General features: G+C 38.0%; 2 protein-coding genes across 4 annotated transcripts; one reads left to right on the top strand and one right to left on the bottom strand.

Moving 5' to 3' along the window:
- The first annotated feature begins 5,750 nt into the window (after positions 1 to 5,750).
- Positions 5,751 to 10,799, top strand: CLDN2 (claudin 2). The gene has a single exon (XM_079123912.1). It carries the CDS (start codon positions 5,923 to 5,925, stop codon positions 6,613 to 6,615), a length of 693 nt encoding a protein of 230 aa, XP_078980038.1. The 5' UTR covers positions 5,751 to 5,922; the 3' UTR covers positions 6,616 to 10,799.
- Positions 10,800 to 12,443: 1,644 nt separating this feature from the next.
- Positions 12,444 to 69,451, bottom strand: MORC4 (MORC family CW-type zinc finger 4). 3 transcript variants are annotated; one of them, XM_079123906.1, is made up of 18 exons: positions 69,054 to 69,451; positions 68,863 to 68,935; positions 61,944 to 62,076; positions 56,874 to 57,091; positions 55,991 to 56,138; positions 54,365 to 54,491; positions 53,926 to 54,054; positions 50,735 to 50,854; positions 49,290 to 49,390; positions 40,155 to 40,248; positions 37,143 to 37,267; positions 35,804 to 35,872; positions 35,302 to 35,353; positions 33,758 to 33,933; positions 20,457 to 21,165; positions 19,855 to 20,138; positions 13,575 to 19,547; positions 12,444 to 13,502 (listed from the first exon to the last, which is right to left on the bottom strand). In XM_079123906.1, exons 1-17 carry the CDS (start codon positions 69,153 to 69,155, stop codon positions 19,394 to 19,396), a joined length of 2,814 nt encoding a protein of 937 aa, XP_078980032.1. In that variant the 5' UTR covers positions 69,156 to 69,451; the 3' UTR covers positions 12,444 to 13,502; positions 13,575 to 19,393. The 3 variants fall into 3 exon arrangements, with proteins under 3 accessions (XP_078980032.1, XP_078980033.1, XP_078980034.1); XM_079123907.1 differs by lacking the exon at positions 12,444 to 13,502 and having other exon boundaries at positions 15,481 to 19,547; positions 19,893 to 20,138; XM_079123908.1 differs by lacking the exons at positions 12,444 to 13,502; positions 68,863 to 68,935 and having other exon boundaries at positions 15,481 to 19,547.
- Between the last annotated feature and the right edge of the window lie 39,904 nt (positions 69,452 to 109,355).

Here is a 109,355-nt window from a genome sequence, read left to right as displayed (position 1 = left end):
AGGTTTCAGGCAGAATTGACACAAAAAACTAGATCTTTTGACATTCGGGCCAGGACCCTTTATCTAAATCCTGTCTGCAATCACTTCCTACTGCTCATGAAACAAATAAAAACAGAATGCAGCTTGGATCACCACCCAAACATTTGTAATTTTGTCTACCTTGTCTTCCTGACCCTGACTGAAAAGTGAATTCGATGTGGCCACTGTGCAATAAGCTCTAATGACTTGTTCTTCCTCTTGCCCAGCTATGCCAAATGGACTCTTTGGAAATTCTAAGGCTCAGTGATGGCATTTTCTTGACTCTGCCCCCCAATACTTTCTTACTTACTTTGATTGAGTCATCTGGCTCTGATGAAAGTTTCTCCTCATGGGAAATATTGTTGATTTCCATGGGAAAACCAAGCATGGCTCTTTTGCTACCATCTCAGGAAGGCTGAAGCAAAAGCTGCTTCTCTGGGAGGCAGAAGGTCTTCCAGAAAAGCATCCAGGTTGTTCACTAACTTTGAAAGCACAGATGTTGATAGAAAGAACAAGGGAAAAGCATTTAACCCATCCTGGGTGGAAAGAGGAGGAAGACCCAGGTATACTTTCAAAGAGAGGATGTGTCCTGGAGTTTGACTAGCAATGAACCAAACAAATAGTGGAAGGTAGAACAGCAGGCTTAAGGTCTTGGAGACAAAAAATAAAGGTAAATTTAGAGAAATACAAGTGTTCAAACATGGTTGGATTGTGTGTGGTGTGTGTGTATGTGTGTGCGTGTGCGTGCGTGTGCACGAGTATGTGTGTAGAAGCATAAAATGTGATATTGAAGGTTAATGGTGAGAGATGAGGCTGGGAAGAAAAGCAGGGGTCAGATAATGAAGGGGTTTTCTGATTTCCTGTGATAAGGAGACTGAACTTCATCCTGAAAAGAATTAAAGGCTCTTGGATATTTTTTAAACTTGGTAAAGGGTGAGGTGACAGTCCTTATTTGATTTCCACTTTAGAAAGATCTTTGACTACTGGTTGAAGAATTGATTGCAGGGGCAGGTGAGTAGTGGAATTAGACCAATTTGAGGAACCTGTGTGATTTTCGAATGGACAAAAGATGATGATTGCAAGGTCTGAACTAAGGTTTGGGTAGTGGAGATGGAAAGAAGCGGATGGATTCATGATTTATTTTGAAAGTAGGTCTGATAGGACTTCATAATGATTATATATCAAGGAAAGGTGAAGAAACAAGGGTGACTGGCTCGGGTTATTCCAGGGCTGATGATTCCATTGAGATAGGAACTGAGATTGGAAATATTCTATGAGGAATGGTTTGAGGGTGTGGAGAGAAAAGGGCAAATAATTTCAGATTTGCAAAAGTTGAGTCTGATGTGCTCTTAACACATTCAGGTGGGGCCATCCCAAATGTTGTTGACTACACAAACATTGAATTCAAGAGAGAAATCTAAAGCTGGGGTTGTAGCTCAGTGGTAGAGCGCTTGCCTAGCATGTGTGAAGCACAGGGTTCAGTCCTCAGCACCACATAAAATTAATTAATTAATTAATTAATTAAATAAAAGTATTATGTCCATCTACAACCAAAAAAAAAAAAAAAGAAATAGTGTATCCATAGAAACTACAACAGAGAGAGAGAGAGAGAGAGAGAGAGAGAGAGAGAGAGAGAGAGAGAGCGCTCCATGGTGTTATGGTTTAGTAGTCATTGGCACAGAGAGAATGAATGAGATCACCCATGGAGAATGTGAAGAATAAACAGACTATAGGAAATCTGGGGGAATAGCTAGATTCAAATAGTGGGCAAAGGAAGCGAATTTTTCTGTGGTACTTGGGATTGAATCCAGGTCCCAACACATGCCGGTCAAATGCTCTACCACTGAGTACATCCCCAGCCACAAAGAAGAACTTATGAAGAAGACCTAGGAGAATCTTTGTTCTTCTCCTTCTCCTTCTCCATGCAGAGATCAAACTCAGGGGTGCTTTACCACAGAGCTATATCCCCAGCTTTTAAAATCTTTTTTTTGTTTCAAGACAAAATTGCCCAGGTTGGCCTTGAACTTGGGATACTCCTGTTTCAGCCTCTTCAGTAGCTGGGATATATGCATTTATGACCATGCCTGACTAAAAGAATCATTTTGAGAGGTGGGTAGAGCTGGGAATGGTGCCATAGAAAACAAGGGAGAAGGAATTTTATGAAGGAGAGGGACAAGGTGAGATGAGAAACAGGACCATTGGATGTTGGAACAAGAAAGTAATTGTTAATCTTGGTGAGAACATAGTCAGTGGATGGTTAATGGCAAAAATCAGACTGCAGATGACTGAGAAGTGACTGGGAGGGTGAAGAAGTAGGGACATCAGTATTAAATGGCTTGTTTAGGGATCTGGACTGCAAAGAGAATGATCATGATAAAAAATTATAGGTGCATGGGGAGAAGGCAGGGTAGGGAGCTTAACAAAGAGTGGTGAATATTTGAAGTAGTAACCAGGGAGAATTAAGATTGCCAAGCAGCACTGAAGACCTCACTGTGATGCACGTCATTACCAGGATAGGTGCAACTTCATGCAAGTTAACAATAACCATGCCAGAGGGCGGGGGACATAGTTCAGTGGTAGAGCACTGACTGGCAAGTCTGAGGTCCTGGGTTCAATCCCCAGTACATAAAACAAACAAACCAACAAACCACTAATGTCTTCAAGAAAATAAGTGCCAGGAAAGAAATTGCTCAGTGGTACAACTTGTGACAAAGTTCATCAAATAATTGGCTCCTGCTCTGTAATGCAATCAACATTGGCAACATCATAACTGACACTGATGAATTGTATTGACTATCAACCATGTGCCCAATGCTGCACAGGCACAACAGAAGTCTTTTCATCCTCAAATTGTTTATAATTTAAGTGAAAAGACAAGATATTCAACAAATGAATATGCACACATGCATATGCACATAGGTGTATGTATGTATGTGTATATGTATGTGTGTGTGAAACTTTTGTCCCTGTTTCCCCATCTCCCCCTCCTGTATTTACTCCTTTCTTCCTCTGATAGTCTTCATCTCAATCTTCTTTCCCAAGACTGGGGAGGACTTTGGTTACCATTATACTGAAATGTCATTGATTCATTTTGAAAATCTGTTTTATAGTCATATGGACCTCCTCAAACCTCTTTACCACTCTTTTTTGGAGGGATACTGGAGATTAAACTCAGGGGCACTGAACCACTGAGCCACATTCCCAGCCCTATTTTGTATTTTATTTAGAGACAGGGTCTCACTGAGTTGCTTAGGGCCTCACTTTTCCTTACTTTTGCTGAGGCTGACATTGAACCTGCAATCCTCCTATCTTAGCCTCCCAAGCTGCTGGGATTACAGGCATGCTCCACCACACCTGGCTTCTTTACCACTCCTATTCATTCATTAAGATGACATTTTTGGGCCTGGAGTTGTGGCTCAGTGGTAGAGTGCTTCCCTAGCATGTATGAGGCACTGGATTCAATTCTCAGCGCCGCATGTAACTAACTAAATAGAAGTCTATTGACTTCTATTAAATTAAAACAAATTTTAAAAGGAAGATATTTTTGAACATCTGCTCTAAATCAAGCACTGTGTAAGACATATGAGATAGAAATATATAAGATACAGTCCCTTCTCTCGAGTTGCTTGCAGACTAAAGAGAATAAGAGTTTAAATAGGAAATTGCAACACAGTATGAAGAGTACTATCCTTACCTCAGTTTCCTCAGTAGGTATTATTAGTACCTACCACAAAAAGGTTGTGATGATTAAATAAACTAACACATATAAAATGTTTATTAATCATCACATAAGAAACACTACAGTATTATTATTGTTGTTATGATGATGATGATGATAATTGAAGTAAAGAAATACAAGATAATATAAGAATATAGAGGAGGGGCACTTGACCCAGGCTAGAATAAGATACTTCCGAGCTGATTCCTAAAGGACGAGAAAGTACTAAACAGAAGAATGAAAATGCAGGACATTCCACATATAATAGCCTGTACTAAGATTTTTTTTAAGTTAAAGATCATTTGACATGTTTAAGGAGCTGAGAATAATTTAGTTTAGCAAAAGCATAGAGAGTATGTGGAGGGGAATGGCAAGAGGTGAAGTTTGGGAGGTCATGGAGTCCAAATGACTTTGGACTTCATCTTTTAACCAGTGGGGAGTCATTGGAATGTCTTATTTAGAGTGGTGACTGGATCATATTAATGTGTTGAAATATCACCTTGGCAAAAATGTGGGGAATGAATTGGAGGAGGCAAGATTGTAAGAAAGACCAGTTAGGAAGCTGTTGCTTCCAGATGGGATAGAATGATGAAATCCTGTACTAGGAAGTAGCAGTGAAAATGAAAATAAAGGTGGGGAGAGAGTCATGGATTTGAGGGATATTCAAGAGAGAGAACTGATGGGTCATAGTAACCATTAGATGCATAGGATAAGAAGAAGAAAGCTATCAAGGATCACCCCTAGGATTTTGTTCTGTGTAAGGAGATGGACAGAGGTATTGGTCAGTGACCACAGGGAATCCAGAGAAAAACTGTTTGAAGAAGCATGCAACAGGGGAGATAATGTGTTCTGTTTTGGACATGCCAAATTTGAGGTACCTATGAGATTCCCATATGGAAATTTTGAATAGAGGATTCCTCTGCCAGTTTTGAAGGTCAAGAGGGTCTGTATTGGAAATTCAGATTTTGGAGTTCCAGTGGATAGGTAATAGATTGTCATAGGGGTAGGTGCATTTGGACTTCTCAGAAATACACTTAAAAAAAGGGTAGGGAAAGAAAATTTGAAGGATAAAATGGAATAACCAGATTGCAGTGGGTTGGAAAATTACTGGGCTGAAGGGTCTTGTAGAGAATGGAGAGAAGAATATACCCTTCATCCTTAGTATCCTGAACCTTGCAAAATCCTGTGCAGCTCTGAGATCCCAAAGGATTTCTTCAGATGCCTACCTCTTATAAAGTCCTCTATTTTAATGCAGCTTCCCTTTCCTCTATCCTACAGCCCCTAACAGATAGTTTAGGGAACCTCAGGGATCCACCTAGGATCTGGAGTTCTCCCACATCATCTAACAGGCTGATGAGGGGGGCATCTATAAGGAGAACAGACAGGATATATCTGGTGTGTTATACATGCAGGGGCTTAAGGCTAACCTCGCAGAGAGGAATTTGGGCAAAGCTGGAGAGACATGAACTCTCAGATTGTAGCAGAAAGCTTTGTTGCCTGCCCCCAATCTTCCCTGGAGTAGATTTTTGTTGTGGGCAGGATGATCGAGGATACTACTCTCTAAGTCCTTGAAGATTCAAGCAACCTCTAATAAGCTGGAGTCCAAGGCTACATCCTAGGACCTCTTCCTCCTGATCCAGTCCCCTGGAATTTGGCCTCAGTCTGCAATTGTGAGGCCCTTTGGCACTGTTGCTTGGCAATGCATTAAACAGCAGTCCATGGAGACTAGTGGTGGAGTTAACGCAACCACCACAACCGCCACAGCCATCACTACCTTCTCGGAAACTGCCACCTGTCTGGCCCCTGCCTTTGTCCAACTGCCAACCTAAGGCATGTGCCTACGCAGGAGGTGATGACATTTTGGCTCCAGTTTCAAAGTTTTTTTTTTTCCTTTCTCATGTGTTATTTCTAAAGATAACAAAGGTCAAAAGGCATCCAGCATTTTCTGGTTTCTCATAAGCTTCTGGTCAATATTTAATCTGGTTTATGGATTTTTTTTTTTAGGTTTTCTAGATGCCTTCTTGAGCCTGCTCGTGGCCACCCACAGACACTTGTAAGGAGGAGAGAAGTCAGCCTGACAGAGATACCTTGAAATGAGGGATTAGAGGCCAGGATTCAAGGATCGAGTTCTGCAGCCAGAAGACAAGGGAATAGGCCCTGAAGACATTTCTGCTGAGAGGTCTGCCATGGCCTCTCTTAGCGTCCAACTTGTGGGCTACATCCTAGGCCTTCTGGGGCTGCTGGGCACATTGATTGCCATGTTACTTCCTAGCTGGCGAACGAGTTCTTACGTTGGTGCCAGCATTGTGACAGCAGTCGGCTTCTCCAAGGGTCTCTGGATGGAGTGTGCCACACACAGCACAGGCATCACCCAGTGTGATATCTACAGCACTCTTCTAGGCCTGCCTGCTGACATCCAGGCTGCCCAGGCCATGATGGTGACATCCAGTGCAATCTCTTCACTGGCATGCATTATCTCTGTGGTGGGCATGAGATGCACGGTCTTCTGCCAGGAATCCCGAGCCAAAGACAGAGTGGCAGTAGTGGGCGGAGTCTTCTTCATCCTTGGAGGCCTCCTGGGCTTCATCCCTGTTGCCTGGAATCTTCATGGGATCCTGCGAGACTTCTACTCACCACTGGTGCCTGACAGCATGAAATTTGAGATTGGAGAGGCTCTTTACTTGGGCATTATTTCCTCCCTGTTCTCCCTGATAGCTGGAATCATCCTCTGCTTTTCCTGCTCATCCCAGGGAAATAATGCCAATTACTATGATGGCTACCAGGCCCAGCCTCTTGCCACAAGGAGCTCTCCAAGGCCTAATCAACCACCCAAAGCCAAAAGTGAGTTCAACTCCTACAGCCTGACAGGGTATGTGTGAAGAACCTGGGGCTAGGGGGTGGCTGGGTCTGTGAAAACCAGTGGTCAGTGCCCCCAGGGTCATGGGAGAGGGACGTTGCCACTGGATCATGTCAGAAGGTGCTGCTGAGGATAGACTGACTTTGGCCATTGGATGGAGCAAAAGGCAGAGATGGGAGCTGGTATGCCAGCATGCAGGTTGAATTGTCAAGTATACTCGCCAAGCCAGCCTATATCCCTGACCATTCCCCTGATCCCAAGTCCTCAACCTCAACCTCCAAACCCCTCCCCTTACCTTTGACCAGGCCCCAGAGGCTCCTTCCTACATTTTGGTTTATGTGGGAATGCATCCCAAAACCCACTAATCACATCCCACTGACTGATCCTCTCTGTGATCAAAGACCTCCCTCTGGCTGTCTTTTAGCTCATTGCTGGGGGATACAGGGAAGAAGGAATGGCGGCTTATATGGGTATAGCTTTAACCTCCTTCTCAAACCTCCCTCCAAAGATACTGATTGGTCAGTAATGGGCCCTGGAGCCTCCAACCCACTCTTATGACTCCAGAGTGTCCAGACTAGTATGTGCATGAACTGAAAGAAGGCCATCTTACGGTGTCCAGGGTACAGAAAGCAACTGGGTGCAGGATGGGAGGAAAGGAAAGCAGCCTGGGACCAAAAATGACCAGAACCATTTTCCCAGGGCATTTCCAAGAATTTCCTCACACTTGTGGGTTAAGGATGAAGCCCGTAGCTAGAGGAAACTACCATGAAAAAAGATATGGTGGAAAGCTCAAGGCAGCAGCAGACTCTGACTCCACTGAGGAACTGCTTCAGAAGCTGCAGTTACAACTTTCACCAAAGATTCTGCCTCCCTCTGGGGCACCTGACCTGGCCTCCTGTCTAAACCACAAGGCTAAGGGCCATAGACAATGGTTTCCTTAGGAACAATAAACCAGTTTTTCAAGAACTGGCCCTCAGCCGGGAGATGACAACAGGGAAGCTGTGGGAGACTGAGCAAGATACTACTTCTTGACCCTGGTATCTGAGAAATTGGTTGGACATGTGTGGTAGCTCCACTGGGTATTTCTACTGTGCCAAAGAGAGACATCCTCCCAGAATGTCTTCAGACCAAATGGACAATCATCCCAAAGGGTTGAGACGAGCCCCCTGCATGGGGTCTGCCCACAGAGCACTATAGAGCCTCTGAAAGAACACAGCACCAGGTGGGCCCCTTGTCACCCTTCATATTCTCCTCACCATCCATCAGAAGATGTTCCTGAAGGCACCCAAGGGCTGCAGTGTGGAACATACATGCCCACGGTGTTGTGCTCATGATCTGAATGAGAACTGAGCTACTGCCTGGGATTGCAGTTGAGGCACAAATGTAGAAAATGGTTCCCAGGCAGAGAGTTCCACATCCAAGGTCTGAGAATGCTCCATTTCTCCAGGAGTTGGAGTTGGCAGGGGGTCATAAATTAGAGACATTTTTCCTCACCAGCTTGCTATGACCACCTTTGGAAGAAATCCAGTATACCTGCCCAAATCTCAATGCCAGCAAAAGGAGCCCATTCATGGTCTTTAACATACTTTCATGTTCCCACCTTCTTACTATGTTCAAGTTGTTCACCGACCTGGAAGCCCTCTTCCGATAGCCAAGTCCTCCTCATGCTTGGAGAACTTGCTCAGCACCACCTATTTCATTGAGCCTTCTCTGACCACTCCATCCCTCTCTTACCCCTCCTTCTTTCAACCCCCAATGTATAAATTGCTTCTTGATGCTTATCATTCACAATTTCTGGTTGATAGTTTCGTGTGTGTGTGTGTGTGTGTGTGTGTGTGTGTGTGTGATCTCAAAAGCACATTGTAAGCACTTGGAAGGCAGGAGTTATATCTTAGAACTCTTCGTATACTCCAGACTATCTGTAATAGTGCTGGGCACACAATAGGTGATCAATAAACACTGTTTGATTGAGTAACTGTTTTATTGATTAAAAGGGATCCAGACCGGGTACATGTGACTAAAAGGATTTGGGGTAAGGGGTGGAGAGGGTGGAAGCTGGCCTTTCTCTCTGAGGTTGGATAGAAAATTCCATATTTTTACTGGAAATAATTAAAAAACATAGCAATGCCCCTCACCAAGGATACTAATAATTTTGATCAGAACTGCTACCTTTTTGGAACAGTTATTTCATTTAAGTTATTTACTAAATGGTATGTGCTTATTCCTTTCATTCTCTTAACCACCCATTATGAGTAAGATGAAATAGATCTCACAATCTCCATTTTGCAGATGAGAAATATAAGGTTCACACAGAATAAAAATTTTCCCAGGCACAGCTGGTGTTAGTGCCCCAGTCTCCTGATTCCCAAAATAAGATGCTGCTGATCCAATAGTATTCAGAGTCAATAGAAAGAGTCCAACAAATGTCTCCAAGGAGCCTGAAGAAAATAAATTAAAGATAGCAAGGTAACAGTGAAGGTGTCAATGTTCTCTTAGTCTCCCATGAGAGAGATTTGGGAAAGCAGGAATTCATCAGGTATGGAACTTCCCCCTCCTGCCATGCTGGCCAGTTGGACAGGCTGGGCTCAACTAGCTGTCCCAACAAGGGAATGCTAGGTTGACGTTTCAATAAGACAAAACATCTCGATTCCGATTCCCCTAAATGTGGGAAGTATGGGAATCTGGAAGGCCAATCACTCAGCCTCTTTGGGAATTAGCCAAGCCTAATTCATAAGGGTCTTGCTAACTAGGACAACACTGATAATAATGGGGCCCTATGAGAATTAGCTTAACTAGACCCCGAAGCGTGGAGGCCTCAGCTCATAGGAGTCTGTTATGACACTACCCTTGCACTTCTTGGGTGGGCCTTCTTTTTGTTGCAGAGGCTAAAACCATAACATTCAAGCCTATTTAAAGGGAATGGCAGCAGGTGGGAACCAGGGGAGAGGGCAGGATCTTTGGAGAAAAGTTTAGGGAGTCATATCTCTGGTCTGGCACCAGGAATCCAAAGTACATGACTGGGGTTCACAAGAGGGTGAAAGAAGGGGTTGCCTTGTTGACTCTGCTGAGCTGTGTGGGCATCAGTCTGTCATGGGCTCTAATGACCCTCCACTGTCAACCAAAGCTCTTTCAGAGTTACCGATTTTACTGCAATCTCCAAATACCTCAGTGAAGCAGACCTCTCACAGGGGACAAACTGGAGGACCTGAGAGGTGAATAAAATCCCTCAAACTACAGAATGTCAGATTCTGGACATAAGCTTGGAAACTCCTCCTGTGGCAATGGGGGTCTGAGATTCAAATCTCAGAAGGTGTTTGAGGGTCTTTTGCTCTTCAAATTCTTTCAGATTCCCTGTACCTATGAGGGAAACAGGACGCAGAGCTTCCTTTTGTCTTAGTGTGGGGTTGGACCTGGGGGTTCCTCTGACCTTTCTTAATCTGAGAAATTTCAATAGCAGGAAATAGTAGTTCATCGTCAACTAGAAAACCCTGACAGGGCAGACCTGACAGAACCACTGATCCTTTTGTCTGGTTAAATAAGAAAAGCCTAAACAGTTTCCTAGAAATCTTTCTAAGTCTGGGTCCAAGTTGAACAGCTTTCAGCTCACACCATTGCCTTCCATCATAAAGTAATTTAGATAAATCATAGACCTAGGGGATAGTGAAGGTCATTGTGTTTATTCCCCCACCTCATGGCTCCGACCCTTGCCCAAGGAGAGATGTTTCTGCCTTCCATTCCTCTGATAATAGTGTGACTCATGTTTTCTCTCCCTTGGGGCCCTAGTTACCCACTGCTACATGATCATTAATGGAGTTGGGGAGACTGAAACTAGCTTCCTCCTGGAAAGGCAAGCTCCAACTTTCTGAGAGACCTTTGGCCAGCCAAATAGCCACTCAGTCAGCCCTTCAGCCAGCCAGTCAGCCAGCCTGCATGAATTGAATTATTCCTTTGTGTTAGGCAATGCGCTAAGGGGCTGTGAAGGTGAGGAGGGAAAACAACATAAATTCTGCCTTGTGTGCATGTACAAATATATAACAATGAATCTCACCATTATGTATAATTATAGTGAACCGATACATAATATGGGATAAAAACGTCTGCCTTAGAGGATTTGACAGCTGATCTAGGGAAGAAAAGTCATGCACATCTGACTAGTAAAAGGCAGAATGTAACATACCACTGTGATTTTTGTCATTGGTTTGTATGTGTGTATGTGTGTGTGTGTATTTTGTGGTGTTGGAGATTGAACCCAGGGCCTTGAGCATGCTATGCAAGTGCTCTACCACCGAGCTATATCGCCAGGCCTACAAGGTTGGATACAGATACTCTTATGAGAGTTAGGAACAAAGTGACTCAAAATAGAGGTGTCAGGGGCTGAGAAAAATATTTATGTAAGTTTCCTTAAATTCCAATCTATATGAAATGAGTGCCTGGCATTACTTGAGCTTTGGGGGAAGGGATGATTGGAAGAAACTGCTTCCTGCAGCTGAAGAACTATGGGAAATTGACAAATGGGGTGAATAGGAGTGCTAAGGAGCTAACAGGGATATGCCACACAACTAAGCTGTTAATTGCCTTTCTGGAGTCACAGGACCCCTAAAGAATTTTAAGAAAGGGAGTGACTCTAAGGCTCATCTTCACCTTCCTTATCTCCTTTCTTTGGGCAGTTCTGTGAAAATTGGTGGGGCAGCAGAAGCAGTGCCCAACCAAGTAGCCTGGGGCCTTTTGGCTCTGGACCTTCTCTGGGAGAAGGAGGAGAGGAGAGTAGAGGCCCAGTGCTTAAGGTAGGGTAATGTGACCTAACAGGGTCAACTGCTCCTTCCCACTCAGCCCTGGGCCTATGCACAGGGGATTCTTTCATGCCTGTAGCTGCCCACTCCAGGACAGAGAGGCCCCAGGCCGGGAAGTACATGTGCTCTTCCTCAGCTGGCTGAAGCCTGGCCTTCGCCCAGCCTGGTTTCCCTGCCTAAGCGGTTCCTTGCTTTGATGAGACATTCTGTTATCTCAACAGCAAAAGGAACCATAAACAGGAAGTTCAGTAGTTATCATTCTCTTCTGCTCTAAGTTGTAGCTTACTGTATGCTATGATGTGATCAGTGATAAAAGATTAACAAGCTGTTATCAGGTACAGTAATATAGAGACTGTAATCTGACCACCCACCTCTTACCCATAACCAACCACTTTCCTGGGAATTGTACTTAGGAATTCCTAGCTAACTCTCGCCTATGATTCCCTGCTGTAGACTTCATTGCTCAGAAGACAAGCAACAGTGTCTTAGGGCTTGACAAAACAGGAGGCCACCATTCATCAGGTCCCTTTTAGGAGTGAATTGCTGATTTCTTGTCATTCCTGAAGTCTTATTCCTCCAGAAAGGCACCCACTTCACAAGTCACCTCCTAGGAGGACTTTGAAGAATTTTCTGTTGGCAAACATGCATGACTGTGTGGAGATAACATTGAGAACACTCACATGCTTTTAAAACGATAGTAAGGAGTATGATGTGATGCGAAATTAGATGCCAAATGAGTACTGATAGTATGGCAGGCAATCCAGTATTTGAGTGGTAGCTCCTGTTGTCCAACAGCACTTTCAGAGTTTTTTTCCAGACTTGACAAAGTTTGTGGGGGTCGTTTAGGAGAAAGGTCAGTCACACCAAAAGTACAAAGAGAAGACGCTCATTGTAGCTTCCTCTAAGACTATTGATTTCTGGAATTACCCAGTGGGATGCAAGAGAATGGGTCGGCATGCCCCACATGGGATGATCCTGTGAAGACTTCCTTGGTTTAAAAGCACTCACTGCCTCAAATTAAAGCTCAAGTATATTTTCTAGGAAGAGAAAAGCATTCAGCCACATACCTGAATTTGTACTAGTTTATCATTTTAACCCTAAAAGGAATCAGAAGAGATGAGTTTAGTGAGTTTAAAAACTAGAACAATTCAGAGACAATAGACACTGAAATCTGGGGAACCAGGGGAACTTTCTAAGTTGCATATGCATCCTTCAACTGAATAATTCAACAGTTTCAAAGATGAGGAAGTAGAAATCAAGAAAAAAAGGCAGACAGGATGAGAAAGATGGTGACATCCTCCTGTTTGCAATTCCAGAGGCATATCGTGGTTAATTTTACTCCTCTGTGTGTAATAATAAACCAATATGTTCTCAAGTGTCACTTTCTCACTCCCCAAGAGACTTGCCCAACTCAGCACTGTCTGGGGAGGGGGGTTCAAAGGAGCCAGTGAGAAAACCCATGGGCAGAGGCCAACAAGTCCAAGACCTCCTGGAGTGTAAGAATAGGATCTTGATGACTGTTTTGATATCAGGAATGCTGCCAAGCAACGGTGCAGAGTGAAAACCCAGTCAAGAGGAAATGAATTTCCATGTTGTTTGGAGGGATATTCGTTACATAAGTGAACAATTTCCTGATCATGAGGGCAGTTAAACATTGTGTGGGATTGTGGAACACTCTTCCTTGGAAATTCCTGTTAGTGTGGGCTGGCTTTAGCATTTTCCTATCAAAAAAAATGAGACTCATTTTATATAGTGTAATTGGCAAAGAGCTTGGACTCTGGAACTAGACAAACCTAGATTTTATACTTCTCTACACTTCAGTTTCCTCATCTGTAAAATGGGGATAATACCTGCCTCTTGGTATGATAAAGGCATAGAGTAAGTTCTAACACATGGTTAACTGTTATAATCTAAGCATACCTGGGATCTAAAGGGGAGTGCCAGTCATACCAAAATGTGTTTATCTTGGATGTGGGGGCAGATGGTAAAGTGTATTTTCTACTATGGTTTTGAATCTACATTTAGTAAGTAAAGTCTTTCCCAGGTCAAAATGTCTCAAGATTCTTCTTCAAAGTCTAAATACCCTAGAGTCCTTGGATGGGCTTCTACTGTTAAGATTCTATTAACAGAAGCCAGGGGAAAAGCAGACTTGAGAAGGTGGAGAGAAAACAGACCATGATGGCTCTTTTACCTTTATCAAGATCTGTAAGAATCTGGGCTAGAACAGAATCATGATTCACCATATCCCAGAGCTAGAGAAAACTTTATTCCAAGGGAATTGCAGAGTGGGGTTAATTTTCTAAACTTAAGGACAACTGGGGTGATTTCAACAGTCACTTTCTTAATTGTTAGCTTCCCAAACCTCGCTAGGCAGATTCAGCATAGCCTAACTCTTGCCAGTATTGCCAAGTCCTTGGTTCATTCTGTTCCTTATCCTCCAAATTGGGTAATTCATTCTTTGTCAAATACTTGTGGGTGTTCTTGTATCTTGTGACCGTTTATACTTTTCCCAGTAACCGGTAAACTCTCTACCTTTCCAATTCTTCTGGGTTTCCAGGGAGACCAGACCTTTGGAGAACACGTTACTCAGTTCCTGCCTAAATTTACCTTGTCTGCCCCTGAGAACACAATGGGCAGCTGTATGGCAAGTGTTTGGCATATAGAAAGTATCCAAAATATTTTTCCTGTTTTATCTAAAAGTAGTTTGGGCATTTCTGGTGGTTCACATAAAAACTTTGGGTTTACGGATGGAGCCAAGCAACAAATTTCATCTGCAGATTTTATTTTCCATTAAAAAATGGGGCTGGGGTCAGGCACAGTGGTGCATGCCTGTAATCCCAGTGACTCAGGAGGCCAATGCAGGAGGATTGCATGTTAGAAGCCAGTCTCAGCAACTGAGTGAGGCCCTGAGTAACTTGGGGAGACCCTTTCTCAAAATAAAAAATAAAAGGTGCTGGGGATATAGCTCAGTGGCAGTGCACACTTGGGTTTAATCAACAGTGCCAAAAAGAAAAACCAAAAAAGCGGGGGGGGCCTGGGGGCAGTACCACATGTATTTAGGATGTATAAGGTCTGTTCAATCTCCAGCACCAAAATAAGAAAATGAATGCTATTTATGTCTTATTAATGACTAAAGTTTTCATATGCCCAAGACTATCTCAGTTCTTTTTTTGATTACTGTAAAGCATGTGCTCTTACTTTGGTTCAAATGTATAGTTTCCAAATATTCTGTCAGCCTACTATAAATCATGAGTTAGGGCTGTCCTCGTCATGAGGCATAAATCGTTTTTTGAGGCAATCACACTTGGCTTAGCCTGAGCTCACACCCAGCATTCCTGAGCAGACCTCTATGCTTAACTCCTAATGTAGCATTACTGAAAGTGCTTTTAATTCACAATATGGAATTCTGAAAGATGTTCTATCTTGTGATTGTCCTTGGGACTAAGAACCTGCCAATTATGCCCCTATCTCTAAATTTTCAGCCCAGATAATTTATAATTACTAACAGGCAGCAAATCCTCCTGCCTCCTTGTGCCACAAAGTCTCTGGTCTAGGCACCTTTCATCCAACAAATAAATACTGACCTCCTAATGTGTCCTTGGAACTTGTTTCCTTGAGACTTGTTCTGCCTGATCTTTGCTTATGTATACCTCTTCTTTCTTCACTTGAAATAAACTAAGACAATTCTTGAAAAAATTGAAGCCTCAGATTTTTTTTTATTTTGGTTCTTCCTCTCAAATCTCGTCTCTATAGCTTTCTCCAGGGTTTATTCTATAGTCCTTAGCATTTAAAATGGCACAATAACGAATGCCTTTCATATAATATTCAGAAAATTTGTGCTAAAGAACACCCATATTCCTTTCCTCCTTTGGCAGCCTTTCTAATCATTCACATCATAGATAGCTAAAGAGAAACAGTAGGCCACTCACTCCGATCACTGCTCCCCCAATAACCTGTCTAAGTCTTTCAGTTTACTGCCCAGGATTGTTATCTACTTCACTCATGCTGTATTTATCCAACCTTGTCTATAAATGGGGCACTGTTTACATCCCTGGGGGATAGGGAGATCTGAAAAAAACACAGTTCCAATCAAAAACTCATTTGTTAGCAATCGTTTATTGATTACTATATCCTAGGTACTATGATAAGAAGTAGGATACAGTGGTTGACAAAAACAGGCAAAACCCTTCCCATCATGCAACTTATCATTAAAGGAGTCATATGGGGATCATGTGTGTTGTGTTCACCACTGCATATCTTGCAGCACACAGTAAGTACCCAATAAATACTTGTTGGATGGAAGTATGTGACTGAATATGCAATTATAAATTGTGAGCAATGATATGAGTTGGGAAAAAACCAGGAAACATTTAGAGAAAATAGGAAGGCCTGTCTGAGGAAGTGACATACCAAGACCTAAAGGATGAGGAATAGCTAGCCCTGCCAAGAATGGAGATACAAGTATTCCAGAAGGAGCAGTAGGGGTAAGTATGTCTCAGGAGAGGGAACAGTATGGGTACAAGCCCTGAGATACATAAGAGCTTAACATGCTTTAGTGGGAAGACCACAGTGAGCCAGGGTAAAAGTGGTGCGGGATAAAAGGGTTCTCAAGACAAATAAAAGAAGCATGGTAGTCTTATAGGATGTTGCAAGGGGTGTGGATTTTATTCTAAGTGCAATGAGAAGTTATTTAATGGCTTTAAATAGGGGAGTCACAAGATTTAATTTGCATTTCTTAAAATCACATTTCTAATGAAAATACAATTGTGGGAAGAAAAATGGACATAACAACTCCTATTAGACTTGTTACAATCCATGGGAGATGGACTAAGGTAGCTATGATAAAATGAAGAGTCAAGATATACTTTGGAACAGAAATGACAGACTTGTTGACAGACTGGATGTAGGGGATGAGAGAAGAGGAAAACTAAGGGTGACTTCCAGCTTTCTAGTTTAAGCAACTGGGTGGGAGGAGTTGCCATTTTCTAAGACAAGGAAAATTGAGGGGGAAGGAAAAGTCCTGGGGTCTGTCACTGTTCATTTTTGACATGTTTTATTTGAAATGTCTGTGAGATATGTACGTATAAATGTCAAATAAGTGGTTGAATATTTGAATCTGAAGCTATCTAATATGGAAGACTAGACAAAGAAGTTTGTGGTAAGAGCCTAATAAATGATATAAAACTTAAATATTCAAAGGGAAATGTCATGGCTAACTTGGTTAATCAAAGCAATTTGTAGAAAAGAAGTTGGCATTTGAGAGCCAAAATAAAGATGATTAGGAAGAACACTCTAGGTAAGGGGAATGGAACAGCAAAGGTAGCGAAGGAGAAATCGTAAGGCATGTTCAGAAACTGAAAAAGAGTTCAGTTTGGATGGAATATAGCTTGTGTTTGGAATGTTGGAAAGTAAGTAAGAGTGGTTGAAGCCAGGTCACAAATGGTTTTGAGCACCATGCTAAGGAATTGGTATTGCGTTCAGTTGGCAACTGTCAGCACTAGCAAATCTTTGAACAAAGGCAAGGCATGATAAAACTGTTCAAAGCCATTTAGTGATATTGAATAGGGTTGACTGAGTGAGAATATGGGGCAAGGTAGGCCAGTTAAGAATCTATTTCAATGGCAAATGTGAGAGATATTTGAAAGGAAGATTATGATCATGTTAACCTAACCTTTTCAATGTCTTGCTTCTACACTAGATCATGGACTCTAGTAAGGTTGTAAGACACGTCCCAATTTCTCCACAGTGGTATTTAACACTAAAGGGACCTCATGCTGGTATGGTTTCATAATAAACAGGTAACACTTCATATTGTTCAAGGGAACCGACTCACACAGATAACTGTTGCCAGGAAAAAACATTGTGGGGTCGAGACCATGGGCTGTCAGGGAATGGGCCAGGGAGTCGATTGACAGCAAGTACTAGTAAAGATGAGTTGAATTTTTCCATCTTTTTCCTTTTAAAGCCCAATGCCTGTCTTCCTTCCTACTTTGCCCCTCACTTGTCCTACAAACATCCATAAAGGCAGAGCCTTCAATACTCTGAACTTTTCCTTCTACCAGATTCCCATTCATATTATTAATATTTGTACTAAGTCTTATGTTCTCCCAGCCCCCAAATAATAAACATATATCACTGAGAAAATGGTTGAATATGCTCCCTATCCCTCAGTAATATTTATACTTAGATAAAATGAGGCCTTGACTATCATGATCCAAATATCCAACATGAAAATTAATCATGTGGCAAGCTGAGGTGAGGTAAGGTGGTATGGTCGTGGGCAAGGATATCTTTAAGTACTCATTCTAATGGTGAAGTCTGGCTCTGGCCTTCTTTCCCATGTGGTCTCACTGGGCTATCTACGATGGGCTTCCTTTCAAAGGAAGTAAAATAAGTTTGTAAAAGTCTTCTGAAGTACCCCTGCAGAAGAAAAACAGAATGAGTAGCCAATGTACTTTCTCTAGCTAATCCTTTTACCACTGCTTGAGCCTACCTTGCTTTTACTATTTCTACACTTCCTATATTTTCACTGTTCATAATATTTTTTTGATGCTGGGGATCAAACCCAGGGCCTCATGCATGCTAGGCAAGCATTCTACCACTGAGTCACATTCCAACTCCTTGATGTTTTTATGTGTTCTTTGTTACTGTCCTTTGAGGAGCACCTGGAACTCTTTGGAGAGTATGCACCATATAAATGTAATACAGCAATGAATTAACAAAACATTTCATTTTACATGCATATAAGCTTTACTCTTTTTGATACTGAGGTCTACCCCTCACACTGGGGTGAAGGGTACGTAGGTATATTCTGAGAGACATCAGACAGATCTCCCTACTGTAAAATAATTCCCCCAATACCGGAAATTCCACAATTTGGTGATATGTATTTAAAATTGTTGAGCTTTGAAGATTCTTTTGTTTTTAAAGAATTCGTAATTAAAAAGCAAATAAGATGGATAAGCAGGTAGGTAGATGGGTCATGATTTAATCTTGGTTCCCTTTACATTAACCCACCACTCCTACCTAAAACATTTTTCCCATTCTGGATTTTGTGTGTCTTTGTTCATGCTGTTCTTTCAGAGGTAATGTTAAATTTAACCTAAGTAATAAATGGAATATTACATATATTCACAGTCTCTCATTTGATACCCAAATCCAAGCCTAATTGTTCCTTTAAAAAATAATTCATTTTTTTCAAATGTAAGAATAACAAGTTTATTATAGAAAATTTGAAAAAGGCAGGAAGATAGGAAGAAGAAAAAAATATCAACCACAATCCTACCACCTAAGGACAACAGGCATTAACAGTATGGCTGTGCTCATTCTTTAAACCTTAGTTTAGGTTCCATTTCTGGAGTGAGGCCTTCCTTGAGTTCCCTTCCCCTATTTCTATGTCATGTTTGTACCACTCACATGTACATACCATATAATTCAGTGTATAGTTAGGTAACTTGGTGTCTTGTGTTTCCAACTAGATTGTTAGAACCTTGGTAGGCTGAAACCATGAATACTTCAAAATTTATCAAGAAACACCAGGTATATTGGACCTAGTATTTGCTGACTAAGTTAACCAAAATGAATATGAACCATTTCAGAAAGGATATAAAATAGGCCAAGTACCTAGGTCATGAAAATTACAGCTTTCTGGTCACCTAGCTTGGTGACTCTTGTTTTTCTTTTCCTGGACTCTTGAAAGTCTATTTAACTGGTTTCTCTGTCTACACCATAACTGAATAAGCAGTAGAATGATTAAGATCCAGGATTTACTCAAAGATTTTCTACATAAGGCATAAAGGTGACAGAGAGAGGGAGAAAGAAGTTTTTGTGTGTGTTGGGAGGAAGAGAAAAGAGAAGAGAAGGGAGGGCAAGAGAAAAATAGAGAAGTATAGAAAAGAGTATATATAGAACACAGTCTGAAAAAAGAAGAATATATATATATGTGTGTATATATATATATATATATATATATATATATATATATATATATATATATATATGGTCTGGTGCTCAATCCAGTATGTGATTTGCCTCCAGCACTGTGTACAGGATCCCATCCACTTGTTCTGAGTCATACCCGATCTCACGAAGCTCCAAGTGAGGGAGGACAGAAGTAAGAAGATAGCTGACGTGGATACGCAGTCGCGTAAGCTTTGCCAAAGCCCTGTATGACAGAGTGAGGGGGCAGGAGAAGAGATGACATGAAGTCATTAGCCAACATAATAAAATGAAGTCCCTTCAAAATGGGCCTACATTTCTCAACAATTGTTTCCATTAGCTAAAAGAAAGAAGAAAGCACAATGCCACCAAGCACAGGGAAATTAGAGCTGAGGCTTTCTAAGATGTAATTATCCAGTCGTTGGTGGCCTATGAATTAAGGCTTCCTCCCTCATCTATGACCATTAACTGGGGTCCTAAGGGATATTTCCCATTAGCACTCACAAGCTGATAACTAAACCCTAGTAATTAACCTTTCTAGGTCATCTCCCTCTGGGGTCCGGTAGGAGACCTGAGCCTTCCGTAGCACTTCCAGGTGTGTTTCTGTCTCCTTCAGTTTCTCTTGTAATTCTTGCTTTTCCTCTTTGGTTCTTTCTAGCTCAGCTTTCAGAATCTGGAATTCAGCTTGGCGATAACCCATGTGTTTCTTGCTCCAGTATAACCCTTCTGTCTCCTGCGTACTATAGGTCACCAATTCATGTTGAACTTTCTTGAATTCAGAATGCCAGTGATTCCTCTCCTGTTCCAGCTCCTCCACCTGAAGTCCAAGAAACAGAAATTCAATGAACCCACATACTACTGAAAGCTTAAGAGAGTGCACAGAATTGTTCTTACTATATTTACCCTGTGATTCCATTATACATATTCCTCTTTCCTGTAATTATAGAAATTTCTTTTCAACCCTAAAATATAGGTGGGAAGCCCATATGGCTCACTCAATCTGAAACATACCACAGAATGGTACATTGACATATTTTGTTTACAGGCCTCAGAACATGAAACCATCAGAGCACCAACACCCCATACCCTTGGTTACAAAGAGCTCTAATTCCTAGTGGTAAGATGTTGTCCAAACCTTTTGCTGGAACAAATTTCTTTCAGCCAAAACACGTTCCAATTTTTCTGTGGTTCTTTTCAATTCTTCCAGTTCTCTCTGGTTCTTCATCTTTGGTGTATTACGACCTCCATTCTCCTCATAGCCTCTTCCTTTCTCCCCAATGGCTGCTGCAGGTGTTGCAGCAGAGGCCACAGAAGAATAAGGCACTGGGTTCCAGGATTCAACAGTTTTTCTTCTCTCAGCAAGCTCCTCTCTGTTAAAAGGGATTAGCTGAATGGGGGCTCCCGAATCTCTAACACCTTTTGCAACACCAACAACAGCTACGAAAGGTCCCTTGTTCACTTCTTCTTTGTTTATGCTTGTGCTACCTCTATTGGATTCTCCTCTATTGGATTCTTCTGCTACCAGTCTTGGCATCTGATCTTCTAAATCTTCAGGAAGCAGGGACCCTTGGCGTTGGTCTTGGGCCCCTGGATAAAGAACAGACACTTCCCTATTCTGTCCTGTATTCTTGCTTGCTTCTGGGTATTCTGGGAAAAGGCATGGTGGTGTACTTCTCTCAGAACTTGATTTATCATGACTGTTCTCCCCTTCTGGGTAGGCAAGAGCTGCCTCTACCTTCCTAAAAGAGCCAGGCATGGAATAATCTAGAGGAGATGTCGTCATCTCATTCTGGAGCCTTCTTCGTTTCTCCACAGGTTCCTCACCTAGAATCCATTTGTATTTACTGTAAGAAGAGGAAATTAAATTATAAGTGGTCATAACACATGTTAAGTATGTTCTTATGCTATGGAGCACTCCTCAAATTTCCCACATTAAAACTGCCTTTAGATGTCACTAACAGATTCTTTCATAAGAGAAACATATCACTAAACTATGGTTAAATCATTAAACTATGGCTTAGCAGTTATATTCCCTTTTTCTTTATGAAGTTACTCAGCCTCATGTATGTCATTAGAGTAACCAAAAAAATATAGCATAGTAACTTTACCTCCAAGCCTCAATCCCTTCATTCATGCAATCGGCTGAGTTAGTAACTTTTTAAAAGTATTTTTGAATTGTCAATAGACCTTTATTTTATTTGTTTATTTTTATGTGATGCTGAGGATCAAACCCAGTGCCTCACACATACTAGGCAAGTGCTCTACCTCTGAGCTGCAACCCCAGTCCCAGAAACTGTTATTTTTTTTTCTCAAGTCTCCACATCTTTATTTTTTCCTAACTGTTTTTATAATAGCGAACACTTGGGGCTTGAGTAAGCGGAGCCAGCCCTGCCCTAGGTGCTTTCACATTAGCCTGACTTCATCTTTGTAACAACCCAGCAAAGTAGGCACTATCATTATGTCCTTGCTGCAGATGGAGGCACAGAGGTGTTGAGTAACCTGCACAAGTCACACAGCTGGGATTCAAAGTCAGGACTCAGGTCCCAAGTACAAACTCCTCTCGTGGGCTGCCTTCAGGTGGGCTCCATCCTAACCGCCAAGTCATGCCCATCCCGCAGCACAAGCGTGTGATTTATTCAGCCGTTACCCAATGGCTAGAGCCCTGACAACTTTTTTTTTTAATTTATTTTTATTGTAAACAAATGGGATACATGTTGTTTCTGTTTGTACATGGAGTAACAGTATACCATTTGCATATTCATACATTTACATAGAGTAATGATGTTTGATTCATTCTGTTATTTTTTTCCTTTCCCCCACCCTTCCCACCTCTCTTTTCCCTCTATACAGTCCCTCCTTCCTCCATTCTTGCCCCCCTCCCACCCCCCATTACGTGTCATCATCTGCTTATCAGTGAGATTGTTCATCTTTTGGATTTTTGAGATTGGCTTATCTCACTTAACATATTCTCCAATTTCATCCATTTGCCTGCAAATGCCATAATTTTATTATTCTTTATAGCTGAGTAATATTCCATTGTATATATATATACCACAGTTTCTTTATCCATTCATCAATTGAAGGACATCTAGGTTGGTTCCATAGTCTGGCTATAGTGAATTGAGCAGCTATGAACATTGATGTGGCTGTATCTCTGTAGTATGCTGATTTTAAGTCCTTTGGGTATAGGCCGAGGAGTGGGATAGCTGGGTCAAATGGTAGGTCCATTCCAAGTTTTCTAAGGAATCTCCACACTGCTTTCCAGATTGGCTACACTAATTTGCAGTCCCACCAGCAATGTACGAGTGCACCTTTTTCCCCTCATCCTCTCCAACACCTATTGTTGCTTGTATTCTTGATAATCGCCATTCTAATTGGGGTGAGATGGAATCTTAGTGTAGTTTTGATTTGCATTTCTCTTATTACTAAAGATGGTGAACATTTTTTCATATGTTTCCAGAAACTGGTTTTAAGGGAGAGGTGAAATTGAAAGGTTTAAAAGGTGAGCATCTGGACAAAACAGGATTAGGCTGTGCTTGATAAAAATTCTAAAAATTAATTTGAAACTAACCTGACTGAGAAGTTTCCTAAATGCAAGTACAGGAAGACAAACAAAAATATACACACAAAATCCCCTAACAGAGGAACAGAATAAAAAGGTCATAAAAATCTACTTGTGTATGCAGAGAATAAAACAAGCTTGTTAATTTTGAAGTGCCACAAAACCTTCCATTATCAAAGAATTATGCACATTTTTATATTGCAACAGAACACCATAAAATTGTTTTGCTAGCCAACTGGATTGTGGCTATTGCCCATTATTCACTTGTAAAAGTTAATTAAAACACAAGGCACTAGTCAGAAACAAAGAAAGTGAATTATCCAATTCTAGTCATTTCCCCATTGTGACAAAAACCTCTTCTTGGTCAGGCACAAACAGGCACTCCCTCAGTTTTTCAGAGAAGTCCAGGATGATAGCCTCAAATTACCTTTCATTTTTGGCTGCTGCTATAAGCACTAACAGTTGAAGCAAAACAATTGACACCAGAGAAATCCATAGGCATCTTTATATCATGCAGCAGGATGGGAACCCCATTGTTGTCCTTATAATTACCTTCTCTCCAGTAACCAAAAAAATCAAAGTAAAAATCAACTTTCAAACTTCCTATGAGAAAGAATCAGGCATATTATTAGGCACATCATAGTACCTCAAGGTTGCCCACATATCTGCAATTTATGAGAACATCTGTAAGACATCCTAAACCTTAGCTTCTTATAATGCCCTGTATGTTCTTCAGAAATAAAAACTGGCCTGCCATCTCAATAGAACTGGTGTTGGCCTTAAAGGAAGAGCAAAAGGATTTAGGGGCATCCATATCTAAATATGCATCCATATTTAAATATATATAAGTGGCACCAGAGATGGTCCATTTAGCTCTAGTACTGAGGAAGACAGCAAAACGTTGGCAGGAATGAAGGAAATGCATACATAACAGTAGATAGCATTTTAACTAAGTTTTATGAAAGGCAATAAAAGTCATATTATTTGCCTTATCTTTATTTTTCCACCTTTAAGTGTTCCGTCCTTAACTATCATTTCTTCTGACCCTAAATTCCTTCTTCTTAGTAACCCCATGCAACCTCTGGGCAAAACTTCCCTATTCTCTCAAGTCCTGAGATCTATTGTATTTCCAAAAGCCTATCAACATGGTTCCCCTGGATGCCCCACAGGTATCTTAGTATATATAAAATTGACTTTTCATGTTTACCTTCAAACCTGCTCCTTCTCCTGTTTCCTACTTGTGTTACCACCACCAGACCGTAATTATTATAGAATTTTACAGTGATTTATACACTATCAAGCTCTCACTACCTCTCCTGGACTATTGGAATGGCTTCCTCTGGTCTCTGGTTTCCTCTTCTTTTACTTCCAGATCACCAACTGCCATGTTAATCTTGCTGAAGCATTGCTCTCATTATGTTACTCGTCTATTTAAAACCTTTATTTGTGGCTTTCCACAACACAAATGCTCAAATGTCTTAGCTTGGCATTCATGCCTCTGTCACAAATCATAGGAAACATTATTGAGCACTTACTTTATGCCAGACAGTGTGATAACTATTCAACATGTATAGTTTTATCTAATTCTCCCAATAACCTTGAGGTAAGTGGTACCACTATCTGAATGTTTTTTAAGCAGATGCATAGGAAAAGGTTAAATAACTTTCTGAAGTTACCTAGTAAGTAGCAGAGCTGGAACATAATTTGGTCTAACTTCATCTCCTATTACCCACTTCACAAACACCAGCCAAACTGAAAGTCCATGATTTCTTTTTTTAAACATATATTTTTAGTTGTTGTTGGATCTTTATTTTTTATTTATTTCTATGTGGTGCTGAGAATCAAACCCAGTGCCCCACACATGCTAGGCAAGCGCTCTACCACTGAGCCACAACTCCAGCCCCCATGATTTCTTATGTTGCTTCTTTTGATAAGAATGCCCTTGTCCTTCCTAATACTACATATTTAAAAGCAACTCAAATGCTACCTCTGACTTCCTAAAAAACTTTTTAGCACTCTCTTATAATATGTATTGATCACTGTACAATGTGTATGTATGCATCCTAGATAACCTTTCAAGAATAAAAGCAAAACATCCTTGACATAAGAGAAATTAATGAACAGTGCTAGACACAGATAAGGGAAAAAACCCTTTCATGTAAGTGGCCATCAAGAAAGAACTGTTATAAAAATGTAAGAAAAATAATTGGATTTTTACTTATTGCTTCTATACTTCTCTGGAAAGTCTGGCTCTTCCTCTAAGAACTAATTCTCATTCCAGACTTACTCATTTAGTAAAGATTAATTATGGGTTTTATGTCCTAGGAATTCTTCTCCAACTATGTGGTTTCTTCTCATTTTATTTCTTATTTTTGTCATAGTTCACCAAGGTCAATTTATATATACATTTTGATTTATTTACTCTTTTAAGTATTTTACATTTTCTGACAAAAATAAACATATATTATGTTTCAGCTCTTTAAAATGCTTTCTGAGAGGTTTCTATATTGGACCACTATCAGTTTAGTATTTCCTAACCAAGACAGAGATGCTAAATTCAAATGATGATATTTTATTTTTTTATTCCACATTTCCTACTATGCTTAAGGCACAATGTAGTCAAAAATAAGGACCAAAACGTGGCTCCTTTATAGTGCATATGCACTCCTCATACTCACGATGAAACATTTTAACATTTTTATCAAAATATAAAGGCCATAAATCCAACCATTTAAAGTGTACAATTCAATGGTTTTAGTATATTAGAGTTGTATAAACCATCACACAATCTAAGTTTAGAAAATTTATATCATACCAAGAGAAACCTCTTACGCATTAGCAGTCACTTTCCACACTTCCACCTACTTCTTGGCAATCTAATTTATGTCTCTATATATCTGGAATAGGCAAACCTATTCTAGGCACTTCATATAAATAATTATTTTGAGATTGGGTATTACTATATTGCCCAGGCTGGCCTTGAAATCGTGGGCTCAACTGATTCTACTATATCAACCTCCTGAGTAGTTGGGACTACAGATATGCATTGCCATGCCCAGCTTTTTGTGGTCTTTGGTTCACTTTTATTTTCTTTTAGTTTTTTTTTTTAACAATGCTGGGGTTCAAACCTAGGGCCTTGCCCATGTTAGGCAAGCACTCTCACTTAGCTACATCCCTAGCCTCTTTTATAGTTTTTGCATTTGTCTTCTTCCACTTAGTGATTTCAAGGTTCACACATGTTGCAGCAAGTATCCATATTTAATCGCTGCTATGTTGTGGGTAACATTTGAGTGGGTCTCCTAAAGGTTCATTTGCTGAAATTTAATCTCCATTGTGAGATATTAAGAGGGTGAAAACACAATTCAGCTATGGTGTTTAGAGGTAGAGTTTTGGGGAACTGATTAGGATTAGACAAGATAATTAGGGCCAAGCCCCCAGGATTAAATATAAGTGGCTATAAAAGAGAGAGAGATCAGAGGATACAGATATAGACAGACCTGGGCACTCACTGTCTCTTGTCATGTGAGGGCCTACACCACCTCAGGACACTGTCAGCAAGATGGCCTTTACTAGACCTGGTGTCATGCTGTTTGAACTTATAGCCTCCAGAACTGAGTTAAGTAAACCTATTTTCTTTATAAAGTTCCCAGCCCCAGGTATTTCATTATGATAACAAAAAACTGACTACTATAATACCATTTATGGCTGAGTGATATTCTATTGTTTGGATATTAATCTATTCATCAGTTGATAGATATTTAGGTGGTTTCTTTTTTTTTTTTTTTTTGGTACTGAAGACTGAACCCAGGGGTGTTTTTACCAGTGAGCTACATCCCCAGTTCTTTTTATTGATATGGTAGCAACTATGTCTGCTATTTAGCTTTTTGTTTTCTATGTGTCATGACTTCTTTGTTTTTTGACCCTCCTTTATTGGTCCGCTTTTACAGTTTGTGGATGTTTTCCAGTATCACATTTACAAATCTAACAATAGTATATTATTATTATTTTAGACAGTGTTGTATTTTTTGGAGAAAACCCAAAGAAGAAAGCAGAGCAAGTACATATTTATAGATTTTGTTGTATTAGCCTTCTTTTTTTAGGTTCTAGGGATTGAACCCAGGAATTTTCTACCACTGAGCTATATCCCCCACCATTTCAGTTTCATTTCATTTTTATTTTGAGACATGGTTTTACTAAGTTGCTGAGGCTGGGCTTGAACTTACAATTCTCCTGCCTCAGTTTCCCATGTTGCTCAAATTACAGGCATGTGCCACCACACCTGGAGGTACCATTTTTTTGTTCTCTTGATTTTTGACTGTGGATCTGAATCAATATCTGATATTATTCTTATTCTAGTATACCTTTGTTCCCATCCAACTCCTTCATATAGTTATTGTCAAATATATCTGTATATATTATAAGCCCAATGATAAAATGATACATCAAATTATATTAAAATATGTATTGTTTTATGTAGTTATTCTTTAAACTGGTTAAGAATAGAAAGAGGAAGAAATATACCATTATAATTTCCTTTATAATTAGTTACATAGTTACCTTTACCAGTATTCTTTGCTTTTTCATATGAATTCAGATTACAGTCTGGCATCACTGTGCTTTCACTTTGGAGAACTTCCTTTAGTATTTCTTATAAGAAAAGTCTTCTAGCAACAAATTCCTTTCAGTTTTTGTTTACCTGGGAATACAGTTAATTCATCTTCATTTCCTAATGCAAATTCTACTGGAATAAAAATTCTTGGTCGACAGTCTTTTTTTTTTAAGTACTTGAATACACCATCTTTCTTAGTCTGTTTTTTGTTGTTGTTATAACAGAATACCTGATATTGGATAACTTATAAAGGGAAGGTTTGTTTTTGTTCACAGTTCTGGAAGTTACCAAGCGGTAGCCACAACTGGCTTGCCTCTGGTGAGGATCTCATGGCAGAAAGTGGAAGAACAAGCAGGCAAGGGCAAAGAGATTACATGGGTGAGAGAGAAAGCAAGAAAAAGTTGAGGAAACTGAACTTTTATAACTATCCTCTTTGAAAGCAACTAAACCATTCTCCAAAAGAATGATATTAATCCCTTCATGAGTGCACTGCCTCCATGACCTCAACCATCTCTTAAAGGCTCCCAAACTCTCAAAACTGTTACAGTGGCAATTAAATACCAACATGAGTTTAGACTGAAATGAACCATATCCAAACTATAGCAGCAACTCATGGCTTTCTCTCTATTGCTTCTGATGAGAAGTCAGCTCTTATTGAGGTTCTCTTGTATACGATGAATCAGTTCATCTTTCTACTTAAGAGATTTTGTTTCTGCCTTGGACTTTCAGTATTTTCACTACGATGTGTCTACCTGTTAATCTCTTTGCATTTATCCTAATTCAAATTCATTGACCTTATATGTGTAGATTAATGCTATTCATAAAATTTGGGGAGTTTTCAGTTACTTTTGGAGTATTCTCCTATCTCTTTCCTTCTCTCTTCTCTTTGTACTGTTATGTACCTTTGATGCACATTTTTGTGAGGCTCTCTTCATTTTTTCCCTCTGTGTTCTTTAGGTTGCATAGTTTATATAATTGATCTCTTTAAATGTACTGATTCTGTCTTCTTCCTACTCTAATGTACTTTGGAGAATTCTTCATTTCAGTTACTGTACTTTCCATGTCCAGAATTTCTATTTGGTTCTTTAAAAATAATTTCTGTCCCTTTACTGATATTACATATTTGATGAGACACTGCCATTATACCTTAATTTTTTGGACATAGTCTCCCTTAGTTCTTTGAAGGTATTTTTAATGGCTGCTTTGAAGTGTTTGTCTGCTAAATTCAACACCCGAGTCTCTCTCTTTCTCTCTCTCTTTTTTTTTTTTTTTTTTTTTTTTTTTTTTTTTTTTTTTTTTGCGGTGCTGGGGATTGAACCCAGGGCCTTGTGCTTACGAGGCAAGCACGCTACCAACTAAGCTATATCCCCAGCCCACCATCTGAGTCTCTTCAAGAGCAGTTTTTATTGCCTGCTTTTATTCCTATGTTCAGGTCACATTTTCCTGTTTCTTCGCATGTTTCATAAATTTTGTTGATAACTGGATATTTTAGATAATATGTCACAGCAACTGTGGACTGTGATTCCCCCCTCCCACAGGGATTGCCATTGTTGCTGTTTGCTTGGTTTTTAATTGGGTGCCTTGGTAGAACTGACTCCAAGAATTCTATTTTCCCTTCAGTGTAAAACCTCTGATATCATTGCTCATATGCTTTTCTTGATTTTATTCTTTTACCTGGAAACTTAGGGTTCATTCCTGGTTCTGCAGAGGCCACTTGTTGATCAAATGCTGTACTTTTGTCCCCTTAGCCTATTAGGTTTTTACCCTTTGCTATTGAATATGTGTGTGGCCTGGAAGCTGCTATCAAAGTTCAATGAGTTTATGTTTCTGCACCACATTCACTCAGATACTAGTTGTTTAGATTTCCCTTGTTCAATCACTCCTGAGAGAATATAGCCTTGAGCATATATATTCTTTCAGATTACCAGGGATGTGTGTGATTTTATTTTATTTAAAAGAATTTTTTTAGATGTCAATAGATCTTTACTTTATTCATTTATTTTATATGTGGTGCTGAGAATTGAACCCAGTGCCTCACACATGCTAGGCAAGCACTCTACCACTGAGTCACAACCCCAGCCCTGTGATTTTATTTTTAAGCGTGGCTTCCTAGAAGTTGCCTCTGGGTCAGAGTATTATTTTAATCATTGGTTGGTCCCAGGTAGTACTTAAGCCCCTATGCCAGTGAGGTTGTTTGATCTGTACACAGCTTGGGGACTGGTTTCATGTCTACCTTATGTCCTGTTCTGATTGCTATCTTAGTGGGTGCCAACTTGTGCTTATGCACAGCCTTCCTGACATACAGGTTTTGACTATGATACCAGGAGACCTCTTCTTGACTATCTTTCCCTGATTCTCTATTACCAAACTTCTGATTATTTGACCACATTTTGGTTTCAATTTGTATCATGGACTTATGAGTGCCCTCTTAATTGTTCTGAACCATGTTTTTTTTTTAAGTTTTTGACAATGCCCTTAAGCACTGTCATAAAATCACACAGCCAATTTCTTCAGGTAGAGTTGTGGAGTTCATCCTGAAGGCCTGCCTCTCTCTAAGCAGAACCCCTGCAACCCTATGTAAGAGCTGGAGGCAGGCAGTGGCTTTTCAAGAGTGAAATTCCTTCTTTATGAAAGGGGGTGGGATGATTTTTTGCTAACTCTTAACAGTATAAACCTCTGATCAATGAGAAAGCTGGTGCTTGAGCAGTAGGGGCCTAATATTGTCATCCTGTTGTTCTTGTGTGACTGTCTCCACCCTACAAGTGGAGGCTGAGTGAGGAAAGTGAAAACTGAGTGGGAAAAGAAAGGCTAGTCCTTCTGAGATTTTATAATACAGAACTGAGGAAGATGAAAAAAGTGAGAGGCCTGCCCCTCCTAGTTTAAACCATAGCTTTAGACAAGGAGCTAAGGGAAGAAGAAGTTCCTATCTTTTATATCACACCCACCTGGATTAAAGCTCCCTTAAGTAGTTTCCATAAAGCTGGGCTTGAAGGGGTTGGGGATGGGAGCAGGTCGTGGTTCAAATGCCATTGACTCTTGCTGTTATTCCTGAGATTTAGTAGATTTTCTTGAATTAATATTTCTCTATCTGCTATATACAGGAACTCTGAATTTTTGGAATAATTTTTACAAGTTAAAAGACTCTTTGTTGGTAAAAGAATCCATTGTGCTCCCCACTTCTCCATTCTAGAAGTTGTTCTCTCGGATTATATTTTATATGGCCTTTGAATCTTATTTATTTGGAAAATTGTTTTTACCCCTTGCTATTTTTTCAAATATTTTTTTATAAACATATTAGGATGCCTTTCCTCCTCTCTCTCTCTCCACCATTAATTGCAGTGTAATTGAGATACTTTTTGGTTTTCCTTTAAAAGAACTAAATTTTGGTTATCCTTTAAAAACATGAACTAAACTAGCTTTTGAAATAATTTACCCAAAATGACTACATAAGTTACAGCCATTAATTCTTGTCTTTGTAAGTAAACATAAGGACTAAAACTATTTTAGACGTTAGTTTGTACCACTTATAAGGAAACTAGCGTGTATGAGGAATATTTACACATAAAACTTACTACTGTAAGCTCCTTCATCTTGGATCCCATTATTATCATAGAACAATTCCTTTCATACAGATAGCACTCAACTATATGTAGAAAGAATGATAGGAAGGAGTTACTTCCTTTAACAGAAATAAACTGTCATCCCCTAAAAGGTTATGCTGGCTTGCATACTAGCTGAACCTATTCCTTATTGCAGATCCTCTCCTCCTCTTAGATATGAGGCTCATAAAGTTATTTCCAATTACACCTCTAGAGACCCTACTATCCTATCGCATTACAACTTCTTAAAGTTCTTATGGACAGGCTTTATTTTATCTAGAGTTAGTAAACTGAACTACATGACTCAAGGACTCATCAGTTTTAGGTTTTGATAACAAAGGTGACCTTTATAACTCTTGATTAAACCTATTCTTCCCTAAACACTGTTATATCAGAAAACCTGTATATTTTATTAAACTTGTGAGAGCTTCATTTTACCCCTAAAATGGCAGACTCTCCCTAAAGTTTTTGGGACAGGGCCTCTCTATGTTGTTGCGGCACCTGAAATTCCTGGTTCAAACAATCCTCCTGCCTCAATCTACTGAGCAGCTGGGACTACTGGAGCATGCCTTTGTGCCTGGCTCTCCGGTCAGTTTGAATCCCCCTAACATGTAGCTTGAAATAACATAATTATCATTAACTAACCTTACGTAACACATATAATATTAGCAAAATCAGGCTCATATATCTTTTCCTTACAGCCTAAATATATATATATATATATATACACACACACACATGTGTATATATATATAGATAGATATAGATATATAATTCTATAAAAACTCATACAAAAATTCTAATAAAAACTGATTAAGTATGCCACCCAATGGATGTACTATAGTACTGCACTCATAAAATACATAATATAATACACAACTTTGCATTTGTAATCTCTTGAAGTTACAAAAACTGCTATAGAGTTATAAAAGAAATACTGGGGGAAAAAAAAGGAAAAGTGGCCATAGTAGGGAAAGGATTCAAAAGCAATGATATGGGTATCTCCATAAGACCAAGGTGGGGAGGTGAAAATGTGCTTCAAAAACACATAGTAGGGGCTGGGGTTGTGGCTCAGTGGTAGAGTGCTTGCCTAACATGTAAGAGGCACTGGGTTCAATTCTCAATACCACATAAAAAATAAATAAATAAAATAAGCCCAGCATTTGAAAAAAACACATAGTACTTACTGCACAGTCCTCCAAACTTACAATGAGAGTTGAAAAGTATAGATGGGAATAGGGCAGAGTTATATTCTGAAACTAAAGCTGGACTGTATTCTTTACCTCCTTGCTACAAAATTCAATCTTAGAAATTGCTCCTTGAGTATCACACAGATTTAGCCATGACTTATTGTGTACCTACTATATTCCAAGGCACTGTTCAGATGTTTTCGTACAGATTCTCATCTAAATCTTTTAAGTTGCATTATTATCACTGTTTTTATTATTTTTTGTTTGTTTTTGTGGTTTGGTATCAAATCCACAGCCTTGAACATGTTAGGCTAGTGCTCTACCACAGAGCTACACCCATAGCCCAGGTGTTTAAATATTTTAAAATATTGATGTCCATAAATTACTCCAAATAAAGTACAGACTCAACAGATGAAAAAAAGGTGTTTCATTAGCTCTGCTCTTAAGAGTTTATTTTCTTTAGAGACTGTTTGCCCATGTTCAGGGGGTCTTGACTTTCCTCCATTATCTACAGGGTTTAATTTGGAAGAATCACTGAATAGGGGACTTGCACATTTGTACACTTGTACATATTTTTAACTAGATGAGAGGCTGAAAAGACCTACCCAAAAGCAATGGATAGGGAAAGACTCAGTGACACTGGGGGTAAAAAAAGAATCACAAAACAGAATTCATTTTACTCTAGGATATAATCTATTGTCTGAATCCAATATGTTAAGAAGATACCAAAACTGAAAAGGATCGATGAGAATTTCACATCCATTATATAAAAGTCATGTTACTGATGACTACAGAAGATTCTACCATCGGAGAGCAACTTAGTGCCTGCCCTATGACTTGGCTCTACCAGAGTGAGAAGCACAGTAGAGAGGAGAAAGCAAGGAATCATAATTAGGAGTACTGAGTTCATTGTTGCAGCAATATAGGGGCATTCATATCCTTTAGCACTTTAAATATTCCTAATATTTAAGAAAATGAATAGTTATGCTCATTCCCATTATAAGGACTGATAAAATAACACTAATGATGTGCTTGAAGATGAACAAGTAAGGCCCAAACTTGACTTTTTACTAATTCAGTCCCAAAGGACTTTAGTATCCAAACACTTATGGAAAGGAACAATGTTTAACTACATAACATTATCTTATTTTTATATATAGCACTTAATGATTTTGAAAAAGTTGTTATGCCCATATTTCATCTGCATGATTCCCAATATAATATGAACACATAATATATAAAAGCATCAGGAAGTTATCACCTTGAAAATATGTAGACTTGATATGTCAGTTGTAAGGTGGAAAAATTGGGGGTATATAAACCATACATTTCTATCAACCCCAAATTGTATTTCTTCTTGTTAATTTTATACAAGGCTTTAGTAAAAATATAGACACAATAAGACACACCAACTTACTTTATAGAAAAATAGACCCTGAGGATTACTATTGACAATACAGTATATATTTTAGTCACCTGGAAAACTGAAAAACACTGGAATCCAGAGGTTTAAGTTGAAGAGAAGGTGATCTGCTTTCTTCTCCAACAGATGGAAGGAGGGTAGGGCTATCAATTCTCTCATATCCAATTGTCTTGTCATTCAGTCCAACAATATCTTGAACAGAAGGAATCTTTGGTGGATTACTGAATGCCTAGCAAAGAAAGAAATGATTCATAAAAATCCCAAATTAAAACCAAACACTAAAGGATGAGTCAATCCTTCTGATGCTAGGAAAGAACGCTTGGCTAAATAAAAAGAAACTGTTTCCTACACAAAACAAACAGCGCGCAGAAATGTACACTAGAACAATGAACCCAGGCACATTCAGTTATTAACCTTATCAACTACATACCAACAGACCTCCCCCAACTCACTTATTGGCTCCTAGAATTATCCTACTCATGAGATAAACCAAGGCCCCCAATCACTGTCTATTTCTATCTTGTGACCCAGTTGAAGGCTGGGTTTTCATTCTTCTGATATCTGTGATGAGAGCAGGAGTGGAGGGAAAAAGCATTGCAGCAAGTGTCTGTGCTGGTTTGGGAGAAATGCATGCAGGAGATAACATATATTCACAGTGCACACACACAGAGACATGCATTTGGGATCTTGTGGGAGAGCCAGCTTATGAAGATAGTATGAATGATTAAGGTAAAGGAATATAAAGGGGAGGTAAACTGAATGAGGACAGAGCAGTCCTAGGAAATCTCCTGATCTTTATATCAGACTATTAAAGTCAAGACATTAGGATATAAAACCTGATTACTCATATGCCTGGGTTTTGGAAGGATATCAGAAGAATTCATATTAAATTGTCTCTATCCTCACCAGTCTGACCTACCCTGATTGAGTGGGTGAAAGGTGAATCTAACATGCGACTAGCAGGTCTCTCTGGGAAACAGGGTCAAGAGGGAAATCATGCAGAATGGCAAGGTTGGGTGGGGAAGATATATGGGTGCTATGGTGGCTGTCAGGAGAGGAGTGTCCCTGAAAGGACGGCCAACCTTATTGCACCCTTCAGCGTCCGGAGCTGGGCAACCATGTCCGAGAGACAGTGCTCCTGAAAATTCAAAACAGCAGAGTCTTTATAAAGCCAGCCAGCCTGAAAGCAGGGATCAGGGAGAGGCACAAAGAACCACCCTTTCTTCCCAAGAGGAAGGAGGAAGGAATCATCCCTGAATCCTGGAAGAAAGGAGACAGGAAAACCAGACACTCAACAGGAGCAGCCTGTAGGAAGATGGGACACAACCCTGAATATTCTGTGATGCCAAAACAGTATTGTCCAAAATTAGTACTGAATCCAAATCTGGAAAATAAATGATTTGACTCTTCTATTTTAGGTGGTCTGAGCATCAGTTACAGCAGATCAACACAAACCCAAAGATCCAATAAAAAGAAAAGACCACAAGAAGAAATGGTTATTTCTATGTAGATTTCAATATTTCTGCTTTCTTCAACCTATATCTTCTGTTGGGGAAAATTGTGTGTGAGAAAAGGAAGGGAGTGGACTATCTCTCACCTGGAGGTTCTCATTTTCCATAGGTATCTTCTTCTTCTCAACAGATTGATCTCTAGAAAATAAAAGTGCTATTTAGTTCTCTCATGAAATGCCTCGATTGGAAGTGGGTTACCCATTACAGATTTAGGTTATAATGTTCATTTCAAGTTAGAAATAGTGTGATCCTCATTGAGTAACTAAGGGTCCCTTCATGAACTATACTACTGAAGGAAGTTTTCAAATGCTATCCCTCTCAGAGAAAGAGAGAGAGAGAGAGAAAGAGAGAGAGAGAGAGAAAGTGCAGGGGGGAGGGAGGGAGAGAGAGAGAGGGAGACTCTAAAGATAATCACAGTTGAGACATTCAGGAGATGGTAAGAAGGATAAAGAATTGGCAAAACAGAGAGCTAAGGAGGAAAACCTTAAGAACACCAAAAATTATTTTCTTCTCAAAAATCTGTCTTAATACAAAGGGGTCAGGCACTTCTACTCTAGGATATAGAACATTGCCTCATGCATACTCAACTGTTTCTTAGTTTTGCTCAAATATAAGTCTTCATCAATGAGTTCTTGTTCCTCTGGAACAGAGCATCTCCTGCAGAACAGAGAATAAATCATCTTTTGGAAGCAAATGTGTTCTTCACTTTTACCATTTACTTTCCTTACCACTATGACTGGGCAGTTTAACAATCCTCTAATATTACAGACTTCAGTACACTCACAGTACAAAATCTTGCTATATGTAAAACATGAGGAAGAAAATTTTATGAGTAAAAACTGAAAGAGTACTGAAAATTTATTTAATGGTCAAAAACAATCTTAAAAACAAATAAAACAGTCATTAGAAACTATGGTATATCCATTTTATAAGGGAGTAAAACAGCCTGGAAGCCTGTTTCCTAGACTAAGTGTAAACAGACAAAAATAAAGTATTAAAAATGAAGCGTCTAAGAACTCAGTCCCAAATTCTAATCACATGATCTCATTTATTCTCCATGAAAAGATACTTAGGCACATCTGGAAACTATTAGATTTCATTTGCTTAATTTTCTCCATTTTAGACATTTTCCCCTAAAAAGCAGACTCTGTTGAAGAATATTTTTTTCTATTAGCATTTATCCTGAAAAAAAAAAACAGTCTTAAGAAAGTCACAATGGATTGAAGCAAAATGACTTATTATGGGTATATGTAATTACTGAGTCAAATAAAAAGTTGTTAAAGTTAATACACATGGATATATGCCAGGCAATATTTACAGGTTGAATGCTGAAAGCAACACATGGTACATCAGGAAGACAAACTTTTAAACAAATAGCACTGAATGTACAATAGGTACTGTTTACATTGATTCTCAATAGGAAACATATAAAAATCAATTCAACCTGGAATATAAAGACCTTGTTCATCAAGAATTTAAAATCTCTCTGGAAGAGCAAAAGCATATACATATAAAAAAATCCCCCAATACAGAACAGTATGTGAACAAATATCAAGAATCAAAATGTGCAGAAAGTTAGAGTAAAATAACTGTAAACTGTTGTCAATGGGAAAAGTGCCCCATAAGATATGGATACAATTTGGATAGGCAGATGGAGCAGAAGGTCACTGCAAGATAAAGAAATATGATCATGGAGGGAAAAGTAAGCATGGCACATGCAGAGAATAGTAAAGTCATGTATCTGGCCAAAGTACAGGGTTTGTGTTAACATGTAGTAAAAAATAAGACTGGGTAGATAAGGTGGGGCTACTCAGCATAGGGGTTTGAATGCCAGGCTGAAGAGTGTAGATTTGAGATGAGGTTATTTAGAATCTAAAGGCAAATCAGGAGTTGTCTCAGGTACAATACTGAGTCCTTGGAACCTTACCTGTATTTTGGATGGGAATTATAGTAACAAAACCATCTTGCAGGTAATGTAGATGGATCCACCTTGCCAGGAAGTTTCCTCCATTTAAGACATTCATCACACTGTACCCATGTCTGGTCAGGAATCTTCCTGAATGAGGGAAAATAGAAGTGTGACTGTGTATATCCTAGCACAACTAAGAAGTGAAAATATCTAATTTTATATATGAATTATGTTAGCAATGTTATACTTTAAATGTCTGAAATGTGTTTATTCTGAATTTCATAGATAACACTAACATTATTTATGGAGGTCAATAATATTTATCCTGGGAAATTTTATTCTAAGCTAATAACAGGATAATTTTAACTCTAAAATCTATTAACTTGGAAAAGGCATTATGTGTATGTGTATGTGTGTATGTGTGTGTGTGTGTGTGTTGTGCATGATTGTGTCTGTGTTACATTATCACCAAGAAATAAAACCCATAGAATCATTTTATCTACTTCTCTCCAACTACATAACAGATTTAAAATATAATTATGGGAGTCACTGAAGCATTATCATCAAAACATCTTGCTCATTTCCCTGCAGATACTCCCCATCCCTTATTTGTTCTTTTCAAAAAACCCTTTGTTTATAATGCTTCAATCCAATTTTTCTTAGGTTGATATTCCCAAAGTTATTCTTTAAAAGTACTGTGAATTTTGTTTAAATTTCCTGACTAGAAATGGTGGCTTCAGACCAACAACTGAGTTAAATTAAGATAAAGTCTTTCAGAGTTCAACTCTTAAATACACACCCATTCCCATCCACCACTAGTATAACCCAGTCACCAATACCACAAAAGACAATTTGTTTCCTTGTGAAAAGAGGTGGCCCATATACGATAGTAGTAGTCAGCACCTAGGGTGTAAAGAGTGGATTCGAGCTAAAAGAGGGAAGGCTAGAGAAAAGACAGAAAGAGGGGAGAGGGGCACCTTGGGCCAATTTAACCACTAGGGTGAATTTTGTGTATGTCATATTTACACTGCTTTTATACTAAATATTTTATTAGAGTGGTGTGCTTCTTTTATATAAAAATCACTCATAATTCTACCATTCAAATACAATGTTAAAACTCTGTTTTAACACAGCTTGTACACATTTTTGAACCTAGAGCTTCCTGTCTCCTAGCTGCAGGATGCTCCAGATTTGTAACCTTTAAGTTCTAAGCTCAGGCCTGACCTCTGGTGTCTATATTTTTCTACACAGCCACTGATTCATTTAAAGCCAGACCTAATGTTTCAGCAGCAGTGGTTGAGGTGAGGGAGGAAAGAAAAGGTCATATTAGCCTATACACACATGTACAGAATAGTTTGTTGTAGAAAAATGACAAAATGATTGTTTCGGGCACACTCAGAGGCTGTAACTCTCTGTTTTGGGTTATATGCAGACCATGGTGGATCCTTCCATCCAGGCAGGTAGGAGAGGCTTTTAGTTCATGCTCACATTAAACAGGAAGTTGAGGAAGCTATAGTATATTCCCTCACTGTATCCCTCCAGAAGAGAGTAGTGGTGGGCTTTAGAGGTCTAATTGCCTATATTTGAATCTTGGCTCAAACACTTTCTACTTGCCTAACCCTTGGACAAGCTACTTAGGCTTTCAGTGTACCAGTCTCTACATCTATAAATAATAATGTCTGTCTATATCAGAGTTGCAATGACAAAATTACTACATGTAAAAAATTTAGAAATGCTGGGAACAGTGACACACACCTATAATTCCAGCAATTTGGGAGGTTGAGAGAGGAAGATCATAAGTTTGAGGCCAGTGTTAACAACTTAGAGAGACCCTGTCACAAAATAAAAAATAAAAAGTGCTGGAGGTGTAGCTCAGTGGTAGATTGCCCCTGAGTTCAATAGCCAGGTTAAAGGAAAAAGAAATTAGGGGCTGGGGTTGTGGCTCAGTGGTAGAGCACTTGCCCAGCATATATGAAGTACGAGGTTCAATTCTCAGCACTACATAAAAATAAATAAATAAAATAAAGGTATTGTGTCCATCTACAATTAAAATATATTAAAAAAAGAAATTAGAACAAGAGGCTTATATGTACTCAATAAATAATTACCATTATTACAATTCTGCCTTTAGCACATACACGCTCTAGCAGTATATGAATTATCTGTGTTTCACTGCATTAATTATTGCTAACTTAAAAGGAAAAAAGGCATCTCATCTTAATTTGCATTTCTTTGAAAAAATATATGATGGACATGAACTGCTATCTTTAGAATAGGTAGAAACATATAGCCATAGTTTGGTTTGAAACATAGTTTTATAACATACACTTGTGTGGTAGATTCCATTTTAAAAAAAGGTAACTCTCTTTAAATGAACTTTTAACATGTTAATCTTTGTCTTAATGGTGGTATAACTGTGTTATTACACAGTCTATCCTCTAAATTAGGCTCCTTTCCTGACTTCCAGAGACATTTCATCCTCTTCTGTATATAATTCTCTGTCTTAGATCCAATGAAGTCTCTCTTTTCTCTAATATTCTGGGTTTCTATTTCTACTCTGAAATACTAGTTCAGTGTCAATAATATTTACTAGGAATAAAGAGAAAGGGAAGTATGCTAAGATGAATGAATACTTACTCTATGCCAGGTACTGTGCTAAAAACATTATACCACTTAATTCAATATATTCAGAGAAATGAAATAACCACTGCCAAGCCCACCCAACTATTAAGAAGCAAATCCAGACCTTTAGCCCAAAGATGTCTAATTAAATGGCCATCGTTTTCCAGTATATTATACTGCCTCTACTAAACCCACAAAACTAAAATCTTGACATATTTATTATCTAAACCACATAAGTGTTAAACCAGATTGAAGAAGTTTAAAAAATGATACAATTAGTAACTGTGTTTTCTCAATTTGTGAATTAAATTCCTGATGCGAAAAACATTTTACTCTCATTCCTTCCATTTGATCTATGAACATTACCCATAACGCTTCCCATATTCTTTATTTTATTACTCATGTTACTGGCCTGGCTGTAGTTGAGGTCTCAAAATTCTCTTGAGATATCTTTTCCTTCCAATAAGCATTGAGCTTTTGGGCAAGGGCATTTATTGTCAACCTGAAAGAAAATATAAGTATGTAAAGGTTTAGCACTTGTTGAACAATTCATAATGACTAATTATGGCAAATAGTCACTTTGGTTGAAAATGTAAAATAGACACAAGACCTAAAAAGTAACATTCTACAAAATTTTCAGAGTTTATAGAATTATGGAGAGGGCAAGATGACCTTGGAGACTTGATGACAGAGGACCAAATTGCAAAGCTAGGACAGAGCCCAATACTGGTAATTTGATAGGAAGTTATTTAATTGTCAGATGGTGACGGGTAATTGAGAATTAAGTTGAAAGTCAGAGGATTAAACACTATACCCTATGTATTATGAATTAATCAAATGTTAACTTTAATGTCTATATAGTTCCTCTGCATCAAAACGTTGATCATATCATTATAGCCCTAATAGATAAAAAGCCCCTTCAACATTCTACTATATAGCTGGTATTGCAGGGTGTATCTGAGTTCTGGTTTGTGCTCTTTCTTCTTATATCTCTTTTCCCATGTAAACAGCAGATTTAGAGTCATCAAAAATGTGATTTTTAAAATTCAGAACCTACATTCTACTTGTAAAAACTTGTAACTTCCTAGTTAATAACTCCTACTTAGTTCTACAGCCCAACATGACAACTTAATACAGACCTATATACACCCAGAACACTACAAATTTAGAAATTTTTAAAATATATGGGCCCAGGCTGGGGTTGCACCTCAGTGGTCACCTGCCTAGCACATGTGGACAATGCGTTTGGTCCTCAGCACCACATAAAAATAAAAAAATAAAATAAAGGTATTTTGTGCATCTACAACTAAAAATGTATTTTTAAAAAATGTTTGGGCCCTGTGAATCACCCCTCAAGGTTTCTGTAGACTTTTTCTCTTCTTAAGAAAAAAATCTTCCTTACCTCCAACTACTCTACTATTAAATTAGATTCTCACTATAGAGAAGAATAAAATAATCACAAGCCCCCCTATAACTTATTCCCTTCTAACCTACCACTGTTCCTATCTTTATATTTATATCTTTCCCTCAACACAGACATAGAACTATGCATTGTGTCCTCTTAATAATCTACTAAAATCTACTTTTAAAAGAAGTACATCAGCCAGGTATGGTGATGTGTGCCTATAATCCCAATGACTTGGGAGGCCGAGGCAGAAGGATCACAAATTCGAGGCTTGACTGGGAAACTTAGTGAGACCCTGTCTTAATATAAAAAATATAAAGGGCTGGGAATGAAGCTCAGTGGTAGGGTGCTCCTGAAAAGAAGTATACCAGATGGGCTTCTGGGAAAATGGAAGAGTAGGATGCATGGAATCTGTCTCACCTAGACAAAAACTGCATTAGCAGAATTTGTCTGATGTAAGTATTTTGGAACTCAGGAATCTGTTGAAGGCTTGTAACCTCCAGAGGAAGGCTTGGATGATAAATTGTAGCTAATTTTGGTTAATTTTATTTCTTTTATTTATTTTTTAGTTGTAGATAAACACAATACCTTTATTTTATTTTATGTGGTACTGAGAATCGAACCCAGTGCCACACATGTGGCTAGGCGAGTGCTCTATCACCGAGCCACAACCCCAACCCAGTTAATTTTATTTCTTAGGATAGTAGCAGCTATACATCCCCTACCCCCAGTTCCTTGGTTGGCAATCCTATAAGTACTCCAAGAGCAATTTGTAGAACCCAGCATAGGCAAAAAGGATGATGTCCTCCAAATATTGGGGATCTCTACTTCCATCCCTGATAGCTCTTTCTTAACACAGTACAGACAAAAACAGGTGGCCATTTCTGTTGTACCTTCCATTAGTATGAGCCTTTCCTCTAGCTAAAGAAGGGACTCAAAGGTCTGGCACTGTTTTCTTCCCTTCGTTTTTCTCTGTTTCTGTTTTGGGAGCCAGACATTAAAAACTAGATATTCAAAAGCAATCACATATATGAGGGAAATAAGAAAGTTGCTGTGAATGCCCCAGGAAAAGATACAGGGTTAGATAAGAAGCAAGAAGACCTTACATTTATACTTCAGGCTGATCCTTAGCAGAGAGACAACATATTACAATAAAAATCCAACAACAAAAAGTGCATCCAATTCTGGGAAAGGGGAGAATCTGATTTCCAGAGTTACCAGATAATTAGATTCAAATGTCCAGTTTTCAATAACAACAACAAAAACAAAAATCACAAGGCATACAAAAAATAGGAAAGTATGACCCATTCAAAGGAAAAAGAAAACCAACAGAAACCATCCATAAAAAAAGATATGATGATGAATTTACCAAAGACTTTAAAACAACTCTCTTAAAGATGTCCAAAGAACCAAGTGAAGATGAGAAGAAATTCATGAACAAAATGGAAATTGCAATAAAGAGACAGAAAACCTAAAAGAAAAGTCTGACACTCAAAAGTACAGAAATTGAAATCAATAATTTACTAGAGAGATTCAAAGGCAGATCTGAGCAGACAGAACAAGAAATTACTAAGCCTGAAGATTGGAAGGAATAAAAAGGTAAGAAAAGTGAACACAGCTTAAGGGACATGTGGAACACCATTTGTAGTTTAATATACACCTTATGAAGTTCAAGAAGAAGAGAGAAAGGGATGGAGAACTTCTGAAGAAATAATGACTGAAACCAAATTTAATGAAAGACATGACTATAAACATCTAAGAAACTCAACAAACTCAAAGTAGAATGAACTTGGAAAGGCTCACACTAAGGCACAATTATAATCAAGCCATTGAAAGACAAAAACAAAGAGAATCTTGAAAGCAGCAAGAGAGTAGTAACTTGTCATATTCAAAGGATACTTGGAAATTGTAACTCTATATTTTGTTTTCTACATGATTTAAAAGAATACATTTGTAAGAAAAATTGAGTCTAAACACAAGTACTATTGTAACTCTGGTTTATAAGCCCACATTTTGTAATTAAATTGCATTATGTAATTTAAGAAACTAATGCATTAAATCTATTTGCTTATGATTTTGGACACACAATGAACAAAGATGTAATTTAGTGAGATCAATAACTGAAAGGGGTAGTAACAGAGCTATTAAAGGAGCAGAACTTTTGTATGTAATTGAAGTTAAACTGGTATAAATTCAAATTAGTGTCAAAGCTTACGGATGTTAAATGTAACCCCCATGATAACCACAAAGTAAACAGTTATGGAGCATACAGAAAACTATCAGCTAAACAAAAAAGAAGACAGTAATAGAGAAAACGAGGGACAAAAGCATATAAAACATATAGAAAATAAATAGCAAAATAAAAGAAGTAAGACTCTTCTTACCAGTGATTACTTAAAAGTAAATAGATTAAATTCAGATTCATAAAGATATGATAGAAAAAAATAATATAGCAGATTTTAGCACCTAGAAATGGGGTAATACTGTAACAAATACCTAAAAATGTGGGAGTAGTTTTGGAATTGAAAATTGGCAGAAGCTAGAGAATTTTGAGCAGCATGACAGAAAAAGTCAAATTTCCTTGAACAGACTGTTAATAGAAATATAGATTTTAAACACATCACTGGTGAGGGCTCTGAGGAAGTGGAGAAGCATGGTAGAAAAAACATAAAGTACCTTAGGGAATACTTAAATCATTTTAAACAGACTGTTAGTAGACATGTGGATGTTAAAGGTATTGCTAAAGAATGCTCAGAAAGAATGAGGAACGTGTTACTGGAAAACTTGAGAGTGATGCTTGTTACATAATGGTAGAAAACTTAGCTGAACTGTGACCTCTAGTTATGTGGAAAGCACAACTTGTAAATGATGGAATTGGACATTTAGCTGAGATGAGATCTCCATGAAAAGTGCTAAAGTAGAGCCTGTGTCCTCTGGCTGCTCATGTAAAATGCAAGGGCAAAGAGAAAAATTGAGGGAATAACTGTTAAGTAAAAAGGAACCATAATTTCATGATTTGAAAAATTCTCAGTCTATCCAAATTGCAGAAGACATTGAAATTTAGAGATTCCCCATCAGAAAAGTGTGCTCTAGAGGAAAAAAAAACACTCTGAAGTTATGGTTGGATAACCTTTCAGTAATATTGCAATAAGATCAAAAGGTCACAGTCTTCAGTCACACAAAAGGCTCTCTAAAATGATTAGGCACATGACTCAGTTCTCCCTAGCAATCTCAGTTGAATCCAAGAAAAGAAAGAGGATTATCTAGGAAAGACCTGTCAAGAGCCTCTTATTGAATAGAGTGACTATCCATGACATTCATGGGAGATTCACAAGGTTCTTGAGAATGTCACAAGCACAAAAATTTCTAGCTTGGACTTGAAAGGGATAGAGAAAGTAGAAAATGATAGAAGCCTGTTGTACCTTCAAACTTCAAACTGCTACAATCAGGAAACTAGCTGATGAAACTACTCAGCTGCAAACACATGCCACCCCTCATGAATAAGGAAAGATGATTTTGAGGGTGGAACCATAAATCCGGAGACCAAAAACTCAAGACTAGAGCGCAGAGTTGCAAGTCCTAGAAAATCATTCCCAGTCTTCTAAATTTAGTAAAATTTGTTTAGCTGGATTTCTGATATTACCTGGTATTTGTGATTCATATTTTTCCTTTCCATTTTCTCTCCCACTTGGCCCAGATTATTTAAAAACTGGTGTCCCATGCCTGTCCCCCTATTGTATTTTAGGTGTAAAATGCAAGGGAAGAGAAAGGTAGGGAAGGGGAAGGGAGGGGAGGGGAGGGGAAGGGGAAGGGAAGAAAAGAGGAGAGGAGAGATGAGAAGAAAGGAAGAAGGGAGGAAGGGAGGAAGACATGCACTGATGGAGAGGAATTTTGCCCCAAGATGCATCACACTCAGAGTTATCATATATATGTGATTTAAACAATGAGATCTGAGACTCTTGAGCTGATTTTCTTTCTTTCTTTCTTTCTTTCTTTCTTTTTTTTGGGGGGGTATTGGTACTTGAACTCAGGGGTGCTTAACAACTGAGTCACATCCCAGCCCTTTCTATTTTTTATTTTGAGACAGGGTCTCACTAAGTTGTTTGGTCCTTGCAAAGTTGTTGAGGCTGGCTTTGAACATGTGATCCTCCTGCCTCATCCTTCTAAGCTTCTGGGATTACAGGATATTTAACTCAGATTTTACTTTTGGAAATTCCAGGATGGAGTTATAGCACGAGTGAAATGTGTTGGGATGAAGACATTTTGCATGTGAGAAATAACTGACCCTTAGGAGAACAGGGGACAGACTGTTGTAAATAAAATAAAGGTTCTCCAATGATGCCTCTGTCCTAATCCTTGAAATCTATGAACACCTTAGGTTACAGAGCAAGGGGCAAATTAAGATCGCAGATGTAATTAAGGTCACTCATCAACTGACCTTAAGACAGGATTATATCTTTAAAAAATCAAAGAATGAGGTGGAAGAGTCAGAATTAGAGAAGCATATGGAATGACAGAAACAAGGTCACTGAAATGATGCAATGTGAGGAGGATTCAACCCATCATTGCTGACTCTGAAGTTGGAGGAAGAAGGCCTTAGGCCAAGAAATGCTGGCAGCTTCTAGATGTTGGAAAAGGCAAGGAAATGGATTAGCCCTTAGAGCCTCAAGAAAGGAATGCAGCCTGCCAACTCCTTTGATTTTAATCTAATGAGATCTTGGTCAAATTTCTAACCTATAGAATTCTAAGATATTTAAATTCGTATTATTTTAAGTCACTAAGTTTCTGATAGTTTATTACAACAATAAAAGATACTTTCCATTGTTTATAGACAGAAGTCAAGTACTGCTATTTCCCTTAAAATTTAAAATATTTCATGGCTCCTCTATGAGTTAATTACGTGTAATTTGGTACATAGTTCAGGAATGGTGGTTCTAGTAAAGGTGTCAAGCAAACTGCAGCCCAGGAGGCAAACCCCACCCATTGCCTGTTTTTGTGCACAAAATTGTATCAAACTCAGCCATGCTTGCTTCTTTGCTTACTGTCTATATATGATTTCATAGTATAGTAAAATTAAGTAGTTGTAAAAGAAGACAATATAGCCCAGAAAGCACAAAATAATTACTTTCTGGACCGTCTAAGAACATGTTTGCAAATCCCTGTGTAGGATTTGACTCTATTCTATCCATCTAACTTGATTTCCCTTCATCACACTTAATCCTCATATCCCTACTACCTACAGTTACCATTCTTTGTTCCTGTCAATACCTTAGCTCATAATACAATTTGTCTTGGAATTTTATTCCTTTCCCTCCCCAAATTTTGTATCCTTTAAGGCACACCTTAAGTCATACTCTTTTTTTTTTTTTTTTTTTTTTTTTTGCGGTGCTGGTTAAGTCATACTCTTTACCTAAAACTTTCCCTATTTATTCTATCAGGTATTTTTCCTATACTATACCACCTAGGTTTTGATTAATCAAATAGTCATTTTATTGCTGTCAAATTTATTTCATATATGTGACAATCTATTATTACAAATAGATTGTAAGGTTCTTAAAGAAAGCAACTATGTCTTGAATTTCTCTGGAAAATTCCACAAAGCCTACCCTCTCTGTTACATACCAGTAGAGTGCTCAGTGCATTAATTGCATTTCTCAAGGTAAAGTTAACTCTAGAAATGTTTTAAGTTTGATCCCTGATAGTTGTAGCTGAAATATGATATCCACAACTGTTAAGTGATATTACAGATGGTTTATTTGTAGACATTCCAGCAGTACGATTGCTGGTATCTCTTTTATCATTTATAGTTTTGATATCCCTTATATTCATAGGACAAGTTTGTGCTAGCATACAACCTTCTTTAATCACTTACTCAAATTCCTGTATTTTTACCTAAATACCTTTTCATTTTAAACAAAATAAATTGTGCAAAAGGGAAACAGGGCTGGGGATAACTCAGTGACTCTAGAGTGAATGCTCAGCCCTGTGCAATACCATGGGTTCAACTCCCAGACTCAAAAAGGGTGGGGGCTATAATGCCACAATTCGACAAAATTATGAAAATTTACTATCCTCAAAAGCCTGTATGAGAATAGTGTACTAGTTCCCTGTTTTTAATATCCTATATGTTTAATAAAATTAATCTATTCTTTATAGAATATATCTATTTGGATATTCTTGCAATCACCTCAAACTCATCATACCAAAACTAGACACCAAAAATGAAGGGTCTAACCAGAGAAACAAGTTATACCCAATTTGTTTACAATGAATCAAAATAAATAAATTATAAAAAAAACCTGTAATCCCAGTGGCTTGGGAGGTTGAGGGAGGAGAATCAAGAGTTCAAAGCCAGCCTCACAAAAGCGAGGCCCTAAGCAACTCAGTGAGACACGCTCTCTTAAATAAAACACAAAATAGGGCTGGGGATGTGGCTCAGTGTAGAGTACTTGCCTAGCACGTGTGAGGCACTGGGTTTGATCCTCAGCACCACATGTAAAATAACTAAATAAAATAAAGGTCCATCTACAACTAAATAATATTTAAAAAAAATAGGGCTGGGGATGTGGTTCAGTGGTCATGCGCCCCCGAGTTCAATCCCAAGTACTTCCTTCCAAGTAGAAAAAAAACAGAAAAAATGAAGGGTCTAATGCATCCAAAATTTAAAATGTAGGTTTTGGCAGGAAGGTGACAAAGATGACATAGAAAAGTATTAAGTAATTTTTAATATGTAACATTTGCATTTCATATATTTTAATTATTTAGATAATCATTGGAAGTCCACTACTCCTTTGGCCCAAGAGAACCAGAATGACTTGGCTCTAAGATTTCTGTTAAACCAACACCATTTCTAGATTTTCACTCTTAAGAGTCAAGTGCTGGTCAAAGAACTCCATTATGGGTCAGACTCATATTTAAATGACCAATTTATTTTGACTGAGGGAACAAAGTTGTCATAATCACTGAGTAGCCTGAGTGACCCAAACCCAACTATGCTGAAATTAACTTGGGATTGCCATTCAAACAGCTGTCTCTTTGTGAAACACTAAACCTGAAGTTCTTATGGTTCTGGGTAAATTGAGGTACAATATTTAATTATCTTTAATGCTTTTGTGCACAAAAAAAAGAAATATGGAGAATTATTTTTCTGTCACTCTAAGAAAAATTGCTACAAGAACTTTAGGAGAAATGATACCAAATGTTGTCCTGTCTTGTCTTTCTTCATACTTTCAGAACACTCCTTGCCTTTCTGTGCCCTTACATATACTTCCCTCTGCTTAAAATGTCTATCTATTATCTACCTAGAAAACTTCAACTTTTCCTTCCAGTTTAAGTTAAAATACAATCTGCTTTATAAAGCCTTCCTTGATTCCTTTAGGCATATTTAAAAGTTCTTCCCATTTTTTGTATATTTCCCCATTAAAACAATTATTTTGTATATATGTAAGTTTCTTATTTGCATATATCTTATCACAATTGTTCATAGGCATCAAGGACTCTAAGTTTTCATTCTTATGTCCCTTGTACATGACACATAGAAGTCATCTCATACTTGATGGAAGAAGAAATAGAAGACTTCTCTCTTAAAAATTAAAAACTTCTCATCTGGTTTTACCAACTTTCTTCATCTCCTAAAAGTGTACCTACTACTTCAGCCTCAGTGTCAAGTTCCTTTCTGCTTCTTACATATTTGACTTTCCTAGTAAATCTAGATGCTTCCATGAAATCACGTCTTTCTTGACATTCAACATTTTCTTCTAAGACTATTCACTGGCTTCAAGAAAATATTTTGGAACAAACTTTGAATTCCAGCCCCCTCAAAGTACTCAACAACTTCATATGCACTCATATTTTCAAACTAAGATCAATAACAAGGCTTTTCATTTCACAGAAATATTTTACCAAATAACACCTATGTTTTAAAAATATTTTAAATGTTAAGAATATCTCACCTGAACTCCATACACCAAGTATATCAGCAGGCTTTGTTTTAAAGTAAAATCATTTTATCTTTAACCATAGAAAACAGATTTGAAATCAATGTAAGTTAACTCATCTGGCTGGTTTTTATAGACTGCAGAGAATAGAATTGTATCTGAACAAATTATCAGAAGCACCTCTGGTTGGGGATGACTCACCTGTACTCCTTGGTGTACTCAAAGTCTTGTTTGTTATAGGCAGGTTTTAGGAAATTGCACTCAATGACTCCAATTACTCCTACGCCTTCTCCATGAGTTGGCTTAAAAGATATTAATTTCAACACTTATGTTACTGTTAACTGCCTGAGGCATTTCATATTGATTACATAATGTTCATGGGCAAGGGAAGACCATTAACATGTAGAGAAACACTTAGAATATACTTTGATACACTGCAAGTATATTGGAACATTGCAATATATATGGAACTGAAAACTGACAAATTCTAGAACAGAGATTTTCAATGATTCATAGATTCCTAGGATTCTTCATAGAATAATTACTATGTCTACTTCATTTCAAAACCTCCACTTTTATCAGTTTCATATTCCAAGATTGCCATAATATTTAATTTGAATAAAAAAGTACACTGCTAAAAAAGTAAGATTATATACTTACTACTCTTTGAGGGACCTAAAAGGCAACTTCATCACCATCCCCAAATTTTAGGGATGTTATGTGATAATTACACCCTATATATTAAAATATGTATTTTCTGTACCAAATAACTACCAAAGAAAGTCAGACTGGCAGTGTTTATTAATTATAAGTTGATATAAAATGTTTTATGATTTTAAAAATTTCTTTGTTATTTTTAGTGGAAGGAACTAAGTCAAAGTATAATTAGACTGGCATATAAACATGAATTGTCAAAAAGTGATATAATAAAAACAAATACAATAGGCTGAAAATGAGCTATCCTGGGCCCTATATAACTGTGTACTGCATAATATAAAGCAGTCTATCATTCATTGTGCTTTAACAATCTAATTTGTAAATTAGGAAATGAAGGGGATACTCATGGGAATTACTACTTTAAATTATCCTTAAAACATATGGCGACCTTTATATATTTTGGTTTATAAAATATTTTCACAAAATATATTCCATTTAAATCTCTCAAACCTATAAGCTGTAAGTTAAGCACAGAAGGCAAGATTATTATTGTCCTTTCCATTTTACAGGTAGGAAAATTGAGACTCAGAGAAATTATAAGGACATAGCTTACAAATATAAAATCTAGGACCCAAATCTTGATTTTTAAACACCAAATTCTATGCACCTTTCATTATGCCTTATAGTATTCCTAAGATACCAGAAAGAGCTACTTTACACACGAATAAGCTGATACACTTAGTGAAGTTGCTGATGTTCTAATTCTACCTCTTATTAACAACTACCTGGAAAATATATTCATTAAAGATCCTGGGATAACATCTGAAAAGAATGAGAAGTAGCAAGAGTTTTTCAACATAAGAATGCTCACTGATAACACAGAATTCCAGTATGGGAATAGAATCATTGATCAATCTATGCCCTTTACAAATTTTAAATTATCTCCCTACTCTTTAGTTTTCTATGCCAAAGAAACATTAACCACTCACCTTTACCTGGCCTCCTGCCTTCTCAAAGAACTTTATGAGCCGGTTGTTATGATACATCATTACTCCAAACTGGTTAGCTTTCTGGCAAGAGAATCCAAAAGTGATTCTCACCTGCTTATTCTGAGAAAATGATTAAGGATACAAACACCAGGGGCTTTAGCAAACAAAATTTTGCATCATATTAGAGATTACACCATTGGATGTAAACTGATACCTTTCTAGAGGGCACTCAAACATCTGTAGCAATAATTTAAGAGTATTTTTAATCTCTGACCAAGGAATTCTTTCTTAGGAGTTTATGCAACAGAAATAGTTAAGGAAGCCCACAAAGGTTGATAAGTTAGAGATTTTTTTCAATTAGTCACATTAGAAAAACAGATAATTTAAATATTCAAAAATAAAGTAATAGTAGATAAACATGGTCTATTATGCAGCTCTTAAAACTGTGTCCTTGAATAATATTTTTGGAATATTAGGAAATACTCAGAATAATATCAAGCATTGTTATATAATGCATATATGTATAATAGTGATAGGTGATATTATAATACATTATATAAAATGTATAATACAATATACAAAATATAATATGTATACATGCATAGAAAAGACTAAGAAAAATACCAAAATTCCATCAGTGATTAAACAATTCAAAAGTAATAAAAAAATTCTTGAAACAACATGTATCCCATTTGTTTACAATAAAAAAAAATAGAAAAAAAAATAAATAAATAAAAAAAAATTCTTAACCCTTTCTAGTTGCTCAATTTGCTGCTAGGTTTCACAGGTTCGGATAAGAGTTGTAAATGGTACAATACAAATCCATTCAATTATAGACAATATTGGTAAGTCCTGTTAAACATATAAAATACAATGGAAGCAAAAGCAATAAGAACAAAATCACTTTGAAAGGTAAAAGACAATGAATAGTCCCGTAGTAATATTTCACAGGAAGAGGTTAGCAAGTTTGGATAAATCAAGTTAGGAGAATTATTATATGTAAAACATAAGTAACAATGAATTTTTAACAAATTCTCCTTGATTTGAAAACGAAGTTAAGCTAATAGCAGTGGTATATGCCTGTAGTCACAACTACTGTGGAGACTGAGTGGGGAAGACTGAGGCTAACCTCAATAACTTAGCAAGACTCTGTCTCAAAATAAAAAATAAAAAGTATTGGTGTAGCTTAGTAATAAAGCACTTCTGGGTTCAATCCCCAGGACCACAAAATAAATACATACATACATATATACATACATACATTCATACATAAAATAAAATAAATAAAAGTAAGTCGAATGTAAGAGAATAGGACATAGGGGAGATAGAGAAACTGATATTTTCATTAAAACAAATATTGAGAATTCTTCAGATTCAAATGGATTGAATGAAAATTTATTTTGTTATTTTTTAAAGTGATCTCTCTTGCCCCCTCTAAATGACAAACTACATACATCAAAACCATATAAAATGTCATTGTCAGGTATGATACAAACACAATACAAGTGGATACTCAACAGTAATATTTAGCTCAGAACACAATTTTCTGAGCTCAAACGGAACCTCGAGTGAGACCTAATTACAACGCAAAAATGAAACAAGATAAAACTTCCCCAAACAAACCAAAAACCCCACAGTATAAAACGAACACATTAAAGATTGTCAAATATTTTATTTCTGCTGTATACTTCTTAAAATGTTTTATTAGTGTATTCTGATTATACATAATAGTGGGGCTCATTATGCCATATTTTGTACATGTATACAATACACTTTGAATGATCTCCTTCCTCAGTACCTTCTTTTCCCTCCTTTCCTGCCTTCCTCTGATATGCTGACCTGCTTGCTCTACTTTACTGATCTCTTTTATTATTATTATTTTAATTAGTGCATTATAATTACATATGTAATGGGATTCACTGTGCAGTATATTGGTACATGGACATAGCATGATTTAGTAGATTTTGCTCCCCAGTATTTCCCTATGCCCTCCCTCCCACTTAATCCCCTTCCTCTACTCTGTTGAATATTTTAAAAATTCTAAACTATGGAATGGGGTTACACTGTGGTAGAAGGCTCCCCAAATTAGTATAACAAAAAAACACAGAAAAGAAGCCTTTGAAAACTGAGGAGGAAACTAAATAAATCAGCATTAATGATCCTGTTCCTTAGTAACCTTGGGGAAATTCTATTAGCAGTTTCATTTTACTGATGCCTGTAGTGGATCCATTAAACCCAAATTCTAATATGAGAAGGTATTATAGTTTAATGGGAAGGGAGGGTGAGAAGAGTTTAGGTACATATAAAATGCATGTATAGAAGTTGGCCTGATTACAGAAACCCATGAAAGAAAAGTACCTGCAGACAAAATGTGGTATATTCTAGTAGAGTAATTGGAAAGCAATTCTTTATACTGGCTCTGTTAAACCTATAGCACTAAACCTAAGATACTCATTCACATAAGATGCAATTATAACTAATATGCTCAGAGTTCTGGCTTTGTTCAGTTTCTTTAGGGCTTTAAAAAAAGTTTCCTAGTGGAGAAGGTATGTGTTCCCAAAAAGGAGAAAAATCAATGAACTTATGAATAAAAACTACATGACCTTTTATAAAAAGGAAAACAATTTCTAATTTTCGGTCATTGAAGAAAGACAGAGAAAGATGATGTCTTTGATGAAGCAAATATGGACCAAGAGTTATGCTAGGTTACTAGAATATAAATTAAAAGATCAATTTTCATAGTGCTTATGAGTTCTCAGTCTTTCAAAGACTTTTCTTTCTTTGCTAAAAAAGCCATCAATGAAGACTGACCTCATTTCCATAGTTTAAGATTGTTCTCTAGAATCTAAAATCTAATCCAATGGGGTATAGAAGTGAAAATGAGTAACTACTTCTCTGTTAAAAGCTGAGTATCTTAAAATAGACAAGTATTTCTTATAAAAAAATTCAGAATCTACTGAACTAGAATCTCTAAAATCTCAAGATATTTATTTAAGAGTTTCCCTATGATTTCTGATAAAACTGGTGCATAGTCTGACATTTAAGAAATACTTCCTTAGAGTACAGTGTAACAGGATTTGTGATATATGACACAATTTTGATCTGTGAAAGTCAAGTTTTTGTCTTTCTGTGATAGTCTAGAAATTTAATCCCAAAATGCAGAAGTTAACTACATATAGCTGAAAGGATACTGTGAAAGTAGGTTTATATATATCATATCCTACATTGGCCAGACTTTTGGCAATCATCTGGGTGGTCACCTTCTTTTGACGTAGAAAAATTTTCATCCGTGGCTTCATATATAGAATACTACAATATGCCTATGGAACAGTAAAGGTAAAGTTATTATGCAACACTGACAATTCTACTGACATCCCCATTAAACACTGCTTGCCAAGTGAGTTTATTCTTGGCAAAGATCTTCCTTACTTTCTATACCTTGTATTATGTCAACCACCACACTAAAATGCTGCTATTTTAGCTAAATTTTTTCAGTGGAGGTGGTGAAAAGAATACTAGTACAAAAAAGGTTGTCATTTTTGTATAAGTAAACTTTGGTCTTTTTCTACAATATTTTCATTTTCTAGGAAATCTTACCTCTTACTGTTGAAGAAAACCATTCTTACTCACCCGTAAAGAATACTCTGTTTCTGGCAGCTCAGAACCACTAATCTCTTTTTCTTCTGCATCAAAGTCTGATACCAGGATATCATATTGATCTGTGTCAAAGTCCAACTCAGACTTTCCATCTTTGTTTCTGGGTAAAAGAGACAAGTACCAATCTAACAAAAACTGGCTCCAAAGGATAAAATTGCACTAGGAACCCAAGAGAAAAGAAACAATATGAACAATACTCAGATACCTGGTTCTTTCCCTGACCACTGGTGCAAAGGCACTACAAACTAATTTGAAATCACACAATATTTAAGGGTTTTTGTAGTCTAAAGAAATCTGTTTCACACTGGTGGTGACAAGTTCAGAAGGAAAGGAAAGGAATGTCAAATATCTGTGATATGATAAATCAAATGGGTATCAGCTATCCTCAAAGCAGAATCCTAAAATAGATCCCACCTTTCTGGGTGTTGCTGGATAAGTCATGAAATACCACTTTATCCAACTGAAAGAATAGATGAATCAAAATCTATTTCTAATAACTTCTGCAATCATATAAGCATTAATGACATAGCAAGATTTCCCCCAGATCCAATTCTATTTCTTAAAAGAACAAGATTATTATAGAAAAAACATATAATTGCTAGTTCTCTAGAATATTATTTATGGAATTATCACTTAAATATAATAATACTGATACTCTTTTCATAAGGACCTTTCTTATCCCCATGTTTTTGGGTTACTTAGTTTTGTTCCATTCCAAGACCCTGGGTTACATCATTAACCACTGCCAGGGAAAAAAGTTAAGAACCATTTTGTCCCCAGAAAAAAAACTGAAAACAAATGATGGCCTATATGAAAAATGAATATATCAGAATGATCATTCCCAAAATTTGTTCTGTGGAACAACCATCCCTGGAGATATTATTAAATAAGAATTAATAAATAAAAGTAAAATTGAGAAACAATTCTTAGCCTTCAGATTCAAATCAAGCTCTAGTGATACTTGCTTCATACTTCAGGCTCTACAAGCTCAGAGCTACTGTATTGAAAATTTAGCCCTATTCTCAGAGCTGAATCAGGGCCACTGTGGCATGCTACCTTTAAAAAGCTCATGCCACTGTAATAGTATAATTCTGAATTTTCCAGGATAATCTTGATTATCCTATTATCACTATTCTACCCAACTCTAGCAAATATACTCTGAGAATTCCCTGTCCTCTCTGCCTCTATCCTCCCTATCCAAGGAAGAGGTTTGGAGAAACATTTTAAAAAACCAAGCAACATATTATATTGCTCTCTCAAATATTTTCTTTTCTGTTCTTTTTTCCATTTTTTTTGTACCAGGGATTGAACCCAGGGGCATTCAACCACTGAGCCACATCCCCAGCGATTTTTATGTTTTATTTTGAGACAGGGTCTTGCTAAGTTGCTGAGGTGGACTTTTAACTTGTTTATGTAATGATATACATATTACACATATATACACATACACACACACATATATGTATATACATACACACACACATATATATATATAAATATATAACTTTATCTAATTTGCTTCTCTAGAAAGACTTATTAAAATGTGCTTCATCATACTACCTTTGCTCATCAGAATGTGCCATCTTTGAGATACTATACCTGCGGATGTTCCAAATAAGAACACGAGTGCCTTTTTTGCCTGGGATGGCATCAAACTGGGACAGCAGGTCATTTTCACTGTTGAAAATTGAATAGTTCAAGATAGCTTCCAGGCTGGGCAAGGAATCCTCAGTAATAATCATTTTTTGTAAAACCAAATATAGTCAAAGAAAAACTAATACCTTAAGAATATGCTATCAAGAAGGAAGAGCACCTTTAAGGTTGCATGTTTAGACAAAAAATAAAGACATAAATCATGGGCATTACTGCTACAGAAGGAAGGAAAGAGGAAAGGTTGTAGAAATAAACATCAAAATCGATTTCATCTATAGGATACAGCTTCAAAGATGCAGTGTAAACAAAGACAGTACTATATTTATGAAGATGATCAAAGGCTACATTTTTAAACTATTTGGAAGCAGTAAGTTCAAATCTTACTGTTCTATTGCTCCCATCAAGACAACCTGGTATCTATCAGAAATAATAGCTTGTCCAAGTTTTGGGAAATGTTATCAGATAATCAGGAAAGCAGTATGTTTCCAAGAAACACAAATATAGCTAGTCTTACAGGACAAAAAAAGCCCTGGGAACTATACCATGGGGTGGTAGGTGGGAAAGGATATTCTATACAAATCAAACTGAACAATATAAAAATTTCAATATAGCAAAAATATCTCTAAGCATCTGCTAATGGTTCATTCATTTTAAAAATGTTTAATAGAAATGTCAGTATATTTAAGACATTTCAATACTTTAAAAATATGAATACTTTTTGGAAATATGAAATATCAAAAATAGATGAATTTGACCTGAAGAAAAAAGTTCCTGTTAAAATAGATTGAACTAACATTTAACCAACATTCTCCATTTCCAGAAAGGATATTGTTTTGCTGGCTGAATGGAACAATTGGTACAATAACCGCCTGGGCCTGGACACATTCCAGATAGGTCTGTGATAGGAGTCCAACAGTAAGAGTACCCCCATTCTTGGTGAAGACAAGAGCATCCTTTCCTAGCCGCATGGAGCCTGACTTGAAACCATTACCAAAGACCCCGATGGGACACTGGCTCTTCTTTATTACTTTATCTGTAAAGCCGAAACTGTAATTACACAAGAAAAAAATAAATCAGAAAAAATGAAATCATAAAGGTAAAAAGCATCCTGATTAGGCAAGAGGCAGAATGTCTGACTGACACAAGAATAACATATGTAAAAAGTCCCTCCTTTCAGTATTTCCAGGCAAAGCTATTAAGTTAAAAATATAGGACATTACTATGGTGTGATGGCACTGATATTTTTGTGTGATGGTGTGTACTTAAATAGTACTACTGTGTAAGAGTTGCACTTTGTAAATGCAAAGAAGGCCCCTTTTCACTGGCTGACAGTGAGATATGGAGAAGGCCGTGCACCGCTGCCTTTCTTTATCTAGAAGAAACAGCCCTAATTGCTAGAAGTTAGGGTAATGTGCAAAAGGTAGTTGCCTAAAAACGGTAACAAAAAGTCCCAAGTAGAGGCACTGATCAAAGGTACTAGACTAGGCATCTCCTAATGTTATATCACCCTCTAGAAATCTGAAAGTCAGAGATTAAATATCTAGACAATTTCAACTCTCCACCCAAAGAATGACCCTTCCAATTCTTACCCTCTGCTCCATCTGCTTGGACAGTCCACTGGAATATGACCAAGAGATAAAAATAGGTAGTTCTGCTTCTGAATATCTGTAAACAGCTGCAGTATAAAGTCTGTCTTGTTCTATTAAGGGCCTCTTTTACTTAGTCACCTCAGCAAACTCTGTAGTCTTTTATGATCAGCTTGATCTGGGAACCAAAACCTTTCCCTTCCTTGTATTCTCTAATTGAGATATAAACCAAAATGATATGAATTCTAGAAAATGATGACCATCTTCTTATCTTCCTTCACTACAAATAAAACTAATTTTAAGGATTGTATCTCTCCAGATTGACTAATTTTACAGTGTTCTACACTAGCATTCATTCAACACATATTAATGGAGCAGCTACCATGTGCTGTGTGCATTGTGCTAAGCACTGGAGACACAGTTGTTAATAAAAGAGATATGATTCATGCTCTTCATAGCTTGTAGTCTAAGGAAGGATTCCATATATTACAGTTGCTCATTAGCAACTAAACAGTTATGTTTTATTCCTTTAAGAATGGAGGGCTGAGGTGCCTATTTTCCATTTTCTGAAGGTTGTGGTTTTGTGTTTATTCCCCAAGAAAGAGAACTACATTTCAATTTTCTATTTCAAAATGTTATGCTAAAGTACCATATGTCCTTTTAGAATAGACACTTTTTAAAGCCTGTGAATTCGACGAATAAATCTAGTGACATAGAAATGCAATTTCCAGGGAACTAGTCCTTTGAAAAACAAAAAGAAAGCACTAAATTAGTGCTGTCTGTGGGCCTTAGTATTCCAGGAAATAGATATATAAGTTGGTAAAATTCAGACATTCTTATTCCCTTATGGAAATATTAGTTAGGAAAGATGGGGTCATTATAAGGATTGAATTATATACTGTATGCACAATAGATTAATTATAAAGTAGTACTCAAACTTCAATTTTTTAAAATTTTAAGCCAACTCTAGAAGTCATTCTGAGAATTATGTGCTATTGTGTACCCCTACTTCAGGTCTAATGTCACATCTAAAGCTCAGACTCTTCATAAATTAAAATCTTATTTATCATGAATTTTTATTGTTATTTGGATTTAAAATTACTTTAATATAACAAAGTTTAAATTAGGTGGCCAAAGAAAGGGATAAAAATAGGGAGATTATATTACTATATTAATTTCCTAGTATCTTCTGCCAGTTGCAACCTCTTTTTCCCTTTGTAGGTAAAAATCCTCATGTTACTTATTTTGGGGAGGCCAGATGATTATATAAGCTTGAGAAGATAAATAGTATGGCAGGGCTAGAACCAGAATGGAAAAGAATAAAGTGAGAAGAGAGGAGCTGGAAGCTCTAGATTTTATTTGTGCTGTTGTTATGCTTCACTTAACTCCTGCCATGTGCTATTTATTATTCCACCTAACTTTCCACGTTAGGTATTCTATTTAACTGCAAATTTGCAAAATGAATGCCTGATACTAATCAAATACTAACTGATATAAAAGTCCTCACCATACATAATGATAATATTGTAGAAGTAAATTTTATATAGTTTGGTATAGCTCAATAATTTTCTACAGTTATCTTGGCCTAGGCAGGTGGGTTCTCTTCACTAAGTCAGTCCTGTTCTACCCTCTCATGTAAAAGACAATCCTGTTTACACACCAAAGGGGCTTGGATACCAGTTTGTTGAATGAAATTCAAGAATACAGCACCTTCCTCTTGAATACCTTAAAATGTTGAAAATCTAGACTCTAGAGAGAGAAATTTAAATTAGGAATGCTGAACACCAAAACAAGCCTTAACAAATTCCATGGACATACAATGGCAGGTACTATTGTTTTCTAGATATGCTGGTGATATAATATATAATATAAATGATGAAAGGATGAATCTTTAAGGAATTTAATGATAGTCTTTTCCTTTTTAATTTTATATTCATATTGATTATGTGTTTATGGAAGAAATCACTGCTGCAGTTACCCACCTATTTTATCTGCCTGAAAATAGGAATAGTTAGCATAAAGAACTGGAAAATATGAACAGGATGACCAATATTATAAGTTAATCTGTAGGTTTAATAATTTTTCAAAATTACTTTTCATTATTTTTTCCAATACAAAAATTACCTATAAAGTTCTATTTAAAAAGAAATTGTGGCAAGTGGAGTCCTTGATTATAATTTAGGATAAAACTAAAAATAATCTCTTTTAAATAAATGATATCTTCTGGCTGATTCAAGTTTGTTTTAAGACACAACAGCAAAATCCAGTACACATACTACATTGAGAATTCATTAAAATAGTTCTCTAAAATTAATTTTTAAATAGGTGGAACAATTGCCAGGGCAAACTATTGGGACGTATATTTGGCATGACAGGGAAAATGTTATGGCTAAAAAAGTGTCTGCCTACTTTGGTCCCCGGGAAGGGAACAAAAATTTTTGAATGAATGATACTGATCCTTCATATTTCACTTCAAATGTAATTTCTTCAGGGTTCCCTTTTTTGATTACCTAGGCTAGATTAGATCCCTCTGCTATATAATCTCAAAGAAATTATACTCTTCTTTCATATAACTTATAACTGGTAGAACATCCTATTTAGTCAAAAGTTGACTAATGGTCACTTTCTCACTAAATTGTCAATGCTTTGAGAGCAAGGATCATATCTGTCTAGTTCATCACTTTATTTCTAATATCCTGTGCACAGGTACTCAGTAAGAATTTGTTGAATGAATAAAAGAATGAATCTGGAGCAAAAATTGCAACGATTATTCTGAAATAACCCTCTTCTTTCCTCCTACCTTATAACTATACCAACTTTCACATGTAGTTCCATAGACAAATGGAAGGTGGTCTACTGGGCCTACTGTTTGACACCCATGTCTCTTGCATAAAGTGGGGTAGGAAGGAGTAATTAAGAAGATAAGAGGGCTGGGGCTATAGGTCAATGGCAGAGCACTTGCCTAGCACATGTGAGTCACTGGGTTCAATCCTTAGCATCACATAAAAGTAAAACAAATAAAACAAAGGCATTCTTTCCATCTAAAACTACAAAAAAAATTTAAGAAGATAAGTGATTTTAGGGGGAAAACTAATATTTACAGAATTGAATATATATTTTGGTTTCATCCTATCTAAAATTAAGTTTAGGAGATCAAACTGGTGGTATAAATTAAAGGATAGAGCCAACTCTCTATTTCACCAATATACTGGTCATATTTTTGTCTCATGTCTAGAGGATTTCCTCAAATATTCTTCTGTGTAGGAGGGTCTGATACACAAGGTATATAGACTACTGCATAGTAAATTATAACCCTGTATTTACTTTGACTAAACTTCACTTCTGTTTATTTAATGAATAAAAGGGATTTCCCTACCAACAAGGTTATTGATTTAGAATATGTTCAAAGACAACTGAAACCAAATGAACTTGTTTTCATTTTTAGGGTTCTGAGCCCTTTCCCTCTTCCTCAGCACCCCTCCATTGTTACTCATGCTTCACACACTCTAGTTCAGGAAGAAACATGGGAGAATAATCTTGTTCACTAAGAGAGAAGAGAGAAGTTGAGGAAACACTCATCTTGAACTAAGTGATGTGTGAAGATAATGAAGAACATTTTCTTAACCACCAACCTTTTAATGTAATTAATTAAACTGAGAGTTGCAACAGAAATTCATCACCAATTTTAATATTTAAAAAAGAGAATTTTTTAACTTTGCAAATCTAATGCAAAATCTCCAAAGATTATATGTGTGGTTTTCTTCTATTTATTTTAATGTGCTGGATTATGTCCAGACACCTTCATGGTTTTAATCCACAAATCATTCCAACTCTAATATTTCTGATTTAAAAGTCAGTTTAGGTTAATTAGGAATTGGAGAAGGTCTCAGATCAGGGAAAGCCTCCAGGTCCTCATACTTGCTGTTGTCTTTGCTTGAACTTGCTATTCCCTGTTTTCTGTACCTTTTCACCTAGTTAAATTCTACTCACCCTTAGATCTTGGCTTAAATATGATTTCATCTAACCTCTGGGATCAGACTGGGTTATGCTGTTGACTCAGTCCAGGAATCCTATGTTTTCCTATCATGGTGCTTATTGCATTTTCTTGTGATTATTTACTTAACTGAGTTGCCAGCTAGACTGTATGCTCTGTGAGGGCAGGAATAGTATCTATTTCATAACCAGTGCCCTGGCACTAACAGATGCTTCATAAATATTTGTTGAATGAATGAAGCAAAAGTAAAATAATAAAGAAAATTATAAAACCTTAAATAGAGTTCATGAACTCAAGAGGAGAATGAAAACATTTTTACCTGAGCATTCGGTGGAGTTTATGAGGTGTCATCCCACATCCATCATCAGTAAAGGTCAAACAAGATTTATTCTTGACCTCCTCAACATCTATAAAGACCGTCCTGGCGGATACATCTGGATCTACAGCATTATCTGCAAAAGGTAGAAATCTGTGATCTTAGATCCCCTTTTCCAGTGTTCTATCACAATTTCTAGTTTAGTGTATCCAATGTATGGAAAATTGTCCTATAGTACCCTCATGTGGATGTACCAGAAGGTAAACAGGAGATATTTATGTAGTATGCCTACTGTGGTACAGAGAAAAACACATATGATGCCAGACAGATATGATGCCAGACAGAGTTATAAAGCTGATTTCTAGCTTTTTTTTTTTTTTTTTTTTTTTTTTTTTGTACTGGAGACTTAACCTAGGGGTACTTAACCACTCAGTCACATCCCCAGCCATTCTTTATTTTTTTTATTTTGAGACAGAGTCTTGCTAAACTGCTAAGGCCAGTCTTGAAATTCTACTACTTCTGCATCAGTCTCCTGAGTTTCTAGGATTATAGGCATGTATCACTATGCCCAGCTGATTTCTAGATTTCATAGTATTGATCCATAATCTGCCTTTCTCCCTTTAAATTTCAGGATCTAAAGGAAAATTAACTACTCCAATTTACACAGAATTTTGTTCTGATTTTGCCATATTATTTCCTGTCTTTTAGCTATTTTACTGCTTATGAACACATTCAGTAAAGGCTGTCTACAGAGAAAAGTTGAACCAATAATTTGGTTATACTAAATACATATCACACATATTAGTTTACATGTGATAATTTTATTTCCTACTTTTTAAAATATCATCTCCTGTGTTAATGAACATAAATATTATCACCATCCCTGTTTATAGTGCAAGGGCCACTAAAAGAATTACAGGTTAAAATCAAAATAATTAATTGCCTGCCTTTATCCCAGTGATGGTAGTAAGCATGCTCAGAGAGAAAAACAATTTGGCTGCCTTTTTCTGTAACTAGGTGAGGCTGTCTATCCCCTAATGAAAGAGAGAGTGCTGAATTAAAGTGGAAAAACAACATAGAAAGTTCCCTGATTTGTCCTGAGTTACATCTTCACAATGAGTTAATTATTTAAGGCTCCAAAGACATCAAATTTAGCCATATTCTAAAATATGCACCATGTCCCAACTCCAGTGGGTGCTATTGTCAAGTTGCCACATCTTTTTGTCACAGGTATCAGTTTTTACTATTGTCACTCACTGACATAAATGGCTCAAATTTTAGTTAGGGCTCACTGACTTCAGTGAAAGGACAGTCTGTAAAATATGTTGGATAGTGCTATCATTTAGATACAGTTTGTTCCCCAAAAGTTCATGCACTGGAAGTGTGGTCCCCATTGTGGTAGTGTTGAAGTGGTGGAACCTTTTAGAGATGGGGCCTAGTGCAAGGTAATTAGGTCTTTGGGGATGCTACCCTTGGAAAGGATTAATGCTGTCAGGTCTGACAGGACTGAATTCGTTCCCACTAGTGCAAGTTGTTATAAAATGAGGTCACTCCAAAGGCCTGGACTCTTCTGCGCATGGCTGGTTCCCTTTTGGCTTCCCAACCATGTTGTGAGGCAGCCTGCAGACCCTTGCCAGGATGCCAGCACATGCCATTTGAACATTTTAGCCACTGGAATCATGAATCAAATAAATATCTTTACTGATAAACACACAGCCTTGAGTATTTTGTGCTAGCAACATGAAATGGACTAATACAGATAAAGTCCTTAATCATTCCTATCTCTACTAGTTCCTTTTTTTTTTTTTGGTACTGGGGATTGAACTCAGGGACACTAGACCACAGAGCCACACACCCAGTCCTTTATTTTGTATTTATTCAGAGATAGGGTTTCACTGAGTTTCTTATCACCTCGCTTTTGCTGAGTCTGGCTTTGAATTAGTGATCCTCCTGCCTCAACCTCAAACCACTGGGATTACAGTCATGCACCACCACACCCAGCTTCTACTAGCTCTTCTTTAAGCAAAAGACCTTCCATTCAAACCACTTTCTTTGCCCTGTCATCCTATATTGCTTTATTGGTAATACATGGATGGACTCAAGAGTCAGGTGGGGTCTTGGTTGTATACTTGCCCATTATCACTGATAAATCACATCATTTCTCCACTGGGAGAATCTCTTATAATCAAGAAAAGTATTACACGAATACCAAATACTCATTTTTACTATATAATTGAAAGTATCAGTTATAACCACTTTGATTATCGAATGGGCACCAAATAAAACAAGACATAGACTAATTTCAAAGACTATAATAGTATTTCCAGAGTCACTGATAAAATTTTCACTAACTGAAAAAATCTGAACGGCAGTAAGTTATTACCAATAACCCCAAAAGGTGGTTAAGGGATGTGATATATCAATTTTTAAAGGCCAGGTAGCGCCTAAGTTCCATATAATGTGGCTGACATCAAGCAAGAGCTACAAGTTGGCATGCAATGGCATCTTTCTCAGAAATACTGTTCTTTACTTTGTAAGAGGCAGCAGATTTTTTTTCTTTTAATGATAGAAGGATTCCGCATTGCACAGCGGCATAGCTGCCTACATTCTTTAAAGAAGTTTTACTTGGCATGTGGGCTCTTGTCAGTTATTCCTGCTGATAGATAGCCAAAGCCACTGAGACTGATACCTTGTCAACCAAGTGGACATTTACACATGGAAAACTCTGGACATTGAGAAATTATTTTCTAACACTTTATGAACATTTACAATTCAAACATATAGCACATTGATTCAATTACACATTTATACAACAATGCATTGAATAAAATAGGGCCTCAAACAAGATCACTTTTCCTTTTTTTCTCTCTACTGTAAATTTTTTTTTCCTGTACTGCTGGTTGAACCCAAGGGCACTTTACCACTGACTTAGATCCCCAGTCCTTTTTATTTATTTCTTTAGGGGGGGTACCAGGGGTTGAACTCAGGGACATTCAACCACTGAGCCACATCCACAGCCCTATTTTGTATTTTATTTAGAGAGAGAATCTCACTGAGTTGCTTAGGGCCTTGCTTTTGCTGAGGCTGGCTTTGAACTCTCAATCCTCCTGTCTCAGCCTCCAGAGCCACTGGAATTACAGGTGTGTGTCATCACATCCAGTATTTTATTTTTTTATTTTGAAACAGGGTCTCACTAAGTTCCTGAGGTTGGCTTTGAACTTGCCATCCTCCTGCCTCAGCCTCCCAAGTTGCTGGGATTACAAGCATGCAGTACTATGCCTGGATCTCTACTCTAAGTTTTGTCCAAATTTTACCAGGTGTTTTTCCATAAGAATATACCAAAGAATTTTAACATAGGCACTTCAAGGGGTACACGGTAGCTGCCAAGTACAGTTAGACATTTTATCTCCTTGGCTGGAAGCTTATGGAGTACAGGGGGGAGGGGGCACATGAGAGGCCAGGGTCAGTTGGAGCAACAAGGAAAGTGAGATTGATGGGTGGCCACATGGAAGCACAATTTTGCACTTACTTTCCATTTTATGTGGCCTTTTGCTTGGGCTCAACAGATGAAATTATAAAAATATCAAGGTCAGCTTCAACAGATGAACTTATAATAATAAGGCACCAAACTAGCAACTGGTTTCAATTCTATTTCTTGCTGCTTTACAATCTAAAAATTGTCCAACATATGCTATCAGATTCCAGGAGATCTATCTTTTCCCATAGCCCATCCTATATAGCCTATGAACAGGTAGGACGAGAGAACCCTTACTCCTCTTTCCTCACCTACCACTTAGGTGAGAACTGCACTATCAGATCCTGGAGTGTCCTTATCCCATATCCTGGCTGCACAATCCTATTTGCTTCCAGATCCCAGGGAGTCTCACCTGGCATGTGTTATCCCTTATAGGGAAAATTCTGACATTCCCCCCTCACCCACCACTTTGACAAGAGCATGAGAATCCTGAGGAATATATCTTACACCCTAATCTGGTCCACTGAATCTCTTATCTTCTAAAAGGCATTGCAACTGAAGCCTCATACCTCACCAGAACCTGGAAGGCAATGAAAAACTTTTCAATGACAGTCCCCCAGGAGAGAGAAGATGGTGGGTAGGAGGTAGCTTTAAGGTAGCACTTCGCATGCCTACTACCCTTTCCTGGTCAGACACATGATTACATGCAAGGTCACCCAGGCCAGGTTGCTGCTCTATGGACATCCTGCAAGTAGGTAAAATGTTCTTGCCTGAAAGTAACATCATTGATCTCTGTTACAAGTCTATTCTTTATCACACACACACACACACACACACACACAGGAAAGGAGGGAAGGAGGGAGGGGAGAGAGAGAAAGAAAAAGAGAGAAGGGATATCAGCATTTAAATGAACACAAATTTAAAATTCAAAAGTTATTTTTTGGGTTGGGGCTGTAGCTCATGTCATGCAGTGGTGGAACACTTGCCTAGCATGCTCAACACCCTTTGTTCAACTCCTAGCATGGCAAAACCAAAAATCATTTTAAAAACCCCTCCCTCTTCCTGCTCAACACAGCCCTGGATTCTCTTACATTTTGTTTTTCTATTCCCATTGTCCTTCTTTTAGTTTGAATTTTGTTTCCTCCCATCTGAATTATTGCAACAGCTTCATAACTAGTCCTTCAACCACATCTCTCTTTTTTAATTCATCTTACATGCTGCTGCAACATTAACTTTCTCGAAGCACAACTCTGATCATGACATTATCCTGGTCAGAAAACTTCAGACTAATAGGTCAAATACCAGAACCTCCAGGTTGCATCCTGGTCCCAGTTCATATTTCTATTCTCCTTTGCTAGTTGGTAGTTGGAGTAAAAAGACCAATGTCTGAGTACTGGATTTGGCACTGACTAGACATGTAACCTTTAAAAAGTAAATTAATTTTCTTAACATCTGTTTCCTCATCTGCAGGATGAAAAAATTAATACTGCTTACCTCAAAGGGTGATGTTAAGAAGATATTTGTGAAAGTTCTTTGTAAACACTCTATGGACCTACATTTTTACTATCTGTGAACTCCATGCTCTAATTAAATTCAACAACTCAATATTCTTCAAGCTTTTGTTCATCCAGTTGTTTCTTTTGCCTGGAATGCCCTTCACACTACCATGCCCATATGTCCCAATCCTTCAAATCTCAGCTCAAATGTCACCACCTCCACAAAGCCTTTCCTAACTCTCCTCTTCCCAATAAGCTGGAAGTCATTCTCCTTCCTCTGAACTCCCACAGCACTTGTGCATATCTTTGCTGATATATCATTTTCTATTCTGCTGTTATACAAAGCATAAGCCTGCAGTGCATTTCTTATCTTCCCTATCTCAAGGGTGAATCTGTATTCATTTTTGTACCTACACAGTGGTCTTGTACATAATGAATGCTCAATATTTACTGAATGTATGATTCACTAGCAAATTAATGCATAAGCAGAATAAATTATTGAAGGAAAACCTAAAATGAAAACTTCAAATAACCCATTAATACTTTCATCTCCTTTTTCTCTGTTTTTAAAAATATTTGTTATTTGTTTTAAAATATGTTTTTGCATATATGGATGCATGCATGTATGTGTGTATAATATACCTACATATTCACACTCATGTTGGACATCTTAGGCCAGGCCGAGGTTCTTTAGGTTAATGCTTAAGATAGTAATTCAAAACTAAAAATTGAAAACTAAAAAAGCATTGAAAATGCATTGTCACCTTTAAAGTATAGTACACACAGTACAACACAGGTACAGCAGGGTGAAACTGGGAAAGAACAAGATATTTCTTCCATTTCTCCCATCTCCCACTATGTTGTTAATTTTCCCTTTTTCGTTTTGTTTTGGTAAGTTATACGTGCATAGATCTTATTCCATGCTGCCACTTTTCCCTCTGAATCTTCTAATTAAGTCATAAATATATACATATATGTACTGTAAGTATATATATTATAAAATCAATCATGAAAATTCTCCATCATCTTCCAAATAACTCTCCTGACACTTCTGCTGTTTACCAACTTTTAGACCAAGACATCTCTCACGGTATGGCCACAGTGATGGCTTAAATGAGCACCAATTCTCATTCACAGAACTTTGAAATCATGCTCGATTTTGTCCTGTGTTACCTAGCCCCATAAATCTCTCAACCTTCTTTCAATTTTTGAAGCATGTATAATGTGCTCTGTATGCTGTTGCATTTTATGCAGGACTGCTTTTCTTTGCCTTCCACACGGTATTTAGCACACTACTGCAAAAGCTGATGTACTTGGCTTCAAAGGATCAACTGAAAACGCTTTAAAAGCAAACACCGGTAGAGCGAGAGGTTAAGTCCTCAATATTCATTCCAGCGGAGCGAGGGCGCTCTTGGACCACGGACCCAGCCCTCTTGCAGCCTCAGGGAGCCAAATGCACTCGTGTCATCTCTAAAAGATGTCCCATCATTCCTAGACTTTCTAAGCACAAAAGTTAAAAGAATTCTGTTTTCCAGACCTTTCCTAACGACCCTACCAAGTCCTCTACCAGGCCCTTTTGCTAGCTTGGCGTCCTCAGTGGGTTGCCAGGCGCTGTGGAGCCCAGCTGCCTCCTGGCCCGATGTTTTTATGTATCTCCTTTTGATTTTTAACTAAGCTATCCTAAAGTGCCTGGAACATCACGAACCAGAGAGAAAAACCGCACGTGAGTCCTGATTCTTTGGATACACCTCATTTCCTCTTTTATTCACGCAACCTCGTCCCTGGCGAGGGAGCGTCCTCCTCCTCCGCCAGCGGAGCTGGGGCTGTCCTGAGGCCCCCACCCCAGTCCAGGCCCACCCCGCGCAGCTCCGCGCATTCCTCTCGCGTCCGCAGCACCACGCTGGCACCACTGCCTCGGGCGATCGCGGCCAGGCCCGCCCTCGCCACTCACCTAGCAGCTCCGCGATGGCACTGAAGGGTCGCGTGTGGCTGCTGGAGTTGCTCTGTAGGTAGCGGGGGCTCATCTGGGGGCGAGAGAAGGTCCCGTCCCGCGTGAGGCCTCGGCCCGCCGGGCCCTCCCCGCGCGCCCCCCTCAGCCCTGGGGCCCGCGCGCGCGTCCGCCCCCTCGGGCCCCTGACCTACCGTGCTCAGGCGGATCCCGAAGGCCTGCGGGCCACTGCTCGGCCGGGCCAGCCCGCCAACTGGCGCGCCAGGGCCCGCGGGGGCCCCTCGGTACAAGAGCATTTTTTTGGCCGCCACGATACTCGTTTGCTGCCGCCGGACTCCTCGCCCGGCCGTCCCGGACTAGCCCTCACTCACTCCCACTTGCAGCTGGCGGCGGCCGTCCGGGACTGGCCCTCCTTCACTCCCAACTCGCAGCTGGCGGAGGCGGGGCGCACTCCAGCCACCTGTCCCCAGCGGGAGGGGTGAGGCCGGCTGAGCCGAGCCACGGCCCCGCCCTGTCAGCACCTCTCCCGATCCACCGACTGCCAGAGCTGCCTCAGGGCCGTACAGAAATATGGCGACCTCCTGACAGCCGCTCCTTGATCCCCGCCCCTAATTAATTCTTGGCGTTTGCCATAGGCCAGGCTGCCGAGCGGGAAAGCGCGAGGTGGAGGGGGGCGGGGGGACGGCGCGAAAGGAGGGGCGGGAATGAGGCGAGAGGAGGGAGAGCGTGCTCGGGATTTCTGGAAAGGAGTCCCTCTAAGGCTGCATGACTAACGGGCAGGATAAGACAAGTTTTTCAAGTTCTAAAGAGTACAGTTTTGCTATCTGGGAAGATAGGAGGCTTGAGTGAAGGAAACGCATTTGGAGTAGCTACTTCAAATGCCTCTGGAAATGCCCAGAACTTTCTAGAATGTGATTGGCATACTGTCTAGAAAGACTTGTAAGCCTGTAGGGGAGGCTGTTTATGAAAGGAGAAATTGGATTGACTTAAATATATTCCTGCCAAACAGTGGATTGCTTAAGTTATGCAGTATCCGTGAAATAAAATGGTAGGCAGTACTTAAAGGCCATGTTTGTAGATTAATCTTTATTTTATTGGCATTTATAATTCTGTGTATTTATGGGACACATTTTGGCGTTTGAATACATGTGCACATTGTATATTGATCAAGTGAGGGTAGTTAGCATATCCATCACCTCATGTATTTATCTTTTGTTTGACATGAAAACGTTCAAAACCCTCTCTTCCAGCTATTTTGAAATGTACAGGACCATGCGGTGGTGCAAATGAACATCTTTATATTTAAATTTGTATACATCGATCACCTTCTCCTGACCCTTGGCTTTCCAAAACCCTCTTGAGCCTCTAGTAACCATTATTCTACTCTATCAGATAACTGTTTAGACTCCAAATATGAGTGGAATCCTGTGGTGTTTGTTTTTCCATATGTCTTATTTCACTCAACACAATGTCCTTCAGTTTCATCCATATCATGTCTCAAATGACGGAATTTTTGTTACTTTTTTGTGATTGAATGGTATTCCCACTCTTATCCCACTCATCCACTGTTGGGTATTTAAGTTGATTCCAAGTCTAGTCTATTGTGACTTGTGCTTCGATAAACACGTCATACTGATTTCATTTCCTTTGGATATATATCCCCTACTAGTATTACTGGATCATATGATAGTTCTATTTTTAACTTTTTTGGGAACCTCCCTACTGTTTTCCATAATGGCTGTACTAATTTACATCCCCGCCAACACCGTGTAAGAGGTTTATTTCCTCCACATCCATACCACTACTTGTTTTCTTTGTCTTTTTTATAGTCATCTTTCTAATAGGAGTGAGGGAATATTTCATTGTGGTTTTGTTTTTCATTCCCTTGATGATGATTTTGAGCATTTTTCATATACCTCTTGGACTTTTGTATGTCTAAGATCTTTTGCCCATTTTAATTAGGTTATTTTATGTATTAATTTTTTTGCTGTTGCAGCGTCTCATGTATTTTGAATATTGTTTCTAGGTGAATATTTATTGATGTAAAATAAATGAATGAGGGAATTAAGAAAACAAGAGGTTGCAACACATATTTTAACATGCCAAGCATGGTGACACTCATCCATAATCCCAGTAACTCAGGAGGCTGAGGTATGAAGATGGCAAGTTCAAAGCCAGCCTCAGCAACTTGGTGAGGCCCTGAACTACTTAGCAAGACCCTGTCTCAAAATAAAAAATAAAGGGTTTGGGAATGCCGCTCATTGGTTATGTGCTCCTAGATTCAATCCCTGGTACCAAAACAAAAGAAAACAAACGACATGCTGTATTTGATATATTTTTATTGGAAGACCAAATAAATGTATGCATATGTTATGATATGTTTCCGGAATGTCCCCCAAAAGCTCACATGTTCAAGGCTTGGTCTGCAGTGCAGCAATATCCAGATGTAGGACTTTGGGGAAGTGATTGGATTATGAGGGCTCTGGTCTAATCAGTGGCTTGATAGCTGAATGGACTATTGAAGATGGTGGAAACGGTAGGCAAGGTGGGGCATGGTTGGAGGAAGTTGGCCACTGGGGATGTGCCCTTCGGGAATATATGTTGTCCTTGGCCACTTCCTCCCTCTCCACCCCCCCACCATAGTCTGCTTCCTGGCTGCCATAAGCTGAGATGCTTTTCTCTGCCACACCATTCCATCTTGATGTTCTGCCTCACTCAGGCCCAAAGGAATGGAGCCAGCCAACCATGTACCTCTAAAACTGTGAGCCAAAATAAATCTTTCTCCTTCCAAGTTGTTTGTGCTAGATGGTCCCAGCACTTGATGGTCTCTGTATTTTGGTCACAGTGATGAAAACCTAACACAGTATGTGTGTGTATCTATGTATACATACACACATGCGTATATATATACACACATACAAATATATGTGTACATACACAGTCATCCCTCAGTATTCATGGGGGATTGGTTTTAGGACCCCTGAATATATCAAATTCTGTGGATGCTTAATTCCATAAAATGTTGAAGTATTTGCATATAACCTACCCACATCTTTCCATATATTTAAATTGTTTCTACATTACTTATAATACCTAATAAATGTAAATGGTGTATAAATCATTGCTATATTGTTTAGGGAATAATGACAAGAAGCCTGTACATGTTTAGTACAGACAGTTTTTTTTTGAATACTTTCAATATGCAGTTGATTGAACATGTGGATGCAGAACCCACAGATACAGAAAGCCAACTGGATACACACACACACACAATGAAAAGCATTTAATATAAATCATGTTGATATCTCACTCTAGAATTATGCATTTCCCCTTTTTATCTGTATTTAAAAAAATTTGTACTATAAGCATACTCTGATTATGCATGCATTTTGTAAAAATATAGTATTCCATGGTATGGCTGGACCATAAATTTATTTGGCCATCATCTATAATAATTTAGGTTGTCTTCAAGTATTTTTCTTTTGACAGTTTAAAAAGTGCTGCCTCAGACACTCTCCTGTACAGGTCACTAATTTCTGGTACTATTATTTCTTCAAAATAAACTCCAAAAAGTGACATTGGTGCTTCTAAAACATGCATGTGGTTTAATCTTTATAAATACTGTAAGGGGGAGGCAATTGCCCTCCCAGCAACAGCCAGCTGTTTGGCTATGTTCAAGGCACTAAATGGTCCCAATCTTTTAACTTTTTGTAAGTCTTTTTGATAGAAAATTATATCTTATTGTTTTAATTTACATTTCCCTGACTAACAGTGAGGCTGAATGTCTTTTCAAATGTTTTTTTGCATCTCTTCTATAAATGCCTGTTTGTATCTTTTGAGCACCACTTTCCTGTTATGGGATCCTATGCATTTTTTTTATATTGGGTATTGAACCAGAGGCACTTTGCCACTGATCTGCATAGCATGTCCTTTTTATTTTTATTTTAAGTCAAGTTCTTACTAAGCTGCTTTGGGCCTCAACTTAGTTGCGGAGGCTGGCCTTGAACTGCAATCCTCCTGTCTCAGTCTCCTGAGTCAGTGGGAATACATATACACCACCGTGCCTGGCTGCATTTACCTTTTTAAAATAATCTTTAATTTTAAAAAATATACAAAAGTACATGGAACCACATAATGAGTCTCTATATACTTATTGCTCTGATGCAGAAATTATCAAGACTGCCATGCTTGCTGCAATGTTTGGAACATTTGTGTTCCTTCAAAATTCATATGTTGGAAATCCTAACCCCAATGTGATTGTATTAGCAGGTGGAACCTTTGAGAGGTAATTAGATCATAAGGGGGTCTAATGAATGAGACTAGTGCCTTTATAAATAGAACCACGGAGAGCTCTCTCTTACTCTTTGCTCCACATGAAGACACAAAGAGAGGTCTTCAGTCTACACCTTATCAGAACCCAGCCATGTTAGCACTGTGATCTCTGACTTCTTGATTCCAGAACTGTGAGAAATAAATTTCTATTTTCTAGAAGCCACATAGTCTATGGTACTCTGTTATAGCAGCCTGAAATAAAGACACCTGCTTTATATATTCATTTTTTTCATTTCTGGAAGCATTATATGGTAAATCTCAAGCAGCATGCCATTTTACCCTATGTATGTTCATGTCTGTCCTATAAAAACCAGATATTTTCTGACAAATGTAACTATCACTCCACTTTCACACCAAACAAAATTTATGATAATTTTTGGTATCCTCTAATATCTAGCCCATTTTCTGATTTCCCCAATTGTCTCCAAAAATGTCCTGTACTTAGCTTGCTTAAATCCAGATTCAAAGAAGATGCACACATTGCACTTGGTTATGTAACTTAAATCTATTTTAATCTAAAACAGTCCCCCCTTTTCTTGTCATTGAGTTTTTGCAGAAACCACATCAGTTGTACTGATAAATGCCCTACTTCTCATTTTTTCTTTTTGCTTATTTATGTTGTCACTTAAGTTACCCGTCTGGTTAGAGGAGTAAGTGTAATTTAACCATAAATTATAAATTGGCTCTAAAGGTCTAAATAGATTCCAGCACAATGACTTTTTAAGCAGCAATGCTCATAGATGGTGTTGTACATTTCCTATTGCAAAACATCAGGAGGTGCATACTATACAATACTTAGAGATGTGCAGGTTCATTTAATGGGCAGATGGGCACAACCTGAAGTTTCCACTATAAATTTCCACATAACCTTTTACCTTATGATTCCATCTATTAATACTCATTGTTTGAGAAAACTGCATTAGTCTCACAAAATTGATAATCTAATCTCATAATTTCTTCTAATTTATTATCTGGATTCTCTGTATAGAATCTACACCCATCCACCATCACTATTTAGTATCTCTGCAATACAATTAAAATAGGAAGGAGGGGTAAATGCTTAACTCTCCTTTTTGTGGTGCTGGGAAATGGATCTTAGGGCCTCATATTTGCTAGGTAAGCATTCTACAACTGCTCTGCACCTCCAGCTCAACTCTACTCAGGGGACCTCTATCACTGAACGACATCCTCAACCCATTTAAAAGTTTTATTTTGAGACAGAGTCCAACTATGTTGTTGAGGCTAGCCTTGAACTTGCGATTCTTCTCTGTCAGCCTCCCACGTTGCTGGAATTACAGGCACTCAGCTAACTATTTTTAATTGACAATGTTTAGAGTAAATAGTTGGTATGTGTGATAGATATTGTTGTTGGCCCTCTCCCATTTAAATAAAGGACTTGCTGGCTTAGCTCCTCCAAAACCTGCCAACAAGCTACCTTCAACTGTTAGTTCCTTCAGGTGACTCTCTGTCTCACTCAAGTTTGTAAATTTTTCTGCAGTAGCCTACCAGTGACTGACCAAAGCAAGAATATAAATGCCAGATCATCTCAGTTCAACTTAGGACAACTGCATACCCCTCTGTGAGGTTGGTGGAGACTGTTGGGTCTATATTGCAGCTCAGCTTTCCCCTGTGACCATACCTACTTCTTTCCATAGCTATTACTCCCATGACCATTTCCTTTTTTTTGTGGTGCTGGAGATTGAACCCAGGGCCTCGTGCTTGCAAGGCAAGTGCTCTACCAACTGAGCTATCTCCCCAACCCCGACCATTTCTTGATAAGTATCCTGCACACTATGTCTTGAAGTTTGCCTCCTGGGAAACTCAAACCAAGCCACATGAAATTAGTAGTGACTCAAGAAAGCTGGCATGAAGATGATTATTTGGAAGCTAGATCACTCACTGTCCAATTAACAGGAACACATCACAGAATGGTAGGTGGAGCATACATAGCCCCTGCCCTGAGATGTCAGTTCTTTTATTGTTAAGACTTTTACCAGGTGGTAAATTGGAATTGTATACTAGAATAAGGGAATATATTGTCTGGTATGATGTATCAAGTGTTAGAAATATGGAGGAAGTAATAGATATAAGATCCATGAGATGTAGTAGTTTAAAAAAGGTCAATCTCCCAATGAAAAAAAGTGGGAAAAAACCTCCCAGTGAAGACAGGTTTGCTATGTGAAAAACTAGATGCTGCTTGGGAAAGAATAGGACCTTATCATGTTGTTTGGAAGTATCTAAATTGATGCCACCAAAAATCTTTGAATCCTCAGATGTCTCTGAGCCTGTAGAACTGACTGAACTTCCTGATTGCTAGTCTCCTGACCCACCCCATTGTTAGAGAAACACAAAGCGTCTCCCTCAAAATAGCATATGTTCTCCTCTCCCCTCCTGGCACTAGGCCTGTAACAAGAGCTAAGGTGCACCATGGACATGATAGGCCTGAAAAGGGAGGAGAGTGATTATTCTCCAAGCAACTAAAAAATGTAACCATAAAGGATTGATAGAAGCTCGAAGGGTTCACATGGAATTGGATTCTGAGTGTGCTTCATTAAGGGAGCTAGACTATAAGATTGGATATGGAGAGTGTATCAATGTGGGAGTATTCTCCTGGAATATACAATACCCTGACAAGGCCCACAGGAGGTGGTGTGAACTCACTACTAGATAGCTCCTATAAGTATTGAAAAAGTGATGTTCCATGCTAAGTGAGGTTGAAAGGACAACATTGCTGTAGAAATAGTGGAATAAGGGATGGAAAGATTCAAAAATGTGCATACTGGAGTGGATATATCAAACAAGCCTGGAAAACTCAGAGAGGTTCACAAAGATATACCATTTACCAAAGTCATGAAGAACATGGTGATGAGAGGGCACAAGCACTATTAAAAACTTCAGTGGTGGCTTTCTTCCGTGGCTTAGGCATGATGGTGGGAGACACACTTACAAACTACGTTCACCATAGCAGTGGGGTTTGGAGAGCTCTACAATGATAGAGACATCATGGCTGAGTTAAAGTCAGGTAGGTTTAATTATCATAATGAGTGGCAAGATTGAAAGAGCAGCCAGAGAGTCTTTGAAAGCACTTGTGGAAATAGCAAATAGAACATGGCTTCCCTAGGGAAAAACTATATAGGCAGAGATGATAAATGTCTATTCTGGAGATATTTTAACCAGAACCCTATGCCTAGATGGAATATTCAGTCTTCCTTGCAGGGTGACCCACTGCTATTTCTTTCTCCCTGAGCACAGAGTAGTATTTTGAAAGCCTTGTTTGGCTCTTGATCTTGAGACTCAAAACTTGGGAACTTTAAAAAAAGGATCATTTACTACCTTCTTCTAAGATGTACTTGTGTGGTCCATCTGTCTTGCTTGCTGCTGGGCATTGTGAATGCCACACTAAATATCAGCCTGTTTACTACTTGTGGGATTTGATGTTTAAACAAAAGCTTGGTGCTTTTCCAAGCATTTAGTTTTCTGATTGGCAGCTGGGGTCAGAGGCCCCCCTCATCCCCTTTCTAGCTCCCCACAACACAGGCAATCCTGAGCAGCCGAGGGAGATATTGAAAATCCAGAGCTTGGCCTCCTCTATCCTTACTGCCAACTGGGCAGCAATAAACAAAAGCAGCAAATGAATCCAAACAAATCGCATCACTGTGGCTCCACAGGGCTGCAAGAAGGCCATAACATGTGTTTTCACATTCTTCACCACCAAGCAGGGCTCCTGCAATGGCTGGCATGTTTGCGAAGGAGGATTCTAGTGAACAGATCCTGTCAGTTGGTGCAGCATGGGTGCCAGTTATGGAACCTTGGTTTTTGCTGCAAAATGAGGAGTATTTCAGTAGGGTGTGGTGAAACATCAGAGACATCTTACTAGCCTCTGTCTTGGAGCAGAGCTTTAGGCCTCAAGGCTAGTCTTGGTCCAGAGTCTTATGTGTGAAACTCTGAGGTGTTTACATTATATTTTTTATTTAGAGATGTCCCTTCTGGTCCATGCTGTTTCCTGCCCTGGAGAAGCCAGAGAGGCACTTGGCATTTCCTCCTGGTCAGTTGACCTGTAATAGAGATATCTAATTGTTTGCCACAAGTATGAAACCATTAATATGCCAGGAACCCAGGGTATGTCTCTCTCCCTCCCTCTCTCTCTCTCTCTCTCTGTGTGTGTGTGTGTGTCTTTCTCCTAGCATGTTCTGACCCATTCTCTAAGGTCACATGTCTCTAGTTTCTGGATGGATATGATGAACCCTAAAGGTATCAGGGCAGGAGGCCAGCCGGGAATGTTAGAAAGTTTGAGAGTCAGAGGGCACAGGCTCCTTTCCAAACTCCTTTACTGAATTGGCCTATAAACTTGGGGCAGTGTTATAGGCCATGTCCCCAGAAAAGCAGACTGAGCCAGAGCTTTGTGGGCAGATGGATTTGGGAACATTCTCAGGATCAACACCCGCAGTGGTGTGACAAAGTAAGACAGGGCATAGGAAGAAGTGGAACTTTGATGCAGCCACAGGTAAGACCTCAGTTGATCCCCTGGAAGCTCAGAGAGGTTCTGGATTTCAGCAAAGTGCCAGATATTTATGCTTTTGCATGGAGCAGTCATGGGACACAGACCACTACCTGGAAAGTGTGTAAGGCCTTAGGCATGGTCACTGTCTTCAGGCAAGGCCGTTCCTGGAGAGGGACTTCACTGTACACTGTTAGCCACCAGCATGCCCTACAGCTGGGGAAATGAGAGCTTTGGTATTAAAGAGGAGTGGCAGGATCCAGTGGCACCCTACAATATCCAATTCAGTAAGTTACTTCCCCTCTCTGAGTGTCTGTTTTCTCACCTATAAGTTGAATGACTAGGATGAGTTCTAGGGCCCTTCAGACCTCAGGGCAGTCCACCAGCTTTCCCCTCTGCTATCACTACCCTTCCTCTTAAGCTACACTGGATTTAACATCCCAGCCCCTCCTGTTTGCACTGACTGCATTGAGTGTGGCACAGCACACATTCCGTAGGTAACTTTCAAAACCCTTTACAATCTACCATCAACCTATCCTCCTTCTTCATTATGTACTCTCTGTGTTGAATTTTGTTTCTATCATTTTCCTGAAAACACTCTTCTCTTTCCTCTACTCTTTCAATAAGAATGCACCTTTTATGCATTTCTGAGCAAGGTGTAGCAGAATCCAGGTGCAACTCTCATAAGCTGGGTGACATTAGGCAGGTCACTTAAGCTCTCTGAGGTTGTTTCTTTTTCTGCAAAAAATCAGTTATTGATGCTTTCTTTGTTTGTTGTGAGAAGCAAATGAGATAACAGGTAAAGTGTCTGGTGCAAAGCTTAATAAACCTTAGTAAATGTTAGTTCTCCTCTCCCTTTGTGAAAATAACTGAACCTAAACAATATCATCCAATGATTAGTTTCGGAAATATTTTAGAATGAATAAATGCTGTATATAATGTGGTAATTTTGTTGCTAGTCTTTAAGAAAAATCAAGTCACTTAGGAGTTTGTCTAGTGCCAAATAAATTCCCAGTGTATGTTCAAGCTGTTCCCTGGTCTGCTCTTTCTCCAGCCAAGACCCTTCTGCCTCAGTCATGAGAACACAGAAGACTTTTTATTCCCTTTGGCAAGAAGCATCAGTCAGCATCACCTGGAGCTTCTTTGGAAATGCGCATTCTCAGCTACAGCAATCCAGGCCTCTGACCAGAAAATCCTGAGTGGGGCCTGTGGAATGTGTGTTAATGCAGGGAATTCTGAACTGCCACTGCTCTAGGGCTCAGAACTCATCTTGGACCACCTGCTCCAGGGTTTACTGCTGCCTCAGTTTCCTCCACTATCCTCTCCTCAGTCAAGAAGAGGAAGGCATGACAGTAGGAGTTAGACAACTCCTGAGGAAATTGAGCTTTGACCAGGAGGCCTGGATGTAACCTGTGCTCTTCTGGTGATTGTAGGAGGCCCAGAGGCAGTTTATTGAGCTCTGCCCACTGCTTGCCTCACAGAACTAAAACCTCTTCAGATCACCTGGTACAGACCCTACTTGTAGCACATGTCCTCCCAGGACCAGAGACCCATAACCTTCAAGCCTACTCAGCACAGCCCCTAAAGCTGTGGTTCTTGAATTGTGGTCCCCAGACCAACAGCACCAGCACCACCTGGGAACATGTTAGAAACAAATTCTCAGACCCCACCCCAAGACTTACTACAGGGGATTTTGATACAGGTTCAAGTTTGGGAAATGTCACTGGCTTTATTGTGCAAACTAGATTAGCAATATAAGGTGAACATCATTTGCTTTTTCATCGATGATGTTCTCTGGCTACTTCCTCCTTACTGCACAGAAGATAAAAAGGATGACAAAACATTGATGGAGATGATATCTAAAGCCATGTTTCCTAACTAGAAGGAACTCTTTTTTCACTTTCCTTTCCATTTATCTGTCCTAACTGGTGATTTTGAATGGGGCCAGTTAACTTGATTGCACTTAATACTTACTTTCCTTAGTAGGTTTTTGCTACTGGTAAAAGCTTTGGCACCAAAACAGAACATTTGGGATATAATGTAAATAAGCAATTTGAACAGATTTAATCCAGTTTCATTACAGCCACTGGCATGGTGTGTTTTACAGCTGATTTTAGTTGCAGTTGTGAAGACTCAGGGAAGGCAAACAGATCCAGAAAATAAAGAGAAAATAAGGTGCAGAGTGAGGGAGATATACTCCCCAACTGGCAGATCAATTAGAGATCTAAATAGAATTAGGGAACTTAATTATCCAGGCTGTTTTATAGCAAGGGGAGCAGGGGACTGCCTCACTTGGGCATGATTAAGATATGGATCCTTCCCTGGGGAAGTGGGGGCTGGAGCGCAGCAGGGCTGACTGAGAGCCTGGGAAGGAAACACCAAGGATTCAAGGGAGGTCTGTGGAAGAAGCTCAGTAGAGCATATCAGGGCCTGGGTGGGGGCTCAGTCTAAAGGCTGGGGGTGTGAACTGATAAAGAACTTTCCTTCCCAGCTTGAGTGATGGCTATGTGGGAGGTGCATAAATGCCTGCCCCCCAAAAAAGAGACACAAAAGGCTTGTGGTGGGGAATTCTGCACTCACATGCACCTGCCTGTCAGAGACAGAAGACAGGAACAAAGTATTAAATGAGCCTCCTCTGCCTCCCTCCCAGTGCACCCAAACCCCAAACAGGCCTGGGAGGGGATCCTTTCCTTCGCCCAGTTGACAGGAAACTATAGCAGGGCCAGGTTGAGCATCAGGGGCTCCACACCATTTCCTGCCAGCTCAGTGCCAAACACAAGGCCATCTCCTGCCTGGGTTGTGTTCATTTTTAAATGAACTTTTCTCTGTCTTCCTAGGGTCTTCTTGGGGTCCTAGCGAACCTGTCCCAAGACTTGGGCCTTGGCTTAACCCAGAGTAGGTGTTCTCAGTGGTTTCTGTTTTTCTATCCTGACATTTGAGCAGACTGCCCTCCAGGTTCCCACAGGACAAGGATCTCAGAGCATCTTGGGAGAAGGAAAGGGAATCTCTAGCTACTTGAGAAACATAGGAATGAGTACCTATGGTGAGGAGGTGTGTTCCAGGCCAGTAAGGAGTGTGCCGTTAGCACACCAAAAGTTGATCTCCCTAGGTGTCTTTCCACTTAGTGCCAACTGGCCATAAGTACCAGACTTCAGCGGTGAAATATTCCCTGGGTATTTGGTGGTCAGAGGGAAGAAAGCACTAGTCTAACCTCTGCATAAAGGACAAGATGAGTAACTTGTTGGCTCACACAGGTGGGGCTTTCAATGTGCTTTTGTATGTTTGTGGAAGAGTGCTTAAATGGTATGATACATGGGCTGTATGTATTTGCCAAAAGTCATCTAATGGTATGATTAAGATTTCATTGTATGAAAATTTTACCTAAAATAAATTGTAGACAAACACTGATCCCTAAAGATATGCATGCTACAGTGTTTTAAGGGAAGTGTCCCGATATCTGTAACTTACTTTAAAATACATACAAAAGCTAGATGGGTTCATGGATGGATAGAAGAATGGATAAATATGTGATAAAGAAAATATAATAAAATGTAAATATTAGAATCTATTTGGTGTCTATATGGCTGTTTGTGGTATGATATTTTCAACTTTTGGTTCAGTCTGAAAATTTTCCATAATGAAATATTTGGAAAATTAATATTGTATTTGGCAGGGAGATGTGGAAATTGGTGGCATTCTTAAATATCTAAATATGTGAGAGGTGTTAGAACTTGTCATATCTATGTTTGATGGACAAATCTAAGGGGAAAATTTTTGGAAAATGATAGAACACTGTAAACTCTAGAAAGTGGTATTCTCATTTCTACCACTGTTACATGTAATATATTTGCTAGAGCAGATTAACACAGCCAGATATGTATGCTCTGCAGCTATTAACTCAGTGAATGTGGTCTTTTCCATACTATTCAGAAAAGAGGATCAGAAAAAATTGAAACTACACTGACATTTCATCTCACTTCAGTTGGAATGGCAATTACCAAGAATATAAGTAACAATAAATGTTAGCGAAGATGTGGGGAAAAAGGTACACTCATATATTACTGGTGGGACTGCAGATTGATGCAACCACTTTGGAAAGCAATATGGAAATTCTTTAGAAAACTTGGAACAAAACTACCATTTGTCTCAGTTATCTCATTCCTCCTCATATACCCAAAGGACTTAAAATCAACATACTATAGTGACATGGACACACCAATATTTATAGCAGCTCAATTCATAATAGCTAAGCTATGGAACCAACCTAAATGACCTTCAACAGATGAATGGATAAAGAAAATGTGGTACGTATACACAGTGGAATATTATTTAGCCAATAAGAAGAATGAAAGTATGGCATTTGCTGGTAAATGGATGGAGCTGGAAACTATCATACTAAGTGAAATAAGCCAGTCCCTAAAAACCAAAGGCTGAATGTTCTCTCTAGTATAAAGATGCTGACTCACAATAGGCAGGGGAGAGGAGAGAGGAGGTAAGGTTTACCAGATTGGGCAGGGAGAGTGGGGGGGATGGGAGAGGGGGATGGAAATGGGAAAAATAAAATGAATCAGACATAACTTTCCTATGTTCATATATGAACACAAGACTAGTGTAATCCCACGTCATTTACAACTACAAAAATGGGAAGCTATACTCCATGTAGGTATGATATGTCAAAATATATTCTACTGTCATGTATAACTGAAAAGAATAAAAAAACTTCAAAAAAGAAAAAATCAGATTCATATAGGACAGACAAAAATATATATTTGTGGAATTTTTTAATTTATTAATGATATTTTGCAGCTCTGGGAATCAAAAGCAGGGATTTGTGTGTTCTACACAATTATTTTACCACTAAATTACACCCTAGCCCAAGAATATACATTTGTAACTTTGCTCAATGTCTATGATAACTCTCTTGCCTTCTGCCGTACTGAAGAGTCTATAATCTGAAGAGATCTTGATATCCCAAAGAACATCAAACTGATCCTCTTTATCAAAGAAATCATGCTTTTTGAACCAGATATACATAAAATATTCTGCACATTGATGCCTTTGCCAATACACAACCATACACAACATAGGAGATAAACCCTAAGAAAATTAAGGAAACTAGAACACAAACATTTTTTAAGGTGCCCATTGGTTAGAAACAGACCAAGTAATGGCCATCCCAGGTAAAAGACAAAATTATTGCACCTCACACTTCTCACCACAAAGACGGAAATTGCGACATCTTGTAGACCTTTTCAGATTATTGTGGCAGTACATTCCTCATTGGAAATACTGTCCTGATCTATGTACTAGAAGATGAACACTACTGAAAGCTATGATGGGATTCAAAGCAGAAAGCATTATATATACAGCATGTCTATAATACCATGTCCTGCTGTTTGGGACCACATGACCAGCAGACTCTATGGTATTAAAGATAGTATTGGGAATAGATGCTATATGGAGTTTATAGCAAACACCATAAAATAACCCAAATGCAGACCCTTGAGGTTTTGGCATAAGAACATGCTATCTCCAGAGGAGAAGTATATATCTTTGAAAAACAACTTGTGATATGTTTTGGGTCCTCATATATATGAAACAAGATGATGATGAGAGACTAAGCAAGCTTGTGACTGTCACTCTTATCATGAGCTGGGCTCTCTCAGACTCATCAAATTGTAAGCTCAGATCAGCTTGCAATAAACTATCATCAGTGATAAATCCAGCATAAGCAAGACCAAAGAACACAAGTTATGAGCAGGTGGCCTAGAACTCCATGTCATCCACCATTATTTCACCAACATTTCTTACTAAGTTTACACTTATGGTGTATATCCTTTAGGACTCACTGACAAAGGAATAGGAAGCCTGACCTTGGTTCATGGATGCATTGCCATAGTGTGCAGGTATAAGCTGACAATGAACAACAGCCTCACTACTCATGACGGTCTTGAAAGACAGTGATGAGGGATAACTCTGAAGGACCATTCCTGCTGAAAATATCTTTGGGCCTGCATCACAGATTGACTTTTTCCTTTATTCAGTTCTGTTTCTTTCTTCTCTCTCCTATAGGTGTTGATCCAAAGATTACTTTTTAATTAACATCCTGGTTACCAATGCTGTTTTAGTGCTTCCTACTGTTATAGTACCCATTATTCTTCTCTCAATTTTTAATATCTTTCTACATTAGGAATATTTGTTACAGATATATTCTCCTAGTCTGTCTTTTAACTTTGTTTATAGTATCTTTTACAAAGCAAATCATTTGTTTTCTATAGTAGAAAATTTTCATTTTTCTGTGTATCTACTAAAAGATAATGACTTTTATATTTTAGGCATTAACTTGAAAGGAAACATGACATATTATTAAGAAGTAAAAGCAAGCTATATAGAGCAACACTTATCCAACTCTTCTGATTATAGGACTCACGTAACTTCTTTGAAAACTCAGATTCAAAAAGTCCATGATGGCCTAGCTGAAACTACCATCCTGGGAGATATGATATGCGTTTTTGGAGTCTTTGATGAAATCCAGCATCATACCAGTAGGGAGCAATATGAACCAAACATTGACCAGTATAACATGTTAGTAGATTAGCAAACAGCCCAAGAGTGCGCTGGACTAGTGGTTTCCAGTGGAGTGTTCCACAGTCTAAGAGGATATGATGACTTGAATATCTTAAGTTCTGTTGAAAACTATGATCCCCCTATAGGCCACCAAACTAACATTAGGACGATGACTACCAAGTGTTCTGGTACTGAAGTACCCTACTGAATGAATGTATTTATGTGGTGGGGGGATTTAATGATATAGTCCACCTTTCATCTTTTGAAGCATACAACATTTACACTGATTTCAGGACAAGTTCACTAGTATGATCATTTCATGATGCTATTTCATGATGTACTATGCCATAGAACATCAGGGGAAACACTATGCAATCACAGGACATGATGGAAATCCCTGCTGGGTATCATTATATGCAATGACCCTACATCAACAGCTGGGAAATTTTGATACCCATGGGAACCCAGCACCTTGATGTTGGCGTGTGTTTTCCAAAAGAAGTGACCATTGTCAGATTGGCATCCACAGCTAGTGACTAGTCCAAGAGAAAGAATGTGGGAGAATCAAGGATCCTTTCCAGAATGTCTGTTTCTCATTGTGTGTGCAGGTTGATAACAAGCACCAGTGCAGTGGGGGGGAAAGGCTTATGATGCAGCCCAGGAATCTGTATTTTAACAGACACTCAAGGTAATGCTATGAGCAGATAATGTTGGGCATAAAATATTACTCTAAGACAGGCATGGTGACACATACCTGTAATCCAGCCACTTGGGAGGCTGAAGCAGACAGATCACAAGTTCAAGGCCAATTTTGCCAACCTAGGGAGACCCTGTCTCCAATAAATAAAAATAAAAAAGCGCTGGGAATGTAACTTACTGGTAGAACAACCGAGGTTCAATCCCAGGTAGCATAAAATAAAATAAAATAAAACAACTCCATTTTGTAAAGAAAATAATGTGAAGAGGAACTCTCTATGGGTTGTGTGTGTGTGCTTGTACATACTGTATGATCATCTACAAGATAACATTGGTTCCTCCAAAACAATTAAACCAGAAGAAAAGGGACTATGTCTTTATCTGCATACTTTTGTTGTCATTAAATAGGGCATGAATTACTTAGGACATTTCAAATAAGCTTTTTTCTTTACAAGAATAAGATAAAGAGTAAAAAGTCATTCAGGAAAACTATCTTAATTCTTGGCTAAGTCTTCCTTGTTTGTTCCGCCAGCATCAGGCATTTCCCTTATACTAAGGCAGCTAAACCTGACCACTGGTGGATGAGGTTCATACCTATGGGACCATGAAATAGTTAACAGAGTTTCTATGTTGTTAAAATTTTGGTTCACACCAAAAATAGTTTATACAGGTTGTGTAACAGCTGCTGCTGAAATTATGTCTAATGGAAGGTTTTGATTCACACCAAAAACACTTACATGTGTTTTGAGTGGCTAAAACTTCTGGTTTCCTAGGAACTAACTACACAAGTCTCCCCTGGGGACTCTGAAATCATCTTTCTTACTTTTGCCTGGTTCACTGCCTTGGAAACATTCAAAACAGATTGCTGATCTGGTTGTAGGCACTGGGATTATGAGAATTGCTTGTCCCTTTTATTTAGAAAAAATGTTTTTCTGATTATACAAGTAATTACATGCTCACTGTACAAAATTTGAAAAAGACAGAAAAGTATAAAAAGAAACAGAAGAAGAATCATTTGTAATGCTGCCACTTAGAATCAACTCCTGTTGACATTTTGTCATATTACCTTCTGATGTGCTTTCCACGCCCTTCCTACATAGTTGGATATGTAATTTTATATATTGCTTTTACTTGCAATGTGATAAAATAAATACCAATAAATCATATGTTTTCTTAACATTTCAGTTTATTTAGACGAACTCAAATTTACTTTACTATCCCCCTTTTATTTACCTTTGTTTCTTTGTAAAAGTAATATTGAAGCTTATATCCTTGGAAGTAAAAACATCTGTATTTGAAACCCTCATCCATTTCTAATGCCCGGGATGGTATTTCTGTACTCTTTTTGTCTTGTAATCATAGTGAATTTTAGAGTATCGTTTTAAACCACCAACTAAGAGGCAGCTTTCCTGAAAATACAGGACAAGGAAGAAAATGAAATTATAGTTCCAATGACAGAAAGGACAAACGGGTTATCCTAAAACCCAGATATACAGAACAGTATATCCTAAAACCCAGAACTTCCAAAACAGTAACAACGATATCTTTATATTTGGCCAAAACCCTCATGTGTCTATTTCTGCATTGTGCATTGTTCTTATATGAAGTGTTCAATCAAAAAACTTTCCATCTTATTTGTCTTGGCAAAACTCTTTTAAAAGAAGGGCCAAAGACACCTTGTTCAGCTGAGCTATGTGCTGCTAGATGAGCTAATACCATAAGAGAGATTTCACTTAAACTACAGTAGGGTTATTTTTTTAAATTATTCTGGCTATTTAATTACGATTAGAGACTCCTGAGGTTTGGAAGGACATACACTTTATTATTCTACTTTTATGCTCCTTCACATCAGTCTCAAAACATAAGATTGCTGTTGCTTTAAAATGCTCCAGAAAAAAAGGGTGACAAAAGAATAGATGAAACAAATTAGTAAAATGTTGATAAATGTTAAAACTAGGTGTTAGATGTAGACTATAGTATTCTTTCTACTCTTGGTATGTTTGAAATTTTCAATAATAAGAAGAGAGAGCTAAAATTTAGAAGTAAGAAACTAAACAAAACATAAGATTCTCATAGAAAAGATAACATTTAATCTTGTTTTAGGCTAGAATTTTCTCACCCATAACTCATTTTCTAAAATAGCTATGGAACTACATAAACAATTTAACGGAACACACTCAATTATGTGGTTTCTTGCCTATAATAATTTGACTATCTGTGACAAACAGAAATCCTATTTGCTTCTAAATAATTGATGAAGTCATACTGCATTGGCTTAGAAACTGTATTTTAGCCAGGTGCAATGGTGTACGCCTGTAATCCCAGCAGCCTGGGAGACTGTGACAGGCGGATCACAAGTTCAAAGCCAGCCACAGCAATTTAGGGAGACCCTCAGCAACTTAGCGAGACCCTCTCTCAAAATAAAAAAAAATTAAAAGGAGCTGCGATGTAGCTCAGTGGTAAAGTACTCCTGGGTTAAATCCCCAGTATGAAAGAAAGAGAAAGAAAGAAACTATTTCAACTAATGACTACTGTCTTTCACACCTGGCAGAAGAAAAAGGTAGGTGAATGTGATTGACATTACAGTTTTTCAGAGGTCAACCAGCCTCACTACCATCTATTGAACATGAAAAGGCAGCTATTCCAGTAGCCTGGTGTGCATTTGCTACTGGCTTTCTCGGCAGAACCAGTTAGTCTACCCAGTTCTTCCAAGTCTCTGTCCTGGCATCTGACATGTGATATTATGCTGTCACTCTCTATTGCTCTTTCTTCCCCCTTGAAGTCAAGGCTGTGTCTTACTCAGTTTTTGTTTTTATGGTATCTGATAGAGTCTTTTGAAAGTTGTAGGGAACATAAATGTGTGATAAATGGATAAATAAATATCCACATTCAAAGAAATAAATATCTATTCATTATGTCTAAAAAACATCAGACCCACAGACAGACTTACTCCCATGAGTGTATATATGGATGGTTAAGATCTGCCTTATATTTTTAGTTGTCAGAGCATAAAGAAAGTTTCTTAACCTACCCAAGTTTCAGATGCAAAATGGAAATGACAACTCCAAATTTTACTAATCCCACAGGGTTATTGTGAGACTCAAAATCAACTTGAAGTAGTGCATATGAAAGTATTTTGTTAACCGAAAGGAGGGAAGGCCACCTGTGGTGTGTTAAGAGAGGCAGCATACCATGGTGTTTATGGCCCTTTTCATTGTGTTTTGTAAGAATAAAACAAGGTGATATATGTAAAATACTTGGCAAGTTAACTGGGACAAAGTAAACTTTCCATAAATGGTAGCAGGCCTGATTATTGTTTTTGCTTGTAAAAGGGTTCAATATGATAGAACTATATGGGAGCTGACATCATGGACAAGATGCCCTTTTTTAAAATTTATTTTTATTTTTACAGACTGCATTTTGATTATTGTACACAAAAGGGGTTCAACTTTTCATTTTTATGCTTGTACATGATGTAGATTCATTCCATTTGTGTAATCATACATGTACATAGGGTAATGATGTCTGTCTCACTCCACCATATTTCCTTTCCCTGCCCTATCCTCTCCTCTCATTTCCCTCTACACAATTCAAAGTTCCTCCATTCTTCCCTTATGTCCCCCACCCCACCTCCCCTTATGTATCAGCATCCACTTATCAGAGAAAACATTTGGCCTTTGTTTTTTTGGGATTGGCTTATTTCACTTAGCATGATATTATCTGACTCCATCCATTTACCTGCAAATGCCATAATTTTATTATTCTTTATGGCTGAGTAATATTCCATTGTGTATATATACCACAGTTTCTTTATCCATTCATCAGCTGAAGGGCATCTAGGTTGGTTCCACAATCTAGCTATTGTGAATTGAGCAGCTATGAACATTGATGTGGCTGCATCACTGTAGAGAGCAGATTTTAAGTCCTTTGGGTATAGGCTGAGGAGTGGGATAACTGGGTCAAATGGTGGTTCCATTCCAAGTTTTCTAAGGAATTTCCACACTGCTTTCCAGAGTGGCTGCACTAATTTGCAGACCCACCAGCAATGTATGAGTGCACCTTTTCCCCACATCCTTGCCAACACCTATTTTTGCTTGTATTCTTGGTAATCACAATTCTAATTGGGATGAGATGGAACCTTAGGGTAGTTTTGATTTGCATTTCTCTTATTACTAGAGATGTTGAAGATTTTTTCATATATCTGTTGATTGCTTGTAGATCTTTTGTGAAGTCTCTGCTCATTTCCTTAGCCCATATTTTGATTGGGTTATTTGTATTCTTGGTGTAAAGTTTTTTGAGTTCTTTATAGATTCTGGAGATAGTGCTCTATCTGAAGTATGTGTGGCAAAGATTTTCTCCCACTCTGTAGGCTCTGTCTTCACATTGCTGATAGTATCCTTTGCTGAGAAAAAGCTTTTTAGTTTGAATCTATTCCAACTATTGATTCCTGTTTTTATTTCGTGTACTTTGGGGGTCATGTTAAGGAAGTCTGGTCCTAAGCTGACATGATGAGGATTTGGACCTACTTTTTCTTCTGTAAAGTGCAGAGTCCCTGGTCTGATTTCAAGGTCCTTGATCCATTTCGAGTTCAGTTTTGTGCAGGGTGAGAGATAGGGGTTTAGTTTCATTCTGTTGCATATGGATTTCCAGTTTTCCCAGCACCATTTGTTGAAGAGGCTATCTTTTCTCCATTGTAAGTTTTTAGCACCTTTGTCTAGTTTGAGAAAACTGTATTTATGTGGGTTTGTGTCTGTGTCCTCTATTCTGTACCATTGATCTACCTGTCTATTTTGGTGCCAATACCATGCCATTTTTGTTACTATTGCTTTGTAGTATAGCTTAAGTTCTAGTATTGCAATACCCCCTGCTTCACTCTTCCTGCTAAGGATTGCTTTAGTTATTCTGGGTCTCTTATTCTTCAAAATGAATTTCATGATTGCTTTCTCTGTTTCTATGAGGTACATAATTGTGATTTTAATTGGAATTGCATTGAATTTGTATAGTGCTTTTGGTAGTATGGCCATTTTGACAATATTAATTTTGCCTATCCAAGATTTCTAAGGAATTTCCACACTAGTTTCCAGAGTGGCTGCACTAATTTGCAGACCCACCAGCAATGTATGTGTGTACCTTTTTCCCCACATCCTCGCCAACACCTATTGTTGCTTGTATTCTTGGTAATCACAATTATAATTGGGATGAGATGGAACCTTAGGGTATTTATGTAGGTTTGTGTCTGTGGTATTTATGTGGGTTATGTGTTCTAGAAGTTTTCTGGTGGAATTTTTTGTTTCCTCTAAATATATAATCATGTCTTCAGCAAATAGGGGTAGTTTGAGTTCTTCTCTTCCAATTCGTATCCCTTTAATTTCTTTGGTCTGTCTGATTGCTCTGGCTAAAGTTTCAAGAACGATGCTGAATAGATGCTGAATAGAAGTGATGAAAGAGGGCATCCTGCCTTTTTCCAGTTTTTACGGGGAATGCTTTCAGATTTTTCTCAATTTAGAATGATATATTGGCTGTGGGCTTAGCATAGATAGCCTTTAAAATGTTGAGGAATGTTCCCACTACCCCAATTTTCTCTAGTGTTTTGAGCATGAGGGATGCTGTATTTTATCAAATGCTTTTTCTGCATCTATTGAAATAATCATGTGATTCTTGACTTTAAGTCTATTGATATGGTGAATTACATTTATTGATTTCCAGATGTTGAACCAACCTTGCATCCCTGGGATAAAACCCACTTGATCATCGTGCACTATCTTTTAAATATGTTTTTGTATGCAATTAGCTAAAATTTTGTTGAGAATTTTTGCATCAATGTTCATTAAGAATATTGGTCTGAAATTTTCTTTCCTCGATGTGTCTCTGTCTGTTTTAGGTATCAGGGTGATATTGGCTTCATAGAATGAGTTTGGGAGGGTTCCCTCCTCTTTTATTTCATGGAGTACTTTGAGGAATATTGGAATGAGCTCTTCTTTGAAGGTTTTGTAGAACTCGGCTGAGAACCTATGTCGTCCCGGACTTTTCTTTGTTGGTAGGCTTTTGATGACCTCTTCTATTTCATTGTTTGAAATTGATCTATTTAAATTGTGTATGTCCTCCTGATTCAGTTTGGGTGGATCATATGTCTCTAGAAACCTGTTGATGTCTTTGAGATTTTCTATTTTGTTGGAGTATAGATTTTCAAAATAGCTTCTAATTATGTTTTGTATTTCAGTAGTGTCTGTCATGATATTTTCTTTTTCATCTCAAATTTTAGTAATTTGAGTTTTCTCTCTCCTCTTTGTTAGTGTGGATAAGGGTTTATCAATTTTATTTTTTCAAAGAACCAACTTTTTATTTCGTCATTTTTTTTATTGTTTCTTTTGTTTCAATTTCATTGATTTCAGCTCTGATTTTAACTATTTCCTGTCTTGTACTACTTTCGGTGTTGATCTGTTCTTCTTTTTCTAAGGCCGTGAGCTGTACTGTTAGGTTGTTTATTTGTTGACTTTTTCTTCTTTTATTGAATGTGCTCCATGCAATAAATTTTCCTCTTAGTACTGTTTCATATTGTCCCAGAGAATTTGATATGTTGAATCTTTGTTCTCGTTTACCTCTAAGAATTTTTTTTATTTCCCCCCTGATGTCTTCTGTTATCCATGCATCACTCAATAGTGTATCATTTAATTTCCAGGTGTTGGGGTAGTTTCTGTTTTTTTTTTTTTTTTTATTTTGTCATTTATTTCTAATTTAATTCCATTATGGCCTGATAGAATACAAGGTAGTATCTCTATCTTTTTGTATTTGCTAAGAGTAGCTTTGTGGCATAACACATGGTCTATTTTAGAGAAGGATCCACGTGCTACTGAGAAAAAAGTGTATTTGCTCATTGATGGATGGAATATTCTATATATGTCTGTTAAGTCTAAATTATCATTTGTGTTTTTGAGATCCATGGTTTCTTTGTTCAAGTTTTGTTTGGAAGGTCTGTCCAGTGGTGAGAGAGGTGTGTTAAAGTCAACTAGTAATATTGTGTTGTGGTCTATTCGGCTCCTGGAATTGAGAAGGATTTGTTTGATGTACATGGATGAGCCACTGTTTGAGGCATAAATATTTATGATTTCTATGTCTTCCTGATTTATGCTTCCCTTAAGCAGTATGTAATGTCTTTCTTTATCCCTTCTCACTAATTTTGGCTTGAAGTCTGCTTTATCTGATATGAGGATGGATACCCCTGCTTTTTTACTGAGTTCATGTGCATGATATATGTTTTCCCATCCTTTCACCTTTAGTCTGTGGACTTATTTTTCTATGAGATGAGTCTGTTGAAGGCAGAATATTGTTGGGTCTTTCTTTTTAATCCAATCTACCAATCTATGTCTTTTGATTGATGAGTTCAGGCCATTAATATTCAGGGTTATTACTGAGATATGATTTGTATTCCCAGTCATCTTGGCTTATTTTTGGTTTTTAACTTGACTTGGTTTCTCCTTTATTTGAGTATTCCTTTAGGCTAGTTCCTCCCTTTGCTGACTTACATTGTGGTTTTTCATTTCTTCCTCATGGAATATTTTGCTGAGAATGTTCTATAGTGCCAACTTTCTATTTGTAAATTCTTTTATCTTTTGTTTATCATGGAAGGATTTTATTTCACCATCAAATCTGAAAATAAGTTTTGCCTCGTATAAGATTCTTGGTTGGCCTCTATTTTCTTTCAGAGTTTGAAAAATATTGTTTCAGGCCCTTCTAGCTTTTAGGGCCTGGGTTGAAAAATCTGCTGATATCCGTATTGGTTTCCTCCTGAATGTAATTTGACTTTTTTCTCTTGCAGCTTTTAAAATTCTATCTTTATTTTATATGTTAAGTATTTTCATTATAATGTGACTTGGTGTGGGTCTGTTGTAATTTTGTACATTTGGTGTCCTGTAAGCCTCTTGTATTTGATTTTCTATTTAATTCTTCAGATTTGGGAAAATTTCTGATATTATTTCATTGAATAGATTGTTCATTCCTATGATTTGTTTCTCTGTGCTTTCCTCAATCCCAATAATTCTTAAATTTGGCCTTTTCATGATATCCCATAATTATTGGAGGTTCCATTCATGTTCTTACCATCTTCTCTGCTAGGTCAACTTTGTTTTCAAGATTAAATATTTTGTCTTCAATGTCTCAGGTTCTGTCTTCCAGGTGTTCTATCCTATTGGTTATGTTTTCTATGGAGTTTTAATTTGGTTTATTGTTTCCTTCATTTCAAGAATTTCTGTTTTTTTTTTTCAGAATCTCTGTCTCTTTATTGAAATGATCCTTCCTGCATTTGTTCTTTTTAACTGCTGATTGCTGCAATCATTCAATGCCTGCATTTGCTCTTTCATCTCATCGTTTGCTTCTCTGATCATTTTAATTGTGTACATTCTGAACTCCCTTTCAGACATATCTTCTGCCATGCTATCATTGGATTTTATTGATGTAGCATCTAGGTTTGTTTGGGACACTTTCTTCCCTTGTTTTCTCATATTGTTTATGTATCTTCCCCTCTAGGAGTGCAAATCTCAGGTATTGCAGTTTCCCCCCAATAGACTTATAGTGTCCCTGTGGGTTTCTGATACCTCACCTTGAAGTGAGAGATCAATATTAGCAGCACGCCATACAAACAATATGCATCCTTATCTCAAATAGTCCCTTTTTAAGATATTAACCATATTGTCTTAATAAACACAGATTATGAGTTCAATTATTATCTACAGCTTAATCAATAGGTTTCTGCAATAAGGACCACAATTTCTAAAGGTGAACAAAGAGGATGGAGAGGGGTGTAGGATATAATGTTAATGAGATAAGAAGTGTATCTATAGAGGTACTATGTCATAGGAGTAGTGAAAGTGGAATTTAAAGAAATTGTTTGTTAGCATGTGAAAAGGGAAAAAGAGTCTCCAAGGAGACAGATAGATAAGAGGAAAATAGAAAGGATGAGAAAAATATTAATAAAAGAAAAGTAGGAACAATAGTAGATATAATAGGAATAATTGTAATATTACTACTAATAAAAAATCTACAATAAAACTATACAGTACTGTTCAAACCTTCTAGTCTTCAATAGCCTGATGTCTTGGAGGAATTTGATAATGCAGTGACCCAAAAAGGATGCTGCCCCTTTAGGAATGGTAGCCTCCAGGTGGGATATAATCCCTGCTAGTGGGCAGAGGTGCCTCTGCGTGTTGACAGATGGTCAACTGCAGCATGGACACTAGAGTGTGCACTGGGCCAGGCTGGTCTGAGCCTCGGACTCTATGCCTGCCTCTCCAGAGCAGAAGTCTTGCCCAGCGGCACTAGGCTGGGCCTGAGTCTCTGTATTATTATTATTATTATTATTATTATTATTATTATTATTAACACATATTAATTATACAAATTAATGAGTCTCACTGTGTCATTTCCACACATGCATTTGTCAAGCTTTGATCATGTCCCCATTCCCTGACTCTTTTTTGAAACCCAAATAGTCCCTCTTCTACTTTTAGATCACCTTTGATATTGCTTGTTTGTTAGTTTCGACATGTGAGAGAGAATGGTAATATTTATCTTTCGTGTCTGGCTTATTTCTCTTAACATAATATCCTATATTTCTATCCCTTTTCCTGCAAATCACAGGATTTAATTCTTTTTTATGGCTGAATAACACTCCATTATATGTGTGCATGCATGTGTGTGTGCATGTGTGTGTGTGTGTGTGTATTTGTATAATATACACGGGTATGCATGTTATCACTTTTGTATGCTGACTTCATTTCGTTTGGAAATGTACCTGCAATTGGTATACCTGAATTTATGGTGGTTCTATTTTCTTTTCTTTTTCTTTTTCTTTTTCTTTTATGGAAGTTCCATACTGTTTTGCATAGTGGATGTACTAATATACATTGCCATCAACAGTATATAAGATTTCCTTTTCTCCAGAACTTCACCAGTAATTGTTTGTTTTATAATAACCATTCTAACTGGGGTGAAATGGACTCTCAATGAAGTTTTTACTTGCCTGATGGCTAAAGTATTGAACTTTTTCTTATATATTTATTGGCCATTTGTATTTCCTCCTTTTTGAGGATGTATGCAGATCATTTGCCCATTTATTAATTGGATCATTTGTGTTTTTTTGTTAAGTTTTTTGATTTTTTAATATATTTTGGCTATTAATCTTCTGTCAGATGAACAGCTGGCAAAGATTTCTCCCATTCTCTAGGCTGTCTCTTCAGTCTGTTGATTATTTTCTTTGCTGTGCAGAAGCTTTTCAATTTAATGTAATATTGTTTGTCAATTCTTGCTTAGGTTTCCTTGCTTTTGTTTCCAATAGAAGTCCTACCCAGGAAATCACTGTCCAAGCCAATATCCTGAAGTGTTCCACCTATGTTTTCTATTAATAATTCAATGATTCATGTCTTTGATCCATCAAGGTGTTGGATCCATTTGGAGATGATTTTGTAAAGGGTGAGAGATAGAGGTCTAGTTTCATTCTTCTACATGTGAATATCCAGTTTTCCTAGCACCATTTGTTGAAAGGGTTGTTCTTTCTCCAATGTGTTTTTGGCATCTTCATTAAGAATAAATTGGCTGAAGATGTGTGGATTTATTTCTGGGTCTTCGAAATAAATGGGTCTTTTTTTATGCCATTACAATTCTGATTTTCTTACAATGGCTCTGTAGTATGTCTTGAAATCAGGTATTAGGAAGCTTCCAGCATTGTTCTTTTTGCTCAGGATTGCTTTGGTTATTTAGGGTTCTTTGGGGTTCCATGTGAATTTTACAATTTTTTTCTAGTTCAGTGAAGAATGTCATTGACATTTTGTGGGGGACTGAATCGACTCTTCAGATTGCTTTAGATACTAAGGCCATTTTAACAGTATTAATTCTCCTAAACTATTAACATGAGTATTCTTTCCACTTTCTTTTTTTTTTCCCCCCACCCCTCCCACCCCTCTTTACCCTCTATACAGTAGTTCCTTCCTCCATACTTGCCCCCCTCCCTAACCCTAACTCTAACCCTAACACTAACCCTTCCCTCCCCCCATTATGTGTCATCCTCCACTTATTAGCGATATCATTCGTCCTTTGGTTTTTTTGAGATTGGCTAATCTCACTTAGCATGATATTCTCCAATTTCATCCATTTGCCTGCAAATGCCATAATTTTATCATTCTTTATGGCTGAGTAATATTCCATTGTATATATATACCACAGTTTCTTTATCCATTCATCAATTGAAGGGCATCTAGGTTGGTTCCACAGTCTGGCTATTGTGAATTGAGCAGCTATGAACATTGATGTGGCTGTATCTCTGTAGTATGCTGATTTTAAGTCCTTTGGGTATAGGCCAAGGAGTGGGATAGCTGGGTCAAATGGAGGGTCCATTCCGAGTTTTCTAAGGAATCTCCACACTGCTTTCCAGAGTGGCTGCACTAATTTGCAACCCCACCAGCAACGTATGAGTGTACCTTTCTCCCCACATCCTCGCCAACACCTGTTGTTGCTCGTATTCTTGATAATCGCCATTCTAATTGGGGTGAGATGGAATCTTAGGGTGGTTTTGATTTGCATTTCTCTTATTACTAGAGATGTTGAACATTTTTCCATATGTTTGTTGATTGCTTGTAGATCTTCTTCTGTGAAGTGTCTATTCATTTCCTTAGCCCATTTGTCGACTGGATTATTTGAATTCTTGGAGTAGAGTTTTTTGAGTTCTTTATAGATTCTGGAGATTAGTGCTCTATCTGAAGTATGATTGGCAAAGATATTCTCCCACTCTGTAGGCTCTTTCTTCACATTGCTGATAGTTTCCTTTGCTGAGAGAAAGCTTTTTAGTTTGAATCTATCCCAGTGGTTGATTCTAGCTTTTATTTCTTGTGCTATGGGAGTCCTGTTAAGGAAGTCTGATCCTAAGCCAACAAGGTGAAGATGTGGACCTACTTTTTCTTCTATAAGATGCAGGGTCTCTGGTCTGATTCCGAGGTCCTTAATCCATTTTGAATTTAGTTTCGTGCATGGTGAGAGATATGGGTTTAGTTTTATTCTGTTGCATATGGATTTCCAATTCTCCCAGCACCATTTGTTGAAGAGGCTATCTTTTCTCCATTGCATATTTTTGGCACCTTTGTCTAGTATGAGAAAATTGTATTTATTTGGGTTTGTGTCCATGTCCTCTATTCTGTACCATTGATCTACCTGTCTATTTTGGTACCAATACCATGCCGTTTTTGTTACTATTGCTTTGTAGTAGAGTTGAAGATCTGGTATTGCAATACCCCCTGTTTCACTCTTCCTGCTAAGGATTGCTTTAGCTATTCTGGGTTTCTTATTCTTCCAGATGAATTTCATAATTGCTTGCTCTATTTCTGTAAGGTACGTCATTGGGATTTTAATTGGAATTGCATTGAATTTGTATAGCACTTTAGGTAGTATGGCCATTTTGACAATATTAATTCTTCCTATCCAAGAACATGGAAGATCTTTCCATCTTCTAAGGTGTTCTTTAATTTCTTTCTTTAGTGTTGTATAGTTCTCATTGTAGAGGTCTTTCACCTCTTTTGTGAGATTGATTCCCAAGTATTTTATTTTTTTCGAGGCTATTGTGAATGGGGTAGTTTTCCTAATTTCTCTTCCTGAAGATTCATCACTTATGTATAAACATGCGTTGGATTTATGGGCATTGATCTTGTAACCTGCTACTTTACTGAATTCACTTATGAGTTCTAAGAGTTTTCTGGTGGAATTTCCAGGTTCCTCTAAATATATAATCATGTCATCAGCGAACAGGGATAGTTTGAGTTCTTCTTTTCCAATTCGTATCCCTTTAATTTCTTTGGTTTGTCTAATTGCTCTGGCCAGAGTCTCAAGAACGATGTTGAATAGAAGTGGTGAAAGAGGGCATCCCTGCCTTGTTCCAGTTTTTAGGGGGAATGCTTTCAGTTTTTCACCATTTAGAATGATATTAGCCATGGGCTTAGCATAAATGGCCTTTACAATATTAAGGAATGTTCCCACTATCCCTATTTTTCTAGTGTTTTGAGCATGAAGGGGTGCTGTATTTTATCAAATGCTTTTTCTGCATCTATTGAAATAATCATGTGATTCTTGACTTTAAGTCTATTAATATGGTGAATTACGTTTATTGATTTCCTGATGTTGAACCAACCTTGCATACCTGGGATGAAGCCCACTTGATCATGGTGCACTATCTTTTTAATATGTTTTTGTATGCGATTTGCTAAAATTTTGTTGAGAATTTTTGCGTCGATGTTCATTAAGGATATTGGTCTGAAATTTTCTTTCTTTGATGAGTCTCTGTCTGGTTTAGGTATCAGTGTGATATTGGCTTCATAGAATGAGTTTGGGAGGGTTCCCTCCTCTTCTATTTTATGGAATACTTTGAGAAGTATTGGAATGAGCTCTTCTTTAAAGGTTTTGTAGAACTCGGCTGAGAACCCATCTGGTCCCGGACTTTTCTTTGTTGGTAGGCTTTTGATGACTTCTTCTATTTCAGTACTTGAAATTGGTCTATTTAAATTGTTTATGTCCTCCTCGTTCAGTTTAGGCAATTCATATGTCTCTAGAAACCTGTTGATGTCTTCGAAATTTTCTATTTTGTTGGAGTATAGATTTTCAAAATAGCTTCTAATTATGTTTTGTATTTCAATCCTGTCTGTTGTGATATTTCCTTGTTCATTCCGAATTTTAGTGATTTGGGCTTTCTCTCGTCTTCTCTTTGTTAGTGTGGCTAAAGGTTTATCAATTTTGTTTATTTTTTCGAAGAACCAACTATTTATTTTGTCAATTTTTTGAATTGTTTCTTTTGTTTCAATTTCATTGATTTCAGCTCTGAGTTTAACTATTTCCTGTCTTCTACTACTTTTGGTGCTGTTCTGTTCTTCTTTTTCTAGGGCTTTGAGCTGTAGTGTTAGGTCGTTTATTTGTTGCGTTTTACTTCTTTTATTAAATGCGCTCCATGAAATAAATTTCCCTCTAAGTACTGCTTTCATAGTGTCCCAGAGATTTTGATATGATGTTTCTTTGTTCTCATTTACCTCTAAGAATTTTTTAATTTCCTTCCTAATATCTTCTGTTATCCATTCATCATATGATAGCATATTGTTTAATCTCCAGATGTTGGAATAGTTTCTGTGTTTTACTCTTTCATTTATTTCTAACTTCAATCCATTATGATCTGATAGAATACATGGTAGTGTCTCTATCTTCTTGTATTTGCTAACATTAGCTTTGTGGCATAATATATGGTCTATTTTAGAGAAGGATCCATGTGCTGCTGAGAAGAAAGTGTATTCGCTCTTGGTTGGATGGTATATTCTATAAATGTCCGTTAAGTCTAAATTATTGATTGTGTTATTGAGATCTATGGTTTCTTTGTTCAATTTTTGTCTGGAAGATCTGTCCAGTGGTGAGAGAGGCATGTTAAAATCACCTAGTATTATTGTGTTATGGTCTATTTGGTTTCTGAAATTGAGAAGGATTTGTTTGACATACATGGATGAGCCACTGTTTGGGGCATAGATGTTTATGATTGTTATATCTTGCTGATTTATGCTTCCCTTAAGCAGTATGAAATGACCTTCTTTATCCCTTCTGACTAACTTTGGCTTGAAGTCCACATTATCGGAAATGAGGATGGATACTCCAGCTTTTTTGCTGAGTCCATGTGCATGATATGTTTTTCCCCATCCTTTCACCTTTCGTCTATGGGTATCTTTTTCTATGAGGTGAGTCTCTTGCAGGCAACATATTGTTGGATCTTTCTTTTTAATCCAATCTGCCAGTCTATGTCTTTTGATTGATGAATTCAGGCCATTAACATTCAGGGTTATTATAGAGATATGATTTGGATTCCCGGTCATTTGGTTCATTTTTAAAATTTTATTTATTTATTTGTTTGACACAACTTGTTTCCTCCTTTATTTGACAATTCCTTTAGGATAATTCCTCCCTTTGCTGATTTGCTTCTTTGTTTTTCATCTCTTCCTCATGGAATATTTTGCTGAGAATGTTCTGTAATGCTGGCTTTCTTTTTGTAAATTCTTTTAGCTTTTGTTTATCATGGAAGGATTTTATTTCATCGTCAAATTTAAAGGTAAGTTTTGCTGGGTATAAGATTCTTGGTTGGCATCCATTTTCTTTCAGGGCTTGAAAAATGTTGTTCCAGGCCCTTCTAGCTTTTAGGGTCTGGATTGAAAAGTCTGCTGATATCCGTATTGGTTTCCTCCTGAATGTAATTTGGTTCTTTTCTCTCACAGCCTTTAAAATTCTGTCTTTATTTTGTATGTTAGGTATTTTCATTATAATGTGCCTTGGTGTGGGTCTGTTGTAATTTTGTGTATTTGGAGTCCTATAAGCCTCTTGAACTTGATTTTCCATTTCATTCTTCAGATTTGGGAAATTTTCTGATATTATTTCATTGAATAAATTGTTCATTCCTTTGGCTTGTTTCTCTAGGCCTTCCTCAATCCCAATAATTCTTAAATTTGGCCTTTTCATGATATCCCATAGTTCTTGTAGATTCTGTTCATGATTTCTTACCATCTTCTCTGTTTGTTCAACTTTGTTTTCAAGGTTAAATATTTTGTCTTCAATGTCTGAGGTTCTGTCTTCCAGGTGTTCTATCCTATTGGATATGCTTTCTATGGAGTTCTTAATTTGGTTTATTGTTTCCTTCATGTCAAGGATTTCTGTTTGGTTTTTTTTCAATATCTCTAACTCTTTATTGAAATGATCTTTTGCTTCCTGTATTTGGTCTTTTAACTGTCGATTGGTGCGATCATTCAATGCTTGCATTTGCTCTTTCATCTCATCGTTTGCTTCTCTGATCATTTTAATTATGTACATTCTGAACTCCTTTTCTGTCATTTCTTCTGCCACGCAGTCATTGGGTTTTATTGATGTAACATCTAGATTTGTTTGCAGCATTTTCTTTCCTTGTTTTCTCATATTGTTCAGGTATCAGTGGACCGCTGAGATATTGCAGATTTCCTCTATTGACTTACAATGTCCCTGAAGATTTCTATATATATCCCCCCTTAGCCTTCAGTAGGCTGAAGTCTTGGAGGAAGTTGATAATGCGGTGCTCCACAAGGAAGCTGCCTCTCTAGGAGTGGTGGCCTTCAGGTGGGGTATAATCCCTGCTAGTGGGCAGAGGTGCCTCCACTTGTTGACCAATGGTCATCCAAAGGGGACCTAGGCTGCGGGCTGAGGCAAGGCCTGTTTGGGCCTGAGTCTCTAGTTTTACCGTCCTTGTGGGGAAACCTCACCCGGCAGGGAAGACTCACCCGGTGGGGAGGTCTCGCTGGTCAGTACCCTCCTAGAGGTTCCCCTCAATTTACAGCTACCGCCTGGGCTGGGCTACCTTCCTCTGCAAAGTTCCCAGGGGCCCGGCCCTACCTCCTGGGCCTGGGAGCCTCACCCTTCGCAGATGAATCTCCTTAGGCTGCCCTTCCTCAGAGAATCTGCCCGCAGGCCTGGAACCTTCGCTCCGCCCTAAGCCTGTCTCTGTGCGGCTCTTCCCCCCAGAAGCCTCCTAGATCCTGGGACCCTGCTCTGCACCTAATCGCCTGGCTATGCGGCCCCTCCTCTTCTTTCCACTTTCTAGTGTCTTCTTCTATTTCTTTCTTTAGCATTTAGTAATCTTCATTGAAGAGGTCATTCTAATACTCAGTTAGGTTTATTCCTAGATGTTTATTTATTTTTATGCCTACTGTGGATGGGACAGATTTCCTGAATTCTTCCTCAGTGAGTTTTATAGAAAATCTCTACTAATTTTTGTATGTTGATTTTTTTTTATTGTAAACAAATGGGATACATGTTGCCTCTCTGTTTGTACATGGCGCAAAGGCATACCATTTGTGTAATCATAAATCCACATACAGTAATGTTGTCTATTTCACCAAAAATTTTTATCAGTTGTAAAAGTTTTTGGTGGCTTCTTTAGAGTCTTAAGAATTTTCTGTGTATAGAATCATATCATCTGCAAACAAGGATAAGTCGAATTCCTCCTTTCCTATTTGTATGCCTTTTATTTCTTCTGTGTGTCTGATTGATCTAGCTAGAATTTCCAGTACTATATTGAATATGAATGATCCTGATCTTAGAGGAAATGTTTTCTGTTTCTCCCCATTCAGTAGGATGTTGGCAATGGTTTGTCACATGTAGCCTTTGTTATGCTGGGATATGATCATTCTGTATATAATTTATTCAGGGATTTTATCATGAATGCATATTGAATTTTGTCAAAGGATTTTCAGCATTTATTGGGATGATCATGTGATTTTATCCGTAAATCTACTTATGTGCTGTATTGTTTATTGATTTATACGTGATAAACATCCTTGCATCCCTGGAATGAAACCAACTTGATCATAGTGTATGAGCTCTTTAATGTGATGCTGAATTTGGGTTTCAAATATTTTGTTGAGGATATTTGCATCTATGTTCATTAGGGATATTTTTCTGTAGTTTTCTTTTTTGTTGTGTCTTTCTCAGGTTTTGGTTGTGGGGTAAAACTAGCTTTATAGAATGAGTTCATAAGGCTTCCCTTTCCATTTTATGGAATTGTGTGAGGAGCATTGGTATTTATTCTTCTTTGAAAGTCTGGTAAATTTAACAATGAATCTATCCAGCACTGAAATTTTCTTTGTTGGGAGACTTTTAATTGCTGCTTCAATCTCACTACTTGTTATTGTTCTGTTTATGTTTCTTTTTATGTCCCTCTTTGTTCAAATTTTGTAGGCTATAGGTTTTCATATATTTGTGCATTTCTGCTAAACCTTCCAATATATTGGCATAGTTTTTCAAGATATCCCCTAATGATCCTTTGAATTTCAGTGGTATCTGTGCTCTTCATTTATTTCTAAGTTTAGTTATTTGAATCTTCTTTTTCTTTCTTTTGGTTAGTTTAGCTAAAGGTTCATTAATTTTGTTTATATTTTCGAAGAGCTGACTTAGTTTCCATGATCCTTGCATTATTCTTTTAGGCTTTATTTCACTTACTTCTGTTCTAATCTTTATTATTTCTTTCTTTTTAATTGATTTTGGGTTTGGTTTGTTTTCTACATTCTTAAGGTACATCATTAGGTAATTTATTTGAGATTTCTCTATTTTTATGAAGGTTCTCATTGCTATAAATTTTCCTTTTAGTACTGCTTTTTCTGTAGCCCACATGTTTTGGTATGCTATGTTTCCATTTTCTTTTGACTGAAGGAATTTTTAAAATTTCCCCTATGATTTATTCAACAACCCACTGGTCATTCAATAATGTATTGTTCAACCTTCATGTGTTTGTAAAATTTCTGCAGTTTCTCTTGTTGATTTCTAGTTTCATTCCATTGTGATCAGATAAAATGCAAGGAATTATTTCAATTTTTTGAATTTGTTAAGACTTGCTTTGTAGCCTAATATAATGTCTATTTTGGACAAAGTTCCACGAGCTGATGAAGAGAATGTGTATTCTGTAGCTGTTGGATGGAATATTCTGGAGACGTCTGTTAAATAAATTTGCTCAATATTTTTTTTTTTTTTGTGGTACTGGGGATTGAACCCAGGGCTTTGTGCTTGACAGGCAAGCATTCTACCAACTGAGCTTATATCCCCAGCCTATGATCAATTTTACAATTTAACTGCTCTTTCTTTGTTGATTTTTTTGGGTAGCTGCATGATCTATCTATGGGTGAGAGTGGGGTACTGAAGTCATCTACTATTATTTTACTGAGGCTTATCTCACCCTTTTCAGGTAGTATTTGTTTATGAAATTGAGTGCTCTGACATTTGATGCATATATTCTCATAAGTGTTTTTACTTCTTGAGGTTGTTTCCTTGATTAACATATAGTGATCTTCTTTGTCTCTTCTAATTGATTTTGTCTTCAAGTCTAGTTTGTTGGATATAAATAGTCACTCCTGCTATGATTATTCACATCCCATCTCACTGGAATATCTTTTCCCATCATTTCACTTTTAGTCTGTATGTGTCTTTGCAGGTAAGATGAACTTCTTGTATGCAGCATAAGTTTGGGTACTGTTTTTGAATCCATTGAGCCAGTCTGTGTCTTTTAATAGCGAATTAAGATGATTTACACTCATAATTATTTTTGAAAGCTATTCCTGTTCCTGTCATTTTATTAATTTTCTTCTTGTTTTGAATATTCTATATTCATTTCTTTCCTCTCTTATTAATCATAGAAATTTCATGGTTTATCATATTAATAATGTTTGGTTATTTCCTATTTTTCCTTTTGCATGTCTACTCTTCTAGTGATATTTATTCTTTCAGATGCTCTCATGATAGAGTTTGACTTTCTTGCTCTTATGGATATAAAAATCCTGTGTCTCTTGGGTGCTGGGGATAGAACCCAGGGCCTTGTGCACATGAGGCAAGCACTCTACCAACTGAGCTATATCCCCAGTCCCTTAAGTGTCTTTTGTAATTCCAGTATAGTGGCTATTAATTCCCTTAGTTTATGCTTATCTTGGAAGACTTTTATTTCTCTTTTGATGTTGAAGGGTAATCTTGCTGGGTATGTAATCTTTGTTGGCAATTATTTTCTTTCAGAACTTGAAATACATTATTCCATGCCCTCTTGGACTTTAGAATTTCTGCTGTTATTTTTATGGATTTGTATTTTTATGTGATTTGGCACTTCTCTCTTGCAGTTTTTCACATTTTTTCTTTATTCTGTATTTTTGGCAATTTAACTATAATATGTTGTGGAGCAATTCTCTTCTGACTGTACCTATTTGGTTTTCTAAAGGTTTCCTATACCTGGATATTCATATCTTTCCCAAGATTTGGGAAGTTTTATATATTAATATTTCACTGAATGTTTTCCATGCCCTCTAGATTTTCTCCCTCCAGTATACTAATTATTCAGATGTTTGCTATTTTAATGGTGTCCCAGAGATTTTGTATGTTCTTTTCATTCCTTCTTATTTTTTTACTGTATTACTTTCTGAGTATAGTATTTTGACAGAGTCATCTTCAAGATCTGAAATGCTTTCTTCTACTTGATCTAGTGTATTGATGAGGTATTCAACTGAGTTTTTTAATAATCTGATTTACTTAGCTTTTCAATTCCAAGATTTCTGTTTGGTTCTTTTTCAAAATATCTACCTCTTTATTAAATTGCTCATTCATATTCTGCATTGTCTTCCTTAACTCATTTAATGTTTTATTTGTATTCAGTGGGATTTCTAAAAATCATTGTTTTGAATTTTTTGTCCAGCATTTCATCAAATCAAATAAAAAAACAAAAGCATTTCATCAAATGCTGGACAAAAAATTCAAAAGAATGATGAAATCTTTGGGATCCATTGCTATGGGGTTACAAACTTTGGGAGGTAATATATTACCTTGTTTTTTCATATTTCTTGTGTTTTTATGTTGAGGTTTGTGCCTTTGTTGGGATGGATAATTCTTCTACTTTTATGTGGTGGCTCTCATGGTATGCAGATTTCTTCTGCCAATATGATTTGGAATATTGGTTTGGAGTGCAATATTGAGTTCATTTCCAACTGGACTCTGTAATGTATGTTGTGTGTAACTTCTTTGATTATAACTCAATGATTTGTACAAACAGCATACCATACTGGGGTTGGAGAGACCCATTGTCTCTGCAAGATTTGTAAGAGTGGGAATATTCTGGTACTTCAGGTAGATGTGGTGTAGGCAGAAAAATATGTGGGATGATCCCTTTTTGGTTATTCCTATTGTGGGAGTGGTAACCCTGATCAGGAGTTGGAGATTTCCACAAGTATGGTCAATAGTGGCTCTATTACTTCAAAGTCATTCTGATACTGGTTGTTCCAGTCATGTTGAAGGGTCTGAAGCTCTTGCCCTTATTGGAGACTCGTGCATATCTAGCTCTTTCACAGGGAGGGGCAGGGTATGGATTTACAGCTCCTCTGCTGTGGTACTCAACTTCAGACTTAGCAACCCTATGTGATCTGACCTGGTGTGGCTGGGATCGATGTAGAGGGCCTACATAGATGTGATATCAACAACCATTGGGCTTTTCCTCTCTGCTGCAATTGTGGAGGTATCTGCCCAGAAGGTAGACCTCAACCTTCCCCAATATGTGCCACCTAGGGATAGGCTGGGAGCTGGGAAATTATGTCCCCCATTTTCTTTAAGAAGAAATACCTACCCAGGTTCAAGTGGGTCTGGGTTATGGGTGGAACTGGGTTTAATTCCTTCCAGTTTAGCTGGGAGTGAAGTTGGCCTGTGCTCCATCTCTAGTACCTGGGGGGCGGGGGCAGAGATAAAGAGAGAGAGAAAATTATAAAAATATAAAGAATAAAAATAGATAAATACAAAGATAAAAAGAGAATAATAGTAAAAGGAGATAAAATGAGAAAGAAGGAAAATGAGAAAAATCAAATAAAAATAAAAGTAAGAAAAATAATATATATTTTTTAAAATAGAGAAAAACCAAACAAACAAAAATGAATAAAATATTCCTTCTAGCTGAGATGCTTGGAAAACTTCTCTCTGGGACTTCTAAGGTTGGAATCTACCAAGTATTGGGGGAAGAGGTAGTGGATTGTGACTGCAGCTTGTTGTAATTCCTCTTGGCTCTCACCAAACGAGTTGGGGCAGTATGCAGGCTACACATCATGTTTCTTGCCCAACAGGTTAAGGTGGAATGTTGACAGCACCAGGGGTATATTCTCTCTGGAGGTTTTTAATGTATGCAACCCCCGGGCATGGCAAATGTCATAGCCACAGTGAACCCTTCTTCCCAACTGCTTTGGCCAAACATGTACGGGTGGGTGCTGGTGTTCATTCATTCCAGAGGATTTTAGTCTGTACACTCAGGGGTGTGGCAAATGTTAAAACTGTAGTGGATCCCCAGAATGCTTCTGAGGTGGAAAGTCTAACTGAACCATTGAATTCTATGCCAGAAGAGGGGACAAAGGAACTAAACAATCAACTAGCCTCAATCCCAGCATCTTCAGACCTGGCCCTGGTGAAACCACATATGATTCATGATGCTCCATGTCACAGAGTGAAGGATCACTGATCCACTGTGTCCTCTTCTCCCTTTCCCATTGCAGCCCATGCTCTCAGCAGCATAAATCTCTCAGTACTTTTCTAAGCCATGATTGTGTCATGTGGACACTGCCTGTCTAGTTAATGGAGTGGGGTCATCCATGGGAACATGAGATGCCATGTTTTCTGACCATCCCTCCCACTCAGCTTAGTCTCAGACAACAGGGCTCATCTCAAGATGGCTCCTGGCTGTAGTACTCAGAGTTTGCTGAGAGATATAGTGAATTTCTACTCCAAAGCTAACTTGTTGTATGGAGTTCAGGCCACCTATTTATTTAAGCTGTTTGTCCTCAAGGTGCAGCCTTCTGTGCCATGCTGTGACACTTTCTCTTTCACCTTTACTGTCCCCTGGAAGGGACAGTCCCTTTTCTTTGACCAGGTGCCAGGGGCTATGTGACTGGTTGTTCTCCTTTTCCTGCTTCATTATTCTCCCTAGTCTTCTTCTTCTCTTTTTTTTTTTTTTTTTTTTTTTTGGTGCTGGGACTTGAACCCAAGGCCTTGTGCTTGTGAGGCAAGCACTCTACCAACTGAGCTATATCCCCAGCCCATCTCCCTAGTCTTTGAAATTCACCAAGCATCATTTTCCAATGTTCACCTGTAGGCTCTCACCTCCACAATCAGTTATACTCCGTTTGCTTTGTTTCCATCTTGTGGAGGAGTAAACTGGTGATGGCTCACAATTTATATCTCTATTCCACCATCTGAAACATCACAGAAATCATTTTATTCAACTCCTCAGCAACGTTTATCTCATAGTTGATCAATCCTTTCTCCTTAAAACATGTATCCACTTAGCTTCCAGGCCCCAGTACTCCTATGGTTTTCTTCTACCCTCCTGGGAGACACCCTCTCAGTCTCCTTCACTGGTTCCTTCATCTCTGCCATATAACCTTACCCAAAACAAAATTGCCGATGTTTTTCATCTTCATATTTGGGACTAGCACATGGAGATATAGCCAAATCCAGCTCTAACAGACACAACTGGGCTCTTGGTCCAAAGGTTTACAATCTATTTATGATTTTTTTTTTTTTTACGAAGACAATGATAGCAATCTTTCCCATCCTGCAGGCCTATTTTCACTGCACCTTTTCTGTTACTCTCATCAAGTGCAAGGATCTGTTTTCCTTGTCTTTGAATCTGGACTGTCTTTGAGATGGCTTTGACAAATAGAATCAACAGAAGTAATGTATAATTTCTGACACTCAGCCTGAGAGGCCTCAATAGCTTCTATTTTTGCCCTTTGGGGACTATTCCTGCTGGAAAGAAGCTACATGGGCTTGGGGCAAGAAAGATATATCACTCAAATACCAGAAGCAAAGCCAGAAGCAGACATGTTTGAATTCTCCACTCCCAGTTGAGCTGCTCCAGATAATACCATGCGAAGCAGAGATACCCTCCTAAACCCTGCCTGAATTTCTGATCTGCAATATGGTGAGGAAACAAATGGTTATTTTTGTCAGTATATTGTGGGGATATTTGTTATGCAGCAATTGATAAGTGAAACAAAAGTGTAAAGAATCCATATTCATTTAATGTTATTCCCATTTTACAGACAAGGGAAACCAAGACTTAGGTTAATTAATTTGTGGTTAAGTCACATAGATGGGAAGATTTAGAAGAGAGAATTATACTCAACTTTCAATTTCCAGATATCCCCACTTTTAACCACCAAGCACATTATCTATCATACATTAAGAAGTGGCTAATCCTGGTCCTCCAGTTGTTAAGACTGTGCTATAGTAAATAGTGGGTCAGAACGAAAGAAATGAAGGTGTCCTAGCAACCTCACTTTCCATTCCGTTGTTCGCACATCTCAATCCATCATCCCAGGAGCCAAACAGAAAATTCTCCCTTGTACCTTCTGAATATGTTATGATTTGAATGTGAGGTGCCCCCCAAAAGCTCATGTGTGAGACAATGCAAGAAAGTTGAGGAGAAATGATTGGGTTATGAGACATCTAACCCAATCAGCGAATTAATTCCCTGATGGGATTAATTGAGTAGTAACTGAAGGGGGGTAGGGTGTGGCTGGAGAAGGTAGGTCATTGTGGGTGTGCCTTTGGGGCATGTATTTTGTATCTGGTGAGCTGAGTCTCACTCTCTGCTTCCTGATCAAAATGTGAGTTGCTTTTTTCCACCACGCTCTTCCGCTGTGATGTTCTACCTCATCTTGAGCCCCGAGAAATGGAGCCAGCCTCTTCTATAGATTGAGACCTCTGAAACCATGGGCCCCTGAATAAACTTTTCCTCACCCAAAATTGTTCTTGTCAGGTATTTTAGTCACAGTAGTGAAAAAGCTGACTAAAACAGAAAGTGGGGTCATAGCTG

This window comes from Sciurus vulgaris (genome assembly GCF_902686455.1).
Source record: "Sciurus vulgaris genome assembly, chromosome: X".
Classification (NCBI taxonomy): Eukaryota; Metazoa; Chordata; class Mammalia; order Rodentia; family Sciuridae; genus Sciurus; species Sciurus vulgaris.
The sequence above is the reverse complement of the archived record's forward strand: the minus strand, read 5'-3'. Positions and strand labels throughout refer to the sequence as shown.

Bases quoted from the DNA above. Each gene is read 5' to 3' on its own strand.
- CLDN2 (XM_079123912.1), top strand. From the start codon at position 5,923: ATGGCCTCTCTTAGCGTCCAACTTGTGGGCTACATCCTAGGCCTTCTG.
- MORC4 (XM_079123906.1), bottom strand. From the start codon at position 69,155: ATGCTCTTGTACCGAGGGGCCCCCGCGGGCCCTGGCGCGCCAGTTGGC. The intron at 57,092-61,943 runs GTAAAAATGTTT...GTGTAATTACAG, and splicing joins AAACTCCACCGAATGCTCAG to TTTCGGCTTTACAGATAAAG. The intron at 50,855-53,925 runs GTATCCTTTCAG...TCATTTTCTCAG, and splicing joins TATATAAACCTACTTTCACA to AATAAGCAGGTGAGAATCAC.